This window comes from Enoplosus armatus, chromosome 11 (assembly GCF_043641665.1).
Source record: "Enoplosus armatus isolate fEnoArm2 chromosome 11, fEnoArm2.hap1, whole genome shotgun sequence".
Taxonomy (NCBI): Eukaryota; Metazoa; Chordata; class Actinopteri; order Centrarchiformes; family Enoplosidae; genus Enoplosus; species Enoplosus armatus.
Genome location: NC_092190.1, coordinates 12,753,209 through 12,895,073, shown reverse-complemented (window position 1 = coordinate 12,895,073; position 141,865 = coordinate 12,753,209). Strand labels below are relative to the sequence as shown.

General features: G+C 40.4%; 8 protein-coding genes and 1 long non-coding RNA gene across 17 annotated transcripts in view; 5 read left to right on the top strand and 4 right to left on the bottom strand.

The window, feature by feature from the left end:
• LOC139292253 (uncharacterized) overlaps positions 1-1,897 on the bottom strand; it is a 9,512-nt gene extending 7,615 nt beyond the window's left edge. The window contains exon 1 of the long non-coding RNA XR_011597618.1: positions 1,760-1,897. This is a non-coding gene — a long non-coding RNA (uncharacterized lncRNA). The remainder of the gene's footprint in view (positions 1-1,759) is intronic.
• A 2,109-nt stretch (positions 1,898-4,006) lies between these two features.
• dlx2a (distal-less homeobox 2a) lies at positions 4,007-6,278 on the bottom strand. The gene is made up of 3 exons (XM_070914518.1): positions 5,813-6,278; positions 5,216-5,400; positions 4,007-5,067 (listed from the first exon to the last, which is right to left on the bottom strand). The coding sequence occupies exons 1-3, from the start codon at positions 6,129-6,131 to the stop codon at positions 4,741-4,743; spliced, it is 831 nt and encodes a 276-aa protein (XP_070770619.1). The 5' UTR covers positions 6,132-6,278; the 3' UTR covers positions 4,007-4,740.
• Positions 6,279-23,728: 17,450 nt separating this feature from the next.
• itga6a (integrin, alpha 6a) lies at positions 23,729-35,115 on the top strand. Of its 3 annotated transcripts, XM_070914220.1 has the most exons (25): positions 23,729-23,817; positions 23,921-24,000; positions 24,113-24,374; positions 24,465-24,596; positions 25,930-26,143; positions 26,279-26,472; positions 26,554-26,648; positions 27,344-27,471; positions 27,554-27,643; positions 27,740-27,801; positions 27,895-28,064; positions 28,644-28,787; positions 28,897-29,012; positions 29,715-29,877; positions 31,001-31,087; positions 31,183-31,262; positions 31,398-31,475; positions 31,566-31,668; positions 31,775-31,951; positions 32,078-32,167; positions 32,250-32,357; positions 32,459-32,557; positions 32,646-32,771; positions 33,541-33,668; positions 34,175-34,310. In XM_070914220.1, exons 2-24 carry the CDS (start codon positions 23,956-23,958, stop codon positions 33,646-33,648), a joined length of 2,871 nt encoding a protein of 956 aa, XP_070770321.1. In that variant the 5' UTR covers positions 23,729-23,817; positions 23,921-23,955; the 3' UTR covers positions 33,649-33,668; positions 34,175-34,310. The 3 variants fall into 3 exon arrangements, with proteins under 3 accessions (XP_070770321.1, XP_070770320.1, XP_070770319.1); XM_070914219.1 differs by lacking the exon at positions 33,541-33,668 and having other exon boundaries at positions 32,078-32,136; positions 32,210-32,357; positions 34,175-35,115; XM_070914218.1 differs by lacking the exon at positions 33,541-33,668 and having other exon boundaries at positions 34,175-35,115.
• A 454-nt stretch (positions 35,116-35,569) lies between these two features.
• Positions 35,570-37,880, bottom strand: nup62l (nucleoporin 62 like). Its single transcript, XM_070914221.1, has 2 exons — positions 36,082-37,880; positions 35,570-35,973 (listed from the first exon to the last, which is right to left on the bottom strand). Exons 1-2 carry the CDS (start codon positions 37,618-37,620, stop codon positions 35,815-35,817), a joined length of 1,698 nt encoding a protein of 565 aa, XP_070770322.1. The 5' UTR covers positions 37,621-37,880; the 3' UTR covers positions 35,570-35,814.
• Positions 37,881-38,629: 749 nt separating this feature from the next.
• On the top strand, positions 38,630-43,979 carry pdk1 (pyruvate dehydrogenase kinase, isozyme 1). Of its 3 annotated transcripts, none has more exons than XM_070914223.1 (11): positions 38,630-39,021; positions 39,312-39,453; positions 39,549-39,620; positions 39,721-39,905; positions 40,994-41,089; positions 41,181-41,258; positions 41,394-41,470; positions 41,572-41,670; positions 41,807-41,917; positions 42,058-42,171; positions 42,286-43,979. In XM_070914223.1, the coding sequence occupies exons 1-11, from the start codon at positions 38,913-38,915 to the stop codon at positions 42,424-42,426; spliced, it is 1,224 nt and encodes a 407-aa protein (XP_070770324.1). In that variant the 5' UTR covers positions 38,630-38,912; the 3' UTR covers positions 42,427-43,979. The 3 variants fall into 3 exon arrangements, with proteins under 3 accessions (XP_070770324.1, XP_070770323.1, XP_070770325.1); XM_070914222.1 differs by having other exon boundaries at positions 41,181-41,265; positions 41,374-41,470; XM_070914224.1 differs by having other exon boundaries at positions 38,630-39,031; positions 39,307-39,453.
• Positions 43,980-44,298: 319 nt separating this feature from the next.
• Positions 44,299-68,321, bottom strand: ppp1r9ala (protein phosphatase 1 regulatory subunit 9A-like A). The gene is made up of 20 exons (XM_070914217.1): positions 68,163-68,321; positions 65,571-67,628; positions 55,803-55,935; positions 55,518-55,638; positions 55,001-55,105; positions 54,535-54,670; positions 53,163-53,327; positions 52,974-53,027; positions 52,328-52,557; positions 51,030-51,126; positions 50,813-50,939; positions 50,464-50,639; positions 49,645-49,969; positions 49,501-49,558; positions 49,342-49,413; positions 48,721-48,922; positions 48,124-48,168; positions 47,071-47,187; positions 46,020-46,208; positions 44,299-45,546 (listed from the first exon to the last, which is right to left on the bottom strand). Exons 2-20 carry the CDS (start codon positions 67,458-67,460, stop codon positions 45,388-45,390), a joined length of 4,401 nt encoding a protein of 1,466 aa, XP_070770318.1. The 5' UTR covers positions 67,461-67,628; positions 68,163-68,321; the 3' UTR covers positions 44,299-45,387.
• Positions 68,322-75,123: 6,802 nt separating this feature from the next.
• Positions 75,124-109,127, top strand: rapgef4a (Rap guanine nucleotide exchange factor 4a). 5 transcript variants are annotated; one of them, XM_070914031.1, is made up of 32 exons: positions 75,124-75,191; positions 77,940-78,082; positions 78,201-78,289; positions 78,954-79,104; positions 85,981-85,985; positions 92,484-92,556; positions 96,280-96,344; positions 97,488-97,538; positions 97,654-97,760; positions 99,010-99,131; positions 99,231-99,414; positions 99,511-99,595; positions 100,088-100,148; positions 100,305-100,381; positions 100,496-100,642; positions 101,738-101,853; positions 102,847-102,932; positions 103,334-103,412; positions 103,542-103,692; positions 104,643-104,731; positions 104,904-104,934; positions 105,038-105,116; positions 105,687-105,833; positions 106,924-107,021; positions 107,473-107,598; positions 107,703-107,881; positions 107,978-108,068; positions 108,145-108,195; positions 108,388-108,475; positions 108,632-108,696; positions 108,807-108,861; positions 109,000-109,127. In XM_070914031.1, the coding sequence occupies exons 1-32, from the start codon at positions 75,124-75,126 to the stop codon at positions 109,125-109,127; spliced, it is 3,087 nt and encodes a 1,028-aa protein (XP_070770132.1). The 5 variants fall into 5 exon arrangements, with proteins under 5 accessions (XP_070770132.1, XP_070770130.1, XP_070770131.1 ...); XM_070914029.1 differs by lacking the exon at positions 85,981-85,985 and having other exon boundaries at positions 78,954-79,100; XM_070914030.1 differs by lacking the exon at positions 85,981-85,985 and having other exon boundaries at positions 78,954-79,100; positions 96,280-96,347; positions 97,491-97,538.
• A 1,909-nt stretch (positions 109,128-111,036) lies between these two features.
• map3k20a (mitogen-activated protein kinase kinase kinase 20a) lies at positions 111,037-133,699 on the top strand. Its single transcript, XM_070914260.1, has 20 exons — positions 111,037-111,155; positions 112,780-112,969; positions 114,169-114,256; positions 118,572-118,673; positions 119,704-119,769; positions 119,888-119,916; positions 120,599-120,736; positions 122,128-122,214; positions 122,858-122,932; positions 123,021-123,127; positions 125,558-125,693; positions 129,217-129,261; positions 129,358-129,388; positions 129,507-129,646; positions 129,777-129,839; positions 129,926-130,015; positions 131,906-132,022; positions 132,170-132,244; positions 132,396-132,546; positions 132,738-133,699. The coding sequence occupies exons 2-20, from the start codon at positions 112,811-112,813 to the stop codon at positions 133,457-133,459; spliced, it is 2,421 nt and encodes an 806-aa protein (XP_070770361.1). The 5' UTR covers positions 111,037-111,155; positions 112,780-112,810; the 3' UTR covers positions 133,460-133,699.
• A 1,035-nt stretch (positions 133,700-134,734) lies between these two features.
• On the top strand, positions 134,735-137,951 carry cdca7a (cell division cycle associated 7a). Its single transcript, XM_070915130.1, has 10 exons — positions 134,735-134,805; positions 135,610-135,750; positions 135,852-135,974; positions 136,079-136,279; positions 136,370-136,447; positions 136,542-136,742; positions 136,848-136,976; positions 137,066-137,215; positions 137,306-137,442; positions 137,543-137,951. The coding sequence occupies exons 1-10, from the start codon at positions 134,785-134,787 to the stop codon at positions 137,574-137,576; spliced, it is 1,215 nt and encodes a 404-aa protein (XP_070771231.1). The 5' UTR covers positions 134,735-134,784; the 3' UTR covers positions 137,577-137,951.
• The last annotated feature ends 3,914 nt before the right edge of the window (positions 137,952-141,865 follow it).

Genomic DNA, 141,865 nt, shown 5'->3' with positions numbered 1-141,865 from the left:
CAATTGTGTGTGTTAAGTGAATAATTGCGCGAGAGGCAGGTGCTGCAAAAGGACTGGATGAGCACGCGGGACACAGGGCGGATCTGATGGAGATCAGTGAATGTGAAAAGTTCAAAGGCCTTCTTGTTCGGGGTTCACACTTTATGCATTTGCTCTCGTTACGCAATCCTGCAGTGAGCCTTTTAGTGTTTTTGGAGATCGTAAAATGTGTTAAAATGCTACAAGTTTATATGAATTCAAAAAATGTGTTTTGAGCCCACGATACACACGATGGTTTTTAGAAGATGCCTAAAAGAAACGGCCCTTGACTCGGGTGGAATTACCTGTCCATTTAAAGACCATTAACACTGGACTGGTTATAGCCTACATGGCAAAATAATAACAATTAAAAAAAGCTATTTCTTACGTAATAATTATATTAGAAAAAATATTCACCAAAACAGTAAAATGTATCTGAATCTGAAGCGAGAATGTTTGTTTGAGCCTGAGAAGAAACAGTGAATGAAAGCTACTTGTAGCTACTCTCTCTCTCTCCTCCAGCTGCAATATCTCCAAGAATATATACATGTTGTGCAATTATAATGACACATTTGATGCAACTTCTGTCCGTCTGCAGAGCTTCCCTTTAAGAGGCCAACATGAGTCCACATCACAACCGAGCACTTCATAATGTGTTTCATGTTTCATTTATATTCAATGTTAAAGGGGCAAATCAGACCATCATAATGGTTTATTATTATTATTATTATTATTATTATTGTTATTATTGCTCTGGCCTGTTTGTCTATGTTGTCTGATCCTTGTGTAACATCCTCTGCTGTCTCATTGTTATTTTAATACAAAACTCGGAACATATGCAGTCCTTTGTGAGGTAGAATAGGCCTATGTATATTTCGATACCATTAAGAAAGAATATGAATTGTGCTGCTGCAGCAGGGGACATAAATCTGCCTACCTAGCCCCAGAAAGGCGCAGCTGCACATCCAAGAGGGTCAGTGTTATTTCGCTGTATTCTCCCCTTGATTATACGAGCTGAGCCCATCAAACCCAACATAATTACAGTAATTTCGCCCTTATTTATTCTAATGCAGTTTCCTATCTCTGAGGTAATTATGAGCATTTTTTTTTCACACGGAGGATCTTTCTGCGTTGACAAAAGAGATGGTGCTCTGAAAGAAATGTGCTGCTGCAATAGAAAAAAAATAGCGAAATAGGTGAGCTGCCATTTCCTCACTGTTCCCCTTAGACTGCGCCTATGTGTAAGGCTGGCAAATTGCTTGCAGGTGTAGTACATCACGGGGGTTGTCAATGCGAAGAGGCTTCAAAATTAGCAAAGCACAATGTAAGAGTAATGAGAGCAGCGACTGAATCAAAGAACAACTTGTGTCTCTCCCTTTCCTTACGTTTCCTCTCGGTGTGAACAGCTTTCTGAGCTATAGGACTTTTCCCACAAAAGCAAAGCAGCTCCTTGGTTGCATTAAATACCCTTTCTTTTTTTTTTTCACCGAAGTTACAGGATAAAATACTCCTAAGATTTTACTCTTAAAGGAACCAGTCTTTGAAATATATCAACACAGAATCAGCAACATTCACCGATTTGACTAAGAATTAAAATAAAGAAATGTTTTAGGCATGGGGGGGAGAAAAGGATCAATTATTCCTATAACGAGAATCAAGCCTGTTTCCTGTTTCTGATCTCAAATGCATTCAGTCACGCTAGTTTCAGTGAATATTTAAGAAATATAATTCTAATACACACCTTTCAGCTTGAATTTGAAGAGGCGAGCTCCCTCTTAGCATGTTCAGAAATCAGCATGGAGGCAGATGAGCAGCAGCGTCCTGCAGCACAGGCACGAGATGAGCGCTTAAATCCCACAAAATGTGTCCCATGTGTTGGTCTAAGCTATAGCAGCAAGAGTTCAGAATATGACTGAAAATGTCTGCTTTATTTCCACCCTTTATAGCTGATGGGGAAAAAAATGTAGATTATTAGCATAAATGTTTACTCCTCATTACGCTGATGACATTGTGCACTCGAGATCTTGGTAATCTTTGGGGGAAATTATGAGTAATTTTTTAAAATTTAAAGCAGCAGTTACCATGCAATTCAGGCTAATTCTGCGTAGGCTCCACACGGATATAATTATCGTTGAGTCAAGATGTTAGGCTAAAAACTATGCATTGATATTCCCATTTATTATGTACATGCAACTTTGACAATGTTGATGCTTGAAATAGCGGGAAATTGTCTTGTGTAGAAAATAACACCCCATATTAGGACATCTAAAATTGCGAAGAATTATATAGTAATTGCAGGCTTTCAGATTTGAAAGCCAGAATGCTCAAACCAGAGCAAATGTGGATGAAATTACAGATCAGGGTATAAATTAGGATAGGGTGCATTTACAAGTTGCCTAGAGAAATACAAAATGTAGAAACCACAGCAGCTCGAATCCATGAATGAAGTCACATGGAGCAACAGAAAACATCCAGAAATCCTGTTTTATTGTTGAGGAAGAAGTCGATAAATATTATATATATATAGTATTGTTCATAAATCTGTGCTGGTTACTTCCCAGCTGGTGTACAATTAAAGCCAAACAGAAGTGAATAGTGAGGAGAAAACCAGCTAATATTGTGGCCTGCCATGATGCATGCACCTCTCTGCACTATAACATGCAAATGAAATCTGCAAAGGTCCACACGTGGGCCTGTATACATGGAGGTGTAATGTTGTGTTGTCTGCACAGCACAGACCTGCTGCATGCCTGGGATCTGATCCTGTCAGCTCCAGGGAGGAGGCTCCATCGTGGAGATATAGCAACCGCTGACAAGCTACAGTCCTAATTATGGAGCCTACAAGGAAACGATCCCACTTTATGGGCCCGTGGTCGTTTGAAGGGAATCGCGTGGGATAGACAGTGATGATCATGAATGAGAACTAAGTGATGGGCCTGTGTATTAATAATAATACCCCCCCCCCCCCCCCCCGTCTCTGTCGGTCTAGCTATAAATAAATAATCTAGATCTAATAAAATAAAAGCTAAATTGTACTAAACTAATAGGGTTTCCTTGCTGGAGTAAATTTAGTTTTTGGACGTGTGCCTATGTTTTCCATGTAGCCTACAGGCCCTACATGAGCCACATACATAATGTAGGTCAATCTGCTCGTCCTCGGAGATCAGAGACTTCACTTGTGAGACGTGAGAAATGTTTCCATGATGCTGTAGCTCCAGGCTGTCTTGGACCTAGTTCCTCTCTTTTCTCTTGTTAGGCTGAGTTCATAAAACGTCTGGAAACGACTCTGACTCCACAGAGTCTGAGGAGCTTGTGCTCATTCATACCCACCCTCATCTTCCCCTCCCGCATGCCAAGGCGTGTTGTTGTGCTGCCTCCCCCCTCCGCGGAGCCTGCGCCCCGGGCCTTTTCCTCTGCCTGCCTGCCTGTCTGAAGGAGCCTCGGCTCGGGCTAAGGAATTGTCGTATGCTTGTCCACGCTTGTGAAGCACATCACACGCTTGTAATTACAAAGAACATATTATTACGTAAGAAATAGCTTTTAATCAGTGTAACGTTAGCTAGCTAGCTTATAACTTATAACAACACGTTGTCGGTGGAGCTACGAACATGGTTGCTAAGAAACGCTAATAAGCTAGGCTATTCATTTTGTTAGCTACAAGTGTGCGTTTCTCTGCTCTTGTCAACGACTTTCAGCCTATCGCAGCCAAAACACAGTTAAATAAATCATTGTTACATGTTTGTGGCAGCCTGGACCCATTAAAGAGATGGAGGAGTTTCCCTTAGCCGGCTCATTTTGTAATATAAATAGGCTAACTCAAAAAAATATATAAAATAAAAAAATAAAATCCCTGGCAGAGGCCAATATTTGTTATTGGGTCAACTGCAAAACGACAACACAAATTCATCTAGAAATGCCTGTTAGGAAAGGATAGAGAAATGCATGTGCACAGGAAACATTTTTGGAAAGAAAAAGAGGGATGCATATGCACAGAAAAACATTTTTATTTAAATAACGTCTGGCCATATATGGGACACTGCTAAAATAAATAAGACAAAAATACAATTAAATGTGGTAGGCTACAAGTAAATCAGAGGGTAGGACAATCAGTAGCTCACGGTGGTCAATGGATTTGCACCTGTAGCCTAAAAAGAAGAGTCAAAGCAACATGTGCTATCAAAAAGCTGTGGTAAAATATTTACAAACGTGGATTCAGACACTTACCCGGCAGTATATTCAAATCAACTAATAGCATGAGGAATGGACAAAGGTAAGCTGTTCTATCGCACAACAAAATGAGGTCATATTGAAAAAGGCACGATACAGTTAACTTGTGCTACATTTGTGACAGCTTGTCCTGCGATTCATGTTTTATTTGCAGGAATGGCAAAAAAAGTGACGTCCGCGTAAAAGTAGGCTCGCGCCCAGGCTGTGATTGCTTTGGGTAATAGTGGTTCATTCATCCCTCGGCATAAACAAAATAAATAAATACAAAAATAACTGTAGAAATCTGTGTCTACCATTTGCCAGCTCTAACACTGGCAAGGTCCATGAACCTGCCTGGCTCCGTTAACTTCTCCTAGATGCGTGTAAAGTTCGCATGGCGCACACGAGGTCTTTAAAATGAAGGTATTGACATTTTTCTTGTTTTTCTTTTTTTCACCAGTATTGTCCGATTTAAACCCGATGTTTGCTGTGGTTGTTGTTGTTGTTGTTGTTGTTTCAGAATATTGTCCCAGCGCTTATGGCGGAGTTGTGGTGGTGCTGGACCAGAGGAGGCTGCAGATGCGCCGTAGAGTTCGTGGTTGAGTACCAGGAGTAGTTTGCCAAAAACGATGAAGGCGCAGTCGTGTTGGGAGGGCTGCTGCTCTGAGGTAAACTGGAGTTGACACTGTTCATTCTTTGAGTCTGTGGAAAGTCCCAGGCAATAGTTGGCGGGGACGTGCAGGGGGGAGATTCACTGGCAGCAACTTGTAGATCTGGGGGGAGTTCTCCACTTTTCCACAACTTCTTGAACTTGGAGCGGCGGTTTTGGAACCAGATTTTGACCTGAGAATGAAACGGACACAAGCATAAAATTGATTAACCAATATTTTCCTCCGGCCCAAATCCCCGTTTGACAGTTTTAATTTCTTTTCGTATTAGACATAAAGTGGATATTTGACAGAATTTGCGCCCATGTCTTTGATGCACCCACCTGTGTTTGCGTAAGGCCCAGCGAGGCTGCCAGCTCTGCCCGTTCGGGTAGAGCCAAATACTGCGTCTTTTGAAACCTCCGTTGAAGTGCAGCCAGTTGGAAGCTGGAATATATGGTTCTAGGTTTCCTGACCTTCTTTGGTTTTCCATTAACCATCCGGATTTCTGGCTCGCTCTCTTCTTTCTCTAAAGGAACATTTAAATGCAATGGACGTTATGCTTGAAGGGTAATGCAATTGTTTAGCTGCATAGAACTATTACGCATTATGTGTAGTTTGGGTTTGGCAAATATGTGTACACCTAGTAATTAATTGAATTTAATCAGATTTTTATATTATAATTCCTAGGAAAAAATTCTGAAGTTGTCAGTTTATTTGTATTGAACAATAAATGAACTGAACATTCATTATCAATGCTTTGTGTCGATCTGTGTAAGACAGGTATGTGTCTAATCATTTCTGACCACAAAATAATTATCTTGTCAATTATGTGTTATGCATGATTCAACTTGCCCCTCATACATTTCAAGTTTTGAAGTTTCAAGTCTCAAACAAAAGCATGAAAATAATTTAAAATAAACAATTAAAGAGCACGTTACCTGTGTCGGCTGGGGTAGGAGAGGAGTTGGAGCCGTAGGAGCTGTATGCACCATAAGATGAGTTGAAGCCAAGGTCGTATGACTTTGCGTTATATGGCACAGTGCTCGTGGCGCTGCCGTGGTACTGGTAAGAGCCGAGTTGGCCAAATGGAGACCCTGCGCAGTGGCCAGGCTGCTGGCTGTTGTAATAGCTGCTGTCCGTCGCCGTGGACACCGGCAGAGTCGGGGACTCCTGCGATTTGTGCAAGCTGTGGTAACTGCTCGAGGTAATCTGGTTCGAATGCATATCAGTATTTAAGTTCTCAAAAACCCCAGTCATCTTCGAGTTGGAGCGGAGCAATCTCGTAACCTATGCGCAAAATTGCGAAACTGCAAGCTGAAGACACGACTCAAATCTCGGACTGATCACACCTTTTCGTGAATCGAAACTCATCCCCGTGTAAACTGTAGCAAAATCAGCGGAAGGTGTGTCCCTCTCACAGTGGCCTGTGGTTATCTGCTACGGTCGGTGGTGGGAGCGCATTTATGAGAGCGTGAGAGGGAGAGCTATACTGTGTCTCAGGCAACCAATGAGTAAAGGCTGCACGACTGACTACTCCCCACCGCGTCCACCCTCCATTATTTGTTCAAGTCTGTCTGTCCCGGTTGTCTGCACAGAGTTTTCCATCAAAGCATCTCGAAGAGAGAAAGGTACCGTGACCAAACCTGCAGGCCCAACAGGTCTGGTCTGCGTCCTGTAACACAGACTGAGAATACATTTAGATATGATGTGACTTCAACATATGGCTAACACGTACTACACATCAGAATAGACCACCATTAAATTGATGCCGCAAATTAGTTTTCAGTGGCATTGCGGCTTGCCCTCTTCATTTGAATTTTACGCTTGTCAATATGGCAGATTTATATCCGTTTTCAGCACACTGTGCTATTTTTGGTGGAACCACAGGCCTTCTTACTTTGTGATTGCATTTTGGTCAAAAAAAACAAACAAACAGTTGACACTGGGTCAACCAGTCAGAACCAAACAGAGAAAGTGAGGGACAGAGGGGGATTTAAAGCTGTTGATACCAAATCAAACCCTGTGACTGACGCTGAAGGTGGTGTTGGGTGACTGCAGATGGCTACAGCGCCCCCAGGTGTTGGAAATCTGACTTACAGCCCTTGTCCTTTTGCATTTCCTTTTGTCTGCATTGGGTGCACAGCCGCCTTATAAACGAACTCATTTCACAGCTGTGTGAAGAGCTTCACAGAACTATGGTTCACCACCATAACTGCTCGGAGTCTAAAGTGTTGGTTGTTCCACATCGTGATGCATTCAGGTCTCCTGGAGAACAGAAGTTCTGTGTGCTGAAAGTGCTGTGTTCATCGCCACAAGATGGCAGCATAGTTCCTTTTATTAACACAACCGGGAGAGACTTCTGAAATGCCACTGCATGTATTTATCAGACTAACCTGCCAATTGTCAAGTTGCTTTTTACTTTTTTTTTGTCTGTCAGAGCACCACTGAGCACTCCAGACAATGTAAAGGATATACAGGGCTTGACAAAATAACACAATGTAATGCAAGCCAAAATAATAGCCTAATAATATCTTCATGGAGCCTATCTGTCTGTTAGAGACATGTTGAACTCTGGTAACTCTGAAGTTTTAAATTTGTTGGTATATTGTCCCCAATATTTAAAGTAATGAACGCCCATTAAAAAAATAATAAATCAACACAAATTGTACATTATAACCTTCACAAAGCTATGAGCTATTTGTTGCATGTTGCATTGTTTCACTGCACTACATTATATTGTCCAGGTTTTGTTGATAAAGGTTCCAACTTATACATACTCTGATGGACCTGCCTGTTGCAAAGTTTTTACACAGAAGCATTTCTTAAATCTTAAACATGATAAGTTGATGGTATATGGGTTGTTGAAGGGATGGGGAAAGTGCAGACTCACTTATAGATACAAACAAACCATCCAACCTAACAAAACCGATGTCACTCATTTCAAGCAAACGAAAGAACCAGTTGACAGTAGAAAGTCTTAAAGCAGTACTCGAGCGATGTAGTGTTGCTCTTCTGTAAATGAGGACTTGCAAAAGACAGATTTAAAAGAGTTTGGCCCAAATCACAGCAGCAGAGTATATCCTGACTTTAAGTCTCTAGGAGGGGTCAAGCTCCAGAAATGCTGGATCCTACAATTCCCATAATGCAACTCGAAAGTGTCTTTGACCCTCCCTGCCGGGTAAACGCCCACATCTTTCAAACTCAATGCACCCAGTACCGCAGGCTTTCTGTTAGAAAAGTGGGTTCCCCATGTCCAAGCTGAGATACGTGGATGGCGTCACTTTAGTAGTTTGCTCCTCCAGCGCCACAGAAAACTTTATACACTGTTTCCACACAGTAGTCCTCCCTATGACGGGTAAACTGATCTCCATGTGTAAAATTGGTGGAATGCCTCTTTTACTTTCTTTAGTCTTGGAAAGCTGTATGCAGTTGCTGTTCTATTTCAGTGAGTAATTATTCATTTTGATCCATTTCAATGCACATGTTGTTATCTTCCTTTATACTGCCTATTTGTCAGCGAGGGCACGATGAGTTTTCTCTGGCTGCTCTGCAGCAGGACCCCTAGATCCAGTCCAGGGAGGCTTCTATCTGCCCATTGTTCTCCTGAAAGGCAAGCAATCCTCTCCCACCATGGGCCAGTGGGGCTGCATGTCACTGCTCATTAGTGGAGCACAGTCTCTGTATTCAGCTGCCCGGCATCAGAGCCAGAATGAGCAAAAAAACCCTCTCCAGTCAGAGTCACGTAGAAGCTGAAAAGACTGTTTCTGTAATCCATTATTGCATAGTTAACAATGGAAGTCGTGTGAGCAATTATCTTCTCTATTCAGGATTATACTCAACAAGGTTCAGTTGATGAGGTTATCTGATGGCAGTATGTAGTACGTTTTATGATACTACATTACAGTTTTCTGGGTAAAAAATACAAATAATTTAAAATTCTTCTTCTCAGTATTGTTCCTACAGGTGAGCTTTGTTTGACTCCCTGGAAAAAAGGGCCTTTTCCCGAAAGGTACATTTATGTAATTCATGCCATATGCAGTAACTGTGATGTTGTAACCTGTGTGTTTTTTCTGTTTTCTGCAGTTCAGAGTGAAAAATATTTCACAAAATGTAATCAGCTTCAAAGTCGAATGAAAAAAGTTCCTCTGGAGAATGCACAAGTCATCAGATTTGTAGATAGCAGTCAGGGAGGATTTCACAACATAGTTCCACAATCTCAGAGTTCACATCAACATCAACATCAGGGTGTGCCAGAACATTCATAACAGCACAGACTGTGTGTGTTAGCGACCGGGCCACATAGTTGTCATCATACCTTTTCTTTCAGCTTTTCATGATATAGACGGTTGTTATTGCTGCTGAAGTTCTTGACGCTCATGCCTAGTTGGTTGATTATAATTTTGATGTTTTCCCTGCCGCAGAGCAGCTGGTATAGTGGATCCTCCCAGTGTTCAATGACATGAAAATGATGCCAAATGACAGCACACAGATGTAAGCGGCTTTTTATCATGCACTCTAAATTCCCACTTCTCCTGACTTGGCCTGTAGCGCACCAGTCAGACAGCTTTATATATGTATTCAGCTTCCTTTATTCCAGTTCACATTGTCTCATCTTGGTTTAAGGACAAAACTACGCTGTACATAATAGAAGCACTTCTCCTTGTCTTTTGTTCTGCTATCTATAATTTATCCTAATACTTATTAAGATGGCCATTCATTATTTAATATTTCTTGAATGCTAAAGATGACCTTAAAATGACCATTGCTTATCGAGTTCAACATGCTTGTACCGTGTAATATTTAATCCGTCACATACTGAAATTTTCTAATGTTTAAAGTTGAGTATAAAAGACGTGACAAAGACAGTACTTGCTGATTCTGGTACATCTATTTTGAGTATAAGAACAGGTATGAACAGAGCACACATCATATTGAATCAAAAGTTTGCAAACAAGGAAAAAAAAAAAAGAACATCTCATACTCATATCGGAGACATTCTTGCTATATAGACGGTATATAGTCCAGTCCATATGTTTATAATGTAGCCGGTTTCAATCAACTTTGGATTACAGCCTACACATCATTTCAGCCTCTCTGTTCCCATTCGAGTGGTTGTGAGGAGCGCTCTCGAAATGGCGACACTGACAGATATTGACATTTTGTCTTGAGGAATCAAAGTGCACAAAACAGGAAGTAACTGTGGAAGATAACAACCCTGACATTATGAGGAGTTATTGATCTTGAGCATCTGTTGTCTTGTTTTTTTTTTGTGTTGCAGAAGCTCAGAAGGGCAAACAAAAGCTGAGATCTTTTCAATGACACACCATTTGCACACTGTGAGTTGAAGGTTTCAGAAATATTAACAGAAGTCAGGGCTCAATAGAGGAGTAGCAGAAATCAACATAGCACTCAATGATCATACAGTGTCTTCTGTCTGTTTATAATGGCTATGGCACCGCCCAATGAAGACTTAAAGTATAACTGGCCAGACAGCCGGGGGGAGGGGGGGGGGGGGTGTTACACTGAATATCATTTATTTAGTTACAAACTGCCATTGATTTCAAAACATAGCGGAAAGTCTGAAACCCTAAATAAACCTGAAGAGATGTTCATTATAGTGTGTTCTGCATGATTCATGATTATTATGATTATGAGTTAATGATCTCAGAGACTTTACTCTTGACACTAACACTTCACATCCCACAAAGATTTACTGCAAAGATTGTTCAGCGTTTGGTTTTCTCTTACTCTCTATGTGTGTCCAGAGGAAAGGAGTTCAATTTTATTGATTATTGGATGCAAAAGATTTTAAAAGTAAATCATTTCACAACATATTTCCAGCGAGTATAATTTACATTCATAAGTTAAGCTGTATTATAATATACCTTTTAATCAAATGCAGTAATTTTAAATACATTTGTAATTGTGCTTTAAGTGTAAAATTGCCTTTACTAATGTGAAGTTGAAAAGTACATTACACAAGTATATTATATGTATTTTCACAACACACTAATTGAATAAGAAAAATTGCATTTAACTCAAAATGTATTTTAGTATACCTATTAAAGTGTAGTATTTTGGTAAGCTGAAGTGCAAAAATACATGAAAAATGTAATGTTATTATATTTAAGTATATCTTAGGTGCAGTTTTTAATATACAACTTAAATACAACTTGAGTGGTTTCAATTTAACACAACATAAGGTATACTCATTTTGAATACATATAAAGTATAATAGCTAACACATAATATGTCAATATCCTTTGTTTGTACTTGGGTATGATAATGGAGGTAAGATGTTTTTCATTGTGTGCTGTACTCTGGGTCAACAGGAGCAGTAATGGCTGTGTTGTGTTTAATGCAGGCAGGTTTCTAGCTCAGTAGAGTGATTTGGCTGTTGGTGGATTCTCCTCGCTGATCTCCTGCTGGGTCTATTGGAGCATTCATCACCTTGGCAACTCACCCTTTTAGTCAAATCACATGACTGCAAATTTTTCAGATTTAGGCTCAAAAGTTTAAATACCTCCATGAAATGCTTTCAAACAAACCAGAGGTAACAGCGGAGGGGTGGGGTGGGGGGGGGGGATCCATTGTTTCCAAAATGTTTTTAAGCTTTGGCCCAAGACACAGACTCAGCAACTGAAACGTTTGTGTACATTCACCTCATGTGCAAGCGTGGAAATGATTTACCAAGTGTTTCTTGACCTCTCCGTCTCAAAGGTTGAGCCTGTACAGCTCCGGACGTGAGCGGAGTTGAAGTCGGAAACCCTCAGCGTGGTGTTCATGATTGAGCTTGTGTTTCCTAAGAATTAGTCATGGTGGCTTTTCCCCTGATGAGAAGTTATTTTTAACAACAAAGGCTTTAATGACGAGCACAGGCGGACAATAACAATTGGAAGGAAGTGTTCACTTTTGAGCCCGTAACAGATGTGAGGTTAATGTTTGATGCTCCACAACAGGACAATCTGTGTTAAAGATGTTCGGTTTAGCTACAGTCCACTAATAAAGTGTGTTTTACAAAATTGATCTGATGTTGCATAAAAAAACCTAATTTTTCAGATTTTCTTTTTTTAGATTTGAATGATTGCATCCTCCTCAGCAAGTTGAAAAATGATCCACAACCTGTTAGGCTTCAAAAACTGCTTGTTGCCTGATGTGAAAACAACACTTCTTAGTTCCTCATAAAAATCAGCTTATTTTAAAAGTTCCCGCTCAAGGAAATTCCCTGTCTGCTGTGTGCCATGATTGCCATGACATAATGATAATTGATAATGCATCCTAGAGGGAATTCCTTCGCACTGAAGCAAAAATGGTTTTGCACTTTGCAGGGATAACAAAGGAATTCTCTGTGTCATCTGCACGGCCCGCCTGAGAAAGAATTCAGAGGGGTCTGCGAGGTCCTGCTCCTTCATTGTTGATTCAGCGGCACACCCCCCACCCAGCAGCCATAAATGGAAGCAGTCCTTTGTGCGAGGGGAGTGGAGCAGATTTACTGTGGATGGTCTCCCTACAAAGGACCACGGCACTGTCACAACAGGACCAGGATCAGCTGCTCACCGCTTTCACACAGTATGATTTAACGCTGTGCTTCACACAGCCACTGATGCAGACACGACTTCTGCAGTCACTCAGCATCCATATACCTCAAAACAGTGAGAGGTCTCTCTTCCCTATTTCTGGATACAGTCACCACTAAGATGACTTACTTTTTGCTTAATCGTTCTCAAAGATTGAGTGAGTTGTCCAAACTGAATCACAAACATTAATTCCAGTCTTACTATCGTGCTGTAGGTCCAGAAATATTTACCTCCTAATCTCTTAATTCCCCTCACTGGTGATGACTAGATGCTTTTACCCCTCACATTTTAGACCATGCCATCACAGATTTTTGAGTGGAGTCAGATAATTAATATGCTAACCTAAGATGTAGAGAAATCAGCATGATATGTAATCAATTCTACATGCCTCTGTGTGCTATAAAAATGTCATTATCAGTAGTGTTGGGCATAGACTGCAGCCTATCAGAAGTCTTTTATTTAAAGCAGCAACAGGCACCTGTTGTATGTAAGTTGCATTGTGGTCATTAGTATAGTTTCATGTCTTGGCACACCAGCTAAATAATTGCCCTACGCCAACTGTGCATTTTGGGCATGTTTCTTTGCCTCTCCGATAACTTTTGGGTTCGGTTTCCTCCACCAGTCTCTGTTATGTTGACTTAATTACTGTGAAACTTAAGGAGCTGGCTCTTCTGTCTCACCAGGGTTTGAGTTTCAGAGCTTGAAGGTGGCAAATACAACCATTAACACTCGTACCACTCTATATCGCTCTTGTCCAGATTGTAACAAAGATGTAAAATCAGCATGAAATGTAATCAATTGTACATGCCTCTGTGTGCTGTATAAATGACACCATCAATAAGATTTGACCTAAGTCCTCCATTTAAAGTAACAACATCCATGTGTTTGCATTGCTTTGTAGTCATCACTGTGGTTTAATGCCTTGGCACACCACCACATTGCCTATGCCAACTGTGCATTTTGGGCATGCTCCCTCGCCTCTCTGATAACAGTCTCTGTTACGTTGACTTCATCACTGTGAAACTCGAGGAGCCGGTCCTTCTGTCTCACCAGATTTTGAGTTTCAGAGCTTCTAAAATCTAATAATTTCAGCATTAAGGGAACAAATCAGTGAAATCCACCTATCAACATCATTAACCATGTACAAAAACCACGTTAAATGTAGTTTGTAGATTATGATGGCTGTAATTACAGTACTTTGTCCATGCTGTAGCAAATTACTTTATGCTACAAGTATTACGTTATTATAACTTGCATTTTTAACTTTTGTGCAAATAAAATACTTATTTTGTAGCAAGAAAAAAGTCAATTCACAACATGCTGTTATTGTGAAAAACTCAATTAATTGTCGTCATAAAAGTATGCCCAGGGAAGATGTTAATAAAAACATTTCTGCCATACTTGAAAGTTAAAATCATACTGAATATGAGGAGGCCAGATTAGTTTATTTGATTAAGAGGTAGATTTTTACCTTTTAACTGGCCTAATCAAACTTCTGATGTGATGCTTGTGATTAGCATTAAATAAAGGGCTCTGATTCTTTCCCCAGAAGTGAAACTTAATATTTTCACCAGTGTTTTGACCAGGGGGGCCACACAGACCTTTCTCAAGGCAGCGTTCATTTTGTTAGTACAAAAGTGCAGCTAATCTGTGAAGAAAGGCCTCGTCACCTGCAGGGGTCCACCTGTTCGACCTGCACCATCTCTCCGGTTTCTCTATTCCCACTGACCTGAGACAATATGAGGCCGGACAGCTTCGCCTCCTCTCGCAGCTCGAGTTACACAACCACCCGGGGGCCAAAGTGGACATGAAAGTGCTGCTTGTGCGGTTGGGTGAAACCAGGTAAAGGCAGTTACACACCTTTTCGCTCACAGACACACACACACAGACCACACTGAGAAAACATTTGAAGCAACTGATTCTTTGTTCTTTAGATTTATCAAACTTAATCACATAAATTATATGATCATTTAAGGAATTTAAGTTTTGCAAGCCTGCACTGTCTATACTGTAGCTCATCTGTTCCTATCGAAATAAATATAAATGCACTGTAAATTAGCTTAAGCTATATATTCCATAGCATGCATGATATCTTATGGTATCAGCCTTTAATTTGTTTTGATTGGCTCATTAAGATTACAGCAAACTATCAAGAATAATGATGCACTTGGACTAGTTGGACTTGATTGTACTTCACATCATGTTTATTAGATACAGAGTGGCTTGAGTTAAGACACTAAGGATCAAAAATTAGGACTAGAATACTGTACAATACTTTAGGGTAGAGAGCAACAGGTGAAGGAATTCATAAAAATCATACATCAACACACAACACTTACTGCAGAATCACAACCAGAAAAGGATGCGAACAACTGTGCCGTCATCTCCCACTGAGATACGGAAACATTGTTGTATAAATGAGAGGAGGTTTTTTAGAGAATTATTTTTCATTAACGAGAAGCCGGTTGAAGAGGTCACACGCCTCTTCTACATCAGCGAAGAGGCGTGTGATGTGTTGAGATCTGATGCATCTGTTAACCAAACCCACATCAACAGAGATGCCATTCACATATCTTAAACTAGAACCTCCCGAGTCATTTGCTGCAATTAGGAATGTGGTTAAGACCCAAATGTACCCCCTCAGCCACATCCTGCCAACACACACACACACACACACACACACACACACACACACACACACACACACAGATACACACTAATCTCAACAATGCCCACATTGTGTTGTGTTCTGCTGAGTAATTGTGGTCCAGGCTGGTTCAAACTTCACACCAGCATCAAACACCAGCAGACACATTGATAAAAGTGAGCGGGCGATACAATGAAGCTGTTTTATGTTTCTTGCAGATTTAGTTGATAACAAAGCCGCCGGCTCATATCACTGCTGCTGGTGGGTGGAAATCTCAAACTGCTTTTGAGGTACCAGCTTTTTGAGGGATGTCGTAAGCTGTAAAGACTGTAAAGGCAGAATTGTTATTTGTGATATTGGACTATATAAATATAAAACTTGACTTTTCAGGAACTTAAGCCTGGATGATCATACGTTTTCCTGAACACAACATCATCAAAACTGCAAACATGAGCTTTTGACATGAGTGACTGAAGATCTCTCTGAGAATCTTTTCTGTATCTGACTTATTAATGAACATGGTCCTTAGCAGGTGTTATTAATGAGAGCGTACATTAATATTTCATACATTTTTTCCCCCCAAACCATAATATATTGTCCATGTTATCTTTAAAGTCACACAACAAATCTGTTTTTTTCCCAATAAATCCTGAATGTGACTCATAGTTCAACCCTTCCAAAGATAGTGCAGCCTTTTAGTGACCTACAGCAGCTCGTCTCCTTGTCTGGCTGACTCTGGGAGGTTTTATTTGTCCAGCTGACTGTAACACTTGCTGTTTATCTACCTACTAAAACAGCAAAACAGCCTTAATTAGTGGCTCTTTCATTTGTCTTCTTGGTTATTACCTATAAAACCGATTGTAGGTGTATAATAGATCATAGCCCTTTCTAATATAAGTTACTCAAGGTTAAGTCCAGGTTTCACATGTCATAGTTTGATAGTTTGATTCTAATGGCATTATCTTTTGTGTTTTTGACTCTTTAAATAAGGCATTTAGAAGCAAAAGGACAAAACAGGTGCGTGGATTAAGATTTTCATATATGATATACAGGTAGAGAAGATTTGGTTTTGTGATATTCATTTTGTCAAAAGAGTGTTTTTGAATCATCTTTGACACTTTTAGATAAAAAAAAAGTAATTCTGACATTTGGCTGTTTTATCTTTTTGTCTTCTTATGCGCGTGTCATAAATATTACTATACACGCATATCACCTGTAAGTTAAGATATAACTTAATAATTAAATGAATTAATCAATAAAATGTACCCTATTTTGCATGTGAACTGACAGCAGTAGATGAGGAGTGCTGTGAGGAAAAGCAGTGATAAGTCTGGGTGATATTGTCTGAGATGCCGTGTGATTCTGTGGCGTAATAATTTCAGTATTTTCAACATGGGTGAATGTGGAGGAAGGATCCAGGCTGATTATATGGAAACTATGATATGACAGTATATCATTCCTGACCTCACAATGACAATGTCACAAAGAGGTGTGTTTATTCCATAATCCAGATGTAAACAAAAAGCAAATACTTTTTAATTATGTACATGTAAACATAGGCTACCTCAAATTGATATGGTCAAAAAAATACTGATTGTCCCTTTATTCTATCAGGCCCCCCTATGCAGCACAGTTCCTCCTAGTGACCAGAGGGGGCGCTGTGGAGCCGGAGCGCAGAGCCCGGAGGGGAGACAAGCAGCGGCTGAGTTCAGTCAAACGGCACCGGGCTGAGCAGTGAGCAGCAGCGGGGTCAGTACCTCCTAACTTCGGATAACTGGACACGTCTGGACAGCGCTGCAATGCTGCTGCAGGGAGGACCCTCTGCTGTTTTTGTTGCACTTTTGTTTTGTTTTTATTCTCTGGAGCCAACTTTGGTGCTCGGCTTCAACCTTGACACCAGGCATGTCATCAGGAAAGACGGAGAGCCAGGGACTCTGTTCGGGTTTTCTCTGGCGATGCACCGGCAGCTCAACCCGGATAAAAGAATGTGAGTGAAGTCTTTATCTGTTCATCCTTCATCTCCATCTTCATCTTTCATCTGCCTTTGATTGTTGGTTTAAAGTGCAGCTCCGTTATGAGAGCACCTGACGGGACAGGTTCAGTTAAATTACTGACAGTAATTATTAACTTAATTTATTTCTGTCTAAAGTTATAACTGGGTTATCCTGGGCAGGAAACACCTTGTTAATTTAAAGATTCTGCCTTTGGAAGACCAATAAACAGATTTTCATCCACTGGTTGTGATGTCAGGCATTGCAGCAACCTATAAAAGTTCCTGTGGTCACTCTCTACCAAAGCCCATAGTGTTTATTGTCAGATTATACGTGTTTTTGTTCTGATTGTCAATAGAGGTCGACTGTCTCCCCGTGGTGCTTTGAATATAAGATAGGAAGGAGCCTGAGAACAACAAGTGAATAAACAATGGTTTGAACAGTCATGCAAATGTGCCTGTAAGGTCAAACTGAGGGAGCACTGAGAGGAGGTGTACTGTAATGTTGCAGCTGTGAGATTAGATTAGAAGTTGATCAACAAGAAATTCATTTTGATATAATCGATGAATCATTTAGGCAATTTGTCTCTGGGTAGTTTCGCAAAAGGATAACATTGTAAATTGAATATCTTTAAGGTTTGGACTGTTGGTGAGACTAAACAAGCTATTTGAAGCTTCAGCTCACTATTTTCTGAAAAAGAAGTGATTGATTAATTGATGAAAGTAATCGTTAGTTTTTTGCCCTAGATAGATGGTTGGTATTTCAACTTCTTTGTGTATTCACAGTGTGTTAAATCTAGACTTTTCCTGTTAATATCAGTAATTTGGTATAATGCCTGGTGTTTGGTGGGGTGCTCTAACTGTAAAACATAATAATAAACAACAGTTTTACCTGTAAAGTTTGATTTATGAGCAGTCCTGAGAAGGGATGATTTTGGTGAGTGTTTATGACACTTTATGCCTGTGCTCAGCTGTCACACATTTCATCTAGGCATTCACATGTACACAAATGAGCCCGGTCTGAATGGTTTTCAGCTTGTGCCAAAATGAGATTAGATAGCGGTTGAATTGTAAAATGTTTCCTCAGTGCAGCATTTCAAGGATTCCTGGTGATGCTACCATGCATTCACAGCAGTAAATCATCTCCTCAGGCCAGCCCTGAGGGGGCAGAGGAGACATCAGTGTATACTGATGGTCATCGTGCTACTCAAAGTGTAACGGGGGTGAAGCGAGGGGAGGGGTGGCGTGTCAAAGCCTGCATGCAGCAGCTACTGTGTTCCACTCTGGTTAGCAGGCAGGACCCTGCAGCAGCATGTTGAGAGACAGAGAACAAGGATGAGAAGCCCTGATAACAGGACTCAGAGAGATTTGCCAAAGATCACATAGATGAGACAAATTTGATCTAACTTGTGTTTTGACTATTGTGCGAAGGCGTGCACTGAATGTGCTGGTCGTGCACAATGACAAGCTGTCTTTTAAAAGCAGTTTGTTTTACAAGCATTCTTTTGTACTCAAAAAACCCTGCATCCTAAAAAGAGGCACTTTTATATTTATCAGAGTTGACGAGTGTAAAGAGAGTGAAAGTCATGAAACTGAATGCGATATTTGTTGGGCAAACAGAGGCTCGAAATGTGACACTGGCCTGATAGTTGGTTTTCAGCAAATAAAAGTAAGAGGAAGGAGTGACGACTCACCTCGCTTACATGCTGCTCTGTGAGAAAGCTGCTAGCAAACATACTACAGAGAACAGAAACAAACAGCATCATTGCATCAGTTTGTTATTTTTGGTATTTGCTGAAGTTAACTTGAAATAAGGAAATTCTTCTGCAACACTTTTGATAATCAATCAATGGTTTTTCAAGGAAAATGCCAAGAAATGCTCGTTTTGACCACTCAGATGTGAAGAGTTACTACTTTTTGTTGGTCACATATGATAGTAACCTGAATATTTTGGGGATCTGAACTGTTGTCGGACAAAAATAGAATTCTCAAGACGTCACCTTGGGCTCTGGGAACTTGAAATGGACTTTTTCTCTGACATTTTATAGGCCTTACAACTATTGCTTCAACTAATGAGGATTGTTATTATCGCGATAAATCGCTTGGTCTATTGAATATCAAACTGAAACATATTCAGTTTATGATCACACTAGACAAAGAACAGCAACAAAACCTTGTCATTAAGAAGCTTGAATCAGAGAAGGTGACTTAAAAAATTAATCGATCAATCAAAATAGTTTCCTATTAATCTTCTGTTTCTGTTTTTGGTCAATTTTCTGACTAATGAGTAATCAACTTATTGTTTCTGTACTGACAACTAATTGCTTAATCAACAAAATATATAGATAATGAAGTTATAATCATCATCATCATCACATCCTGGTTGAAAACATATTGAGTCTGTGTTACTGTATAGAAACGCCCCTCAGTTTCTGTACTTTTTGTAACTGAGAAAAGTATAGAAGAAACAGCGGCTCCCGCTTCTCGGCCATGATCTCAGCTCTAAAGATAATCGGCCAGACCAGGACCAGCACACAGAAGCCTCACCTAACTTAAAGCCGTGAGACACACTGAAGCCATGAAACCACAAATCAGCGATGTGTCACACACTCTGCATCTGTCTCTTTTCCTCTTATTCGAACATGTGTTTGATGATGATCACCAGCAGCTGTAAAATGCTACTGGCTATCACTGTGTACATTAATGTGATTATAATAAATCATATGTGAAGAGAGGAGCGCTGGCCTTTTACAGGGTATTTTCTAAACGCTGAATATGTTTGCAACATGTGTGACTAGATAGATTAAATCTCTCCCATGTCAAACCCAAACTGGCCTTTCATCCCTTCAGTGTTTCAGAGCTGAAAGCTAAATCTTCCCCACTTTACTGCAATTAAAAAACAAATCTTCTGGTGAGTAAAGTGATTTGTTATTCATTTGCTTACAACAATTTATGCAACTGTCTCCATGTTGTTCCTCTAATGGGTTCATTGAAAGCACAACTTGGACTCTCACAGTGTTTATGGTGTTATTATGCCTTCCTTATCATATTGGTTTCTCATGTGGAAGAAACAAGGAGATCCATGTTTCAACATGAGACTGAACATAATGTGGCATCTTGCAAAGAAGCAACTGGATGCCTCTTTCATGAATAATGTGTTGGGTTAATGATGTGGATATAACATCCTCTGAATGAAACCAGAGAAAATGGCCATTCGACTGGACATGCACGGCCATCTGTGCACATGTAACCCGATAGATGAAATGCATCAGTGAATCATCAGTCGAGACATTCAGTCAAACTTAACTCTGAAGTTTGAGCAAGTTTGAAAAGAGATTGTTTGGCTAAGAAAAGGGTTAATAATAAACAAAGTTAAAACAGGTGAAATGGAAAATGTATTTAAGTCTTTGTTTTAAACTTTATTCTTTACTTAAAGTTGATCTGTGTTTGTGGTGAATATTCATGATTGCTTCTGTTATGTGATGAGTACCCAGGCAATCACAGGTCAGCACCAATCAAAGTGTATGTGTGTGTGTGTGTGTGTGTGTGTGTGTGTGTGTGTGTGTGTGTGTGTGAACTGAAACAGTTAGAACAGCTGCAGCAGTTCTTGTGACTATGAGTGCACAGCTGTGGGAGCACTGGACCACATCTGTTAACAAAGAGCAGTGAGATCACTGTGTAAATCCACACCAGTCACTGTGCATTCCCCTTTACACTGCACTGAAAGACATGTTGCATGATGGGACGCGGGATGCGGTTGGGCTGTATTTCAGTCTCTGTAGCAGTTGTAGTGTGTGTTGTGTACTTAGTGTGCTTTGAGGTGACTTTTGTTGAATCCCACTCTTGTCAGAACAGTTTGATGTTTTGATTTAATGTTTCTGACTTTAATCTATAGCTGTCCATGTCTGCTGCAGAAAGTAAAGTAAAATCCGGACATTTAGCCCTTTTTTGAAACTGAAATACTAGTTTATGTGTCTGCTAGACTGGCGTGTTGCATGTAAATGTCAATGTTACCCCTCAGTTACTTGCTAAATTCTACACCTGTCACTTTCCTGAGTAGCTCAGCTGTTAAGTTGGAGGTGTTTTCCTTTACCTGTGTTACAGGCTCTTCATGAATGTGTTTCCCTGCATGTGGCCTGATGGATTCTCCTCTCTTGAGCCAAAAGGAGCCATCAGTGATGCAGAAGTACATTATGGTGGCTTACACTCTAAATCTGAGTACCTCTTAAAAGCATAGATGCACAGGCTTTGAGGGGATACTTGGACAGATCTTTCATTCACACCCTGTAAATGTATTATTGCAGTCTTTTTGTCATTGCATTTTCATTGTGTAAGCACCAGTTCTTTAGCACCAGTTATTTGCTTTCTATGATACTTTAAATTGAATGCAATGTGTGGACATATAAACACCTGTGAAATCTAAATAGGGCTGCAACTAAGAACTATTCACATTAAAGATTGATATCTGTTGATTATTTCCTCGATTAATCATTTTGTCTATGAGATGTCAGAAATAAAACTGCCCATTGAAACACAGCCGAAGGTGATTTATTTTGATAGCTTGTTTTATTCAACCAACAGTCCAAAAGCCAAAGATATTCTGTTTACTGTCATAAATAACATAGAGAAGCATAAAATCCTGACATTTGAGAAGCTGCAACCATCAAATGTTTGGCATATTTTCTTGAAAAATGACTAAAACTATTAATTGATCAAAATAGTTACCTGGTTAATTTTCTGTTGATCAACTAATCAATTAATCGTCATGGCTCTAAATCTAAAGCAATTCCATTTGATGTATTGGTTGTTTCTGAAGCTGTAGATTGCAGTACTGCTGTGTTGGAAAATATTATTAGTTTCATCTAATATAAAATAACAAAGACACGTTGTTGATGTGTCTCTAATGTTCTGCAGTTCTCCCAGCGCCTCTGATGATTCTCAGTTTGTACTCTGTTTGGCATCAAGTGTCACCCTGTGACAGATGTGAGGCTGAACTACTGCGGCTCAGAAGCTGAAATGTCAAATTGAAGCTAACTTTGTAAAGGCTCTTGTTTGTATTTGCATTTCACTGGGCTTTGTTTGAGGAGAGGGTTTGCAGTTTGGTCTTCAGTCTTACATCAGACCTCCTCAGGAGAGTCCTTGTTTAGCAAATGAAGAGCCACAGGGCCGTGCCACAGATCAATAGGTGGGTTACTAAGGGAACTGTAGAGTCACAGGGAGGAGAGAAGTATGCTGGTAGTGTAGCTTACCATCATGACATGTACTGTGTTAGGTATTCAAAAATTCAAGTTGTGAAAAACAGAAATGTAGTCTTATATACGATGATTTCACTTTGTCACTACGAATAGTGGAAGAAATTTGCTTCTGTGTTGTTCAGTATGACTTTCTATGAACCGACACAACCTGCCACTGACAGGAAATACGACCCGTTTTGGTTTTCTCTCTCCACCACACAAGAGTTTGAGTGTGTAAAAGGTTACAAATGCCGTCTGCAGGTTGTCATCCACATTTAGTGCAGTAAGTTACAATTCTGTTGTTACAGCACTCCATTATGTTCCTGTTGTCCCCAGTTATGCTCATTAAAAGTAAGGCCAAAAGGCATGTGAATACACTTGTATTAAAATCGTGTCAACAGGGCCTGCTGTAACCAAATGAAATTATCCTTTACACGACATGATGCTGGTTCTGTTACTGCCTTCCAGAGCATCTCCAATGAGTCTGTGACAATGGTGTAATAGCTATTATAATTAATTCTAATAGCATTTGACAAAATGTTTTTTTCTTTCTTTTTTTGACCTGCAGATTAAGTCAGGTCCAAAGTCATTGATTACGTCAAATAGCCGATATTTCATTCTGAAATCCAAATTCAATATTAAACTTGAGGTAAAATAAAATCATATCACGTGAGATTTATTAGATTTTTGTCTGTGACTAGTATGCATGAGTCCTAAAATTAATGTGTGAAAGACACGTTGATGAAACACCCTTGAAGCTCTCGTCATGCTTGCTGAGGCTGTTTGAGGATATGTGGGTTTGGAGGAGAAGCTGTGATCAGTGAGCTCTGTGAACGTGCTCCAAATTGGCTGCTTCACTGCTCCTTTGCCCTCTGCAGAACGTCAGGACAGTAGTCTACTGTACCGAGGATTTCTGTTTTGTTTCTTATCACATAATAAACACAGAGAATAACACAGAGTGTGCATCTTAACCATTAGGCCCTATTGTTCTTAATTATTGTTGATACTGACACATACAGATATTAGCGGCACGTGTAATTAAATAGAAGAATATTCATCTGAAATAAATGTCAACAGTGGGCTGGTTTTCAGACTTTGACAATCAGAAGGAGAAATGAAGAAGTGGAACCAATTCCAATTCCTCAATATAGCAGAAGAAGAAGAAGAAGACAGCCAGAAGTCATATTGCATCCTTTTTCTAGACAGGAAAGACTTCTTGCTGTTGCTATGTATGTTCTCACATGCATGTACTAAATTTAACAAGCTGCTGCTCTGCAGCTTAGAAATGTAGAAAATGACTTTCAGTACTCAGTTCTTGGGATGCGTCAGAAAAGAATAGTTTGATTATTTTATGTTGTCTTTTTCTTCAGGCTGTTGATTGGTGCACCGAGAGCCAGAGCTTTGGGAAAACAGGCAGCCAACATCACAGGAGGCCTTTATAAATGTGAAATCACTCAGTCCAATGATTGTGAGCGCATTGAATTTGATAGTGAAGGTGAGTTCTCTGTCTGTCTGTCTGTCTGTCTGTCTGCATATACTGTTTCCAAAGGTCAAGAATGAATATCAATGCTCATATCTTTGTTTTGTGTTGCTAAAAGAGAACGTACGTGTTGAGAACAAGGAGAATCAGTGGATGGGGGTGACGGTTCAGAGCCAGGGACCTGGGGGAAAGATTGTGGTGAGTCAACCTGAGCGTCTGAACCATAGTTCCCAGCTACCTTCAGTCCTGGTGTGGTCTGATCTGTCATCGAGGGATGCACTTAAAACTCAGCTGTGTTTTGTAATTTCAGACTTGTGCTCATCGCTATCAGAGGCGCTTGTTTGTGAACACCCCTCAGGAGTCCCGGGACATCACCGGGCGCTGTTACGTCCTGAGTCAGGACCTGACCATCGACTCCTCCTCTGATGAGGACGGAGGTAACTGGAACTTCTGTGAGGGCAGAGCCAGAAGCCACGAGATGTTTGGATCTTGCCAGCAGGGTTTGGCTGCCACATTCACAAAGGACTACCATTACGTGGTGTTTGGAGCACCAGGAGCTTACAACTGGAAAGGTCACTATTTAACCATACTTACGATGGGATGTTTGTACCCTTTTTTTTGTTTACAACACCTACTGCATTGTCCTCTCGCCTCCTCTGCAGGTATTGTACGAGTGGAGCAAAAGAACAACACTTTGCTAGAGATGGGAGTGTATGATGACGGCCCGTATGAAGTCGGAGATGAGCATCTCTTGAACCCTGAGCTTGTGCCTCTACCTGCCAACAGCTACCTCGGTGAGTGTCTGCCCACAAAACAGATTTTTCTGTGTCGCTTGCATGCTGTTGGTTCAGCACTATACCGCACCATCGCCACTTCCTCTGTAGGTCTTACAAATTTGCATATATTGTCTAGTTTTGCCTTGAGATTCGTGATTCCATAGACTTTGGGGTTTTACTGTTAAAGACACATGATCAGCCGGGAAGTTTGGAGTGAAACTAGACATTGCGACTTGTCAAACACAGGTGTAACTAATAACATAATGGATTGCTGCATTGCAGTAATTGCTGGAAACTGAGCCATTAATAATGTTATTAGTTCCACCTGTGTTGTTGCTGCTATAACGAGTCAAAAAGTTTGTTGTGCAAAAGGTCTTTGAATTTGATTCATCTGGGAATGATAAAGATATAAGAACTGGGCGACTTGTTGGCCTGGAGGTCAAGATGCCGACCTGGAACCACAACATCCCTGGTTTGTGTCCGGCAGGGGACCTTTGTTGCATGTCATTGCCCATGTTGTCGAAAATGTGTAAATTAAATTCTGTATCAAAATAAGTAGGTTATAGTTAAATGAAGAAGATTAGAAACACCTCTGAATATAAAGCAGTCCAGTACAACAGCACTTCAGCATCATTAAGCATCATAAAAGTAGACTTTATGGCAGAACAGCTGTATTAGATTGTACAGGTGTACCTAATAAAGTGGCCACTGAGTGTAAATATCAAAAGAAACAAGAGTACTCTGATGACGCAGATTCAGGTTAGCAACATTTATTTAGAAAGAATATTGAGTACAAGATGGACACAAAGAGGAAACGGTGATGCTTAATACAGCAGGAGAGCCTTGTGTGTGAAAACTGGCAGTTTGGGCAAAATTTTATTTTTCATGTGCACATCTGAAACCAATGAGAAACAAGCTTGAAAGGGAACATCAGCAAGTGAGGTTCTTGATTATGTTTTTTTAAATTCATTGTGGCTCCTTTTGTTAGCGGTTTCCCAGTATTGTTACCAGTTGATTACATTTTTTTTTCCGGCTGCTAAAGTGGGGCATGACGGAAAAAGTTAGGTAACCACTGCAGTAAACCTAATTGGCAGTATTTGAAGATCAGGAGCGGTGAGAGATCTTGTCCTTGTTGCTGCACTAGCGACTCCTACTGGTTCGTCAGAGTAACTGCATGGAGATGGGAGGACATTGTGAATCTGTGCTGGTGTTGAGCCGTCTCACTGAAATGTGGTTGTCTACACCCTCACCAGGCCAACAATGGGACAGAAGAACAGTGGAGAAAAAGTGTAAAAAGAAACCTGTTCTTCGATTAAGATATTTATGTCCTACAACATCTCTCACACTTTAGGATTCTCTCTCGATTCGGGACACAGCATCACCAGGAGTCGTAGCCTGACGGTGGTGGCTGGAGCACCCAGAGCCAATCACAGTGGAGCCGTGGTCCTGCTGAAGAAAGAGAGCGAAGCCTCCAGCAGACTTTTGGTGGAGCACACTCTGCACGGGCCAGGACTTGCATCGTCCTTTGGATACGACGTGGCTGTTGTTGACCTGAATGGTGATGGGTAAGAAACATTTTCACGGCCTTTATTCTGCTTTAGTATACATACAATGTTTTCCTCTCCTTCTGACCTTTCTTTATTTATGGGGACGTATTCTGTATGATACTTATAAATGTGCACGTCCTTTCTTTGATGTAGATGGCAAGACATAGTTGTAGGAGCCCCTCAGTTCTACATGAAGGACAGAGACGTTGGAGGAGCTGTTTACGTCTACATCAACCAGGCCGGAAGGTGGGAAAGAATCACTCCTGTGCGTCTGAACGGGACCAAAGACTCCATGTTTGGACTGGCAGTGGAGAACATTGGAGACATCAATCAGGACTCATATGAAGGTAATATAGCTGTCATTTTGTGGCTTATTTATGTTTTCTTTATCAGTTGCTGTCATGTAATCTGGTTTTGTTCTCATGCAGACATTGCTGTAGGAGCTCCATATGATGACGGCGGGGCAGGAAAGGTCTACATTTATCACGGCTCTGCACAAGGAGTCAAAGCCAGCCCTGCACAGGTTAGTTTTGTGGAGCTTTGTTTAAAGCATTCGTATTAACAAAGAATCATGACTTCTTATAAGTGAAAGGAGTTGGTCGTAGTGATGAACACACAGAGAATGAATACCCAACTCTGCAGTTCTCCTCAGCTCTGGCGACTTTATGGAAAGTTTCTGCTCACTGTTTTGGTTTTCCGGCTCACAACTTTACTGTTTTGGTTCTGGTTCACTCTCACAGTTGTCATCAGTGCTGTTTTCGGCAGCTCTTTCAGTGAATAGCTTGAAAATCACACTGTACGCTACCCTCCCAACACCAAACGGCAGACAGACACAGTTAGTGACTAGCTGGTGAACATAGTCGAGCAATTAGTAGCTAAAGCGCCAGATATTTCCCTCAGGAGTTGGTGGAGACCAAAAACAGAGCTAAAAGGAGAGTGAATATTGGACTCACAGTAGATTTGCCAGGTAGAGTAGAGTAAAGCTTTAATGTCTATGGGGGGCAATTTGGCTCGCAGACAGCAGTCAATAATAATAAATATTAGATACAACAATGAATAAAAACGGCAATCGATACAATATATACATACATACTGCTGTATTGTTGTCATTGTCACTTGTCACATTGTCTTCAAAACCATCAAAAAAGAAACATGACCCCAAGTTTTTTTCCTTTTTAAGTTTTAATTCTTTCTTAAATTCTTTCTCCTTCACTATAGATCCTTTCAGGAAAAGAGCACGACATGCAACTATTTGGATATTCTCTGGCAGGGAACATGGACTTGGACGGTAACTCTTATCCAGACGTGGCTGTAGGCTCTCTGTCGGACACGGCTCTCATCTATAGGTAATTGTTCCATTACACATAATATATAAATTTAAACCTTACTGTTTTCTATTGAAGCTTCATTTAACCACCTTTCTTTCAGGGCACGGCCAGTCATTAGCATCAAGAGAGATGTCAAAATATCTCCACAGGAAATTGACCTTACAATCAAAACCTGTGGTAACAGCATTTGGTAGGTGTTCTAATATTCCTACATTTCAACAGACCTAATAGTCACAACTTCCTCTACTAAAATTGTTTTAAAAAAATCCACATTTCCTGTCCTTAGCTTCACTGTGGAGGCGTGCTTCTCCTACAAAGCAAACCCTGCGTCCTACAACCCAAGACTAAGTAAGTGAAATGGTAAAAACAAACCTTGTTTTAAAAATCCAAGATTTGTTCAGTTGTTCTAAAGCTTTACACATGCTTCCCTCTTCACTGCAGCTATCAGCTGTTCTGTGGAGGCGGACGGAGATCGCAGGAAACAGGGGCTGCCCTCCAGAGTGATGTTCCTGAACAAATCCCGCACTGAAGCAGACTACCAGTTTAACAGCACCCTGGACCTCCGCGGCCAAAAACAGGAAACATGCACCAAGATAGTAGCCAAATTAAAGGTAAAACATATCTGATGCACATTTGCAGGACACGAGCCAAATGTTAGTGAAAAAAATTTCTGGCATTTATCGACCAAAGGATTAATCAATTAATTAATCAATAATGAATATAGTCATTGCAGCCTTAATGTATTACATCCCAAATTGTGAAATTCAAGCACACACATTTTTGCTACAATTGCTGAATGAGTGGGTAAAATGTGGGATACACCATCTTTATACAGTACAGTAAAAGCCACAGAATATTTTCTCATGTTATTTTTTTTAGATATTTTTCCACAACAGTCTCGATATAGTAGTTATGACAGCTTCTCAGGCAGCACTGAGGAGAGCCAATCAAGACCAAAGCCATTTAGAAATGGATGTAGGTATTTCATAAGCAAAGGATAGCTCATATCAAGTATAGTAACTTTAATAAAAAAATATGATATATGAATCTATCTATATGATGTTTTTGTTTGTAGTTAACACTGATACTAATTATAGTTTAAACATAGAAACATTTCTCCTGTATAATAGAACCCATATGGAAGCAATTATTATGCTCCATACTAGCGTGGCTGTTTCTGATTTGCACAGGACAATATTAAAGACAAGATGCGCAGCATTCCCATTGAGGTGTCTGCAGAAATTGTGGGTACTAAACGACAGAAGACAAGGAACGGTCTCCCTCAGCTTATGCCCATATTAGACTCCTCTCAGCCGAACAAAGACGCCTTTGAGGTAAACATTCAGATTTTTATTACAAACATTTATTATCAAGTTAATGACAAAATGTTCACAGTGGAGCAAAGCTTGTATATGGTTTTATTGTTATTTGTTGTTGTTGCAGGTCAACTTTGTGAAAGAGGGATGTGGAAGGGATCATATTTGCAGGAGTAACCTGAAGATGGAGTACAAATTATACTACAAACAAACCAACCTAGACGTGTACTCCCCGTTACCCACGTGAGTTCTAACATTTCAACTGTCGTGGCAAACAGAAAACCTGTAGCGTCTAGTTAGGGTGAGATGAATAGCAATGAAATACTCACCCACAATATCTATATCAATATGTCTTTGTCTCTTATTCCAAAAGATTATTTATGCTGCTGTTTCTCATAACACTTCCACTATCAGTACTTCTCGGTGCGAGCTAGGCCGCTCTCTGCTCCCCCGCCTCTACATGCAATCTTTACCTGACAACAGTTGTCATGCAGTAAGTGTGCAGGTTGAACGTCTACACAGACACACAGTGAGGTGTCTAACACAATATCATTACAGTTTCACTTGAGTTATACTTCATCATGCATATAGTTCTTTACGTTTTGGCAGCTACAAGCACATGAGCATTTTAACACATTCACATAATACAACTCTATATTAGATATTATATTAAATATTGACATTCAATCAGATGACTGATGTTAAAGAACTGCTTGTACTTCCAATCAACACCCAGGTCTGCCACAATCAGCTCTTTGTTTTGGTTTTTGGGCCCTCACATAGGCTGCATGGTGGAGTGTCACTGCTCCAACTGGTATGAAGCCATAGCCAGAAAACAAGCTCAGACAGGTCGACAGTATGATAGGATATTTTATCCCTGGGCCTGCTAGATGTACAAGTAGGCAATGGCTGGATAAAATGTTTGTTATGTTTGTGTATTTGCAGCAAGAAGAACATCCCAGTGTTTCATCTGAATTACGAGAGGAAGGACTTGGCTCTGCGGGTGACAGTCAGCAACATGAATGGGGACGATGCTTACGAGGCAAAGCTGGTGGGGGCTTTCCCAGAGACGCTGTCATATTCTGGAGTTCGCTCGCATCAAACAATGGTAAACAAGAGTGTACAGCCACACAAGTGACCCCATGACAACTTTGCTACCACTAGTGGAGCAAAAAGTAAGTTGTTACCTTGTCAGGCTTAGCCCTACATCATTAGACTTGGCTCCAAATTCTCTTGACTCAACCTCAGCCAAACACCGATTAACCACAACTGCGCTTCGTCAGGCTCTTCTGCCTTTTGTCCATATTAGCTGTCTTTAGCCAGCCCCAGCTGTGCTTAGGCTCAGCTGTGCTTTGAGCTTATTGCTATTGTTACAATGCTAACATGCTATCATTCAGCATTAGCCTGGGTTTTTTCTTAATACTAGTGCAAATACAATACCCAAGTTTCACTAACATTAGCAAAACAATACTTTTTCTGATACCTTTGACAAATATGTGTCTCTACGAAATCCTTCTTTTCATGAAAGAAGACAAACTTCTCAAATGTTAAATGTTGCAGCCTTACATGAACTTTGCCTAAATAAAATAAGTCTAAGATGGACTAAGTTTTGATTTACAGCATGAACCATCTCATGAAGTAATTATGAATTTGTCAGTGTTGTCATTGTTTTCAATACTCTGTGCTACAGCCAGATTTTGGTCGGTGCCAGAAGGTATTGAAGTTTGATACCATGATTTATTTACACGCTATGGTTACAATGTTAGTTTGTAAGAATGTCAAAATGCTACTGTTAGCATATAGCAGCTATGCCTAAGTACAAAGCATGCTAGGAGGATCAACATCATGATGCATGTTAGCATGCTCTGTTAGCATTAGTAAAGCTGAGGCTGATTTGGTCTTTAGTTTTAATATCATGTTATGAAATAAACAGTTGGACGACCTTGTTGACCTACTGGTGCCTCTTGATGAAAAGTTATGGGATCACCAAAGTCATTAGGATTCATCCTCTGGGGATCGTATATATTTGTGTAAATTTCATGGGAATCCTTCCAGTAGTTGTGAACATAAAACATACCTATTGAAATACCAAGAAAAGTAAGAATGTGTTAAAACTTAAAAAATCATGCCAAACAACTGTATATTCTAATTACATATTGACTTACTAATTACTTTCTGACTTGTACTTTAATAACCATCCAGGTGTTTTTTTACAATGTGTCCTTTCCCAGATGGAAAAGCCGATCATCTGTGCTGCCAATCAAAACGGCTCTCAAGCGGACTGCGAGCTGGGGAATCCTTTTAAGAGAGACTCAGAGGTATGGACTTGTCCTACGTTTCACATGTTCATCCTGCCGCTTTGTTGTTGTTGTACTTCAAATGTGAGAGATGTTTTTTCATTTTTTTGTACCAGACTACATTTTACGTCATCCTGAGCACTGTGGGTGTGACTCTGGACACCACGGAGATTGACATTGAGCTGCAGCTCCTGACGTAAGTACTGCCTCATGTTCAGCTATGAGTTATGTTCTGCACATGTAAGGGAAAAGCACTGCAATGTGTAACTATTGCTCTTTCCTGTGGTTTCACATAAGTTGTACTATATTGGTGTTTTTTTTTTTCTTTCAGAACAAGTGTGCAAGAAAATATTGCCCCTGTTAAAGTAAAGGCTAAAGTAGTCATTGAATTGCCGTTGTCCGTCACTGGGTAAGTGTGTTAAATCATTGTTTTACTACAGATAAATATACAGTGCCTCCAACAGTATGAGTAATACATATTTTTGCTTGTGTTCATCAGGGAGGCCAGCCCTAGTCAGGTTTCTTTTGGAGGTGTTGTGAAAGGTGAAAGTGCCATGAAGACAGAAGAAGAGATAGGAAGTTTGATTAACTTTACATTCAGAGTAAGTTCATTCATCTGACCTGCTTCTACACAAGATTATTAAAGCACTGCTGTCTTAAAATTTGATATGAAATAACCAAGTTTACCATATTGATTTCTTCTTTTAGATAAACAACTTATGGAAGTCTCTGAAGTCTTCTGTCAAAGCCTCGCTTCACATTCAGTGGCCCAAATTGAACAAAGATGGGAAGTGGCTCCTGTACCTGGTGAAGGTCACTGCTACAGGACCGCAGGACATCATGTGCTCTCCAGAGTCTGAAATAAACTCTCTCAAGCACATCCAGGTAGTATTTTTTATAACCTTTTATTTTCATGTACTTTAAAGTAAAATCACCACTGGCCTGAAGTCGGCCATTACAGCAAACCTGTGCTGCTTTGCTGCAGTTAATGAGAAGAAATGTACTTTTCAGGAGTCGTATGCGTCCAGGACAAAACGTGAAATTGGAGAAAGAAAAACTGGAGGCAAAATGTCTTCACTGTCTGACAAAAAAAAGGTTTTGGTGAGTCTTTGTGTGGATGTATTCACATTCTTTTACATAAAGGTATAGATTGCTTTTGTGTAACAGACTCTTTCCTTCACAGTCGTGCGACAGCGGGAGCAAATGTGTGGTGCTCAAGTGCCCCCTACAGGGTCTGGACGGTACAGCAGTTGAACTGAGATCTCGTCTCTGGAACTCTACCTTTATTGAGGTATGCTGCATTTTAATGGTTTCCATGTGTCTCATCAGTGTTTCGTGATACATTGTGATGTGGTATGTCTTACCTGAGCAGCTGCTTTTGTTTTTACACAGGATTATGCCTCTCTCTCGCATTTGCATATCGTTGTGAAGGCCTCACTCGTCCTCCATACTCATGCTAAAAACATGATCCTGAGAACTCCTGACACTGATGTACGTGGCTCAACAACTACAACAAATTATCTGTGCTATCTTGATCCCAACACTGATCTCTTGGTTTTCCTCGGTTTGATGTGCACAGGTGACTGTTGCAGTGTCCCCAGACAGTGCAGTAGCGCAGCACAGTGGAGTTCCCTGGTGGATCATAATGGTGGCTGTTCTTGCAGGCATCTTGATTTTGGCTTTGTTGGTGTTTCTGCTCTGGAAGGTCAGTATGGAGATGTTACATCTTCATGTCACCCATGTTTGGTGATATTGAAGTTCAGATGTTTTTGTTTTTGAAATTGCAATAGTTGAAATGACCTTCAGTAAATGTCAAAGAGGATTTCAACCAACATACATTTAGATAGAAGACTGTTAAAGTAAATTTCAATGATATAATGATAATGTTTGTGGTATTTAATGGAGTAGTTCGACAGTTTAGGAAATATTATTATATTATTATTTGCTTTCTTGCTGAGAGTTGGATGAGAAGATCTCATATCTGTACATTAAATATGAAGCTAGAGCCAGCAGCAGGTTAGCTTAGCTTAGCACAAAGACTGGAAACAGAGGGCAACAGCTAGCATGGCTCGGTGCAACGGTAACAAAATATGCCTACCATGCACCTCTAAAGCTCGCCATTTTATGGGGAGTTATGAGCTGGATAATTTAGAGTATTTGCTGATCTTCTCACCTAATTCTCCGCCAGAAAGAGCATTTCACAAAATGTCGAACGAAAATTTAAAAAACAGTAAGTATTCAGTAATATCTGTGTGAGGATAAATATTTGAACTGGGGTTGATATATTAAAAAAGAAACATTAGTTTTGTCAGGTGACATTTGAGCATCAACACCGTCCTGTCCGGACAAAGTTGTGTCCTTAAATGTATTTTCTCTGGTGTTTCGCTGGAGGAAATCATCATAACCGCTATTGACCATTATTACTGATTCAGTTTGTCACTCTTAACAACTCCTCACCCTTGCTCCCCCTTCAGTGTGGTTTCTTCAAGAGAAGAACAAAAGACCAATACGATGCTGCATATCACAAGGCAGAGATCCATGTTCAGCCCTCTGACAAAGACAAGCTCTCTGCTGAGGCCTGATTTATACTTTCTGAACAGGGGTAAAAACAAGCTGTCAGCATGGGGTGTGATTACTGCAGCGACTAATGAACTCACTTTCCAGCCAAATCAGCCGACTTCATGCAGAAAAATTCAATCAGACACATATTGTACTGAGCTGATGAAGGGAAATTTACATTACACAAAGACGGTTTAGCCTAAGTATAACATAAAATTAATGTTGAAGTATTGCAGAACTCTGTGTAAGAGTTGAAGTTTTAAGATTTCTGATATTTGTACAATATGTGTCTCTGAATTTTGCTGAGAAATCAATGCATTTTCTCACAAACAGGCTTCATATTTTCCTGCTAGTCAAAATCCCCTCTTTTTGCTAATTGTTCTGTGCTCTGCAGGTGCTTTTGCTGACATTGCTTTTCCTGCTTGGCTGTTTTGAAATGTCCCATTAAAAACTGCAAAGCATGCTTAACATTTCTGCACAACTCTCCTCTTGATGTTTACCGTGAGTTTTTAAATAATGCATTGTGTTTCTGAAAATCTCCCCCACCAGTGTGGATTCTTCAAACGCTCTAAACAAGATGACAGCGTCCCTCGTTACCACGCGGTGCGGATAAGAAAGGAAACTCCCGAGTATAAAGACGGAAAAGTCAAGCTTGATCTTTCTGAAAAGAAGCAGTGGATGACAACTTGGCTTGACAATGAAAGTTACTCGTGACTCATTTTTCTATTCAAATTTTGCAGACAGGGAAACCTTTTTTTTTTTTTTTTTTAAACAGTGCCACAAACAGTGATCTTTGTTTCTTTTTCATTTTGTGAACATGATGCTCAGTGATTTAAAAACTAAATTGTAGATAGTCCTTTTAGTTGGCTTCATGTCATTGAATTTCTACACTGTATAGATGATGAAATGTTTGTTGTAAGTTTTGTATATATTTAAATACTTGCGCACACTGTTTATTTATTTTTTGATAAAAATAATTCATGCAGCCAAAGAGTTTTTTTCCTTATGTCTGCCTTGTAGCAGATCAACAGAGGGCAACGTTTACTACTGTTTCTATGGAGTTGTACTGTCTTACTGAACGCTTAAAAAGTCTATGCAAGGAAGGTACAGCTCGCTCAGTGTAATACAGTATGAAAGTAAATCAATGTACATGTTGCTGTTTTTAGTGTCTAGTTTCAGTGCTTTCCAACAAAAATGCTTCTGTCCTGTTTGGAGTGACATGTAGGTACATTATCATTTCACAATAATTAAATTGCATTAAAGGACTTTTTCCACTGTTCAATTTGTTCTTCACCTCTTCTCACTATTGTGGCATTCAGGTAGCATCCACTGTACTGTAGGTCGTCACTGGAGCAAGACAAACTCTTTTTGTTCAGCGTGACGAAAAAAAAAAGGGAAGATGGTGAAAAGCAACTGAAATGTTTGTTTTCTAGATTTAATAAGTGAATGTCTTGTTGGATTGTCAAGTATAATAAAAATGCTTAAAATCAGATTGCTACTGTGGAATTTCCTTATCATTAGTATATCATATATAAAAGTAGGGCTGCAACTGATAATTTTCATTCTCCATTAATCTGCCAATTGTGCCAAGGTGACGTCTTCAAAATGCTTGATTTGTTTGCCAAACAGTCAGAGCCCAAAGATATTCAGTTCACGTAGAACATAAAAAAGCTGCAAATCCTCACAGCTGAAGCTGGAATTACATTATTTTTGGCTTTTTGCTAGAACAAATCACTTAACGACTAAGCAATTGTTGCAGCTCTACATAAAAGCAAAAACTAATTTCATCTGCGTCTCTTGAAAATATGAGATATTAAGACAGCTTTGATGGAATTCATTTGGATGTGTGCACAAAGGTCTACCTCTGTGACTAAAACATTGAAATTAATGGAAGTAAAGCTTATTGACTAACCAATAGAACAGAGCCTTAATCAAGAGATTTATTTAATCATACTATTTAGAACAACCATAGCATTTACATGGGAACAGATTCATTTTCACTACTCTATATAAAAAGCTATTGCATTGAAAATATCAATCTTTATGCAGCCCAAACCACTCAAAACAGCTGAGAAAAAAAGCAAGATAACAAGAATTGTGATGAATGATTTGGTTTTGCAGTTCCCTGCAAAAACCTTTCCCCAAAATGAGCATCATGTCAGAATATGTGTCAACATATTTATTCCAGATCAGTCAAATGTTAAGCGAAAGGTTTTCTCCTGCTCCTTGCGCTGGTTGTCACACAGCTTGGACACTTCCTCCACTCTTCTCTGCAGAAGAACCGAGTTCTGATCAATCCACTGAAGTGAATCCATGTGGGTGTTGAGGATTTTGCAGATCTGCTGGAGCTGAGGAGGAGAAAAAGAGGCAGGTGTTAATTTAATTGGCAACAATGAAATGCCAAAGCACCAAAAATGTGTCAAGGAAGGCTGAACTAAAATGAAGTCTTGTCTTACTGGGTCACTGGTATCTGCTGGGCCGCTGGATGTGTTCAGGTGCTCGATGATCTCCTTCAGGTCCTGCGACATCCTCTTCAGCTGCGCGTCCACGTTCTCTGCAAGCTTGTACGTTCTTTCACGCTCCTCGTCAGCGTTCTGCATGTAGATGGTTCCGCTTTGCTCCTTCACCGACTCCTCAAGCGGACAGAGCAAGTCCTCCAGCTCCTTCTGTTGGGATAGGATGAAATCCAGCTCCTGGTTTAGCCTCCTCTGGTCCAGCTTCACCTTCTCCATCTCCTTGTGCAGGGCTGTGATCTTCTCCCCGTTCTCCACCAGCATGCGGTCCCAGGCATTCACCTGAGTGGCCTGCTGTAAGAAATGTCTCTCTTGGTCCTCAAGCTCGAGACTCCACTTGTTAATGAGACCCTCTAGCTGGGCGTAGGTCATCACAGGCGGAGCAGTGGCTGTAGTGATCGCTGTGACTGTAGCGGTTGTTGAGGCACTTATGCCGGATGTAGTTTTGAGCCCCAGTGTAAAGGCTGTAGCAGCACCTGTTGTGGGAGCTGCAGTTGTGGCGGCAGGGGCAGTGGCAGGGGTGGAGGTGGCGGTAGCCGCCCCCAGAGGTTTGAGCATGAAAGTCGGACCTACAGCAGCTGCTGTGGTTGGTGCAGCGACAGTGCTTGCAGCTGAAGTTGGAGCTACACCCAAAGTAAAGCCTGTGCCTGTTGCAGTGGCACTGGCAGAAGCAGCAGCAGCAGCTGTAGCGGCAGCGACAGCAGCAGCTGTAGAGATGGGTAAAGCAAAGAGAGATGGACCTGAAGCTGAGGCTGCCTGGGTCGACGCAGGAGGAGCTGGGGTGGATGAGGGTTTAATTCCAAAGGCTGTGGCGGCGGAGGCTGGCTGTAGCTGGGTGCCCAGGGTGAGGTTAGAGGGAGCACTGGTGCCAAAGCTGAATCCCCCTCCTGGGGCAGCAATAGAGGGTGCAGCTGTGGTCACCTGGACCTTGGGTGCTCCAAAGCTGAACCCTCCAAAGGATCCGGTCATCGCTGTTGCTGCGGCTGTTGGTGGTGCTGCGGCTGTTGGCGGTGCTACTGCGGCTGCTGGTGCTGCAAGATGGGGCTGAGCTTGAGGAGTGCCAAAGGTGAAGCCCCCTCCTGCAGGGGCAGCGGCGGTCTGTGCAGACAATCCCGTGCCCAGGGTGAACCCTGACCCCGCAGCTGGAGCTGCTGTGGAGCCTAAAGTCAGCCCTGCTGCTGCTGCATTGGTTTGAGGGGCCGCACCAAGGCCAAATGCGGTGACGGTGGCAGTTGCGGGAGTGGGGGTCCCAAAAGAGAACCCTCCGGGCGCTGCAGTGCTCTTTGCTGGGGTGCCAAAGCTGAAAGAGCTGGTGGGGTTCGCGGTGGCCTGAGGGGCAGTGCCGAATGTGAAGCCCCCTCCGGGAGCCGCAGGTGTGGAGCTTGGCATCCCAAAGCCCGTGCTGGGAGCTGGGGCTGTGGTCTTCTGAGCTCCGAAAGCGAAGCCCGTGGAGGCTTGCCCGAAGTTGAATCCTCCACTCATTTTCTTTCCCAGGAGGATAAATAAATCGTTTTTATAACGTTATCGAAATCAACTACGTACAAAATGGTCACTTCCTCGACGAACCTCTCTGTGGCTTTTGGCGGGTCACAACTATGAGTCGGTTCAACTGAAGTTACCGAGGAAACAGTTGCTCTCCTACGATCACTTTCCAGACGTTAGACGTTAATAAAGCCGATCATAGGTTTGCTAACGTTACCTTGACCCAGACGGCAACCAAAAACTAACAACACATCCTTCTCAAAAAACGTGGCCCGTTGCCTTGTACCTCTTCAAGCAGGCATCTCCGTAGGTCACTAAAGGAAATGACGGCAGTTAGAAGCACTTGTCAATATCTTTGCTCTGAGTTTTGTCTGCCAGTGCGCAAATCCCGCCTCTCTTGGTAAGATTGACAGATCCAATGCCCAACCACGGTCCTGGTTAGACCCAAACCAAATTTTGATTGGTAGAGCTGTCTACCTGAAATGCATTACTCAGGGAACATGTTCTTATTTCCCAAAGAGTATCTAATGTACGAAAGTAGGACCTCTCTATGTTCAGATAACGGATACACAAAGATTTATTTCACTGTTGTTGTATTCGTAACGGTTACATTTTTAATTCACAAATTTAGATTTTCTAAAACAATTCCCATATTTACTATTTTCGCATTAAGTTTTGCAGTCACTGGCTGTGAGCTCAGTTGAAGCTGCTCTGCCTGGCTGTGGTGGTTGAAGCTGTGGCTGTGGATCTGGTTATTGCCCGGACTACGGCTGCATTTGTGGTCCTCTACGATGATCTGGATATGGCTATGGTTGCCATAGTTTAACGATGAAAAATATAAGATGGAAACGATTTTAATTTTAATCAAGTTTTTTTTTTAAAGTATCTTAACACATGGAAAGGTACTCACGTGTATTCTCTTGACATCGCCGTGACTCTTTGGATTAGCTAGCTAACCGGACAGCCTTCTTACCATGTTGACATTTCTACCAGAAGACTTCAGCTGTGAGCTGTGGAAAGGGACAATTTAGAAATATTTCACAGTATCGACGAATATGGATACGCACATTTTATTAAATCACTCAACAACGGAACGTTAATTTCACGAGTGTGTTTGCGAGCTGCTGGAGTTAGCGTGTAAGCTAATGTCAACATAGATTAGCTAACTTGGACCTAACTGCGTGGCTGTGCTGTGGATGCCACCTTTAATCATCTTAATTAGCACCATTTCTGTCTGTGGCACCAACTGAACGACATCGTCCGCCAAGTGAGCAAGACCCGGACCTGTCAGAATGAGGATTTTAAGGTTTCTGAGGAGCAGCGTGTCCATAGGAAAGGACATTGACTATTATTCCAAATTCTCACCCTCCCCTCTTTCAATGAAGCAGTTTCTGGATTTTGGTAAGAGGTGGTACGCACACTACAAACACTGATGTCTCTATGCCAACATTTGTAGCATTTAAGGCAAACTACTAGTGAGTCCTGGGCCAAAAACAAGCTGTGGGTCAGTTAGCCACCTTAAGGTGTTTGCCCTTTCACTTTATAATGTGCTTAGTGGTGCATCTTACTAAACAAATCTGCGGCTCATCAAACTACCACTGACTAATTGCTACATAATCATTTTAGCGTCCCATACTCTTTTTAAATAACAAGAGAATTCTGATATTTCTGTGTGTCTTTACTCTCTTCAGGCTCAGAAAATGCATGTGAGAAAACATCGTTCACCTTCCTCAGACAGGAGCTACCTGTGAGGTTGGCAAACATCATGAAAGAGATCAACTTGTTGCCGGACAACTTGCTGAGGACACCATCTGTCCGGTTGGTCCAGGGCTGGTATGCAGGTTTTGTTCTGCTTTTTCTTTGTTACATCTCAAATTACACTGATTGCAGTTCCTGCAAATCAACAGTGATGCTTTTTTCACATGCAGGTACATGCAAAGTCTTCAGGAGATTCTCGAGTTCAAAGACAAAAATGCAGATGATGAGAAAGTCACATATGAGTAAGTAAATCAAAACACATTATGCAGTTTATTTCTTATGTTTATGTTTTATTCAATTAAAAAAGCTCTTCTGTGGTTTTATCTTTATGTCTTTATCTAGTTTCACAGATGCGGTAATAAAAATCAGAAATCGGCACAACGACGTCGTTCCCACCATGGCTCAGGGAGTTGTGGAGTACAAGGAGACCTACGGCACAGACCCAGTCGTCAGCCAAAATGTTCAGTATTTTCTAGACCGTTTCTACATGAGCAGGATATCCATCAGGATGTTGCTCAACCAGCACAGTGAGTAGATTATACTCATACTGTCTGCAACCTTTTAACGTCACTGCCACAGTGAGGCAGGAATCAACAGACCACGCCCAAACACACACGTTTGAACTTGAAATGACTTGTACCATATCAACACCATTTGAATGAGCCAATTGTTTATTCAACATTAAAGGTCAACCTGCACAGACTTACTATAAAAGATAGTTATTTTGTTTTGGAAAAAGATATCATGTTCGTCCATTTTGCATCTTTTTACAGTCTATTTAAGGGATGTTATTATTATTATTATTAATATTTTACTTTCAGCAGGAAAAGTAATGTTTAAAAGAGAGAGAACTGCTGCGTGTGAAAGTGCAGAAACAAGATTCACACGTTTATCATTAGATTATGAGAAACTAAATAATAGAAGAGAGGAGAAAAGTCATAGTCAAGGTTTACACAACACTTTATGATATGAAAATTCAACAATATGCATCATGGAGTTACACGTTGAATATTCACAGAACAACATGTAGGGATATTGTATTAGTTGGAACAGTGAATGGCAGTTGGTTTGTCACTCATTGATAATCATGAAGAGCTACATAAAGACTTGCTGTCCATAATTTATAATGTTCATAAAATGGATATCATGTTGTCCGGCAACAGCGTGGTTGTTTCTTTTGATGTTACTGACATAAAAAAGCTAGAAAGTTTTAGCTCGTCACACTGCCAGTGAGCCCAGATGGAGTGTGTGTAAGAAGTTTGGGTTTCCAGTAAAGGGGAAAAAAACTACATTTACAAGAGGTAATAGTTTCTAGGTCAGATGTACAGTGTACATTACTTTTGTACTCATTTAAAGGCTAGAATTAAGTCTGAAAGAAAAACAGCTGATGGGAGAGAGACATGAGAGTAAGATTAGTTGATTGTCAGAAAATTAATTCATTGTCACAGTGGACTCTGGGAAATTGTGGTCTGTGTTTTTCACCGTTTTCTAACATTTTATAGACGATTAATCAAGAATCGCAGAGAGAATTAAATGTCCACAAATGTCTTATCATTTCAATGCTGAACACTTTACTCTGCAGAGCACGCTCTCACCCCTGCGTGTTTTCTTCCAGCTCTCCTCTTTGGTGGGAAGGTGAAGGTGAACCCAGCACACCCCAAACAGATCGGCAGTATTGATCCAAACTGTCGTGTCAGCGACGTTATCAAAGGTGAGAACGTCGCTTTAAGAACATTTTGTGAGGAACGAGAGTTCAAGTATTCATTCATGTTCTTTCCTGAAAACAAACCTCTTTCTCATAGATGCCTACGAAAATGCACGAAACCTTTGCGACCGCTACTACATGAACTCTCCCGAGCTGGTGCTGGAGGAATTCTACGGTAAATTGTTTGGATATTAGAAAAATAAAATAGTGACAGAGACACTTGTATTACATTACAAGCATACACATTTGTATTATTAATGAATAAATACATGTGAATTGCTTTATTCAAGTCTAATGTTTGTCCCGACAGTGGCAGAGCAGGGGAAGCCCATCACTGTGGTCTACGTTCCGTCTCATTTGTATCATATGGTGTTTGAACTTTTTAAGGTAGGATTTGCTTGGACGGCTGGTTCACATGATGCAGTTTTACATTTTCATATGTCGCCTTTCTCTCCTGTGAAACCTCTCGTGCACCCTCGCTGTTGCAGAACGCCATGCGGGCCACCATGGAGTTATACGGCGACGCCATGGAGTATCCTGCTGTCCACGCACAGGTCGCTCTGGGAAGTGAAGATCTGACCGTCAAGGTAAAAAGCCGTGCTGCTGGTCTCACCTGCTGCATTCACGACGAGTGTAAAACGTTAACGCAACAGATTTGACGGTGAATCTGTTTGGTTCACGGGAGTTATTGGATGCGGGTACTGACCGTGTGTTCGTCTTCAGGTGAGTGATCGTGGAGGAGGCGTGCCGCTGCGCAAGATCGACAGGTTGTTTACCTACACGTACTCCACAGCTCCTCGACCCAGCATGGACGGGGCCCGCGCTGCTCCTCTGGTCAGTACTCCCGATGGATGTGAGCCCACTTCTCTCCACCATGATGTTCATTCTTGTTTTTTTTTTTTTAAAACAGTTGGTGACAAAAAAGTAATCACAGCAGACTCACTTACTGGCTTTCTTCCTTTATTGTTGTCCAGGCTGGGTACGGGCACGGCCTGCCCATCTCTCGGCTGTATGCACGGTACTTCCAAGGGGACCTGAAGCTGTACTCTCTGGAGGGTTACGGAACTGATGCTGTGATCTACATTCGGGTAATTGAGTTTCCCATTAACAGCGTGTGTGTGTGTGTGTGTCTCACAAGGAAAAGGAGAAGGCATGCATTATTTACATTGTGTTCTCACTTTATTCTCTCAATCTTCTGTAAGGCGCTCTCCACAGAGTCCATTGAGAGGCTCCCCGTGTACAACAAGTCAGCCTGGAAACACTACAAGACGATCCACGAGGCCGACGACTGGTGCGTCCCCAGCAAAGAGCCCAAGGACATGACAACATTTCGCAGTTTCTAGATTCAAATGGCTGCCGTCCATTAGCAAAGTGTGCAAGGAGAGGGTGTGTTTGTGTGTTTCTGACTTAGGCCACCTTCGGGGACACATTTAAGACTAAAGACCAGTTAAATTGGGATGGCTTGTCCAACTGGGGACAAAAGCCAGAGGTTAGAGTAGGTCTCCAGGAACTGAATGCAAGTCTATGTAAAGTCCCCAAAAGTGACCTAAGTAAACCTGTGTGTGTTTGTGTGTGTAACGTTAATTAATCAGTTCAGATTTCTTTGTACAGAAAGTAACAGAAAAGAACCATAGAACAAAGTTTTAGTGCCATATATTTCATATAGAATGATAGTTCTGTTATGACGAAGACTTTGGAGAGCAGGAGCCTTCAATTACATGATAATAATAATAAAAAAAAAAATAATAATACAAAACAACAACATTTTACCTACTCACTCCTACTGGTATTTCCCACTAATGATAATGACTGGGACTAACCAGGACCAGGCTTCGGGAAAACCACATTGCTGTTGACAGTAAAGCCCAACCAGTACTGGGTTTCTGAGGCTGATACTATTATTAATATGTGACTTTTAAAAACAACATATTCCACTCCAAACTTATTTTGGCATTTCTGTCCTGCAGTTTGTTCTTTATCCACCAACGTATAAATAACAATATGTCTGTATTGGTCAGTGTTGAAACGTCATTTTTTGATGCTTTTGAGAAGAACAAATAAGATTCTCAGCAACTGAAACTCTCTTCAAAGACGAGGGCTCAGACGTAACACATCTTTGTGATTTGGGTGGACTCATCCTTTAATGTGTTCACTGTGTCTTTACAGTTAGTTGTTGGTTTACGTTTTTTTTATTAATTGCTTAGCTGCTTTTATTTTGCTGAAAGTTGAACTGAAACTGTTACAGTCAGTCTGCGTGTGGAGTTTGTTCGGCTCTGCTCATCTCTTCTGCTCCGTGTGAAGTTAGAAAAGGACTACTTGTTACAGTTGCGGGTTGTTTTTAAATCTGTTGGATGTTTCTGCTGAAAAGTCTTTTTGGTCAAAATGTTTTCATTTAGGGCATTTCTTCTTCTTCAATTGGATGATGTATACAAGCAACATGGGATCTTAAAGTATTGATTTGCCTTTATAAAGGGCAATTTTGCACCTGTTTTACTGTGTGTAACATGAGGAAACTGAATGATTGGAATTCAACATATGTGATATGCTTTTTCTTAAATTCTCACTTAATTTGCAAAGAAGATGCACTTAATGTTTTCTCACGAGACTTGTGAAAACAAAATACAGTATTTGGGTTGTTGTGGTTGGGACTCATTCTGTTCAATAAGCTATGATCAATATTTTCCATGTAATACTGAAGCAGTTATGCTATATGGATCATGTTCAGTATAAAAAAAATATTTCAAACAGATTCTTCTGTGTTGATGGTAACTGATCAGTTCTCTGTCACTGGATATTATGCTACTTATGTTCACAGATTTCTGCAAAGTGTTTAGTTTAAATGGTGCAACATCAATAGAGTGACAGTGATGTTCAAGCTGAATGTTAACATAATTTACTTGAGGTCATTAAAATATAATCATTGTTACTGTGGGAATGTTACAATACATAACCAGTAACGCACCATTAGAGGAAATGCTTGATTTAATGATTGAGGGTCTTTTATATCCGCTGCAGACCACCTGCCCACTGAGACTTAATACTAGTTATTTATAAAAGGGATTAAGGTATCGGACTGTTACTTCTCCAATTTCTCTGGTGTCGTTTTCTTATGTTTCAATATATAAAATCATGTCAGTTTGTAAATGCAAATTGACGGAAGCGAGGAGGAAGAGCAGTGAGACTAGAACACAATACAAGAATACAAGAGTACATCACAAAGTGAAAATTAGTTTATTGATGCTGTATTTAACAAGAAATTATGTTTTTCTCCGATTCAGAAGACGTGGAAAACATGAGTTTTTTTCTTGCAGTCCAACATGGAGTCATGCTTGAGAAGAAGAAAGGAAGCACTTGGGTTTTGGCTGTGAACGACTCACCGTTCAGCCTCACATTCATACACGACGCTGTGCTCCTGACTCACACAAAGTCCTTGTCATAGGCACATCTCACCGTCTGATTGGCCGGTGAGGTGTGTGTGTGTAGCAGACCTGCATGCTGTGTGTGTTTACATGGAGCATCACGGTACCATCTCAGCGACACACAGCCGGAGTCACGAACAGCATAAGCAGCATTCACCTCGACCCTACTTGATTTGTTTGTTGCTTTTCATTCAACAAAAACAACAGCCTAGCTATTCTACTTAGTAGAAAAATTTAGATAGTATAAAATGAACAATGGTATTTAAGTAAAAAAAAAAAAAAAAAAAGATATGCAGTTAATAGGCACATGTATAAAACTTACTTATACATTTAAAACCTTGTCACCCATTGAAGCTTAAAAGACAAATATAGTGCTTTTATCTGAACTGTACAACGCTTCCTGCAGACTTGTACATGGAAACAGGCAAGTTATACTAGCAAAAATATAAAATGCTGAAAAAGCAGTATACATTTGACTTCCATAGGTAAATGTGTGCATGATATGCAACGACTACATTAGATCTGAAAACAGACTTTTTCATTTAATTATAGCTTCTAGCTTTTTAGTGGTAAAAAAAATGTTAGGATTCCTTTTTGGTCACATCCCCAACTTGTTTGACATTCCCCATCGTTCAGTTAAAATGGTTTGAGCTAAAAATGTGTTTGAATATTTGGGAGAAACAGTGATGAGAAAAGAAACAGAGGCTGCAGTATGAACATCCGTCGGCACAGGTACTCTCCTGGCAGTCATGCTCTGTGCTCGTTTGTATTAACACCATGTGACAAGAATGTCGTGGCACTACAAGTATAAAAACAGGTTTGGTCAGGGTTCTGCTAGTGATGACGTTTATGAGCTGAATGAATTCAGAGTACAGATCTGCTGCCTCAGCAGACAGAGTCAGTACTGGCAGGCAGTCTCCCACTGCGTCGGACCTCCTTCTCTCTTTTCTCCCTCTGTTTCTCCTGCTTCTCCTGGGCCTTACGCATGTCCTTCAGCTTTTTCTTGATAGTTGAACGGTCGTTCTGACTTGACACACCGAGCGCCTGAAGGAGAAAAGTGCACACAGGGCAGAATGATGCTACCATGTTTCTTTCTACAACTTATATAAAGAATCTATTGTATTTAACGTCAATGGTGACACAGATGACCAACATCTACAAATGTATAACAATATGTGGTTTTTTCATCATCTCAATTAAATATTCAATATTTCAATGCGCTTCAAGCATTTTCTCTCATTTATGTCCTTAATACTAATTTTCCCCTCTAATGTTGCAGAAATGTAAAATATGAATAATGAATCAATAGTCATTTCTAGCTGCAGCTGTCAACAGGACAAAATACTTCTGGCCACAAGGTGGCAGTCAAAAGCCAACTAGGCTGGACTAAACAATGACTTGTTTTGACAATGAAAGAGGCCTTGTGTCATTAAAGCAAACATTAAATCATTAAACCATCACTCTTAAACTATCACTCCATTATTAAACAGGTAATTCAAAGTAGACATTTTTTTTACCTTCAGCTTGTCACTGTCCAAGTTCAACAGCTGCTGGCCGTCCACTCCCTTCGCTGTGAACTCAGGTGTGTATTGGTCCATATTCATGCCCATCAACCAGTGACAGACCTGCTGATTGGTCCATTCAGAGACGGGCCGGTTCTGCCACTGATACTCTTTTCCTGTAGCTACTGGTTCATCATCCAAAGTCTGCAGAGGACACACATGATATAAACAGATATTAGAAAAATAAACATACTGAGTATTAGAATTTTTGTTAAAAATGATCTAAAATGCATTTTTCTGAACATTTGGCTTTTAGTGTCCCACTGTTTTGTGTCATACGTTGTTGTACTCTAAAAGGAAAAAGATTACTCAAGTGTAGTGCATTATTTTGACTTGTACCAAAACATGTATAGAGTACACGCCTGCCACCAATGTGCAACAGCCATATGATGCCATGGATACCGATCGGATCAATGTTCCTAAAGCAGTTAAGTGACGAAGCGGGTAAAAGTAAAGCCAACCATAGTATGTAAACAAAAAACACAAATAACGTGTAGTGCAAGATCTGTTAAAACTGTGTGCAGTGCACAGATTTCCCAAGCTAACACGAAGAAAACAGGCGTGCAATGACAGCAAAATACCAATGACACTCTCAGATGCAGACGTGTGTCTCCATACTATCCATTTGACTGAGAGAGACACTTGAAACTGTAATATCAGAAACAACAGACGCTGAAACACCACTGAGCAGGCAGCAGAGCAGTCAACATCGTTCTGCGGTCTGCCAAAGCTTGTAAAGAACAAGAAGCTGGTCGACGGTTCTAACAGAGGCAATCTATGAACATCACAGCTGACTTTAAGAGAAGCTAAGCCACAAGACTTGTTTTAACACAAAACAAAATAGCTTGAACACAAACATGCACTCTTCTGTTCCTCCTGCATTCACAAATTAATCTCAGCTCTGAAAGGGGGGAGGCTCAAAGAGCATGCTTGAGAATGTCCCCTTTCAGCTGCATCAAGGCGTCCCACACAGCTTTTGTGACTGTGCAACAAGGAGAGCACTCACCTCGCTGGAAGAGAAGATTAAAGTGTGTGAGCGCCCAGACAGATTGGGTTCAGCGACTAACCCAGAGATGTCTGAACTGGGACTGGCAGGGTTAGAATCATCTATGACTGAAAAACTCTGGAACAAGTGGAAACAAGGAACGCATTTACTAAAGTAACACATCACCAAACAACAGTTCTTTACTGGGAGAAGCACACAAATACAACACTACAGGGGTGAGGAGTGGGGGAGTGCAGTGCTGTTTCTAAAAAGACTGAAATTATTATGATAAATAGTTAAAGCTGTGATTAAAATGGGAACAGTCCAGGTCATTGACTTGAGCAATTAGTGAGTGTGATCTTCAACATGTGATAGGAAGGCAGTATCTACTAAGCAGCACAATATTTAAGGTGATTAAAACTAAAAACAATCCACCACCAAAACTACATCAACAACTTTTAAACTACAACAACTAACACTACGTCTAATGAAAAACACAAGCACACACATTTCAGGTATGGGGTAATGTTTTCAATGTATTCCAGTAGAAGCTATTAACATTAACTATTTGGTGACAAAGTGATAATTTTTACATGTAATGTAGGTTCAAAATTAAACTGTGGCTTGTTTTTCATATGCAAATGTGGGTTAAATTTGGAGGGAAATATTGTCCAGACCTGCAGGCCATTGCACCAGCTATGTGCAAGTTTCAACATACTGTGAGAATTAAACTATAAAAAAGAGGTTGCATAATTCAAGTTAGTTACAACGTGGCAGTTAGTGTTGACTTTTCACACAAATCCCCGATCAAACTTCCGATTAGCTGGTGCAACGAGCCCTAGGAACTACTTTTGGCTTCATCTGTTTCATCTAATACAAGCCACAAGGCTTTCTGAATGTGGATAAAAGGGAAAATGAGATAACATTAGTTTCCTATAACACTACCACATACCCACTAGAAAAGAAACAGTGCATTATGCATAGGATGTATTGAGGTGAGAAATTACATTTGTTAGTAATGCTCTACTGTGTCATCTAAAAATCAAATGTAAAACAAAGATGTGTATACTGTACCAAATCTAATGAGCGACTGAATAAAGAGGACCAGGAGAGATTTGTCTGTTTAAAGGAAACAGGTGAGATAAATGTCCAGGCAGCAAAAGCTGTCCAGGCAGCAAAAGCTGACAAAAACTGCCACAATGCACACAGCAACAAAACTCAAACTATTCTCTTCTAATCATGTCTTCTTGCTTCAGCTCGTGTCTTGAACTCATTAAAGAGTATCTTGGGAACACCAGCTCGACCGCAGCCTGTTTGACAGTTAGCCAGGCGTTTCGCTGGATGCGTTTGATGTGTCACTATTTGCAAACTCATTGAAAAGCCACCGAATCCTCTCTCTAATGGCTAACATATGGATCCAGTTACTGTGTCATGGTGCAGCTTATTTGGAGAACTGGTCAATGACAGCACAAACAGCCTCCCATCATGTGTCTACTGGTTTTACTGAAGACAAAAATGGAGGATAGACAATGACTGTTTTACAGCTGGCCAAGTCATCAGTGGTGACAGCAGAATGACTGAGAGACATCAAGTTCTTGACCCCACTGATGTCATAAATAAACTAATAACTAATATATTTATTTCCACATAAGGTTAGAGAAAGTTACAGACCTTATTCTTGCGATCCTGGCTTTGCTCACTGCTGGTCTCAGTTGCAGCGTACGGCAGACTGCTGCTGGAGGATGAAGGCTCTCTGTCTCTGTCCCTCTCTTTGTCTCCAAACCAGGAGAAGGGCATACAGGTAGGGATGGAGGTCATTGAATCTGCAGGAGAGAGGTTCCCTCCCGACTCCTCCAGTAACTCGGCAGATCCCCTGGGCATTGGAGAATGAGGAAGATACAGTTATCCACACTCGGGCTTAAACATGTGAGTGCCTAATTCGTGATGTGTGGCATTAAAAATTACTCAATAAGTAATAACCATCAGATATAGGAGGAAAAAAACAATCTATATTAAGATTTGGCAACAAGAAAGTAGTAAGCTGGTCTAGCTCAATATTTACATCCACAGAGTAACATGGATTCCAGTAATACTGCAGTTAAGGTCTACAGCTGTTCGGTCAGCGGTTCACTGTCCATGAGCTTTTGTTTGTTTGAGTAATGTAGTTTACATTAATAATCCAGTTAAAACAAATGTCTTACAAAACATGGAGAAGAACCACAACAACTCAATAGATATTTGGAGTATTTGTCACCTTTAAATAGTTATAAATGAAGTTGAGCAGTAACGTACCTGCTGTCCAAAGATGCTCTCATCGCCTCCTTGTCATGTTTTTTTCCTTTGCCTCCTGACTTCCGCAGGCCTCTGTTGATGACCAGTAACATTTTTGTCATTAGTGCAAAAATGATGGTAACTTGGGAACGAATGACAGTGATCACTGCGGAGACTTACCCAAAGTCTGGAAATCGTCTTTTAGGTTTTCCTGCTGACGAGGCCTCATTGAGCTCCTCTGAAATGAAACAATAATAATCAGGCTCAGTAACAAAGGAACAGGAAGCATTGCTACTGCTGCCGTCACAGGTTGGTCTTGCATACCTTTGAGCTCTTTGCCCTTTCCTTTGGACTCCCTCTTCTTGGCATTGCGCATGAATCCAGAGGGGGAATGTGGTGACAGGGTGTCTTTTGGAGGTGACAAAGAAGGACTTCCACTGCTTTCAATACTGTCTCCCTGTGATGGAGACAAAGACGGGCTGCTGGAAAGCTCTGCCTTACCCCTGGACCCATCTCTAGTCTCTCCTGGATCATCTCTCTGTCCATTCCCAGGATAGCAGACAGGCACTGGGAGAGACAGGCTCTCCTGGATGGACCTCCTCCTCCTGGGAGATTCCTGCTCCTCCTGATCCTCCTCCTCTTCAGCTTCCTGTGGGGACAGAGCTAATTATTTACTAGGACAATGCAAGGAAGAAGGGATAGAAGCTATTTAATTTAGTTGTGATTGGCTGTGATCAGGTTAGAAATATACTTATTGGTGCAAGAGTAACATGTCCCAACAGCTGAGAGTATGTTAAGACAGGCTCAACAGTGGGTCACAACATGCTAACTTTGTTTCCTGAAATATGTTTTTTTGCTTAAACATGACTAGAACACAGACGCAGACGAAGTGGCGGTAAATCTGTCAGCTACCATCACTGCATACAACCCCACCTTGTTCACAGCTCATATACACAAAATCAAATATTACTCAAGTTAACAAGCGCTCTGCTTCTTCTATAAAAGGGAGACACTGGGTGTTTTGTCACCGTTAGTTTGATCATTTTGAGCGTGAACATGCCTCGATTAAGGGTTTCAGGTAATACCTTACATCTGGCCTCAGGAGGCTGACTTTTTAATCCAATTATATTATGTCACTTATACCACTATCAGCTGTTCCTGGCTGACCCGAGAGTGACTTGAAGCCACTGTGAGGTTCTCCTTCAGTTTGCTCCGAGACGGAGGCTGACGTTTGGCCTTCTGAGCCAGCAGGCCTTTTGCTCGGTGTGCACTGGTGTCCAGGCGCTCGGTCTCAGGGACCAACTCACTCCAGTCTTGTTCTACACAAGAGAGAGAAAAAAAACATACCAGATAAGTCGTAAGAGACAGTGCAGTTTTAATTATTCACCAGGCTGACTGGAGTTTATGATGTGTACTTGTGAATGTTTTACAGATCACACAATGAAAGTGTGACGTGTTTTAAATCTAATTTAATTCTAGTAACCCTTTGTACCGAGTAGTGAGTCAACAGATTGCGTGTTGGTGATTGGGTCTGGGGCACTTAATCTCTCATCTGCTGCTGAGTCCCGACCACTCTGATGCTCCACACCTGAGGCCCCTCTGGACTCCAGGACAGCTATCTGTGGACAAAACAACGCTCACGCTTATTTCAGTGTCTCTAGCAACTCTGTTGAGGTGTAAAAGCATTTCTTTTCGATCTGGGGTCTTACCCTGTTCTGCAAGCTCTCCAGCTGCTCCTTGTACCACTTGTCTTTTTCATCTAGGATTTTTTTCAGCTCCTCCTCTTTCTTCACAAAGTCTATCTCTCTGGGGAGGAAAAAAGGAAATGTGGTTTCCAATCAGTCCTTTAGCTTGTAAACAAGTTCTATTTTTTGTGACTATCACAAAACCACTTCATTCCACTGGCAGATGTTGTCCTTACAAAATCACAAAATGTAAAATCAGATCTTATATCATAGCACAAGTGATACTGTGAGCAAAAAGTAGAGTGTAAATGGAAAAACGTATCGGCACTATCAAGACTGAGAGGACAAAATTATTTTTTTATATTACTTCAAATAGAAACAAATGATTCAATGTAATGTTTCAATGCTTTGAACACCTCAAAGGAATTTCAATTAATGCCCATTGTATTGGGGGGGCAGCAGAAATGTCAGAGACCAATATCTCAAAACTTTAGCAGATAAAACCAGAACTACTGGCATGACTACACACCACATTAAAACATTGTCTCATGTACCCCTAGTACATGAGATGTTTTTGTGATCTCAGTGAGCTGACCCTTTAACCCTTTGCTCGATAGTTCTTATTACCACTATACCTTTTTACCAGCCTACCACATCATTTAGACTTTATTCCCTTGCATGTACTTTAATTTAGAACTGATTGAATCTGATCTATTATAAATAGCTCCATAGTCAATGTTATATCCCGTCCTGCTTCATAATGTATTTTAGACCTTCTGACTGTTTATTAAAAAACTGTTTATCTCCTTTTGAGACAAAAACAATATTGTCCATAAACTCAAGTTATTTCAGGGGGCACCATAGCACTAAGTGAGCTCTTCAACAAGTGTTTTAGACTTAAAATCTATCCTCCTCAACCATTATTCAGCTTGTAGACCTCTCAGGCCTACTGAACAGTCCCACTGAACAGTCCCTCCTCTCCATTCTCCTAGTTAAAGTCTAATGGTCCAAGCATTTTCCAATCTTGTCTCCAGACTGCGGAAGAGTCTACTTCTCCCGATCAGGTATTCTCTTTTGAATTATTAAATTGCACCTCCGGACATCTTTATATGGCTAAATAAATGTTATCTTGACTGCATGACTGCTTATTTCCTGTTTATCTAATTGAATGCATTGTATTTCACATTTTCATATTTACCTAATCATTAATTAAGCTATGTTTACATCAGTATCTCATTGTATTTTTAATTTCAATGTAATATATCTTTTGGTCAACATTTGTTGTTTTTAAATGTGTTATATGAATAAATTGACAAACTCACTTCTGCTGGTAGTCCTTGAGCAGTTTCTTGGCCTTATTGTACTTCTTGTCCAGGGTCTCATACTGGCCCTGAGTCTCAGCTAATTGTTCATTCACACTCTTACACAGAGCCTGGGCTTCCAGCCAGTAGCTCTCCAACTTTAGGATTTTGTCGTTGCTATCCTCGATCTTTTGCTCCATTGCAGACTCCCTGGCTTCCCACAATGATTTGTCCTCCTCAGATGCCCTTAGCTGTACAGAGATGGTGACATGTTACTTTGGTTGGCTAAATTGAATTTGTTTAGCCAGACAGTCAGTGTGTCATTTGTTGTATTAAATAGTCATTTAAAAGAACTAGGTCACACATTTTGTCTGCTTATTGTGTGACACTGTTTTCTTCAACAACCTACTGTAAGTGCATCACCATTTCACATGCGCAGTCTGATACATCAAAGTTGTAAATCTAACTCATTAATTCATGCTTATAACTGATCTCAATAACAGTCATATTAATCATATATTCTGTTTTTGAGTGACTTTGTAACACATTATGTAAAATTTTCATTTGTATTTACTATATTATATATTTATTTTTCCTGTATGCTATGTGAATATCTTCAAAACAATAAACAAAAAAGTAGAACATGTTGGTTTCATCCTCATCATACCTTTTCCTTTAGTTGATTTATTTCAGCTTCAGCAATGCTATGTTTGAGCTGCAGCTAAGGAACAAAAATAATAAAATAAAAGATTTGGTTACACCAATGACAGCAGGTTATTAATAATCTTTGGTTGTCTAAACAGAATACTGAAACTTTGATTTATTTAAATTACATAAGTCATGGTGTGGGTGATACCTCTTTGAACTTGAAGGCCATCTGAGAGCTGTCCATGTTGGTCGGCATAAACAAAGCCTCTGTATCAGGCAGCTCAAACACCTCTACGCTCCGCCCTGGAGAGAAATTGGAGCCCAGAATCCTCTCATCCGCATCGTCGTCCTCCTCCTCCTCATAGCGCTCCTCCTGAAATATGACATCAAACATTGCATCACATATTGCAAACACCAACACACCCTTCATGCCCAGAAACATGCTCAGCGTGTGTCAACAACACTCCCAGTGGCGCAGCTCCCCACAGTCTGGAAAGAACATTGTAATCAATACAACATCATAACCAAACATTGGTGGGCTGGTTCATGGGGAGGCAGTGCAGTTTGGCTACACATGTCTGCAGCATCGAACACATCAACATGAACAGTATTATCAGTGGAAAACGAGGCTATCAACACACCTACACACATATACACACACTTTGCATAACCACAGAGACACTCCAAACAGTGTCCACTTCCTCACTTCAAGTTATGCAATATTCCTTTTTTTTGTCTGCTCCAGTGAATCCCACATATATTCTCTGCCCAGTCTCTCTATCGCTAAAACAGGGGCTTGTGGCTGCTTGAACTTCAGAGAGCAAACATTTCACAACTCTGGCAGACAGGTGGCGGTTGAATGAACACCTTCCAGCACAGCAGAACGGTGACACATGGCTTACTCACAGCCAGCTGCTCATTTCCTGGTTGAGCCGAGTGGGATTGGACTGGGCGTGACAAAGGGGCTAATGCCGTGTTCATGTCATGTCGCCGTCATCGTAATAACTAGTTTCCGACTTGTAAACAGTGTTCATGTCAACATCCAAGTCTTAAATATGACTTGGCATTTAATCATACAGAAGTACCTGAAAACAAATATGGAGGCCTCGCATCTTTCAATGTAATTAAACCCAAATTTAACACATATGGTGTTATATTGTCAATGCACAGGATTTAAATCCTTACATGGCCAGCTCTGTAATCAAAAACACATACTGATGATGATTGTAAGTCATTAACATGGGAATCCTTCCCACATCCTATATGACATGAACACAGACATGAGCAGTAAATTTAGTTTAAATTTAGTCATACACTTCAGTGCAACTTCAGTGCAACACATGCATACATATACATTGTTATTGTATATATTTTTTTTACCTAATTGTTCACTTAAATACTGTAAATGTGTATATTTTTTATTTTCTGTTTCTTATTTTTATATTTTGTACATACTTTTAGTTCTAAATTATGCTTCTTTCTACTCTTGAATGGGAGCACCGGTACTGTCCAATTTCCCCCCAAGGATCAATAAAGTATTTCTGATTCTGATTCTGAAATGACGTGATCAGCTGACTCACCTCCTCTGTAGAGTGTTCATAGGGGTCATCCAGGTGTTGTTGATGTTGCTGCTGGTTCTTCTCCTGCTCTAGTGTCTCGCTTATGAGGCGGGCTACCTCGCTTTGCGTCCCTGGCTTCTCCCGTCCAATCAGGAACCTGTTTTTTTTAGTGTTAGTGTGCCATATAATGGAGCATTTTACATGTTGCCTAGAAATACCACTACTCGCTACAAGGAAATGCAAATTTTGGGATGCAGTTTAAGCATGCCCCTATCATGTGTGGGTGTTTAATTTCCCTATGATAAATCATTAACATGCAACAATACGCTTCACTTCAGAGAAAAAAACACTAATCAGTCATGGCCTGTGGACTCTCAAGATATAAACAGCCAGTTTACCAGTTATTTCTAATAACAGTCTGTCTTGTAACCAAGATCTTTTCAATAAAGTTGTTTTTAGGGGTTGAGGAGTTGGGCTTTGAGCTGACCTCACTGTGCCTTTGGTGTTCTTCAGGACTGTAGCAGCAAACAGTTGGGTGACGCCCACCAGACTGATACCATCCACCTCCACTATCTGGTCATTCACCTGTATGCTAGAGATACAGAAAATAGTAAATACAAGGGAAGGTTTTCAAAGCATTTCCACAGAAGAGTTATGCACCGCCTTCAGCATAGTAGTAAAGATAAAAAAAATACAGTAGCCTAAATGCAGCTGGCAATAAAACAAATCTAAAAATGCCTGGGAAACGGAAGAGGCGGGACTATTTTCTTTAGCTTCTTTGTGATGTTATAAATACATCCTGTTGTTTGTGTCTTGTGTGGCACAAGGCCCTGGGGGGATGAGCAATTCCTGGGAGTGTGACATTAAAACCTGTGGTGGTGGTGCGGTGTCCAGTGAGTGCGTGCCATGTTTCCGGTTGTATGCCAAACATCATGAGTGACTCTTTTGTAATGAGTCTTAAATGTGGGGTTGTGCAAAGAGAAGGTTTCAGCGCTCTAACTCACCGTCCATCGTTCTCAGCTGCTCCTCGCTCTGTTATGGTTTTCACAAAAATGCCAAGCTTCTCCAGACCCTGGTCTGCTCCCACTCCCATTCCTATGATACTGATGCCAAGTCCATTGTCTCCTGAATTCAGAGAAAGAGAAAGATTTTAAAGGCTGGGGAGAAAGAACTGCACACAAATAGGCTCAATTCCACATGTTTATGAAAACATGTTTCCCCCTTTTGAAATGTTTCTCACTGGTTGCTTATTGCACATAGGATTTTACCTTCAGTGTTACTAAGCTCACCTTTCTCAATCTCCACAGGGAACACATCCATCTTCTCCACTCTCTTCTCCAGCTCATACTCTGCAGACGCTGCGACTGGGTCCACATCATCATTGCGCCGATCATATTCCTCATTGGAGAAGGTAGTGAAGACCTGTGTTGGTCGAAAAAGTGCATAGCTTCAACACACCACCTTCTATCTCCTTAACAAGTAGTTAACCATCACACAGATTTATGTTGGGGGGTATCTACAGGATCTGCGCAGACATAGGGATATTATTTTCACTTTTGAGTTATTCCTATTTATCTTGGTAGGCTGAACAAGGACACATTCTTCATATGAGAGAAATAGCAAGGGGAGGGAGAATTACACTCATACTTTGGACCTTTACTAGGGAAATTAAGGCGCCAGTGCACTACTGAATCACACTTTAACAGCTGCTGAGGGACAGCAGAGCCCTTTGATGATGACTTGGACCATTGACATTGAAATTCACTATTTATCAAACTGTGGCCACTGTTCTCACAACATTGTCTGACATGAAGCCGAATAATCTGTAGTAATCCAACTGTACAGACTGCATAATCAATCTTTAGCATTTTAAATCAAAGTTTTATCAATCACATTTTTGAACAGATGTCAATCAAGTGTCAACAGCACTGAAGTAGAAGATGCATTCCCAAGACATACTCTTGAGGAGTTTTAAGAAGTTGTGAACTTTGCAGGCAGGCCTCACAAAGCACTGGATGTGTCCCAGAGGAAGTTTTCTGGTTGGAATTATAAAGCACACACACATACGGCAGAACATGAGCAGCATGAAAAGTAGGGCACAGCTGGGGAGAGCTAAGCAGTGGATGCAGCAAAGATCAATGTTCAGAGGCGACACGTGTTGTAAAAAGAAATAAAAGAGCAATACAACCACCCCCCCCCCCCCCAGGTCCAGTACTCAACACCAGCCTTAAGAGTTATTACAGACAACAACACTCTGCTATTTACCTTGAATACTACTGATACTGCCAAGCAGAAATGGTATTCGTAATCCACTCTGAAAAACACTCCCGGGGTCAAGCTAGAGTGAACACTACAATGTTGGAAGGATTGGAGATGACCATCTGTTGTGACTCAGTTACTACAATGTAATAAGAGGTTACAGTTCTTTGTTAAAACAAGGGTAGCAGCAGGGATGCAACAAACAATTATTTTATTGATTCATCTGCTGATTCTTTTTCTCGATTAATCTTTTCAACAAAAATGTGAAAAGATGTCCACCATAGTTTCCCAGAGCCTAAGATGACATCTTCAAATGCCCTGCATTGTTCGAACAACAGTCCAAAACCCACAGATGGTCTAACTAACTTGAAGGACAAATGAAACCCAGTAAATTTTTGCTTTTAAAAAGTCAAACCCAAGTGAATCTTTGGCATTTTTGCTTAAAAAAAAAAAAACTTATTAAATGATTAGTGGTTATCAAAATAGGAGCCACTTAATTTTCTGTGACTCGACTTGTTGTTGTAGCTCTAGTTAGCAGCACTGCAATGTCTTGTAAATTATCCTCAAGCCAGCAAAGCCTGCTGAAATGTCCAGACAGATTCGGACAGATTTTACAAGGCCTGCAATCTAGAGGTCTGAGTAAAATTAACAAGCCATTGGACCTGACACGGTCCTAAGAGAACAAGGAGGGAAGAACCAGAGATGGAGTTCAGTTGCGAGAGACTAGTTTATAGATATAAAGCATTGTTGATGAAAAAGTAGATTAGAGTTTAGCAGACTCCATCAGGGGCTAATGCCTGATTATGGGGATGAACCCAACAGTGGGTCGGTAACATAAACCCCCTGTATGGTCATCATTAGTCTTAATCTGGGTGGAGTCATGATGAATAATACTGGTGGTGGTGGTTTCAAGATGCTGGCATGAAGGTCAAATGGTGCATCCTACAGGTGCCGTTGACTGAGAGTGGATGAGGTGGGAATTGTAGTTTTACTGAATGCTGAATATCAGCTTACTAAATTGGATGGAGCAAAACAGAAAAGTTGCTTCTTGGAAATTAAACAGAGGACAGTGGGAAATGTAGGAACGGATATGAGCTCCGGGTAGAATATGAATAAAAGAGAGAGAAGTAGTCTTCCTATTGAACTTTTGCTGAGCTTCATTCTATTCCATTGAATCGTTTTTTTATGAATGGCCTAAAAGAGAAATACATAAAAAAAGATTGTTTGAAGCCCCACAGCGGCAATAAATATAGGGCATAAATGTCTTGAAACTTCGGATTTGAACTTGGACTTTAATTTAGGATTTTATCCTTTACACAGAAGGTTGGACTATGAGCCTCAAATACTATGTACTCTAACCAGGTTTTTTCAATTTCGTTTGGATTATTTCTAGGAACAAAATATCAGGTTTCAATCACCCCCTTTAATTTATTTATTTCACATGTATTCTCTGGGCTGGGCACGAAGTCATCAAGTCAAGTTAGTGAGCTGGGACAGAGTGGTTCTTGGAAGAGCAGGAATCAGGCTCGCAAATGCTCGTAACCTTGACAAGATCATCTGTGAGCTTTGAGACAGCAGCAGTCCACTTCAGTTATTCGCGGGAGGGATGATCTGAGAATTTTCTACAATTTATTTTCCTGAGAATTTGCCTGAATTAATACTCAATACACCTGTATCCTAGATTTTAATTTAACAACAAAATGTACACATCCACAAACTTTGATATGTGATATTTGTTCTACTTTTTTTCTATATTACTCTACAACCACCCAAATTTGTGATTCCATCTTGTATATCAAGATAGCAAATTTTCAAAATCAGATGATTCACCAGGCAAAGTGCTGCATGTCGAGCTGTATACAGTCTTCCAAAACACCATAACAGACAGAAGTAGGCTTACTCGCAAACACTGAGCTGTCAGGTGGAGTGTTGTATTCTAGTGCGCAACCTTGGATGTCTGAGAGACACTAATCCCTGTGACAAATGTTGAGTTGTGTTCCCCAGGTTGTGGTTAACACAATAAAAAACTACCTAACAACAAGGGGTGACAATTCAAAAAATAAGGTAGGTGTACAGGATAATTGAATTGATTGAGATATTTGCCATGAGGGATGTATGATGTAATCAAGTAAACATTTCCACTCAGGGCAACAAAGAGGTCTAGATCCTGCAGCATGTCAAGACTTGAGGAATCAACCACAAACAATCTCCTTCTCCTCTGTCTTTCAGTCTTCTCACTATGTGGCCTTTGGACGCACCCCAAAACTGTGCAGATAGTACGTTTCCAGAATAACGTACTGAGCTCTCAACTATTTCTGTTTTACAACATCCTGTTGGTTTTCACACACATTTATCCAAATGGAATCGTATTGTGTTATCTTGGAAACAAGACATACATGTACTGATTTAGTACACTTGCAGGTACCTCTCATGTAGCCTCCCAAACCAAATGAAAGAAGATTAGAAACTTGAAGATTATGCACACTACTGCAGCTCTGTGGTACAGGCAGGAATGCTATTCATGGGGCCTCGACCCTCCATCGACCCAAGTGCGTCCTCCTCTTCCATTTTATACTTGAACAAGCTTATTGCCATGGGTTTATAATCCATGACCCACATATTGTGCTTTTTTCCTGTGGTAAACAGGTGTTATCTTTATCACACAAAGGCGAGGCCATTGCACATAGCACTGAAGACTTACTATTACTTTTTAAAATAACCAACAAACTACTCAAGACATTTTTGTCCTGCTTGCATCTTCATCTGGCTCTGAAAAACAAGCTTGAATTGGCTTCTATAAATAGGACTGACAAAGCTTATCAACCTATAATTTACATAGTTAAAAATGGATTCACAGAACTAGAGCAGACAGAAATTTCATTAAGGATGAAAGATGCTTTTTAGTTTAGACTTTGGAGACTTTAGTAATTAAGGGTTGAAAAACTAGGCTAATAGAATATAGGGAGCACCACTGAATCCAGCAGTGCAGATTGGCTTCTCCCCTCTACGTCCCCCACCGACTCCCATGTCGCCATGGTCTCCCAGGCCTTTTCCGAACAATGTTCTGTTCTTTGCTGAAACCCAAACACTCAACCACTGTTCTTCTCTTTGCAAGAAAGAAAGAAATCAATCTCTTTATTAGCCTCTCTCTCTCTCACAAACAAGCCTTACACACAGCTAACTATTATCACTGTCTCCAGTTATCAGAGTCAACACCCATTTTCCTTTATTGTTCAGCACATGCCCAGTGCACCATTAGCTAAAACCAAAACACTCAACTGTTGATCAGGCAGACTCCAACAAGAATGAGAGACCAAAGAACTATTTCTTTTTATAAGAAAGTTTATACAGAACAAGGTAATTAACGTGTTCTTTTGATGCCAATTTCTTCCCCTAAACTATTGCTGCGGTCAATGAGGTTGTGATGTGGGTCAATCTACTGCTATACCATCTTCATATTTCCATTTCCTCCAGCAGTATGTGTGGGCTTTTCATCCATCTCCAACAACTGCAGTGGTCTGTCCACACTACGTGTGCTCACACGCACAGATGTACACACACCCACACCCAAACTAAAACCCTTTCCATCTTTCCCTCATTCCCCTCCCCACAACAGAATACCAATGTGGGAAATGAGTCAGCAGCTGCGAGGAAAAGCAAACCAGAGAAATCTCTTGCCAGTGCAAAACGAGGGCTGACCACTGGATTGGGAGCTTGTAATGTAAGCGGGCCTACAAAAAGACAACAAATCAAAACACGCTGTGAGAGCGAGCTGGGGCAGGGATGTCAGCCTGGCGCAGATCATAGAGTAATTAGGGGAGAAGGCATGGGGCCCAGTTTTTAGACCCTGAGTAAACACACCAGGAAAATATAAAAATAATAAAATATATACCTAGTACTTCCTGTATGCATGCCATTGGTATTATTACAGGACGAGGTGCAGTCTGAGGAGAGCAGAGTGCTGCAATGGAATCAAATTTCCAAAGGACTGCAAACATAAACAGGTTGAACAGGTTTGTTTATAAATTGCCCACAAAAGCTACTTTTGTCCTGCAGGGGTTGCTGAAAGCTTTACAGTAACACACAATTACTGTTAACTTTCAGTGAAAACACACAGCATCCGCTAATGTGTTTGTCTGTAATCACATAATGAAAGCGTTTAAGGCAATCACAATCAGCCTAAGACTCATGCCAAGCCAAGTAGTTTAATGAAGCATTGAGCTGACTGCATTAGTATTCTGCCGTTTTGTCGGATAGTCTCCCTCTTGCCCAGGTGGCTGGAGGGAACTCAGATCCTACAAGGGGAGGGCCTGTCTGCTGGTTGGATGAGGGTGGAGTCTTGTCAGACACATTCCTCTGGCCAGCAGAAGACCCATCTCAGATAGGAAATGGAAAGCATAACACTATGGGATAGGTTGGCTACAGAGGCCAGAGTCAAAACATGGAGTATGCCCCTTTTTACTTTTCACTTACCACATGAAATACGGAGAGAAGAGCAGAGGATTGTGTCCTGCTATAATTAACTTTCAGCATATATAAAGAGTGGGGGAAAAGATCAATTCACATAAGGACTGTGCATCTTGCCCTCTATGACTCTGAATCGATTAACAAATGCCAAAAATAGATTTTTGTATGTTGTTAATAAAGTTAGGTTGATGTAACGAAAACAGAGACTGTTCTCCACTACTGGATATATAACGTTAATAACAATGCAACGGTGCACTTTTACTCAGAACACACACATCAACTTCTGTTTTTGCAAAAAACATTTAAACAGTGACGTGTCATTTCATTATTGACATACAGACAGAAGACTGTAACATGCTTCCAAATGAATGCACTTAACTTCTTTAAATTACAAAAGCACGCACAGGGCACACATGAAACTTGTTATCTGTCTCCACATTAATGTCTACAAACTGTACTGTACATGACACAGGTGAAATGTCCACAGATACTAGACATGGTTTTACAGCAGGCATATGGGAAGCCAAACTGATAGAACGTGTATTCTTGAACAGTTACCAATGTGGACAGTATAATTATCTACAGTGCAAACAACAAAAAAAAAAAGCTAAATTCTTTCAGTTACAATGAACTCTACAATCCTTTACCACACCCTGTGTGTTCAAGAAGGGACAATGTGTTCACTTGACCAATATCTGCTGGTGGTACTTCCTGTGACTGTGGGGGTGGGGCAACGCAGCAGGTGCAGAGCAGAACCTGGTTTCAGACATTTTCTTCACTGTTATGGTTAACTGGTTTTTGACTCCTGTTCCATATGTCCACATATGCAACATGACACACAAAACCCAACACAACATCTCTCTAGAGATCCCACATAACTACTCTGAAAATGACTGTGCAGTCTTTGTCCCCAAGCAGATAACACACATACAGCAGGGTGTGTTAGTCATTCAGTAACTCTTGGTTTTTTGCCAACCTATAGGTTTCAGAGTGAAAGCAAATTCAAACTTGTGATCTGAGGTTAAAAAGTTTCTCCAGATAAGGACATCCGTAGACGCACAAATCTAATATTACAGGCCCGGTTTGTATTTGCAGTTATAGAGGAAACAACCTCCTTACTAAGACCAAAGATATAATTTAAAACAGTGGTGCAATATTTATACTGCTCATACAGCCAGAGGGTATAGCAAACTTATATACTGACACAGCAGCAATGGGAATGCAGCATTTCCATGCCCTACTAAAGTGTGACTCTGTGTTACCATTTATGCAGAAAAATCTTCTCACAAAACATAATGTATAAAATAATTACAGTGAATTAAAGTAAATGAATTTAGCAACCATAACCACCCAATATTTGGCTTGACAAAAGACTTTCACTTTTGGGATGATCAGTGTGCACTAATCCTGACTGCCCTCTTCAACCAAGTTTGTTTTTCAACCCTGGTAAGCGTGATACATGTTGAAACTGGACGTCTCCTTTACTTCACAAAGAGGACCTTTCTTCCATACAGGACACCTCCTCTGTCAAGAAGACTCAGGTTACGAAGGGACCTAATCCTGTTGTGAGCCAGAAGCACAAAGCACTTCCTCTCTCCTAGTTAGCTACGAGTGTGCTAGATCCCAGTGCCAGCTCTGACTAACAGACTGTGGAGAATGATGCTGTGCTAGCAGGAGGCTTTTGTTAGCCAGGCCACAGGTAGAAATTTTGGCTGAGGGACATTTGTGTGACTTAATTGGCTAACACACATACCACGTAACCTTGACCCCATGGTTTTAATCCAAGCGCATTTCATTGTTCTGACAAATCTCTCTGTGATCTTTCCAGCCTGTCCATTGCATGCACCCATTCATGCAATTATATAAAAGGTAATTGTAAACTTAAAAGAAAATATTTGGACTTGCTACTTATCTTCACCTCACATTTGCTACATTTTGCATATATCCATTACTTTCCTCTGGGGGTCATTATAGGTGCTCTCACAGCAACCTGGGGAGGTAGCATACGGACTGGGGAAAAAAGCTGTCTGAATTCTTTGAACATTGTACATACTAACTAAAATTTAAAGTATTCATTAAATACTACACATATTATGAGTCCATATAATTTAATATAGAATTTTACATCAAAAGTGTTTAAAATCAGTCATGCTTTTCTGAAAAAATCCACTGAGAAGGTTGATGTAATGGGATTGACAAGGCATGAGGATCATAGGACAGTTAAAATATTAGTAGGTTAATCACTTAGTCAATCGACAGAAAAACTACATTAATAATCAATTAATCATTTGTTATTTTTTAAGCATTGATGTTGAAAATTACCTAGTTCTAACTTCTCAACTATAACAATTTGCTGTGACATCTTGTGTCACAGCAAATGTGTGATAGTAACGTGAAAATCTTTTTTTTGCATTGTTGGACAGACAAAACAAGTAATTTGAACAGGCTACCTTGGGTTAGGGTTAGGAATATTTTATTTTATAGACCAAATGATTTATCGATTAATTGAGAAAAAAGAATCGGCAGATCGATTTTGAGAATAATAATGTTGCAGCCCTTCATTCAAGGATCATCACTCACACATAATATTTGGTCAATACTGTGTGCTAACTAAATAAACAAAACATACTCATGCCTTTCACATACTAAATGATCATTAAGAAGCTGTATGAAAAATATGGACGTAGCTAGTGTCTTTCAATCAGCCCTAGGGATGTACATGACGATACAAGCTCATATATCAACAACTACAAGCTTGTGTCAGCTATTTCTCTGATTGCATAAAGTCTTCCTCTCACAGTTGTTGTGAGCAGTATGTGAACTGCTGCATAGAGGAGACACAGTCTAGCATATTGTTGTGAACTATAAAGCTATGTTTATCTCTGTCACAACTCCACTTTGGGTGGAGGAGGCGCATTGCTGTTTGTGTCCCCTCCACTCCAGGTCAGCTTCTGGTCCCCTCTCCCAGGACCCCCTGCCAGGATGACTAGGATGGGGAGGGGGGTCCACACCCTGAGATAACAGTGCATTTTAAGGCCTGGATAAACACTGAGCTGTTCAAAAGCTATGTGGAATGCACTGGAGTGATTTGTTTTTCCCTGCTTTAGCAAAATGTTGTTTAGATATGTTGATGGTGGAATATCTATGGTAAAACTTATTACCTCCACTTCCACCACACCCCTTTGGTGTACAAAACTGTAAAGACTGAAGATATATTAAATACATATTATGGATAGAAGACTACAGGTATTTATGGTACTGTACAATTGCAATATAATGGGCTTGGAGGCTGCATCGTTCAATACATTTCTCTGAACTTATTTGACTGATCAAATGAATCATAATTTATATTGGTGTTAATTATACACAGACCATTTGGAACATCCCTAGCTGAGATTAGATAGTGTAATAAAGAAAAAAATATTGTAACAGTAGTTATTCTGTCAATCACCCAGCTCTACAAAACCAATTGTTGGACTATCCTTAATGAAGAGACATTAGACCTCTCAATAATAAGCATTAACAACACAAGGGAATTCAGAGAAAAGAAAAAAAAGTGAATGTGCCTTTCTGCTTTACACAAAAGGTTCATATCCTTACACATTAATGGATAGTAAAAATCAGGAATTCCCCAGTGGTAATAAGATAACTATGCCATGGTCTGTAAAAGAGATCATATGGGTGAATAAAATCCCTGAATTCCTCATATCCATGTTGGAGAGAAGTGAAAAGTCCCTCTTGAGTGCAACACATGATTCAGAAGCAGAGGGGAACCACTCTAAATGAGTAAAAATACCCGTGCAGTGCAGTGACTCAGGGGTGGCCATGGTTTTTAACTTTAGCTGTACAGTCTTAAGTTTCACATGTCTCTACCTCACTGCTGCCCTCATTCAGCTGTGGTCCTGCTCCCACAAGCTCCTGTGCAATGTCAACAATATTTCCAAAAATACCACAAACAACGTTGCTACCTCACGTCCCCAAAAGTCTCCCCTCTCTCCTGATCCCTTGCAGGGTTAATGCACCCGGAGGGGAGTTTGTCAAACGACCTGCCCCCCTGGTCACGAAGATTAAATAAACCATAGTTTAAGTTTTCTGAACTGTGACAAAGCTTGTCTGATGATACAGTGCAGCAGCTGTGACGTCAACATGCCCGACAAAAGCATTCATTCTCAGCCCCCACTAATTTGTCTTGTGTCTGGAGGGAAACACCTAGGTCAGACACGGTTGCTGAATCAGTGAGACAGTGGTTTATAATGACGGTGCTGTGAAATATGTTTGTAGGTGCTTGAGTTGAGCAGCAACAATTCAGACGTACAAAACAAAATACTTACCACAATAGGGTCTATAGAGAACTTGATTTTCCTCTTTGGGGGAGGCTCCTCCTCATCCGACAGACCAGGGGCCTCGTAACAGTTGTCATACTCCCCATACATTTGATCTTCCTCCTCTTCCTCCTCTTCTTCCCTGAGGACCTGGGCTACATCTCTGTCATCCACAAATGCTGCGTTCTCTATACCGTACACTACGGGTGAGGCTCTATCCAGGATGCTCTGGCCCACCTGCTCCTCCAGCTCACTCTCCTCCTCTGCTACTTCCTCACAATTATCTTCACCATCTTGGCTCACAACTGAACTTTCTTCCATTCTCTTCTCTTTTAACCTGAATTGCTCGCTGTCCTCCAAGACTCTACCTTCACCCACAGTCTCTGCTATCCTTTGTGTCTCTTTTGCGACATCTCTCGCTAAGACATGATGAGCAGGGTTACAGTTCTGTTTTTCTGGTGGAAAGGTTCTTTTCAGGTCTGTTAGTAGGCCTTTGGGACTTTGCACCTTCCGTTCCTCAAACACATTATCTTCAACGTTCTCATCCTCATTCTCTTCACTCTCTGAGGACTCATTCTGAACCACAACTAGTTCTGCCCGTACCATGCTCACCCCCCTGGAGTCCAGTGATGAGGTCTGGCTGGGTGACTTGTCCCTGGTAGGACTATGCACCACACTGTCATTACTCCTGGCTTTTTCAGGGTATTTAGCCATGTTGGTGTTCTGAAAACCACCAGCTGATGGAAGAGGCTGCTTCACATCCCTTGGGGGCGGACTATGTGGCTTGTCTTCATCCCCACCAACAGATGTCCTACTAAATCCTTCACCGGATGATGAGGAGCGTTTGTAGCCATGGCTAACTGGGGTTGTTTGCTCTGGTGAGAAGGGTTTGTGAGTGGCATCAGTTGTTGGAGAAATAGATTTGTATGCTGCGTTGGTAACTGGGAATGTTGGTTTAAGCCCAACAGTAGACCCCAAAGATGCTGGTTTGTTACTGACACACGTCTGGGATGTATTTTTGTTAGTGGCATCAGTCACAGGGGTAGAGTTAGTGGCTTCTTTAACAGGAGATGTAGATTTGTGTAAGCTGTCCCTTGTTGGAGAGGTAGGCAGTAAATGTTCAGGGGTACTGTGTTGTTTAGCAGACACCATTCCTCCTTTTGCAGCTGCTGTGTTGTTGTCTTCTGAGTCATTCTCTGCCATATAATTCTCCAACCTTTTGGACATGGGTCCTGCATTCAGTAACAGTCTAGCCCCATGCCCTTTATCAGTGTTCTCATCCGGTCGACATTCAACTGCTGTAGGAGTTTGCTCTGATTTGATAGTGGTCTCGGAGGATCCTGATCCTGAAACTCTCCTTGTGCTTTTCCCCTCATCAGAGGCACTTCCGAGGGACAAACGATTTACCACTCTGTTTGGAGACTGCTTTTCAGCTGCAGGCTGCTCTTTGATGCCCCTTTCAAAGAGTTTTCTGGTCACAGAAAACTTCTCTGCCAAAGCCACTTTGTCAATCTCAACTTCTTCCCCCTTGGGAGTTTTATCTAAATTGTGTGATTCTGGGCTTGTAGCACTGTTCAAGTTAACTTTGTGAGTGTTGACTGGAAGCTTCGGTGGGGACACCTCTGGCTTTAAAGTCACTTTCCCCTCTTGGCACTCCTGTTGCTGACCATCCATCTGTAGGAATATGTTCTTTATCTTGTTCACTCTGTTCCCAAAAGGCCTCCCCCTTGAGTCCTCTCGGGTGTCACTGGACCCATTTGCATATGATTTGGGGGTGCCCTCGGATTTGGGCCCATCAAAGGAGCACTTAATGGCGTGGAAGTCAGACTTGTATGCATTTCTGTGAGGGGACGCGCTCCTCAGGGTCCTCTCGCCTCCTTTGCTTTCCGCTTTGATCATTTTTGCTTGTTTGTGACTGCAGCCCAATTAGAAAAGCCAGGCTTGGAGAGACTGCTGCTGTTTGTTGGTGAACTATTATCCCTCAACTTTTACGCAAGCGGTGCCATGGGTCCGGCGGGGCTTCTTTGGAGCATTGTTGTCTCAACTAAACACTCACATCGAAGTCATCTAAAGAGAGACACGAACAGTACAATCTGTTAATACAGAGACCGGGATACCATTATCCCACTACGCCTAAGGTAACTGGGTTAGCCTAATACACAATTATCTCTTTCTACATGCAAATCACAGCGTGAAAGTTAAAGTTAGAACATGAAGTGTCGCTGTGTTAACGTTAACTATTAGTCAGTTAGAAGGTTAACGTTAGCATGCACACACGTTAGTATGCATTTCGATGGTCGTCTGACGACTGGCGTTAGCTAACCACAACGGTTAACCTTTAAAGTAACTTCAACCAGCTATGAACTCTTACTGTACTTAGTTCAGTCGCTTAAACATTGTTTGTGTTGTTGCTATCGCTACATCACAGATAAAAAAAGGCGAAACAAAGTTAAACTTACCGGACCAACAGTTCAATACAGCCCGAACGTTAGTGCCCCTGAACAATTCATTGTGGCATTTCAAGTACGAGCCGTTGAAAATGTTAACTCCGGCTCCGCACACAACACCGCACAAAGGTAAACAACTTTGTAAGGCTCTCACCTCCGATTTGCTTCATCGTGTTAGGCGCCGAAAGATCGCCCACAACGTCCCAGTTTTACAGTATCAAACTTGTCCCTTCTTCTCGCTCACCGCCATCATTCCCCGCTCCAGCAGCGTTTTTTCCTGCCTCCTTCCTTGCACTTCCAGACCTGTCGCGGGCTGCGCGCGCACACGAGTCTGTCTGTGGCGCGCGCCGCGACCGACGAGAACAGAGAGAGAGAGAGAGAGAGAGAACCGGGAGCGCGCGCACATTCCAGGACTGTAACCCACCACCCCACTCCAGTTTACCCCCCCCCCTACTTTCTCCTCAGCACAGAGACACGAGGAGTTGTGGGAGAAAGGCGTGGGAAAGAGCTTACTGTATAATAGAGCTCACTTCGACCTCGTACCTAGAAGTCCACACCTAGGCTACAAAAACAGCTCACTAGAGTTCATTTATAATGTTTTGCAACCAAGGCTGTAAAAGATCTAAAGCAGACATGAAAAAGCGCCTGTCCTTACAACCTTTCCACCAGTCTATGCAATGTTTTCACTGAGTGATTGCTATCATAATATATTTGCATTAAAGGGGAACCCCACTGGTTTTACACATGAAGTTCAGTTTACTTGTCACAAGGAGTACTACTCAGCCTGTGATAAAGTTGAATAATGTCTTCTTTGGCTCTGAATGGAGTCGTGGTGATGTCATCACACTTATCTTGGCTTAGGCTTCAGTCTCAAAACAGAAAATCGACGTTATAACCTGGACGTTTGGGGTTATAAAGGAATTAGCATTGAGGAGGCAGAAGGGGTCTAATAAAATATGCTATTCGGTTGCATTATGGAAATAACCTGCCAACCTAATTAGTTTGTAGTTTTATATCTCGGCCCTTGCTGCTTCATTTTGGACCTTTCTTTTCAAAAATCATAAGCCCCCCCCCAACTTAATGGAAGTGCAAAACCAAATTGTTGGAGTACCCCTGTAACCCTGCTATGTACGTGAAGTAGACTTTGCCAAGGCTGGATTACTAACTGGGTAGAGTGGCTGCCACAGTGCCCCAGACCCCCAGGGGCTCCAAAGCCCCAGGTTGGTTTGGGTATTCTGATTAATAGACCTTTTTCACCAAAGACATTTTGACATGTCACACTCATAGTAGGGAAAGCACAGTTGTAAATAATAAAATAAATGATGGCTGAACTTCATTTAGCTGCTTCAATCTTGGGTTTAGCCTTGAGGGTCCTGGTATTGTGCATGCTGGCTCACTGTTACACTGCCATGGCTTACTAGGACACTTGAATGGAAAGCTATTGTAATGTTGTCTGCTGTGAGAAAGGCTGATTTCAAATTTGTTAAGGAATTTGCACCATTAGGAATGTGGCAGTGGGGGGTCCATGGAGCCCAGCAGCAAATATTTGCCCCAGGGCCCCCTGACTGGTAAATCCGGCAGTGACTGGTGGCCATACTGGTGATAGGCTGATTATGAGGCTCAGTGCTTCAGGGAGTGGATTCTTTTTTGGCTAAAATTAAACAGTGTCTACTTGTGACCCCTCATAGGTTATGGCCTTAGTGTGGACGTTTTTAGTGACTAGTTCAACCAAAGATCTTACCATCTCAGATTGTTTCACTTGAATGATTTTTAGGGGCACTGAGGGGATAACTTTTACTTTAACATCCCTTTAATGATCTTGTGACCCCTCAGATTTATCTTGGGGGGTGGGGGGGTCACTTCTTGTCATGGGACCCAGAGCTCCTACAGCAGGAGTACACGTAAGTGCCAGTAAATTGTAACCAACAACAAAGCAAAGCAAGTTCATTAGTATAGCACATTTCATACACAAAGGCATGTCAAAATGGCTATATAAGATATCGTAACATTAAACAGGAAATGCAGCATAAAACATTGAGACACAAATCTGAAGTCACAGAAGATGTGTCATGTCTTGTGGCTCAGTATTCCTTCATATTACATACAGCAAGTCTGGTTTGTCTGTTAACACTACATTTGGCCTCAATTAAAGTAGGTCACCAACAGAGATCCTATATCCTGCATACATTCGCTCTGGCTGTGCAGTGTTTTGGGACATTTTCTAATTTTGTGCTTTTCATTTCTAATTCATTATGCTGAAAACATCTGTTGAAGTCATTTCACAAAATATTCAGTACAGAGGGGTAAAAATTCTCAAAACATATTATTTTTTTACTTGCCAGTCATATTTAAAATCAGGTTCCCTCCCCAGAGAGCAATACTGTGCAAGTTAACTCTTATTTAGCAAAACTGACATTACACACAATAGGTTTGTGCCTGCTTGTTTTCATTGAGATCGTCCACAAAGATACTGAATGAAAGTCAGATTTCCTTGGTGGCTGAGAGCCTACATTGCAAAAATATCATCCAATCAAACTGACCCAGGAAATAGAAGCCAGATATAGTGAGAGAACATATTATTCAGTCTCCACTTGTCACCTGAATATTTTAATATTTTGTTTACAAGATGTTGAATTTGCATTCCTTTTAAATCCCAGTTTTGACAACACATTTATTGGGAGATTATTATGAAAGACTTCATAGCAGACATACATTTGAGGTTATAGTTTTATATAGTTCAGAAGTGTATATTGTTATGTTTAATCAAATCTTCATACATTTTGAACATATAGTCTTTAGTAACCATGTATGAAACTAAACACGAGGAGAATTATGTAACAAAATGCAAAGAGGGAAGTAATTATTGATAAATATGAACCAGACTGCAGCAGATGGTGATCTATTTAGAAGGCATTTTTGTGAGCATGACCATTCTTTCAGTTGCCTAAAGTGTAATCCCATTTACATTTTTAATTGTACAAAACATGAAATATTGAACCCTCAACACTGAGTTTTTTCTCCCAGAGAGCATTACCTTTTGCCCTCGATTATTACATTGTCTTGAAAGCACATTATTATAGTACATATAATAGTGCTTCACTTTGGGCTGCTTCAGCCCATCATATCAAAGTTGTAAATTAGTATTTTGAAAACATTCAGAGAGACGTCTCTGGAAAAGGTCCAGTCTTCAGGCATTTCCTCTGGAGTTATCTGCCCTCACATTTCACTTGAGACATGGTTATCTGATACACAATGTTTTGTATAGCGTGATATAACAACTCACACTACATAGTTTATGCAAGGGTCTGTTTGTTGTACATTACGGCTTTCTAAGGAGTTCTGTATCCACTTGTTTTATATAAATCCATTGACATTTGGCTCCGGGTGGGGGTGTGAGCTCTCAGACTGGGAGTGAATAATCTGAACAGTGTCATTTATGGAGCACACGGTTTTAGAAATCATCAACATTTACTGTGACTCTGGAATTTGTGCTTTGCTCTTTTAAGTAAGACTCATGTCTACTAAAACAAATCGTACACATCAAAATGTTAATCTGACAAGAACAAACAAACACATTTTAATAGAAGTTTGACCCTGAACAGTCGGTAAGAGTTCTACATACCAGAAATAACAAATATCATTTCCAAATGCTCATCAGCATCTGAAATTATGCTGTGTGCGCACATAAGGGTTGCATGTGTCCGTGTATTTACCATTTCCAGCTTGCTGGATTATCTCCTAGCAACGGTGGGTCTGAAAAGCCATACATACACAGTCAGTGGGCTTTCTCCCAGGGGTAACATGGCAGGCCGCAGCCAAGCCAGTGGTCCCTATAGCAACCCTTCAAACAACATTGTATGAGCAAAACTAGCCAAATGGAAACAGGAGCAGGTGAAGAGCAGGTCAGAGTAGCCAGTGGAACCTTTGAGACAATGTCTCAAACTCAGTCCAACCAGGAACAACTAATAGAACAAAACTGTCTCCACACCTGGCGTTTTTTCCCTCTGCATGAAAAGGGTGTGATGTTTAAATATTGCCACTAGCATGTACTGTAGCAATACTTCTCAGCAGACAGTTTGTTTGCACATTATTTGCAATGGATAAAAATATGAAAAAGTCACTCTAACCCTCAAGAGTGCATCCAGATGTGTGTGATTTAATGGTTTCAAATGTGTAGTGGCAGTACCGCAGTGCATATTGACATCTTCACACATTGTTATGTGTTGGTCTGTGAGTTGGTGGTATGCAGCGTTACAGGAATGTGTGTTTTGTGTTGCGCATGCCCTGGCCTGAGCTCAGTCTTGCATCCCCACTATTTATCTTAGAGAGGAGGAGACTATGTGATGTGAGAGGGATATGCTGGTCATTCTGAATGAAAAGATGAAGCTGAGCACCTTCAAAATGGGAGCTCTTCTACTAGTGGAACATTATACTCTTAATTTAAGGTCCTCTTACTAAAAATAAAAAGCTAGTAAGTGGACCTTTAGTTAAGATGTTTTGTCAAAAAATTGTTTCAGGTGCAGGACAGAATACTCATGCACTGATCTCAAACATGTTCAAAATGAACTTTAAGATGCAAAACAGTCCCTGACAATCATTTAAATCAAAGAATGATCCTCCCCTTTCACTCTGACTCGAGTTGAATCACACTGAATCCCATCCCTGATGTTCCTTCTTACATTTTACAGAGACAATGCTGCCATCTTGCGGCGGATAGAAGTACATGATTTAAAAAAAACCCCGTAAAAGTCATGATTTAGGTATGCTCTGTCCAAACCATGGAAAGAATGACAAATGCTTCATCATTTTGGCAAAACAGTTAAAACCCTAAAGAATTGCATGTTGGATACTGATGTTGGATCATATGTGGTTTAAAAACATCTGCCTCCCAACCATCACTGACAACCATTTTATCTGTAGTTTACTTGATTTCTGGTAAAGGTCTGTGTCTCACCACCTGCTGTCAACACGGACTGCTAGGTCTTTAAATAGAGAACTGACACACAACAACCAAAGTTATTAATAATGGCGGTTAAAGTTTTCTTTGTATCAATAATATTCATTTAACATGGCAGAGAATATGCCTGTATTATCAGGTAAGAGACCCATCAGCTGCTTATATTTCATCTATGGTCAAACTTTTCAATTGAAGATGTGGATGTTCTTGTAAATAAGATGGTCAAAATAAGTCAAGATTTTGGTACATGAAACAGTTTTTAAAGCAGCGATGGCTAATTTTATATTATGGTTTGTGATGTTTTTGTGGTGTATATAATGATGGAAAATGAGAAAAAAAACTCTTAATAGTAACCAGCAGTTTTCAGGTTAAAGTGATGAGAAAGAAAAAGGTAACGAAAGAAGCACACAAACAGTTTTCTTCACAATTTTGTCAGCACAGAAGGCATTGTGGAGCTGCACCACTGAGTCGCAGTTTGTTGCCAAGGTAACTGAGGGAGACCAATGACCCTTTCATCATGAGGCCTCTCATTACAAAGCATCATTTTCTCAGGGCCATTATGAACACGTTCCCACTTTGATAGAAGCCGTCAGTGCCTGTACAAAGTGCTGCTAGAGGCAGTTGCAGCCATTTAATTATAGATATGGATGTATGCAGGGAGTTTATGTCATTTTCTTGAGTCCCTGTATATTCCAGATGAGCTATCATGTGTACGCTCATGATGATAATGTGGATGTTACTCTATAGGCTACCCATAAGGTCACCACCATGCCCGCTGTCTCCCCTTTTCAACAGTATGCTAATATCCTGCAGCAGAGGAGTCACTCATTGTGCTTACTGGCCACTTTATTCAAGCAACACATGTACATATGTCCTCCACCTGCAGACAGCTGACAGTTGCTTCATGTTCAGTGTCTGCTGTCTGCTGTATCACAAGGCTGCTACGATGCGATGATCACAACTTTAAGTTTTGACAAATTCAACCTCCAGTCACGTTGTTAAGATCAGTGAGCTAAAAATTACTTTTACAACTTATGTTGTATTAGTTAAAAAGCAAGATACTTTTACGCCAGGATGGGACATTCTAACTCACAAATAACATTTAATTCACACCACAATCGACCATATTCTTCAAACACTCAGTCGTCTGTTTATTAGGTAAATAGAGATAAAACGAATGTAATCTAACTCAACAGCCCTGCAATGAATTCTACCTTCATGAAGGTTTGTTGAATTGTTCTATTACAAGTTGTTTTTAATATTTAGTCTAACCTCACTGATATAAGTAGGGTGGACAAAATATTAGAAACACCTCCCAGTATACAGTGGTGGATGTAACTAAGTACATTTACTCAAGTACTGTACTTAAGTACAATTTTGACATACTTTACCTGAGTATTTCCATTTTATGCTACTTTCTACTTCACTACATTTCAGAGGGAAATATTGTACTTTTTACTCCAGTACATTTATATGACAACTTTAGTTATTCGCTCCTTTTTACATATAAAAACATATGATATGCTCATAAGATATGATGTAGTACGATAATCTATCCAGTAGTATACCAAGTATTTAAAATTGCCTCCACATTGATGACTACAACACTAAAATGCTATTATATGTATTAATTTGTGATAAAAACAGAATAATATAATATTCTATGATAACATAAGAGCCAACTTCAGGGGTTGATAGGAGCCTGTGAAATAATTCATATTAGATAATAGGGACTATTATCTTGCAGTTGGCACATCGCTACATAAATCTCCACTTAAAACACTCTTCCTAAGTATCACGTGGTGTTTAAGTTGAACTGGACAGGAACTTGAAAGGCACAGATTTTCACTTTGTCACAATATCTGCTGAAAACGGATGCCTTTTCCCCCCCAGCTTTGCAAAGTGAGTCACGTTTTTGTCTCCTAAAACAATCTGAGTATCATTACTTCTTCTGCCTTCACGTTCATTGCAGCTCTACCTTTAGTGTACTTCCTGTTGATGCTGCTCCTGGTCAGGTACAGCAGCAGCAGCAGCAGCAGGGACAGTGTCTCCTGTCAGCAGTGACTGAGTGAAGGCAGATGAAGTGCTGCTGCTGCTGCTGCTGTGGGTTCAGTCCTCTCCGCCGCCGCCGCCGCATCAGCAGCAGCAGGATCTCAAGATGGTAGCAGCGCACACTTCTTCACACTCGTCGGAGTCTGCGGAGTGGATTATTTGTCTGGATAAGAGGTAATCTATCACAACATGTGACTGCGTACTATCAACTCATTGTAGGCCACTGTGCGAGCCACGAATGACGGGGATATTAACGCGATTTAGATTTTTTCTTTGCCACCGGAGCTTGGGCGTTGTGTTTCAGTAGCTGAACTAAAAGATTGATGTCGGCTCTGTAGTTTTTAATTTGCCAGCGGAATCGAGACTTGATGCTCCAGAGCTGGAATTAGGGCATCCTTGAAAGCGTAAGGTTACTCCGTTCATACCAGGACACGGGTTCATTTACACTGTTGGCCAAAGGCTTCAAACAATATTACTACCTTCAACTGTGGCTCTGGGAAAACTAAACAGCCAGTGAAATATTATATGTAACCAGACTGCTGACTTTAAGTTTGATATGCTGTTAAAGGGTTCTGACTGCATTGTGCCTCCTAAATATACCCTCAAATTACTCACTTACTGTGATTATTGTTAATAACAATTAATATTCATATATAAAACTGTCCATGAGAGAATTTAGCCTCAGACTAAATCCTGCACCAACTCACTGTACAACACTTTTCTTGATCAGTAGGTGAGACTACTGCATGCACACCTTTCAGAAGAGGTATTAAACCACCAAACAGCTGTGAGGGTCTGTTTTAAAAAGTGATCTAATGAAGATAAATGATTTTGACGTTAATAACTATAAAAACTAAGATTCTTTCCATTGTGTGAATTACACTTTGAGTTTACACACAGAAAGTGAGTGCTGCAGGTGTCACACAGGTAGGGATGTTGGACGCAGCTCAGGTGTAAACGGACCACTTACATACACAGAATGAGGAGGGAGAGAAAGAGGGGCCCCCGAGGCAAAGAAAGGGTCCAAAGAGCATCAGCTATAAAGTGACGCAGTTTGCCAGACGTGTTTACACAGTAATGTCCTCTGGTTAGTTGCAGAAGCCACCTGTGCAGCTCCAATCAAATGGTTCTTGTGTGACTCACCTTTTCCTGCAGCATGTGTGCTTCACCTTATTGTCCTGTTGCTAATTTTGCAATGAAGTCAGCAACATGCGCATCCTCACTCCATCTGAAAACCTCCTCAGACCTCTTCACAGTATATTTGATATAAAAGATAAGTGAGCTCAAAAACCACAGGTGTTTAATTATGAGACAGTTTACATTAACAGAGCTTCTGGGATGCAGAAAATATGACATCTCACTCATTAAGTCTCACACTCTGTAACTGTAAATTAGAAGCAGTTGTCACATTAAGTTCAGCATAGTTTGTAGTGTTCGTACTGTAACAAGCTGCCTCGTGATGAAAACATTCTGTCCTCACTTGGACTCCAAATCAGCACCTTTTGAAAGCTTTTTTTTGTTTGTTGTTGACTTGGTTTCCTTGGCTTTGAAACTCGGGCTCCCACACATCTCTCACATCTCTCTTTTGCCTTGTTGTGCTGCATGTGTGATAAAAGTACACAGTGCTGAAATAATGCAGTGTAGACTTCTCTCCCTCCCTCACTAAATGATGTGGGAGTGGGCTGTCACACATTAGATGTGGCTTCAGTCCAATCAGGAAGAGCATAGTATTAAGATACTTTAATGTGACTACTGTGAGTTAAAAAGACTGCCAGGAAATACATGATGAAGAGACATTTGCTGGCAAGCTGTTGCTCGGTGAAAACACTTCTATTGTACTGTGTCTGAACGGGTAAACAGTACAATAAATCATTTTCAGAGGTACATTAAGCCAGAGGATTGTTGCAGCGGTGAAGGGAGCACTTGTTTCCCTTTCTGAATTATTGATAGTTTGGTTTCGCCTTTTTTAAAGGATGGGTATGGATTCAAAGGTGATGTAAGCTACAGTGCAACCACCCACATGTTACATCAGAGGCTCCAGATTCAGTGTAACAAATTTGGGGCAGTGTGATACAGGAAACAGAGGAGTAAGAGGGATGAAACTCACGCTGTTAGAGCTCAGTGTGACAGAGTTAGTCTGTGTAAACACGTTCACACAAAACTTTAAGTAATTATATCCTTATGTAAATAGTCTCTTTTTGCATGATCCACCTGAAACAGTCAGTGAACAGCTTGGGGAGCAGGAGCCAAATCTGTGTCAATTTTCCCAAGTTATATAAAGCCTAACGAGATGCATTTCACAAACTCTTGCAAAGCTCTGTGTGACTTCACATAGTCAGAGCTTGACTTTTAATGTTTAGCAATTGACTCCTAAACACTGAAACAAAGCTTTTACCTCAATTTAAGACCTTCAGAATCTATTCTGTTCTGATCTATGGACCAACTGAAAGAAGGAATTTAACATGTTAACAAATTATTTTATTTGACATTGTGTGCTTCATTACACTGGTGTGTAACTGTAGTGCTACACAGGAAGTGATGTGCTTTTTTTTTTTTAAAACAAATATTAGAAATGATAAAAACAATGTTGTTACCATCCTGCATGTGTTTCTTGATCCACTGTGGTCTGCAGCACATACTTGTTTGTTCATGTTCATGAGTACAGTTGTGAATTGTGACCTTCTGTCCAGGGCGCTGCTGTTGTGCAACTGTAAGTTTAAGTTATATGACAGCTTTAACATGAAAACAGATGACAGCGTTCTTCAGGGATACAGTGGAGTCTCATCCCTCCTGCAGAGCTTCAGATGTTTTCAGGATGCTGCTTATGCTTCTCTGACTGACTCCAGCTCTGCAGCTTATTTAGGTACCTTATTTAATTGAGCAGTTGCCTGTACACTGCCCCTTTTCTTTTTATTTCTCCAGACCAGCCGAGCGCTCTGGGGAAGATGTTGACATAATTCTGGCACGTCTGAAAAATGTGAAGGCCTTCGAGAGATTCCACCTCAGTTTGCTGCAGCAGATTTGTCTGTGTGGATTATACGAGTGCTTGGAGAAAGGCATCACCTGTAGGTCAAAATACAGACTCATACTGTATATCTGGCACCAAAATAGTTAAATAGAATAAAGAGGGATGTTTCTTTTTAAAAACACGCTGATTTTATTTAACTGTGCTGTATTTTGTAGTGTATCGCCAAGGAGACATTGGCACCAGCTGGTATGCCGTCCTCTCTGGTTCACTGGATGTCAAAGTATCAGAGACATCAAGTTATCAGGTACGACTTCTCCAAACATTATATGATATGATTCCCCAGTTTCAACTGAAAAGGACCCAAATGGGACTTACAGGTGGGAATGCCTCTGTTCTTTCTAGCATACTACTAGCATATCACATTGATTTGTGTCAGGTGTGCTCACATATATCTTTTTAAAAATAAATGATAGTTTGGTGAATTAATCTGAACCGTCTTCCAAATTCTTCCAAAAAAGTCTCTCTGTGAAGATTTGAATGATCGTGTCAGCTAAGCCTCACTTGAGATTCATCACGCATGCAAACAGAGACACATCCAACCTCAATTTGTTTGGAGTGTGGGCTGCAAAGAGCATTTTGCTTATTACATTAGGGGTCATTACTAAACAGTTTGTAATACTGCAGCTTCAGGCACCTCAGCTGGCCTGTCTGGGTGCTGATTGGAGTAATTTCTTTGCAGATTGGAGTGTGTCCATCTATCTAGCACAAGTGTTCAGGTGATTGCCTCTAAACTTAGAGAGTGATCTGATCAGTGATCGCTGCTCCTCAAGTGCCTCACACAAAAGCCTTTTTTCCCCCAGCAGAATGATGACATTACATTAGCATTTTACATGATTCTTGTCTAGCTGGATGTTTTATCTTCATGGATGAATGATCCAAGTGGAGCACCGTCTCTGCTTCTATCATAGGATGCTGTTACTATATGCACACTGGGGACTGGCACGGCGTTTGGGGAGTCCATCCTGGATAACACCCCCCGGCATGCCACCATCGTCACGCGGGAATTCAGTGAGCTCCTTCGCATTGAGCAGAGGGAGTTCAGGTCTCTGTGGGAGGTGAGTACCTCTATCTGCTCCATCGACACTCGTATCAGCCTACAGAAATTCTCTGGCTACATGACAGTTTGTGATTAACTCAAGGTAGGTGCTCGTATCAAGAGGTCTGAAAAGTCTTTTTGTCTTTTTCTTTAGTCTGACTTTGTATCCTTTTAGTCAGAGGACTATGATTAGAGACATTACATAAAGTATACACATTTGTTAAAACAAAAAAGCCCAGGATGCATTTAACTACATTTTCTGGAACTAGTCTGGTTAAAGAAAACATCTCTGTTGACTCCTCTTTTTTTTTTTTTTTAAGCAATTGAAATAATGAAGTGAAAACAAAATTCAGCCTGATTATGAAACTGTAATGAAACAGGAATCACCCACAATAACAGGCAAAATGTTACTCTTTTTACAAATTTAAAGTAAAAATATGACTTTTTTTTTTTTTTTTTTACATTAGAAGTCATCGATTGCAGACACATTTTCTATTTCTTATTTTTATATTTTGTACATACTTTTATTTCTAAATTTATGCTGCTTTCTAATCTTGAATGGGAGCACTGGTACTGTATAATTTCCTCCCCGGGGATCAATAAAGTATTTCTGATTCTGATTCTGATTCTGAAAGCAGATCCTGATCCTGAGTGGGCCTCTTAAAGGCAGCATGCATCTCTGTCCATTCATTTTTTAATTTATGACCCACTGAGGGGGCTGCTTTAAGCTGGGGAACAGCCACCTGTCTTACTTTGCTCTTGCTGGAATTGAAATGTTGAATGTGAAAACTGTGACGAATTGAGCTAAGTGCAAGCCAAAGCGTAGGTGGTGTATAAGCAAAGTGTCTAAGTAGATTAGTGGAGGTTGGGTTGTGGATTTATTGTTGGCCCCCTGCAGGTATAACATGAGCTGTCCACTTATTATACTGTAACCTTCTGTTACTTCTTAAGTTTGTAATGTTTTCTTCAAGGCGTTGAAGGTTTGTGCCTTTTGACCACTAGGTGGAAGTGCGGTGCTGAGGAGAGACCGATTCTTCCTGGTTCTGTGTGTTTACTGATGTCTCTTTATTGTACGCACTAATTCAGTCACTCAACACAAGTATAAGACAGACCAACCGTTCACATAACATAACATGATACTATACAAGATTATCTCGCCGTGTCAGGACAAACATGAACTTCAACATACTTTAAGTATTTGTAGGAGTATTGAAAGTGACAAGATACTAAAGAGAAACAGTATTATTTATGGACAAGCCACAGCAGGTTGGTTACAATGCACCACCCATCTCTGCATCTGCTGCATGTTAGTTGGTGGGTGTCACGCTGTGTAGAGGCCCCTCTCCTCTCTCAGCTCCCCCTCTGCTGGAGCCACTGCAATGGGCTGGTTTACTGAGAGAGACAGCCCATTTCCTCTGGGACCGAAGGGCATAAGGGGCTGTTAAATGATGGGCTGTGCGTCTGTGTACTGGCCGACAGCAGTGTGACTGGATGCTTAACCCGGTCTGGATGTGTGCTGAGGATCACGTGGAAGTACTACTAGGCTACACATTTCACCTCTGCCCTGGGGTGACCTCCTCTGTAAGGTTTGTTTCAGATGAGATTTTATGGCTTCAGATTGTTGTATCTAATTGTTAAATCTGTCTGGCCTTGGTTATTTTGTAACGTAATGACACACTGTGAAGCGACTGCGTTTAGAAGTGGTTTTGGCACAGAATGTTGAACAGATATTACGGGACGGCTTCCTTTGGAAAGTATCTGGCATGATTGCAATTTTATTTCTACAATCTAGATATGAAGAAGCAAAAACCCTCTTCATATCACAAATTCTAACTAGTGCAGCTACACTTTTGTTAATTGTATGGTGCTTTAATGTAGTATATTTTTTAAATAATCAGGTTGACAACATTGGGTAAATAATTTCAGGTCTTCTGTCATCTTTTCCAGTTTAAGGGACTAAATTAAGCTCTGTTAGAGAGTCTGTTCTTTCTTTCTGACAGTGTTGTCACCCAGTGTCTCATGTTAAAGCCCCCCCCCCCCATGTGTTTTGATTGTTGTTTCTTCACTTGGATGTGTGTGCAGAAGTTCGACACTACAAGGCTGTTTTCACATTCATCTACTGAAGGACGGAAAGTTTCTCTGTTTTCAACTTAACTAGTTTTCAACACAACTAGTTTGGAAGCCAATCATGATCCAGTATGAAACCTGAATAAGTGTGATGTGAGAACTGGAGTTAGTTAAACATGTGAACAATATTTACATAAAGTCAAAAAAAACCTTTTCAAGTTAATTAAACTTTTTGGTGGAAAAAAACAAACCAGACAGAAATTATTATTCCAAGCAGAGTATTTCTGTGTGTCTTAATGTTTCCTTTTGAAATGTTGGCATCAATTTCATACTGCAGTCCAGACCGACATACAGGTTCTCGAAATAAGATATTCGCTCTATTTGCCCTCAGTAGTGTTTCCAGATGTACTTCACCCAAAAACCATGACAACCATTTACAGCATTAGCATCGATACATGGATCCTCTGTTGTTAGATGTGCTGAGCTGGCTTTGCCTCGCAGGTCGGCCAAGCGGTGACTGAAGGGCTATCGAGTCAAAACTCACATAATCAGCTTGTTGACAGATAATCATTAAACTAGCTCCTACTATTTTACAATTCATTGTACAGTTTCACCAAATTATTCTGCCTGGCACTGGTGCTCATTTATTCCTCCCAGTATTGCCGCAATGCAGAAAAATTGCTTATGTAGTATCTTGTTACTGGTGGCATCAGACTTCAGACTTTGCCTGCCAGTTTTGATGTACTGTGGCGACAAACTGCTCCCCTGGATGCCTTTTCTTCGCTCTTAAAACAAATGAAGTTCAGCTACTTCACACTGGCTTTATTAAAGCTGAAATACATTTTGTGATGCATCAAAAACCTTTAGCTGCATGAGATCCGTATCCTTATTGCCCTGAAAACCAGGGTGAACAGAAAAATATTCCTAGCATTCGTTGATGCCAGCTGATGTGGGGAGATAGCAAAGGAGGGAAAGTTACCACCTACCCTGCGTCAAGCTGAAGAGGAAGCCCTGAAACAAAGTTACACACCTCCTCCTCCTCCTCCCACACAGATCTGTCCTCCTGCAGAACTCCTGTGGCCAAGCACTCTTACAAAACTATGCCAGAGTGAGCACGGCATTGCCCTAATGAACCAATGGATTACATCACTTATTCATGGCTGTCCATGTCAATTATTCATTGTATATCTTTCACCAGTTTCTGCTGTTTCTCCTCAAATCTTGGAATTGTTCATTAAATCTGACGATATGCATATCGTCGTTGCTTGAGTGCTATAGAGAGAGCTAATGATTGTTTACAATATTCTTACCATTTCCCCATTTGTTTCAATGTTTACACATGGGAAAGGCCACTGCATGTATGAGTGTCTTTGGGTACCACTCATGCAGCTTTGATATGTATTTTCTTATACTGCTGACAGTTACAACCACTGTGAACGAGCAGCCGTGTGCTGTTTGTTTAACAGAGCAGACATGAGCCGAGCTCAGCACACACGGGCACGCTGACCGAAGCTTAGATGGCCTGATCATCAATTTGCTCCACCCTTTGTTTCCTGCTTCCGATGGGCACTGTGATTGAAACAACACAATTGTGATTTTTGCTTTTATGGCTGTAAGACAGCTCTCTCACAGCCAGCCTGCATGTGGCCTGGACAGACTGCTTTCATTATCTGGAGGCTTTGACATTTTACACATCACAGGAGGACAGTTTTATAAGCATGTGTATGGCAACACTGTGTTATGGATGCTTTCGGCTGTATATATTTTGCATGTGTGTTTTGGCTCGAGGCGTGTCTGATGGGCGCTGAGCAAAGAGAGTGGGTGGGGGGGATTGGTGTGTCACTATCATCAGTCCTAGAAGAAGCCTGGTGGGCAGCCAGTGGAGAGAGCTGATGAACAGGAAGTGGCAGGGATGCAGTGTGCCCTCTGGTGTCTGAGGATTGGGTGGAGGGGGGTCGGAAAAAAAACGAGGCCACATGGATCCTCTGGTGGTTCAGCATCCAAGTAGTATGCCACATCCAGGGCCAGAGTCCCTCCAAGTGCGCAGCGGATGTGTGCACCGAAAGAGGAGGAAGATTATATCAAAACATTCCTGTTTTATTCCCTTATCTCTGCTCACAGAGTTGTTACATCATCAAAGCTCAGAATCTGAACTCCAACCTGTAAATGAAAGCAGGACTCATGAAAACTGCAACTGGCCTTGCAGATTATTATTATCAGTTCAATTTTTGCTTCACAAATTCAGTCCACAAAGTGACACGTTTTAACTGCTTTGACAGGATTTATTTCAGAATTTAGGCAGATGTGAATTAAATTAGATCGAGGTAAAAAGATCTGGGATGAAAGTTATGAGTTACACCAAACATAAACTAACAAAACACCAACACATTTCTGTAGTGCAGAAGAACATGTCCAGTAAACAAGAACAATGCTCAACTAAAATCATTCAGCTGGCTCAGCTTTCGTCTTCCATATCATCGCCTAGTTTATGCGTTTGCACATGTGACAAATATTTCTGTCTTTTTGCTTAGTTGGACCTCTATCTTCAAGTTGAACTGCAGCACGGAGGAGCTGACTAAACTGAATCCAAACAAAAAAAAAAACAGTAAATCAATTTCAAATTTCAAATCAAATTTGTTACTGTCATGAGGAGTAAAGAAGGGAAATGTTCTCTCTCCAGTGCCTCAGTCCATCATAATGACACCAAAATACATTTGTGAAATTTGCCCTGTCTCAAATTTGTGCCTGTTCAATACGAGCCTTTATTCCATCAAATTCAGGATGACCAATGTGAAATCCAAAAAAAGACATTATTTCCCATTACACGGTGTTACTGAAATTGTTGCAGCTAAGCTGTTTCGGTCTGTTCTGTCAGTCGGGAGTGTAAAGAGACAGGCAGTCAGATTTGACATGATGATGGTGATCCAGGGACACACGTCTGCACCTGCTCGGTCTTTGTTCCAGCTCTGCCTTTCTGTTTCTTAGCTACATCCATCCTCCTTCTATAGCTCTTGACTCTTCTCTTGACTCTTCAGTAAGATGGCTGTTCACTCATATGTCACTTTTTTGATGTTTTCACCTTTTCTTAATGTGATAATGAGTAAGATATAAATAAAGAAATAACAAAACAAAATAAAGAGTTCAATAAAAGTGAACACCAAGTGCCATATACAGGGTTGTGGTTTTATTAATCTTTGGCACGACTGCTTTTCATGTATGGAAGGGAATTTAAAAAAAACATAAAAATTTGCTATTTTTGGTCAAATTTACTCGTTCAGTCAATGAGCATTTTATGAGCTGTCACTCACTATTGTCCATCATTAAATTAACTATTATAACCTTTATCTGCAGCCAGGAAATAAGCTGACGAAGCTGCTTGTCAGAATCCATTTTATTAGAGTTTTGTATTTATTTTAGTATTTTGTATTTTGGTCTTGAACCTTCGTCAGGCATCAAAGTCACATTATCAAACATAAACACTTTTACATTAAAGCCGCAGGCTGCAACAACCCACCAACTAGCACATCAATTATTCATTTAAGCATCCTTAAAATTAGGCAATAATATATGTTATTTATGTTACTGTTTCACTACCAGGTGTGCATTAGACAACACTTACTTTTACATATTTAACTTTAAAACTTAATGTTGGGGAGATTCATTCATATTATAAGCTCTTGATAATGTGATTAAAAGGGTGTTCAATGCAGCTGTCTTGTGGCTTTGACAAGTAACAAGGTCAAAGATAAGACACCATCTGGTCGCTGTCCTTGAGAGGAAGGAGCTCAGTGATAGGAACATGATACTGGTTGGTACTGTCTGTACATTTCAGGGTTGGATGGGATGCACAAAGGAAAATTCACAAGTTTAACTAAATTCTGCCGGCATGTCCACAGAGGAAACTGTCTCCCTGAGGTGTTATGAGTTGATGAAAGCAGCAGGGACATTTTTTTTTTTTCATCTTTTTTTTTTCTTTTCTTCATATTTCTGATTATTAGTCTTCACATCCTGCGAGACTGACAAGACTCTTCCTTTGTGAAGGTGGCTGAGCTGAAAATGAGCAACTACTCTGTATTATGTGTGTAGATTAGCTAAGGCTTGTGATAGAGAGAGAGAGAGAGAGAGAGAGAGAGAGAGAGAGAGAGAGCATGCTCTCCTGTGTGCTCACTGACTGGCTGTTGAGTAATCACCAAGCAACTGCTGCAAGTCAGCGGCTGACTGGCACTCTGCTGGGCTGACTCAGTCTGCTCACTCTGCTCTCAGAGCAGCGTGCAGGCCGCGGTGACGGAGCTGCTGGATCATGTTGGACCATGTTGGATTTGACCCATGACTCCTGTGTCACACTGGGACTGTTAGAATTGGACATACATGCTTGGAGTGTTTGTTAAATAGTGCCTGGATTAAGAGGGTGTGGAGGACCTTCCAGTCATTAACAACAATAATAGGCTGCATGGGACACTGGTAGCGTCTTTAGGTAATCTTTGACAAACTTTTCAACAATCCAATGCATTTGTTGCATGAGAAACACTGTATAATATATGGGGGAAGTGGAAAAAATACTGGATAGTAATGTGTGCAGAATTGTTCTTGCTGATGTTGCAGAACTACCTGGAAATTCAGAATTTGTAATCCAAATGTCCAAAGGAAAATGTAGTATTTTCATTTTCACTAAAAGTGTGAACATTTAGAATTTATATTCTGTTTCTGTTTGGGAGGAAATCTAACTGAGCGGAAGTGAAGTGAAACTGTTTCCCCCAATTGTTTCCCCAAGTGGCCTGAAGTGTGCCTCAGAATAATCAGCGAATGCTCTGAGAACAGTTTGCACTATGTAGGTTATGTAATCTGGGATGAATTATTCAAAAATACAGCAGTGCATTCATGCACATTGATGCTCACAATGCAATAATGTGCTCAAGCATGAAAGACAGAGGTGGAGCTTGAGCTGAGAACGCACTGAGATGACTTGCTCAATATCTTCGCTGATCTGTTGTTAGGACACAGATAAAACTATCTGTCGACTCTTTAAAGCATCCATGTGCATCATGACAGAGATATGGACTGTATATTCAGCTCTCCATGGTGACAACGCTTGCACTGTTTTTATACACGAGGTGTACAGGGAAATTACAGATTATTAGTAGAGAACAGGGTTAAGGGATATGTAAGAGCTCTCCTGCTGCTGTGAACAGTGAAGTCAGTGTATGAGAGCAAATAAGCACAACAGTTGACCGAGCTTTACTGGAGGAATACAGAAAGGCACGTTTGTTATTGCAGGCATTATTAGTCAAGTTCATCAGATATCATTTGTTTAAGCTGCGTGAACTTATTGTGTTTCAGAAAATATCACAGTTTTTATTTGAAATCATTAACAAAAAATGTCATTAGCCAGTTGTGGATGTTGTTCATGTTACCTGTAATTATAGAGCCAAATATGTTCATTACAAGAAAATGCGTTTCCTTTGAGTCAAGTTTGAATGCTTCTCAACTATCACTATAACGATACTCATGGCCTATTCAGTGTATCTTTCTAATGCCAGCGCCACAGCCCAGCCACGTGCTCTCATTTATCTTGACCATTACACCATTACGTGGCTGGCAGTTTTTGGATGAGCGTGACATTTTTCTGTTTGAGTCATTGTTGTTTAAAATTAGCAACAGCAATAAAAGGAATCTGGATATTTGATAAGAAGTTAAAGTTGTGTTGTTAAAAGGTCAAGCAAGACTCTAACGGAGTAAAGTAAGAAACATCCAGTCACTAAAGTTAGAGATGAGTCTTTGTAGATGTCGTAAAGATACTGAGCAGTTTAAATCAATTCACTTTCGGATTCTGGGTCAATTTAGGATGAATTTAGCAACTACAATGCAGTGACTCGTCACTGATTGCAATTATTCTGAATTTGCCACAGCTCTGATTCACGTGTCTGACTCACATATGTGTCACGCTGCTGTTGGTGGTTACTGTGGTTAGAGCCATGTGCCACATCAAACTGAAGGTTTCTTAGAAATAAAGCTGAAATATTTATAACTGATGGCCAGATGTAACTGTAGAGTATAGTTATGTCTTTCAGGAAAGCACTTAGTCTACATGCTGCTATGTTCAGGAACACATTGGAGACTGCGTCCACACCAGCCACGTCATATTTAAAAGCTGTTAAATGTGACACACTAACATTTCCAGGTTTCTTTTGTAAAGATCTCTGTCCACAGTGAAACGCTGGAGAAAAGTCTCTTCTCCTTAATGCTTTTATGGTCGGCAAACTATAAAACAGTTTTTCTGTTGACAGCCAAATAACTACAAATTACATTAATTAGCTAGAAAACATAGAGACGCATAACTCTGGTAAATGAATTCTGTCTGAGTTAAAAACAAATGTCTGCTTCCGTGTCGACATGCTCCTCTTCTTTGTAATCCTCTTCGTCCAAACTTTTGCCACTGGACATTATTACATGGCAACTTAAGAAAACAGCTTGTGCACTGGCAAATAGTTGATCACATTTAACATAATTCTTTAGTTGTTGTGTGTCTGATTGTTTCAAGATATTTCTTATTTTTGTACCACTCTCAGCCTTATTCTTTGAGCTATGTGAACTGCTAAAGATCTGAGATGATTTCTTGGTTGTCCACCTTGGGAGATACAACAAATGAAGACAATATATGTTGATAATGCCATGTTTCTCCTGTCTGTTGCTGATGGATTTTATGCCAGGTTGACATTTTTCAGAGGGGCCCTTTTAAGCTGCCCTTGGGGTCAAAGACCTCAGATCTATTGGAAGTTAGTTTTTATTCCTAGAATCGCGGATGTGATGGGATTTAGACTCCTACACGTCTACCTACCTGTCTGATCATATCACCTCAAACAGCATCGTTCTTATTCTGGAAGTATTTGTAACACCTAAATCCGCTTGAAGCAACAGATCATAATCTCCTCTAATGTGATGGAATCGGTTTATAAAAATAACACAATCATTCGTAAGAGACAGGCTCGAATCAGACGCTGTAAGCTGTCTGACTAAACCATTGTGCTTGCTGTCTGAATGTGAAGTTGTGACGGATTATTTGACCCCGTCGAATTCGCCTAAAGGACTTTCCATGCTTTACACGTCGTATGTAGTCAGAAACATGTGTACCTCTATTTGTGCAGAGCTGGCTGTGAGTCCCAGTGGTGCTTGTTTGTGCCTTATGACTATTGACTGTCCATTTGTCTGTAAATGCTGATGTGTAGTAACAACGTAGTGATTCTAGAAACCATGTACCGGTCTGCCTTCCCTCTACTGCTGCAGATAATAGATGATAAGGACATCTCTGTCAGTATAACGGTTATAAAGTGACAGACTACAGGGAAGTAGCTGCACAAATCACACTCAATGGTTATTTTACTGTGACATGAAGTGCGTTAACCCTAACGGAACACGGCGAGCACATTGAGTTCTTTAGATCTCTTTATAAACAAGGCTTTTAAATCAAATTAATTTGGGATGTCAGAAATGCCTTTTCATGTATTTATTATAACATTTTGTCACAATTCCAGTATATCTGCAGTTTCAATCTCTCTAGTTGATGTGTGAAATGATTTAACACTCTAATAATCTTCTCAGATTAAAATGATAAACGCCAAGGTGTGAATAATTGGACTGATTTATTTAAAGGAGAAGCTGGACATTTGGGAAAATACAGCCGGTTAACTTAGCTTAGTATAAAGACTGGAAACAGGGAGAAACAGCTAGCCTGCCGCAGTCTGAAGGTATGTGTTAAATAAGATAGTTTTAACGTTTTAATTAGTTAGCTTTAGAGGGTCAGGTAGCTTTGGATAGAGCCTGGCTAGCTGTTTCCAATCTTTAAACTAAGGTAAGCTGACCGGCTCCATCTTCATATTTAGTGGACAGACATGAGAGTGGTATCATTCTTCTCATCTCCTCTTAGCAAGTAAGCGAATAAGCAGATGTCCCAAAATGTCGTACTATTAATTTAAATGTTATGAAGTTCCTAATATTTTAATTTGTGGGTTTGGGACAAGAATATGGACAGACAAGAGCAGGACTGCAACTAATGACATTATTGATTCATCTGCTGATTATTTTCTCAATTAGTTGAGTAATTATTTGGTACATAAAATTTCAGAAAGTCTGGAAAAATGTCCATCCCAGTCTCCTAAAGAGCACAATGACATCTTCAAATGTTTCGTTTTGTCTAACCAACAACCCAAAACCCCCAAAATATTCCACATATGGAAAAGCAACACACCCTCACAGTTGAGAAGCTGGACTGCTTTCCATGTTTGCTTGAAAACTGATTATCAAAATGGTTGTCGATTAATCTTCTGTTGATCGACTAATAGATGAATCAACTAATGGTTTAATACGCTAATACAAAATCCCACCTGAAGAGTCAGTGACTTAATGGCCTGCTGGAGGTTGTACAAAACAAATGCATTGTGTTTAAGAGTCAGAGTCATAAGAGTCAGAGACATCATTAATAACTAAATAGAAACTGAGTGCTTTTCACACACCTGACAATGGTGCTAATCCTTCTCTGAAACAACACCCCCACCCTGCGTACTGCGTTCAACCCCTCAGGGAGTGCGGCTTTATTGGCTCTGAGGGGTTGAGTTCATTTGTTCATGTGCTGCTCAGTTTAAGTGCTCCTCCCTAATCCTAAACCCTTTAATTGTCAACAAAGACAGATAGGCATGTTGAAGTGACTCTGAAGGCTTTGGTTCGGCTGCTTTGATTAACTTTGTATAGTTACAGTAAATCTGTTGTTTGCATGTGTACAAAATCCACTCCACAAAAGACACATTTTCATAATCCGAGTGTGGTACTAGTTGACATTAATCTATATCTGTTTGTGTCTTAAGGAGCAGCGAGTCAATCCTCATTTTGGAGTAAAATGCTTTCATAAGCTGAGGTCACTGAGACATTTCAAAACCGGTTCTTAATTGAGGGAAAAAGCTGTGTGCCCCTAAAGGGTTGCTAAAGTGATTAACTGGCTTCAGAGGGTGGAATTGAATTTAAAACATGACCTCTGAGAGTACATTACCATCCAGGAGCAAATGGCTCTATAGTTCTAGCTTTCGTTCAGTCTCCTCTGACCAGAAGATAGGAAGGTAGAGAGAACTGGCCGGTCACTAAGTGGTCCTCAATCTGCTTTTTATTGACTTGAAACGTAGATGCTTCGGCACATAATCGGTTTTGGTTTGTCTCTTACCACAAATTAATCTTGAATCATTTGTCTACCTGACAAAATGTTCAAGTTTGAAAATCAGATTAGTGAGACTATATGTGGTGTGGATTGATGTCAAAGGTTTATCTTTTTCTCTATTTTTGTTTAACTTACTGGACTACAACAGTTAACCAACAAGTTGCTAGAAGTCATACCACAGTAAAGTTACTATTGAACTAACTACAGTAGTTTTTAACATAATATAAAAGGAATCACAGTATGTACAATATATAGTTTTTAGTTATAAGGTTTTTATAAACACACAAGCTGTACAAGATTCAGTTCATAGAGGAACATGTTTCTTGCTATGTAGACTTAGGATAGTTTTTACTGTACTATTTTCTCAGTGCAAGATATTTCAATTCACGGCTAACTCAATATCATGAGGCATGTATTCTGTAAGAGAAAAAGACAACAATATCTAGATAGCTAGATTGCTTGTTACAAGCAGGCCTCCAAAGCAGAATACAAGGCCTTTTGGGATATTAAATGGTCAATGTCTGTTTGCAAAATCCAAATATTTTGGTATATTTTTTGGGCTAATGTATGCTAAACAAAGCATTTCCCCAAATACCTTGTAAATCTCCGGTAACCTATGGCTTACACTAAGGCACTGCAGAGAATACAGTTTTAATGCTGTAAAAACAACATAAATAACTGAACGTGAAATCAATATCCTATAAACAGATGTCCATAAAATAAAGTGGACAGCTGAGACTTGAGTCAAGAAATAGATAGAGGGATGTTTTTTTTTGTTGAGTTGGAAAATCGTTGTACTTCTACTTTGACTGATGATCTCGTCTTGCAGTGCATAAGGCGATATTTTTTCTCATGGCTCATTGGTTGTGGTTGGATTGACCTCTTTGTGCACCAGAGTCACGGACAAAAACATGACATTTACAAGAATGCATGGGGTGCAGGATGATGTTACATAACATCTGTGATGCTGCAAGGCACAGTGATGATATAAGGCATGTGCAGTTGTATTGACATGCTCTGTTTGCTCTGCGGCTCTCTGCATCTCGCACAACATTAAGGAGTAAGTACTTAATTGAAATATGTAATCTAACAAGTGCATAACAAGGGAAAAGAAAGAGAGGACTAGAAACTGGAACGAGGATTAGAGGATTAGAATTGAGCCAACGTTATATTTAATGAGTTATTCAAATGATAGGACTAATGAGGACGAAATATCAACAAACAGCCCAAATTCTCATCAGCTTTGTTCTTTGTCCTCACAGCCTGGAGACAAGTGATGTCAGAGAGCACATTAATGACAGACGGAGACAGGAAATGTTCGAACAGAGCGAGGGTGATAACATGCAATAAAGATTTCCAGCCAGAATCGAACCAGGGATGTTTAAGTTCTATAGTAAAAACGAGAGCTACAAAAGAGTGATTTCCTCTGTAAACCTCTCAGATGGTTTTATTTAGATAGCTGTTCGAGACCCAAAGAAGTAGAAGTATACAATATTTCACAAAAAAGCAAGGATTAGACAAAAGTCCAAGAAATTAGCCTTGTTTTTTTCTTTTTTCTGAAACCATTAATCATCTCCTATTGGAGGATGTAGTTTGTGGTGCTGTTGAACTGCATTGCGTTCCTCTGACAGGTGTTTCCATTATTTTGACCACCCCACTGGCGACAGAGTGTATAATGATATATAATTCAACGAGTACTTTTACTTTCGATACTTTAAATACATAAATACATGTTTTACATTGTTGTGCTGATACTTTTACTCAAGTAAAGGATCTGAGTACTTCTTCCACTGATGTGAGCTGTTTGATGAAAAAGACAAGACTGGAACAAGACACTTGGCCAAAATCTCAGTGTTTATCTGAGGTACCAGCTGTGAGTGTCAGCTATTGAGTTACAGCACGTTGCCTCACACACACTTGGGACATGGGACATTAGCTTGCCCTCCCATGGCCAAGTTGATAAAATGATGAGACACAAGGACAGTTTGTTTTACTCAGTTTTAACACTGCTACTGTCTTTACGATGCTACAGTCTTCTAATGATTGACACATAGTGGGCTGCAATCATATTACCACTTAAAAAATTGATAAGTTCTTGTTAAATGTTATGATTGCTTTGTTCTTGTATTTTTATAGAAATATCATCGATGCATGGCTGGACTGCTCGCCCCTCCCTATGGTGTGATGGAAAGTGGTTGTAGTGCCGACCGTAAGTAGCCCTCAGTTACTGTTTGCATTTCTGAGTGGTTGGGACTCCCACAATTGCACATTTCCTTCACAGGTTTGTCACAGTTTGTGTTAGTTGTTGTATTAACCTTCACACGCTACAGGGCGTTGGTACATTTGAAAGCATTCGTTGAACTTTGAATTAAATTTGATTGTAACAGGATCTTCAAGACAACGTTTGACTGTAAAATATCACAGTGCAGACGCTCCCAAACGTTCAAATGTTGCAGTTGGTGCATGTGGTTTAGTGGGATGTTCAATGACACTGTTACATCATCAGACACAGGTTTACTTTCGTATCAGTTACTCAAGATATAAAGGTACAGATAAAAAGAAGCTAACCTGATATCATGAAATTATAAAGTTAATGACACGCATTTGAAGGTTGGTATGCAGATAAAGAATCTATCGAGATGAGGAACTCCTAACACTGTTTACAGTACATGGCTCCACTTTATAAAGATTCCCAGAAGTAACTCCACTTGTTTGTATAATGAGATTTTCACAATTTTCAGGAAGTGTAATACAACATAGATTCTTATTTTCTACATACTGTAATAATATTTTTGTCTGCCTAACTCCATTACTGTCTGGCCCTCCTTCATCCTCTTGCATTGTGATAAAGGCTGATACTTTAATTTATGCTTTTCTGTTGCAAGTTAACTCAATATTGACCGAGCTTTGCTCAAACAGAGCACTTAACTTGCTTCAAAGTCACGTTCCATAAAAATGATGAACAGCAGTGTGCTGTGAGAAAATCCAGAGAGACTGTTGGCTTACTGGCAGTTTCATTGTATACTGTTGTGTATTTTTTGAAGAGTTCATAAATGAAATAAAGAAAATGTTTCTCTTTTTTATAATCCAAACAAAGAGCGCTTTTAAAGAACTGACAAATTCACTCGCCCTAAAATTTGGTTCACTACTGTAGCCTGTTGGGCTGCGTTTAAAAGTTGATGAGTCTGCTTTAGTATTCATCACTGCTACATGTTATGGAGCAGCAGTGTAGGAGCAGAGTATTTTTTCCATTATACAGTACTGTGCTTGGGGGATTTACAGTATGCACTCTATGCAGGAATACACCAAGATGCACTCTCCTGCACAGTACATCCACAGCCGCTCAGTGGTTTGGTAACTGTAGTGAAGTCAAATGAATTAAACATGTTTTAAATAGTCCTCTTGTTTACAACAACGCTGTGCTTCTACAGCACTTTGGTGTTAACAGGTGGAGCTTTTAAAGTCAGCATTGTTTCATTTACTCCGGTCATGCATTCAGTACCACTTTACCTGAGCACCTTTTAAAGCACACACACTTGTTTTTCAGAAGTTATTCAATCAAATGAAACACTCTCAGCTCTGACACTCAAACTAAAAATGATCTTTTATCAACAAATTCATTTTTCGATTCTTTCTAATCTCTCAAATGCGCACTGTAGAAATGCTGCTTTCCTCTTGATGTGATTGAACTGATGTGACACTTGAATGAGTGGCATGATGCCACATGGACCAGCGTGGCAGCATCACAAATACAATGATGGACAGCTGCTTTAACTAAAAAAAAAGGCTATAAACAAGCACAGATTCCACACAGACCCACAGCATAGAAATAGAAATGCAGTCTAAGATTGTGTAAGAAGATGACAGACACCAAAATGAGACTCTAAAATGAGGCTTTAATCAATATTATTATTATAAAAGTGTATTAAATGACACTAAGAAAACAATGTGACAATGTGAAAGGGGTCGCATGTAGTGGTGAACCTACAGAGAATTATCACCTGAATCTGCAGCTCCCCTTGACTTTACGGCGTTTAGATGTACGGCTCACAACTTCACTGTTTTGGTTCACTCTCACCGATCTCTTTGCATCGTTTTTAGCAAAAGAGTTCTAAAAAAACTACTTTACACCATCTGCTTAGCACTAGACACAATTAGCCATGAACTGGTGAATATAGTGGAACATTTAGCAGCTAAGGAGCCAGATCTTTCCCTCAGGAGTTGGAGGAGACCAAAAACAAAGCTAAAAGAGAGTGAATATTGGACTTACATTTATCAGGTGATCAGAAACACGACTCCAATTAAACAGTTGAAAATGTTGCGACGTAACAGTGTTAATAACAACAGTTTGCTAAACAGTTTGTGTTTACAACTTGTTTCTGCCCCCAAGTGGCCAAAAAATGAGCTGTCTCATGAAACAATCAAACATTTACCATTAACAGTTAACATTGATAACCTTGATTTTATTGCTGACTGTGCTGGTCCCTGTACTGAAAAACAGCAGTGCTCCCTTTTGTTTACATCTGTATCATGGATTGTATTCTTTCCAACTTTCCATTATTATTTCCCCTGTTGAACATTGTTTGCCCAGTGGTTAGATGGTCGAAATGCTAACACACGTTGTGCAACATGAAGGTAACAAAAGAAAAATCTGTACAGCAAAGAACATTTAGAAAAACAACCAGGAATTTAAAGTAGCCACGAATCTCACAGAGCATTGTGAGCAAAGTTATACAGATACAGATGCTTGAGTTCCATTCCTGGATGTATAGCCACAAGCATAATGTCACATTTCGTGCTATGTTCCACTTTCTTTCTGTATCTGTTTTTCATGGTATCAGCAGTCTGAGAGACGCGTCTAAGAATAGCTGAGTTTTCCCTGCAGATACAGTTGTGACTGAGCAGCTCTGACTGATTGTGCTATTTGTCCTGAAGGGGAACTGTACTTACAAGCTCCTCACGCTGAGAAATAACCACACCCTGCAAACCCTCCTTTTCTCCATTTTATGTTTCCATATTTATCACTTTGCTGCCTCTGTACAGTAACAACCACAACCCCAGCGTAATAGTAATAATAGTCCAGTAGCATTTTTATGTAAGAGGAAATCTAAATTAGAACAACCATTTAAATTGTTTTTAAGTGTTCGGAAAAAGAAAGGCAGTTTTCTCCTAAAGGGAAGTGCATGGAGGCCCAAACAATCTATAATTGAACATGAAATAGGATAGTCATTGAAAGGAGATAGCAATTAAATGAAATTAACAAGCAAACAAATAATACTCAATAGCTACTGATAAAGTTATAATAATTTTCTGCTCCGTAAAGGTGACGGAAATTAATGTTTGTCTGATGATATGAAAACAATTTTAAACAATTAAAAAAAGGAATAAAATAGGACATTTTAAACCAGAGATAATTGATCTGAAGATTCAAACAGTGGATCTATCAAAGAATCTATATAAAAATATCAGAGGAGAATTAAAGCCTGAGGACACTCTTGTTTTCAGCCACAAATAACCTTTGTTAGAAACATGAAAAAAGCTAATTAAGCATGGTATAAAGATTGTAGTATGTAGTAAGTATATTATATTTACAATGCAAATTAATTTAATGTATTTTGCATTGATTTCAATGTCATACTAAATATGTTAAAATATACCATACCATTGTTTTGTACTTTGTATTTTCAAGGATTAAGTCGGCTTTTTATGGCAGCTCGTTGTTTATGTGTTTGCTACAGGAAACTTTACTTGGTTGCTTGAATTGCTTCATACTGTATGCTCATACTGTATCTCGGCTTTTAAAAACAATATTTTTTCCAACACATGGACCTGCAGGGGCTCTGTGTACTCTATGTAGGACGCTCTTCTCAGTGATATCTGTTTATCTCAGCAATTCACTTTATGAATATACTCTCTGTTTTTTTCCCTCCAGGAATGCCGGACAAAGAGAACATAAGCAACAACTCATATGTTTCAGTCTCCAAACATCAGAATAAGGTAGTTTGCCTCTCACAACATGAATTATTTACATGATTTAGTGTTACTACATGTTATGAAAGACAGAGGGAGGCTGAGACAGAGCTGGTTTATTGGCTGTGTTCCTGTCTGGCAGAGTGTTACTGTAAGTGAACAGTTTGGCAACAAGTTAAACCTTGTCTATAACTCATTCTGTGCTTCCACTTTGCCTGACGTAACAGCATCCTTTACCATTACTCACCCTTCCAGCAGAGGATGGAAATGGGCGTGGAATGTGAAGTTTGTTTAAAGTTGGTCTAAATATACACAAGACTGCAGCAGGAGAAAGGTGGGACAGGAACTCTTATGGATGGAGACCCAAACTGCAGTTTGAGTCTCTTGCTGTTTCCTGAGCGCCGGGTTGATAGCGTGGCACTCCAGCAGATTTATGGTGCCCTGTGCTTTGTTTCTGCGCAGAGTTTAGTCACAACACGGTGACAAGATTGTACTGTTATGTGAAAAAGAGCAACCCATAGCTTGCTTTCTTATGTAACAAATAAACACAGCTTTAACTTACTTAAACATATATAAATAATGAGTATGAACGCCCAGCTTCCAGTACTGAGTGGACTCATTTTCTTGTAAATAAATTATGAACTTTAAAGCCTCCATATAAATGCATGAGTTACTCTGCTCTCTGAAGCTTGCAGAATGCATTTTAAATGTCACAGCCTTGCAGCCCACCCCATGGCCCCGGCGGGAAAAAGAAAAAGAAAAAAGAAAACACACACTTCCATATAGTAATGCACAATATCTGTGTAATTTAAGATATTGAATGCATCAGTCAAGACTCTGGTAACAGACTATTATTTTAATTGAGAGGCAATACAGTTCAATTAAAACTGACAGCTAATAAACACTTAACATTAACAGTGAGTCACACAGTAGCAGTGACGAAGACATCCTGTGGCCCACAGTGAGAGGAAAAACACTCATTATTTAACATGGCTTGTCTGCCATGTTGTTGTTTCCCTGATGTCTTTTATTTCTGGACAACAAACCTTTATTTTCACCCAATTTCTGTGATGTTGAGTTTTGTATCATCAGGAGAGCCTCAGTTTCGTTGTCATCCGTGATGCATTTTATTTCAATTCCTCTTATATTTTGTTTCATTTTATTTTGCAGAAGTCATTCATTGAAAGTCCAGCCAAACCCCACCTTAAATGCATTTCTCAGGTAGTAAACTCAATCATATTCTGTACGTAGGGACCATCATTACCTGTGTTTTTTTGTGGCAGGTACTCAGTGGGACTCTATTGTGCTGAGATTTAACTTGAATTCTACTGTGCAGGTCCCGTCGGAGAAGATCCTGCAGGCGGGGAAGATTCTCCGTAATGCCATCCTCTCCAGGGCGCCTCACATGATCAGAGACAGGAAGTACCATTTGAAGACGTACAAGTTAGTTGGCATCTTAATTCTTTGATAGTTGTGGAAGATTATTCAATTCAAAATACTATATTCGTCCCTCGAGTGGCAATGTGAGGCAAGCAGGTTTACAAACATAAAAACACATAAACAATTTATTCACACACATCTAAAACTAAAAACTATCTAAAATTACAAATACAATAGTGTAAAGTTTAAAATAAAGAGAAAAAAAAGTTGAAAAACACAAGTTTTGGCAGTGACAAATCCATAGCTGGCCAATATTGACCAACACCTCTTTTACCTCATCTGTTTGCTGATCTGTTGGCTTCTGGCAATCTAAAACACATTCTTGAGAGCGTTAACTTAAAGCTGCACTAATTAATATTTTTTATTAACAATGGATGAAATGACTGTGTGCATTGTGAAAAGTGGTTGCTCATAGTGATGTACCCACAGAGAATTAGCTTTGGTGTCTTTCAGCTCATTGTTTTGGTTTTCTGGAACACAACATTACTGTTGTTTTTATCACTCTCGTTGTTGTTTCCAGGAGCAGCAGGCAGCTGTTTTGTTAGCGACTAGCTTGTGAACATAGCGGAGCATTTAGCAGCTATAAGGCCAGATAGTTCCCTCAGGAGTTGGTAGAGACCACAAAACATAATGAATATTGGACTTCCTTTTGCCAGATGGACACAAAAACAGCAATTTCAGATGAATGCTAACACATATGCCATATCAACCCTATAAGGGGAAATATGTCAGTGTTGTTTTTACAGCTTTTTGAGCTGCCCCCCCCAAAAAAATCAATACATGCAGTAATCATAAAGGATGTGTGGGGTCATTGACAGTCGTATATGCCTTTGCTGTACTGTACATGTTGTAAGTAGAGAGGGATTTTTCTTTTAAATCAGTACTTGAAACAGGCTTAGGCAGGTTACTTTGAAAATGCGTTCCATTATGATAATTATTAAAAAAATTTCCACATGTGTCTGTAATACATTTGTCATAATTTTGATCAAGAAACAATATAGTTACATTTTGTTTGTTGTAGGAATGTAACACCTTAGTATTTATTTATCTCATTTAACCTCAGTCTACCCAAGATTGATATGATGGCTCAACATACAAGCTCTTTTATGGCAACACCCTGTTAACAGTTTAGTAAAACAACAGAAACAAAAACACAAGAACAGGCAGAGTCAATTAGTAAAACACAAAACAGACATATTACATAACTGCTCAGCCTTGTATAAGATCTTATATAGACCTGTGTGTTTCCTAGGCAGTGTTGCGTGGGGACAGAGTTGGTTGACTGGCAAATGCAGCAGAGCTCATGCGTCCACTCTCGTGTACAGGCTGTGGGCATGTGGCAGGTGCTGCTGGAAGAAGGTGTTCTCAACCATGGTGAGACTCTGTGTGATATCTGTGCCTGCACACGTGTACGTGTGATGCAGATCTTTTAAATTCAAGCCCTGCTGTCTGTGTTGTGTTGCTGTGACGCAGTGGACCAGGAGCTGAGCTTCCAGGACAAGTACCTCTTCTACCGCTTCCTGGATGATGAGCAGGAGGATGCTCCTTTGCCCAGCGAGGAGGAGAGTAAGGAGAGCTTAGAGGAGCTGCAGGACACCCTGCTCCTCCTCTTGCAGATTGGACCTGACGCCCACATGAGGATGATTCTGAGGAAAGAGTACGGCTTTAAAGCAATAATCTCTGAAGCGGTATTAAATAAAGGCAATCAGTGTGATGGGGTTCTGATTTCGTTTACACATTTCCTGTTTTGCAGTCCGTCTGAAAGGACAGCAGATGATTTGGAGATCATTTATGAAGAGCTGCTCCATATAAAGGCCTTATCTCACCTATCCACCACTGTGAGTACAAGGTGTCACTGTGCAGACATTCAAATTGGTTCTGTCTATGGTGGCAGTAAAAAACATGCTCAGCCCGTCAGACTCTTGTCACATTTAGTATCAGAGCGGTAGTGAAGGAAAATATGCAAGCATGCAAACTGCACACACACTCGTGTGCACATATGTGTGCGTAGTCATCTTAGTACTGATCATCACATATTTACAAATATTTGGATACATGTTCTGCAAGTAAAATCATTAATTTACTTTGCTGCTGGGATTCACTCAAATTGAAAAAACAAGTTAAGAGAGAATTCCTGCAAACTTTGAGCATTTTTCTATGGACTTTAACTCACATTCAATTTGAGGAAAATCTGTCTTACAGCAGCAGGGTATTGACTAGCAGGAAAGTAAAACTTTGCATGGTGTTATACCCTTTCTGATTGGTCCCTGTTGCACCAGTAAGTAAAATGAACTTGTGTTAATATTGATCTTGGGCTCCTGCTTGCACAGGTAAAGAGAGAACTGGCAGGAGTGCTGATCTTTGAGTCCCATGCAAAGGCAGGAACAGTGTGTAAGTAATGGGGTAAAATGCGGTGACCTTTTCAAAAAAGCTGATGCCAAACAATTTGATTTATAAATGCATCACAGAGTCAGAATTAATCCAACAAATCCCAGATTAGGGTATATCAGACTACCAAAGCTTGTCTTTGTTTCCTTTCTCTCTTAGTGTTCAGTCAGGGGGAGGAGGGCACATCATGGTACATTATCCTGAAGGGCTCGGTCAACGTCGTCATCTATGGAAAAGTAGGTATTTCTCCAGATGAGGTCACGCTATTTCTAAAAGCATCAAAGCTGATTATGTAGCTCTAAGTCATTGGTTCATTGGTTAGTAACTGATCGGTACGCTGTGTTGCGCAGGGTGTTGTTTGCACTCTTCATGAAGGAGACGACTTTGGGAAGCTCGCTCTTGTCAATGACGCCCCCCGTGCTGCCTCCATCGTCCTGCGAGAGGACAACTGTCACTTCCTGAGAGTAGACAAGGAGGACTTCAACAGGATCTTGAGGGTGAGTTTCTGTTTATGCTTTTATGGTTACAGTAAAGAAGCACTATTGCCCTCTGTTGGCAAAATCTCAGCAATGCCGGTGAATATGAAATATGTTTGTAATGACTTGTATTACTTTAAACTAGAGATCAAAGGGCAGATTTTGGCAGTATGAACTTAAGAAATATCCGCTTGGCATGAATATGTACAAATAAAATAATAAAATATTACCATTTTATAAACCTCTTAACAGACAATTTGTTTCCACTTAAGTTGCTCTAAGATTGTCAAATCATCTTATTCCACACACATTCCTATTCTGTATTGGCTCTTCATTGAAACCATATAAATATTTAAACTGACTGAAATATTTAAACCTAAGACTTTTCACGGTTGCACCGTTCCATCAGACAGAATCATTCCACCTGTCTTGTGCATTATTTTATACACATTTCGCCCCAAATCCAGTCTGAGATATTTGTTATCTTTGGATACTTTGGAAACTTCTGCACTTGAATTTAAAGTAGAACTGTGTGCGTTTGAACACTGTTTGTGTTTGCTGCCTCATAAGGGGTGTAATACTGTTTGCAGCAATGATACTGAGAAATAATCCAGCGTCTTGGAAAAACAATAAGAATTTATTAAGTGAGTGTTTTTCACTTTTCACTAGTTTAAATAATTTCACATTGCTTATGAATCACCACACTAGACATGGCCTGCGTTAAGACATAAACCTAAACCTATTAAACCTCCTGCTTGCCAAAGTTAGCGTGGCTGTGTGCTGACTGAACACTGGACAAGCCAACTAATCCACTCTGCTCAGTGACCTGCGCTCAGTGTCACGCCACTGTCTCTGCTGCAGAGAGTCAAACCTCTCTGCAATTGTGAGATGTTTGTGTGATGGTGTAAACATTGCGTGGAGTTTATGACATGCCGTTCTCAGTTAGTTGTGGAAGAGACAGCTCATAGGCTCAGAAAGAACTACATAGAACCTTCCAGTGTAAACATTATCATAGCTGTTTCATTGTGCTGAACTGTCACCTCACACAGCTTCTTGTTCATACTGTATACTAAAATGCATTATGTGTATACACTGTGTGTGTGTGTGTGTGTGAAGGACGTGGAGGCCAACACGGTGCGTCTGAAGGAGCACGGTCTGGATGTTCTGGTGTTAGAGAAGAGTCTCAGCAGCAGTCGAACTTCCAGCCACGGAGCCTCATCCTCCCACTACAAGTAAATGTACCCACAGTCCACTGCACTTCACACAGCAGAGCGTTTATAGACAGGAAAGGTTTCAATGCAGTGTGTGAAAATACAAATTTCTATTATATATTATAGTGTGCTACCATGCTACGTATAGGTTTGTTTTTTAAAAAGGCTGAATAATTTCCACAAACAGCTGGGCACTGTAGTTTTTAGAAAATGTTACCCAAAAAGGAGTAAATTGTGTATTTGTTGGGGACTACTTCAGCTGTGGATCAATACACATTTGGTGCTCCAGTGATATTTTATTGCTGCTCTTGTGTATGTGGGATTGACTCAAATTCAGTGTTTCTGGAGTGGAGCTCTGAGGAGGAATTTGTTGACAATAAAATATAGAATATCAGCAGCCTTGTCCTTAAAAACACTGCACCTGGTGAATACTGGACAAGCACAGAGAGCGATCCTGTGCACTGCAGCCAGCGAGTGTTATCTTAATAGAGGCATCTGTCACTGCACCCTTGTTGCTGTAACATGGAGAGACACATTAATGGTAATGATGGCCCTAGCTCCTAGGGGGAAAGAGAAAGGCCTGGCAAGTCACAATTACTTGTCCGGGGTTGCCCTCTAATCAACTCCGCTCCTCACGCATGAAAGTGTCAAGACTGTGTTCTCCCTTCTGAGTGGGGAGAACACAGTCACAACACAGCTTGTGCAGCTCCCCTCTTGTGATGCCGTTTTCAAGTATTGAAAACAACCGAGGGTGGATTGTGTTGATTTTTCCCTCACAGAGAAGAAGATGCCCCTACATTTCTTTTTTTTTTGGCTTCTCTGACAGCTCTTAGCCCAGACTCCCCTTTCATCTCCAGCCGGCCAAGAACTCTGTGATTGTAAATAGGATTGTTATCAAATGAAGCAATCACAGACACACGTTCAAGTAACACAAATCAGTCGAGGGCCATAGCCGTGTCATTAAGCATTAAGAGCCAGTGTTTCTTGATTAGTGAAGGGTGTGTTTTATTCCAGATACAAGGTAATGTCGGGGACTCCGGAGAAGATTTTGGAGCACCTCCTCGAAATGATGCGATTGGATTCTCAATTCACAGAGTCAGGTACTGCTCAGCATGCGGCATTCAGTCCATCACATTAGTGCCATCTAATACAATCTATCAATATGATGATCATTTACTGTGAAGGGTTTTCTTCCATGCAGTATATTTATTCTCTCCTCCGCTCTCTCTCTGGCTCAGCGTTTCTCTCCTCTGTCCTCTCCGCCTGCTGCTCTGCACTGACCTGTTCTCATCTATAATTAGCCACACATCGCAGAGCTGATCTAATTACTGCCGCTTGTGTGGATACATATGGTTTTCATTTGCCTGCGGAGGTGACAGAGACAGGGCCATGTGGATCAAGGCCTGATGGCTCTGGGCACTCTTTCATCTGATCTTACGTTGGCTTCACAGGTGTTTGACATGACCTTCTCTGTCTTTATTTCTTTTTTTTTTTGTCACAGACTCAGCCCTAGATGACTTTGTGCTCATGCACTGTGTCTTCATCCCTAACAGTCAACTATGTCCGGTGTTGATGGCCCAATATCCTTTCAGCTATATGTTACCTAATGTGGTTAAATGTCCCTTAGCACTCCTATGAAACTGACCTGAAAAGAAAAACCCTCCCACTCTGCTCTACTTGCATCGTTTTGATCTTTAACTGCTGTGCACCTACCATGCTCAGGCCTCGCAGGGCTCCCAGCAGGAGAAGCTGGACTACACACTTAACAACAAGCGCCGGGTGATCCGCCTGGTGATGCAGTGGGTTGCTGTGCATGGCGATAACCTGCAGGAGGAGGACGTCTCGGTGGCCTTCCTAGAGGTCAGTAGATATTAGTAATGATATAATCACTTTTATAATAATAACAATAATAATAGTATAACAATCAATGTAAAGTCGGTGTTTTTATTAGATTAGAGTCTTTCAGTGTCAGTGAATGATTTTGTAAACCAACAACATGAAAAGATTTAAGCCAGAAGAGACATAAAACCCATAGTAATTCAAAATGTAGTAACTATTTTATTTTTGTAAAACGAGTATGCAATAACAGTTGTGTAATTACTGTATATAAATGCATTTAGGAAATAAAAAGGTGGTGGTCGCGGATCAACTAACTGTCATTTTGTTTTATATTGGGTACACAAATAACACCAGCTCCAAGCTCTTTAGCCAAGTCAGAGTTTACTGCTGGCACCTTCAGTTATAGCAGCAAATAAACACCCACGACAGAGGTGTCCAGTTAATATTGTCTAGTTAGATGGACTCCTGCCAGCCACGTGACCACGTTATGAAGCCGATTTATTTCATGAATATAACAAGCAAAGCCACAGATGGGCACCCTAATTAAATGTTTACAATATGATATATTGTACGCACAGTTGCACTGATTGTTAATGTAGTTTATATTTATTGGCTGCCCTGAGCAAAAAGGCTGGGTGATGAACAATGACTGCATTCACATGTTTGTTCTGTTCCAGGTTCAAGTACATTTATTAGTCATTCTACAACACAGGGCTGCACAATGAAATGACACAGTACATACAGTGTGTACAAATATTTTAGATGAGAATAAAATAAAAGGTGGTGATGTTACACTGAATGAATCTGTGGTGTATATATACATCAGTGATTTATACACTTTGAAGAGTGGTTGGTCAGTACCAGCAGGTACAACACTCCACCCCCACATTATGACATTTTAATGACTTTCTGTTTACTTTTAATTCGTCTTTTGAGCTTTCTTTTCATTCAGAGCTTGTCGTGTTTTGCAGGAGTTTCTCATGGCGGTATCTAACGACTCCAAAACGATTCCAGCCCTCAGGGATCAACTAACAGAACTGGAGAGAATTGTAAAGCAAAAGTAAGTTAGCGTGTTTTAGGGGTTGTGAGATGGAAGAATCTTAATCTTTGAAGTTCATTTTGCAGTCACCATGATCCTCCTGTATGTGCTCATAATTACTTTCTCTTCGGGTTTTATTGGCAGGTGAAAAAACATACATAACTTTAAGTTAATTATTGTTTTCATGTTTCAGCACTGAAGATGCCAGAGTCTCACAGAAAAAGGTAAGATACTGACTCCTTTCCGTTCAAATTAAAGTTTATTTTTAGATTTTGTTGTATTGTGCGGAAATGTTATGATGCCTGAATCTGTTGAACTTCGTCACAGCACAAAGTCCTACTGCGGCAGTTCAGTATGGGAGATGAGAAGCTTCAGAAACGTCAGCCCATCAAGAGTAATGATGAAAGTGAGTAAAGGGCAAGTCTCCACATGTTTGGGTCAGTGCATGATACAGTATGTTGTTGCTGCATGCTGCTGTTTGTCAATGTCACATTATATCCATATTTGAAACTTTTATTTAGCAATGTCTTTACCTCATCAGGCCACCGTTACAGTTCTTTACCTCTTTTGTCTGCACAGTCACACACACATGGACACGTATGTTAGTGTATGCCTAACTAAGGTCACTTCTCATTGAACATTGCTGGACGTAAAATGCTTTAATCCAGTGAATCCTAACCTTATTGTCTTGTGACCCCTTAACATAAAGCGTGTGTTGTTTAATTTAAGTAAAACTATCCAGGATTTCACAAGAAAATCAAATATTAGAGAAAGACTTTGTATGAATATGGTTTGTTTATTTTCTTTTGTCCTGTCTTGTGAATTGTCCCATGACCCCTCAGATGTATCTAGCGACCCCTAGATTACGAGCTATTGCATCAATGCAACTGTCTCTACTACTTTCCGGGAACTGCTTTACCTCTCCCTCATTCCTTCTTGCTGACAGTCCCATATTTGCTCTGATTCATGCTTCCAGTTCTGCTCAAAGTCTACTGCTGTGACCACACCTACACAACAATCCGTGTCCCTGTGGCCGCCTCGGTCAGGGAGGTCATCGGTGCTGTGGCCGACAAGCTGGGGTCAGCGGAGGACCTGCTCCTGGTCAACCTCAGTTCGGCAGGAGGTGAGAGCGGCGGCAGCTACGTGTTAATCAAATGATTGGAGACAGCGCAAGGGAGAGCCCAAGCAGGGTGTTATACTAATTAATCCCCGGCTGATTTAGTGAGAAATGAGCTGCCTTGTATTTGCCAGCTGTGAAAGGCTGCTCCAGTAGGTGCTAAAGAATGGCCTTTAAAGCAGCTTGAGAAAATCCTGAGCTCAAGATTCATTCTGTAGTGATGTTCCATCGTCTCTGCCAGAAAGCTCTAATGCAGCTCTCACTCATCCGCACTTGACCTGCACTTTCCCTGCCAAAGGTTAATAAACAAATAGAGAGCTGTTGCTTCTCTCTTGCTTGGAGTTGATTATCATGGAGCTCATATACTGTATCTCTAACCAATGAACTTTGGCTTTGCGAGGCAGGCTGCCGCTAGCTTTCACATGTGTATGATGCAGCATGAAAGAGCTCTTGTTGGACAGATAGTATGATATTATCATATAATGGTATATGGTGTTGCCCAATACCATTAGAAATTAGAGCAAAGACGTAAATGTATCTCAAAAATACATTATGTTTATTTTCAGCATCTGTGAGGCTGTGCTTTGGCAAAGAGTTGCTTTGAGCTAAATGCTAACATCAGCATGCTAACTTGCTGCCAGTGACTATGCTAACATGCTTGTGTATAGCAGATATTATGTTTACCATGTTCACCATCTTTGTTTAGTCTGTTAGCATGCTAACATTTGGTGATTAGCACTAAACACTAAATGAAAGTCATGGTTTTGCGAGCAGTTGTGCAAATGGACGGTTGAAGTTGTAAACTTTGATCTGATGATGGCGCTAGATGGAAAGTCAAGGGATCACCAAAGCTGTTACAATTCACCTTGAGGGGAACATGCGTATCTGGACCAAATTTTAATGGTAATCCATCAAAAAGCAGAAATGTCAACCAAGAGAAAAAGTCAGGGAATCGCCAAAGTCTGTAGGATACAGGAGTTGTTTTATAGAAGGATCTAATGTTACATTAAATTGATGGTGTGCAACATTTTACATCAAATGACAGTTACAAATTTAAATCTTTTTAACCCTTGTGTGTTGTGTTTTTGTTCCACAGAGAAAGTAATCTTCAAGCCCAACGATGTGTCAGTGTTCTCCACACTCAGCATTAACGGGCGGCTGTTCGCCTGCCGGAGGGATCAGTTGGATTCTTTGGTGGGTTAATCTCTCCCAGGAAACACATGTTACGCTGCACATTCTCATCATATAACAGAGGGTTCACTGACATCCTGTGCGTAGCTGTACGTCTCTTAACCCTTATATACTATAAATCTGTCTTCCATGCTTTTAGAATCCAGTTAGCTTTTAAGAAACCTAGTGAATGTGCAGTATTTTATATCTATATACTGTGTATGTGAATGCTTTTATGTATTTATTGTAGATAGACTACAGTATTTACTCTTATAAGCAGCTCAACTGCCTTCTTGTCTTGTCTTTTTCTTCTTTATAACATTTTAATCTACTTTGGCTCATGTTTACGTCACTAGAAGATATATGTCTCTGTTGGTCTTTGTATTGTTTTTTTATTTTTTGCAAAACAAGAATTCCTGAAACAGTAGATTACATGGTTATCAGATATAAAAGGCTGCTTTTCCTTGTTTTCTAGACCCCTTTACCCGAGCAGGAGGGCCCCTCTACAGGGTTCTTGACCAGCTTTGAGTTAATGAGCTCTAAGGATGTGGCTTACCACATGACTTCCTATGACTGGGAGCTTTTTCACTGTGTACATGAGGTATGACTGTGAGACCAGGTGGCGTTTGATAGTACACCTCTAAATTAAGGTTCACTATTTTGTTCACAAGATGATAAATTGTGTTTTTTCTTGGTGTCCAACAGCTTGAACTCATCTACCACACATTTGGGAGGCAAAAGGTCAAGAAAACCACCGTGAACCTGGACCTGTTCCTGAGGAGGTTTAATGAAATTCAGTTCTGGGTGATCACAGAGATGTGTCTGTGCTCTCAGCTCAGCAAGAGGGTGCAGCTTCTCAAGAAGTTCATCAAGATTGCCGCCCAGTAAGTGGACCTCGTTTCACTGTCTGCTCTCTGTTTTCTTTGACTCAGTTTGGTTTTTCGCTGCTCTAATTTTCCTTTAAATGTTTTCTTTCAAAGCTGCAAGGAGTACAGGAATCTGAACGCCTTCTTTGCTATCATTATGGGACTGAGTAACCCAGCAGTGTGCAGACTGAGTCAGACCTGGGAGGTGGGTACCTGTCCGCAGTCAAAAATTATTCTAATCCTAACTGCAAGTTAATCTTTATTGTTGTCTGTTTTCACAGAAACTTCCCAGCAAATTCAAGAAGTTTTACGTGGAATATGAAAACTTCATGGTAAGTTGAAACAACTAATTTTGTACTTGAAAGTGTCTCCATCTACGAGCTGCAGGGTTTTCTGTCCAAGCTTATGCCGAACTGAAAAATCAGCCGGTCAAGTGTGGGGTTTAGCAGCATCATCCTCGGACCGTGATGGATCTGTTTAACACGGTGACGGTACATCTCAGAACAGTGTGATTGTTTCCACAGGACCCGTCCAGGAACCACCGGGCGTACCGGCTGACAGTTTCCAAGCTGGAGCCTCCCATCATTCCCTTCATGCCGCTGCTGATCAAAGGTCAGAGCCGTTTATTTTTGATTTAACAACATTTTGACCTGCACATCGTGTTGGTCTGTTGTTGAATTGCCTCTTCAACAGCTTTAACCATCTAAACAATTTGTCTCCCCTTTTGCTCTTACTTCCCTTCACCGTATTTCCTTTTTTTTCCCCCAGACATGACATTCACTCATGAGGGCAACAAGACCTTTATCGACAATTTGGTCAATTTTGAGAAAATGGTGAGGCTCTGAAGATTCAGATTATTGTCTAACAGTTGGTGTAAATCCTTTTTTATGCCTTTCAGTTAATTGCCAATATCTGTTGCTGATTACAGCTCTTTGTCTTCCAGCGGATGATAGCTAACACACTGAAGATAGTGAGATACTGTAGGAGCCAACCATTCAGTAAGTGTGCATCCCCAGAGGTTTATTTCATAACCATGAAAAATCAAATGGTTTGATAACAAATGATAACTTAGACTCTAGTTTTCTCTGTTGATTCTTCAGGGAATTTATTTTTACTCATCTTTCCAATACAATCAGGTCCAGATTCACCTCTGGCCAGCAAAACCCACCCAGAAGTTCGTACTTACGTACGTCAGCTCAACGTGATCGACAACCAAAGGACGCTTACTCAGCTCTCTCACGGACTCGAGCCCCGCAGGTCTTGAAACCACTCAGGGACAGAAATGTTACACTCTGATGCTGCTTCATGTGCTTGCATTGGAACGAATTTACTCCAACACAGGCAATCACATGGAGGACCTCATGACGTGTCAGATAATGAGATATTGTTTCAGATGCCGTTGGCTGACTTGTTAAGCCTTTTATTACAGTAATTTGTGATATTTTAACAACAGTAATTGTTGGTGGGTGAAGTACCTCTCATATCACTGTGCTGCAGATATCGCCATCATCTCCAAGTCAAACAAGAGCAACAATTAGACAGAAATTAACATTTTCTTTGGGGGGGGGGGGGTCTCATTCATCAGATTAACATTTCAAACGTAAACACTATGTGATGCTGATGCTTTCAAAATGCCAAGTCTTGATATTCCTGATATTCAGTTGTTTCGTATCTTTTGTATCAAACAATATTTATACATATTTAAGTTTGTGAGAATCTTACGTGTTGTAAACTGCATACAGATATTTATTTTGACCTCAGCATGCAAAGACTTATTATGATTGTTTGACTTTTTATTCATGTGAGCACATTTGTCTTTGGAAGTCTGAGATACATTAATGTCTGAAAACCTTTTGTGTGCTTTAAGTATTAAATATTTTAGATGTATTTGTGCGATATATTGTCATTATTGTTTTGTTTTGCCATTTCGTTGATGCATTGTTTATAATCATGAATCAAACTGTAGTTTGCAGTTATAAAATAGGTTCTGTTTTGAGAACCAGTATATTGCAGCATGTAGTTCATGTAGTGTAGTTAGGAGCCCAGTTTCATCCAGTGATTGTCCAAGATATTTATCTATTGTCCAAGAGCACACAATTTGAGGCAATAGAAGGAGAGAAACCTCCAATATTAGTGAAATCTAATCCTCTTCCTCCAGTGATTTAATGCATTTAATCGTATCTGAGGGTGAACATCCATTTGGTACCATACATTTCCAGGAACACATGGGATAACTTATTTATATATATTGTCTAAAGGGGAACAGATGGTCAATTTATACTGTACATTCTCCACAACTTGGGAAAATAATCTGTGACTAAAAACTTTTAAACTTCCTTAAATGTATTATATTTCTAAGATTAAATCTGCTTGAAACAAGTTTAACATTCAAAAAATCTAAATGGGGCCCTGTGTTGCTTACGTGTCTCAGGCTGTTGCAATAAAGGCAGACGATGAGGTTTTCAGGACCTTTATGTAAAAGTAATCTCATAATTGTATTTACATGTTATATCGTTATGAACATTATTACTGGTGCATTAATGTGTAAGCAGCTGTAAATTGTAAAGCAATACATGATAATTATGAGTTCATTTTATACACTCAGAGGCCACTTTATTAGACACACCTGTAAGATCAAATGCAAGCTATGTTTATTATTTAGGTTGTAGTTTCCAGTGGTGTTGAACTGGACGGCATTATATTGAGAAATGTTCATAATGTTTTCCGCTCCACATTTACAAACTGAAGGGGTTTAATATGGATGAGCTAGATTTAGGTTAAAAACAAAGGCAATTCAAAGTGCTCTATATTATTAATGCATCAAAATGACTTTAACACGTCTGAAAGACAATGAGAGGAAAATTAACACAAAATAAAATGGACAAAATATATAATATCGACAAAAGAATAAAAGCTAAGCTTTTTTTCTCTAATGTTGCAAAGTACAGAACATTTAAGGGACTCATACAACACACTGGACGTCGTATCAGGACAATGTTGTGTACAGAACAACAACGCTGGAGTCTGTCCCACTTCGGTCCAGCGGAGGGAGCTGTTGTCATCTGGATGTGTGTCTGTACAGACTCCAGACCAGTCAGTGTGGGCTGCTGCTGGAAGAAGTTGTGCAACCAGTAAAACCACCGCGGAGAGTGGAGAAATCCTGCAGTGTCACATGAGATTTCCCGGAACTCTCACTTCTCCGGTTTTCTTACGGCCACTTTATCTTCTGTCCCGGTGTAACCTGCACCGACGACGAGCCGCCCTGAAGCCTAAAACTTCACACTCAATGTCGGTACGTATGTTTATAATGTCAGAGCCTGAGAGCAGAAGTTAGAGACAGTGTTCACACGGCAGCCTGCTGGCATCCGTGCCAGCGTGAAGTCTTCTGGTAGCTTCATTTATACAGTACACATGGTATTTCTGCTGGCTTACTGTTGTTCTGGGCTGTTGAGTGTGGTACATAAAGCAGTGTGCATCAACGGCTTCTGTATAAGTGTAATTATAACAAGAAAAGTCATAATAATAACCACTGTTAGTTGTTGATACAGTACACAACTATGCATGCGCTTTGCTTTCTCAGGTTTGACTATTGTTAGACGTTTGCAGTGTATCTTATCTTTATAAAGCCATGTAGACGTACAGATGACCCCAATAGTGATCTCAGCCACACAGAGCATGATCAATAACTAATCCTGCACTGTTAAGATCATTGATTACTCTATAAGACTGTGATATCAACATGTGGATGTCTCTGGTTACATATCACCGTGCTGCCGACTGTTAGGGTGTGAAATAGAAGCTGACAGGTCACCATACTATCTGTTAGCTTTGTGTGATTTATTTTTCATTTAGTTTTGATTACAGTAACTACCTGTGGTTTGACATATGGCTATCAGGCCTCTATTGTTGCAGTGGTTACAGCGGTGTTTGCTATTAAGTGAGAACTGGCAGGAGGGAGTGCAGGAGTGCTGCCATATCCCAGTAACCCTGGCTTCTTGAGTGGACGGACAATACTGTGGAGCTGGGCCACTGAGCAGATTGCTGTGAGGCTAAGTATAGCCTGAATACAAGTAAATCAGCAGAAAGCAATGCCCCCTTTGTGACAATGGAGGCATGTCCTGCTGGGATGGATAGCAATCCCAATGAAGACCCAGGTAACAGCCTTTTAAAAGCTGTAATTGCTCAGCTGTAAATGGAGAAACCTTTGAACAATAACAGAGCTACAATTTCCTGTAATGATGGAATTATTTCTTTACAAGATGCTTTTATGCTGTTACGGACAAACAAAAGGATGTGATAATCAATCTGTGTGGACTCCCATTACGTTTCTAACCCTGGTCTATTCAAATACTGCATCTATGGCCACTTACACAGGCAGGAAGAGCTCATTGTGTAGTTGAAAAGATGAAGAGAATATGAGGGTGTCTCCAGGTTTTTGTCTTGAAACAGTCAAGAGACAGTTTATCCTCACATTTTTTTGCTCTCTCTGCTTGTGGCCTTACTTGTACTGAACACTGTGCTGGAATGGTCTGTGACTTTGGCTGCATGATCACAGCATACCAGGCATGCCATCGTCCTTATACAAGCAGAGTCTGGACCCTGAGCTCATTGCTTACTGGTACTGATGATGAGGAGTGTGTATGTGGAGCGAGAGAAAGAGACCGGCGGATGGTCGGTAAATCACAGAGCTAAAACCAGGGATTTCACACTGACACCACATGCAGAACCAGCCAATGGCGCCGTGGCCCCTCTCAGGTCGCGCCGGAGCCTCATCTAACCTGCAGTCCCACTCTCAAATGGTGTGTTTCAGAGCAAAGTTATTCTTTGAAGTGTCTCGCACAGCAGGAGTAAGTTTGTTTGACCATAGAGGACTTTGTTGAGTGAACCAGACTTCCTTTCTTCCTTCCCCCCTTCAGAAGCAGAGTTGGTGCTGAGTGTCATTATGAGATGTCGTCTCCAAGCGCCTCCTTCGTGCAGATCAAGTTTGATGATATCCACTTCTACGAGAACTGTGGCGGCGGCAGCTTTGGGAGTGTGTACCGAGCCAGGTGGATCTCCCAGGACAAAGAGGTGGCGGTGAAAAAACTGCTCAAAATTGAGAACGAGGTAGGAGTCGTAATTGCCTGGGCTTTTCATATACTTTTTAATTGTCAGTATAGTAATCATTTTAATTGCTACCCCATTTAGCGGGATGTGGTGACTTCTGTACCCATCACTCATGGTCATTATACTCCCCCACTCGTAGAAATGTGCTGCAAAAGAAACATTATTGCCAAATGAAAGAATGTATTTGGCCCAATTACAGCAGGGACTGTTCCTGAGATCCCTTTGAAAGCTCGGGCTCATTGTCTTAAAGACAAAAAAAAGAATTATCTTTGAAATCTTTTCAGGGAAATTTTATTACATTTGTTGGCCCGTGATGGGATGTTCAGAAAATGATTCATCGTTTTTCTTTTATGAAAGATCACAGATATCCATTCAACTTCACTCAAGTGTTGGAGAGATGATTGTTCGGTGAAAATAATAATGTAATCCTTTCACATTGAACCAATTGTTCGTCTAATTATAGTGTTTGGCTACAATTAAATGAATTGGTTTTGTCAGGTTTCTGTTCTTTCCAGGAATGGCTTCACAATGATGTTTCTGGGCGAGTATGTTATATTGATATAGATTTGTATATACTCTTGCTACATTATTTTCATCATTAGAGCCATATTCGCAGCATGGCCATCAGACGGTCAACCAGACTGAAATATCTCAGCAACTATGTCAAGGATTGCCATGAAAGTGTGTACAGACATTAATGGTCCCAAGAGGATGACTCTTACTGATTTTGGTGATCTCCTGACTTTTCCTCTCGCACCACCATGACACTGACTTTTTTTTTCTTTGCAAATTGTAATTGCAATTGTCTCAACAACTTTTGGAAGTATTGCCTTGAAATTTTCATGATGGCAAACCCTTAACTTTCCATCTAGTGCCGTCGGCAGGTCTGAATTTCAATTCGTCCAACACTTTGATTTTGAACAACTTCCCATCAGCCTCAGCTGTACTTTGTGTTCAGTTTAGTGCTAATTACCAAATGCTAACATGCTAAACTAAGACGGGGAACAGGGTAAACATTAAACCTCCTTAGCATCAGCATGTCAGCATTGTCTCTGTGAGCATGCTAGCATGCTGACATTAGCATTTAGCTCAAAGCACCACTGGCCACTAGCATGGCTGGCTGTTTCTTTAGACGCTGATATGATGATTTTCAGACATTTTTATAGATATTGTTTTGTCCTTGTGTGTTTGTTTCTTAGGCTGAAATCCTCAGTGTCCTCAGCCACCGTAACATCATCCAGTTTTATGGCGCGATTGTTGAGGCTCCCAACTATGGAATTGTCACTGGTAATATTTTTAACTTCTAAAAACTTCACATTTACAGTGTCATATATACAGTATGTCTCAATAATAATCAGTGTACAACAGAGCTGATGGTAAACGCAGCAGCTGAATCTATTTGCACCAGTTGCAGTTTGCTCAACACTAAATTGTGCAGAGGTTTCTATGGAAGCATTAGTGAATGCCAGAGGGTTCAGGAAGTGCACACAATGATACAGTAGTTGTGTGCCCCTGTTTTGTTTTGTGTCTAGGTTAGAGGCTGAGAAGAATAAAGCTCATGTAGCAAGGGGCCCTCGATGCCTCTGCACAAACTTTCATCGGGCAGCGGTGTAGAGGTCGTCCTGTGGAGATGTCATTTAAGTTTTATTGTATTAAAACTCTCTCTTCTGCTGCTGGGTTTTGTGTTTCTTACTGTAAGCTTAGCTCTCCCCTCTCCACTCTGTAGTGATAAACCTCTACATTTGGATATAAGACCATCAACTGGATTCTTTTGTCACCGCACACTCTTGTTTTGGGCAGAGTCTCTTAATTAGATTTTCTCCATCTTTGCCTAATTTTGATGAGTGTTGCCCAAATCACAGGTTAATGATAATGTAACTACACAGGTAGCACAGTTTAATTAGGGCTGCAACTAACGATTACTTTAACGTTTACAGTTAATCTTTCAATTACTTTTTTAATTAATTAATTGTTTAGTCTATAAGCTGTCAGAATACAGTGGACACATGGCCATCACAATTTCCCACAACTCAAAGTGACGTCTTCAAATTCCTTGTTTTGTCCAATCAACAGTGGAAAACCCGACAATATTCAATATAAAATAATATAAATCACAAACCCTGACATTTGAGATGCTGGAAACAGAAAATGTTTGAAAATGTTGCTTGATAAATGCATTTAAATGGTTACTTGATTTTCAAAATAGTTCGCAACTAATTTTCTGTCAATCAACTAATCAACTAATGGACTAATTATTTCAGCACTGTATGTAATTGAGACTTAATTTGCAGCAGCACAAATGCAGACCATTCCCTCCGCCTGAAAAGCAAAACAAAAGAGGCTCTTTTCATGAAAACAACAGAGCACCACCCACTGAAAGTCCACCAGGCAGCTCGAGAGCAGCAGTTCAGTACAAATAGCTCAGCCTAAGTGTAGATAGGATGCTATGTTATATATATACTCTTAACATGTTTACTCACTCTGCATCAAAGGCTGAACTTGTGACCCTCTGGATGTACTAAGAAATACCATTTCTGTTCGACAGTCCCATTATTAAAAGGTCTGTGACAATCAGGGATTACTGCATGTTAGCGAAACCTTGCGACTCCCCACAGGTCATTTTTAATTTTTAATGTCCATATGGCTAAAAAGATTGCTCTCTTCCAGGAAAAAGTTGATCACACTCTCAGTGAAACAAACAATATGTTCTTTCTTCCGTTGGTCAATGAAACTGAAGCCCGTAGTTCACATTTTTATGGTGTGTTATCTAATACAGTAAACTGTGATTTGTTTCTTTCCCACGACCAACCAGGGGTGTAGTTACATTACAATCTTTAGTCCAAAGCTCCTTACACAAACTCCATAAGAACAAGAGCTAGATGTTGTCAGAAACTGTGACAGCATCCTTAACAAACAAGCATGTTTTGTGATATAGTTCAAGTGTGTGAAGTTTTATTCACAAGAAATGTGACTTCTCTTGCTTTAAAACAAGGCTCGATCTGTGTGACGTGTGCTATTAGGAGGGTGAAAGTTGAATGATAAACACTGAGGGATTGTGCTTCTGCTTTTCCTTTTTTATCTTCATAAAGACGTTATAGAAAGAGCCCTGTGTTTGTCTATTTAATCTATTTTACATTTTACATGCAACAGCCTCTTACTGTAATCTATATACTTGAAACTATCTGTAAAAGTATCTAGTGTGTAAGTAAAACTACACACTAGATACTAGTGTCAGAATTGTACTGAGAGAATATTGCCAAATTTTAATTTATATTACTGTAACAGCAGGTTTGGGAAACATTTACATTATTATGTTATATATTTATTGTCCCATGAATTGAATTTGATTTGCAGCTACAGTTAAAACGACCACACTAACAAATGAGACAACAAGTCAGAAGAAAAACAGTAAAACAAAAATAAACAATAAAACAGTAAAAACACTTTAAAAAACAATAAGCAGCATGAAAATGAAGAAAACAGAAGAATTTAATTTGGCTATTTGTGTTGGGTTTTATTTATATAAGCAAATCTTGAAAGGAAATTCTGTAACGAAACACTCATCACTCAAGACAAAAACCTTGTTTAGACACCTACAATTTTTTAGCGGTGATTAAAGAAAGAAAATAAAGTCTGTTTTCTACTGCATTGTCGTTTATATCTGAACATAGATTTTTCTCCACATCACGTCCTCTGAAATGTTCTCCCTGTGTGACACATCCCTCGTTGGCATGACTACAGTCACCTCAAGTCAATTCCACAACCTGAGAGAGTTTAACCTGCACATGAGATTTTTGTTTGTAAAATTTCCATCAAAATGCTGAAATAGTGTTGTCCTTTTATTGAGGAATGAAGAAATGATAGAAGATAGACCTTTGATATTCTTGGTTGGTCGTGGAGACTCTGCACCACAGTATTATGAAACCTTACCTTGTACAATATGATACTGTAACAAAGTTGGGCAACTCCAGATCTTACATTCTCATGGCTCCTTGTCCTACAGCTGCATATCACCTTTCTCTGCTTTAATGTTTTAGCAAACACCAGGTAACTTACCTTACCTTCTGAGATTATTGTGAGCAGAAGACTCTGAAATCTGTACTCAGGGTCTGCACTTGTGTTATACAAACATGCTTTCTATGTAATAGCTGTGTGAAAAGTTAAGAGAAGTGTTTAAAAAGAACCATAAATCATTAACAGTTAAGCAAAGCATTTGAAGTTGTGTTCACTAAGTTTGCAGTTTTTGGGCACGACTTGCAGAATTGCATCTCAACAGTGGAGGAAAACTCACGGCACATGGCACCTCAGCAGCCACTGTAGTATTTTGCAGCTGTGAAAGAGAGTTTTGTTGTCAAAGCGCTGGTCAGTGTCTCTATTTATCGATGCAGAATCTAATTAGCACCAGATACAGGAAAAAGGTTTATGGCCACGTCCACATTCATCAGCTCTGTTATAAATTTCCTGTCTGTTGACATACAGCCGCAGGTTGAGCAGTTCCCTCTTTCTAACAGCTAATATCTACAACCTATTTGAGACACCTGTTTGTCTCCATTAACCTGCATGAGTTTAACAATATCTGCTGTCACTCAGAGGCCTGATAAACCTAATGAATTAAGGTTTGTTGTTGTTTTGGGGTTAAAGGTACATTTACCTGCAAGATAAACTGCGAGGTTGTTTGTTCTCTCTTATGACATGAAGCTAATTCACTCTGAGGGAGGTGGATGATACTAAAATTAAAGTGCAATCGACAGCAGAGCCACAGGTAGTCATATTATTTAAGGAATGTGGATGAACGTATTAAAGTCGCAGACAAGTCTTCGCTTGCACACACACGGATGAGCATATTTGTAGCTGCACAAGATACGCGTTTATACGTCTGCTGTCAGCCAGCTTCTGCTACAATGCTAATATAAAAAGCCATATGAAATTCAGACTCATGATAATAAAAACCACTGTGTATTTTATGATTGTTAATTAGACTCCTGTCTTGGTGCCTGTGCATGTTTACATTACTGTGTTGGAACATGATTGGGTTATTATGTAACTAACAGAGGTTTCCTGCTGTTTTAGCTGGTATAATAATCTTTATTCAAGCACTTTACCTCACAAGATTACAGAGATTACTCACAAAAAAATGTTGATTTTCCTGTTCTACATACTTCTCTGCTTTATCAAAGCTGTATTTATGTCTTGAGCAGTCCTGTGAGGGGGGATTTCGCAAAAGACCCAAAAGAAGTGCCCCATTCGAATAAATAAAACTTTTGAAAACACAGCAGAAAGATTATTCCTTTGTGGTTTAGACAGATTTGATAACATGTGGGCTCCTGAGGGAACATAGTGTTCAGTTACATTGTGATAAATCGAGCTCAACCACAGCAACACGAGCAATCTGTAAACAAGAAGCTGTCAGCTGGCTGCCAGGAGTCGTCTGGCAGATTTTCAATTTTCGATTGTTTTCACGTAATGCTCCCACATACTGCACTCACATGTATAATGTAACGCCTCAAAAGAACAGGTTTGTCACTGTCAAGACATTTTACCATCACAAACTGTCAGTCACTCCCAATCGTACAAACTCAAATATGATCACATTTCTCCACAGAGTATGCGAGTGGTGGATCGTTGTATGATTACCTGTCCAGTGATGAGAGTGAAGAGATGGACATGGGGCAGATCATGACATGGGCTGCAGAGATCGCCAGAGGTAAAAGTTACAATTATTTATCTCCTTGATTGCATTGGTGAAAAAAAACACTGTGCCTCTTCCTTAATGTGACCTTTGAAAGACATCTTTCTATCTACCCAAAAGATCCAAGATACTTTGCAATTTTATAAACATTCAAAATAAAATAAAAATAGAAACGCTTCCTCTCTTTACTTCATTTCAGACACCATTTAGATTGATGAGTGATTTGGGGTCAAAACTTAACTGCAAATTATTAAGATCAATTGTGTTTACAGTTGTCCATCATGTAGTCATTTCCGTGCAACTTTAATAAACAACCATTAACTGATACAACCCTACGCTGTTAATGTAGACTGTAAAAAGGAGAAGACCTAAGATTGAACCCTGAGGAACACCTGTATTGATGTTAATAATTTCAGAGTTCACATTTTCAGCTACAACACCTTGAAAACTGTTTTGCAGGTCATATCTAAACTAACCACAAGGGGTCCTATTAAAGTCAGTTTCTCTGTAAGAATGTCAACATGTTATGATATATTATATCATAAAATTATAAAGGCCTAAGAAAGATTAATAAACAGCATCACTATTCTGATTCATCAAATTCAAACCCATGCTGAACTGGTGCTGTGCCGAAGTCTGAAAACCAGATTGTCAGCAGGTTAAATCAGACATTTGGGGAAGAAACAGCCTTGAAAGCTGTGAAAGTATTACAAAGTTTTATAAAGCAAGAAAGAAAGTTTAACTTTTTGTTGCTGGCTTTAGTCCTCATCTGCTGCAGCCATTGTTATAAACAGTTTTTGTGTGCAGTCACTGTAGGTGGACCTTTACATGGAAATACAAATAAGCAAGAGACAAGGAGTCTTGATTTTGCTCATTAGTAAATTCTTATAATATATACAATACACGTTTCTCCTCAAAGCAGCTCATTGGAACATTATCAGTTGAAAGATGCATGTATATATTCTCATGTGATTAATCAGAGCCACCAGTTTATATACTATGATGTGGTCTCCCTCTGAAAAACGTCTCTTTATTTCTGCTTTAGGAATGCACTATTTACATTCAGAGGCCCCCGTTAAGGTGATCCACAGAGACTTAAAGTCCAGGAATGGTAATGGATTTGAATGTTTTTGTCCAAAACATATACATTTTATATAAACGAATGCTACATATTCATTAAAGTGAATTCATTCTTTTACTTTCTTTTATTTCCTTGTTTTCTCTTTCAGTTGTTTTGGCAGCGGACAAGGTTCTCAAGGTAGGTTTTCATTACGGATCTAGATATAGAAGTTTCACATTTTAATTCAGAATTTGAAAGTAATATAAGCATGAAGTACTGGTATGTTATTTACCTACAGTATGTGGACACAAGAGGGCAGTGACTAACTCAGCATGTACAAGAAACCACTGACAGCATTAAACTGGTGTGCTTTACTGTACGTGCTGTGGCGGATGAGACTGGTTGAAAGAAGATTTAACAAAAACTCAATAACAATACAATATAATATATTGTGCCTTTTATTTGCAACAGAGTTATTATGTCAGTGTGTATGAGTGTGTTATGAGAAACTATTCAGTAGCTCCAAACATATTTTGAACCCTCTTCTGTATGTATCTGATGTATCATAGAGCCTCATTTTCTGAAATGAAACAAGAGCATAGTGTGCCAAATTGCATTTCGTCAATTGCAGTGACAGAAATAGCAATTGAGTCCAGGCCTAAATGATGTGATTACAGTACACCACATTTGTAGCATTTACTGACACCAACATCCCCACCAGATGCACACTTGCAGATTATTACAGCCTTGTTTGATTCGTGCATTTGAAATATCACATATATGAAGGAAGTACGTTGTTCTATGGATGGTTATGGATACCAAAACAAACAATTTGATTCAGTTAACAATGATAATCTCAATTCTGTTTTCATCACTTCAGATCTGTGATTTTGGGGCATCCAAGTTCCTGACCCACACAACACACATGTCCTTAGTGGGCACGTTTCCCTGGATGGCTCCGGAGGTGATCCAGAGCCTGCCTGTGTCTGAGACCTGTGACGCTTTCTCCTACGGTGTGGTGAGTGACAAGAGGAAAGGAGAGGAAACCAGCATCCTCATGACTCTGATACTCTGATACAGACTGTCACTCTTGGAAGACATTCATAGTGTAGCACATGAAAAGTGACAGAAATAGTTGTGCGCAGCTGGCCGATCACTGTGTGAAGACCAACTGGCGAACCGTTCTCTTAAGACCATTTATTAGATGATTTGTACATTCTGGTTGATTTCTGTTATTTCTTTTTCAATTATTTGACAAATAATGTCATCAAACCCAGTGAAAAGGTATTCATTATGGCACATCAAAGGTCCCAAAAGTGAGTGAATAATGAGAACTGTGAGAGAGAGACTCACAGCCAAAAGCTTTTTTGTTTTTAAAAGAAAGATTTGACAGACAATGATGCTTTTCATTTTGGTAAAATTGAATCGAATATGTTCAATACGTTTGTAGAAATTGCACTAAAGTCACTCATGGCTTAAAAAACAACAGCTGTCAGTCAAACAGTCCCACTGATATTTTCATTTCTGCATTTCTTTCTCTGCTTAAGTGGACAACAGCAGTGCTTTTGACCTTTGCAGAAGTATAGCCTTACAAACTTACAGTGTTTTTCTTTTTCTCTTGTGTCTTCAACTCTTGTGAAGTTGCTGTGTAAGACTTTTGAAAGTTGTTTCAAAATGGAAACCATTACCAGTTACCCTTAATCAGCATATAAATTGCAGTTCCTATTTTACAACGGTACATTACTGATGTAAAATCCCAATGAATTAACAAAAATGATGTAAAAAGTATGTTTCCTCAGATATATGAAGGATTTTACAAGCTGAACACACAATGTTTATGATTGCAATGAGTGCTTTTTATGTCAGAGGCACTGCAAAATGATTGCAAATTTAAGTATGCAGTTTTCCCTCAAACACTTTTTTGAGTAGCTCGTTTCTGTAGTAAAATACATACATGTAATGAGAGGCAGCTGGCAAGTGCAGAAATGCAGAAAAATGGTACATATACAGTAGAGCCCTTGGGTGTTGGAAAAAAATGGCTCTCCTCCACCTTTTCAATATCTGATTTTTTAAGTTGTTGACACAGGTTGTTATTTCTGACACTGCTAAATACCAACTGAAGAGAACCTAAATTATCAAGGGAGTACTGTTATTGTACTTCAGAAATCATGGCAGCCTTTAATCGTCGGAAATCTAAAATTAATCTTTTTGTCTCTTTTGTTTGTTGCATTTGGTCTCCAAGAAAGACAGAAAAGTGTTTTAATGTTTATTTGTATATGAATACACATGCTATATAAACAGACAAAAGATAGCTCAGCAGTACCCAGTGGGGTAAAACCGAAGATTCATGTATGCGTTTCACAGTATTATAACTTTGTTACTGACCTTGGCTCTTGACTTCTGTGACAGGTGCTTTGGGAAATGCTTACCCGTGAGATACCCTTCAAAGGCCTGGAAGGTTTACAAGTGGCCTGGCTCGTGGTCGAGAAAAATGAGGTACTCCAGTGTGTGATTACATGTATATATACAGTATTGACCCTTGGAACTGTGCAATCATCATTGTCCAGATAAATAACCCTTCCTTCACACTGAATCAATATTTTGGTTCATCAGTATAATGTGAAATATATATATATATATATATATATATATATATATATATATGTGTGTATATATGTTGTCAGGAATGGTTCCTAACTGCACTTTTACACCATTGTACTTTTTTTCAAATGTCATTCGGTTTTGTAATCTAACTAAATAACACGTTATATCTCATTTGTTTAATCTGTACAAAAACTGAAGTGAAAAAACTTCAAGTTGTGGTTTTTAAAGGGGTGGTACTATTTCTTGGCTGGGCGCAGTGAATTCCTGGAGTCTTGTGGACAACCAGGTAACCAGTGGAGACTCCAGGACAGAGTCAGGCTAGCGGTTTCCCTCTTTTTCCAGTCTTTATGCTAAGTTAAGCTAACCGACTGCTGGCTGTAGCTTCATATTTACCGTATAAATATGAGAATGGGAGCGATCGATTTAACTCTTGGCAAGAAAATGAATAAGTGTATATTCCTTTCAATCAGCACCCCTTCAGTTTAGCTCAGTTCACTAACCAGCAGCTCATCCTACGACTGACTGTGTGTTTCAGAGGCTAACCATCCCTAGTGGCTGTCCTGCCAGCTTTGCTGAGCTCATGAGGAACTGCTGGGCAACAGAGGCAAAAGTGAGTGATCCGCTGAGTGACATTAACATGCAAATTAACAGCAGGTATGTTTTCATTTGAATCACATGTTTGTATGTTGTATGTTTAGGAAAGGCCAATGTTCAAGCAGATCCTCTCGACTTTGGAGTCCATGTCTAATGACAGCCAACTTCCTCAACAGTGCAACTCTTTCCTTCACAATAAGGCTGAATGGAGGTAATGAGATCAGCTATTCTCCAGGCCCAGTAAATGTATTTATAACTCTCTTTTTTCACCAATATACTGCCTCAGCCTAAGGAAATGTGCAACTGTTTTCAAAGAATGATGTGGAAATGTAGCTGATGGGGGCCGTGAAATACAAAAAAAGACTTGAGCTCGTGCATATAGATCTTTAATAATTACACTGATAGCTACATAAAGGCATGAAAACCTCCAAAGAATCATCCATCTGGATATACTTCCTCTCTTTACCCATAAGGCCCTAAAAATAATCACCATCTTTTTCAAGTAGAAGTGTTTAATTGGGTTGTATGAGCAGCTGGAGGTTTGGTGATGTTCAGCACAGCCTGAGTCTCAGCTGTTACTTTATTCTCTGTCTGCCTCTCTGCGGGGCTTGTCTGTGCTCTGAGGTTTTTCCTCAGAAGTTGTAGCTGGTGGCATCATGTCCAGGCAGCCATCTGCAGGTGGAGCAGGTTGGAGTGAATCTCGCTGCTGGAAAACAGAAACTGAGAATGTGTGACACATTGTTGTAGCTCAAGAGGTTTGATAGTATAAGCTTAGCTGGCTGAAAAAGGAAGGAGAGGCTTGTTGGTGATCAGAGCAGGGGGTAGCTTCACCAGAGGGATGTTTTGTTTGACCCCAGAGCAGTGACATCTGTTGGGCTTGTTGCTATTTTACTCAGCTGATTTGCACTACCCAGGAATTACTAAGGAATAGATACAGCATACAGTGCAGACCGCTAAGTTTTAGTGCAGTGATGTGTTTTTCATGATGTTGGCTTTTTCGGCTTGAAGGATGTTTGAGAGCGTTCGCATCCATTTTGAGTTCACAATGTAGGAATATAGCCCCTTTTACCCTCAGGGGTATGTACAGTATAACTATAAGACTAAGAGCCATGCCAGCAGCATTGTGAGGCTATACCTGAGCACAGCAGTGCTTTGAGTTAAATCTTAACATCAGCATGCTAAAATGCTCACAATGACTATGTTAATATGCAGGTATAATTTTACCATGTTCACCATGCAAACATTGTCTGATCAGCTGTGGAAACAGTACAGTTGAGGCTGATGAGAAAGTCATTAGTTTTGCTGGTATTTAGTCATAAACCAAAGTATTGGACACATGAAAAAGTTGACCTGATTTGATGTGTGGAAGAGTGGAAGTTGTTTGAGGTGGGAAGCGTCAGGGTGGAGGAACCACAGGCCCGGGAGGAGTAAGGATGGGCTTTCCTGTCTGGGCTGCATGTGTTTATAAACAGAAAGTGTGAGAACAAAGTTTTTGTTGGGCTGAAGCTCAGCATGGATTTACATGACACACTGTGCAGCCCCACCTGCTGGGCAAAACAAACTTCCCCAGCGTGAAGTGAACATGAGACATAGTCCCGTCCTTGGCATTCAGAGCTTCAGACGCAGACTAATCACCTTCTGACTGCAGGGCGTCACTGCGTAGTTTACAGAGGAGTTTTATTTTATTTTGTTTTAGTATGTGTCACTGCTTACTGTCCTAGCACTCTGACTGTGATTCATTCTTTACACTGTGTTGTTTAAAGGATAAGACTGGTGATTATTGTCAACAAATCCCATGAAAAGGATAACAAAACTTAAGCTCAAATTCTCCTTAAATTGGCAATTGCTTGTAATGACTAACCCACCAGCATGTCGGTGAGTTAGTCATTACAAGCAATTGCTCTGCAGCTAAAAATTGTTCAAAGCCAATATCTTCATTTCAAATTCTAGTGGAAAAACCAAAGTTTCCAAAGATGCCAAATATTTACATTTAATGAAATTATGTGATGCCATAAGTCTTGGGTTTGAATATTTCAATTCACATAAGTTTCACACAACTTGATACAGAATATATGGTCCACATATTACAGGGCAGTTAACCTTAAAGCTAATTAAGGAACAATAAAAAGTGAAAACTGGATTTCTATTGGTTAAAACATATCAATGAGCCACAGTGTTGCACTGGGTGACATGTTTCTTCATGTCAATGAAGTCAAGCACTGTAGTTTACTGAGTCAATTCCACATATACCGTCCCACTGCATGTATATTAATCTGCAGCTGAAAATAGTCCCCAACAAATGCACTATTTAGTGCTGTTCTAGACATTTTTGCTAAAAACTACAGTGCCCAGCTGTTTTAGGACATACGTCTTAAAGAATATATATTTGACAGATTTACGTCTTTTGTAGGCTGAGTGCCACAGACAGGGTAAGGAAGTTGGAGTGTATTGAGAGATGGACTAACACATTGTTGGTTTTGGTCTTTTCATGGGATTAAAATATGAATGATATTAAAAATATTAAATCATGCCAGGCATTAACATATGGAACAAAAATCTTTTTCAAGCAAGCTTTTTTTCAGTAGTCAATGTGGAGATATTTGGTGAATTGTTGACATTGTTCTTGGGCTCTGTGCTGCAGGTTTGAGATTGAAGCCACACTTGAGAGACTGAAGAAGCTGGAGAGAGACCTGAGTACCAAAGAGCAGGAGCTGAAGGAGCGCGAGCGGCGTCTAAAGATGTGGGAGCGCAAACTCATCGACCAGTCCAACAGCCCGGTGAGTTCCCCATTATCCCCTCTCCACCTTGGTCCACCTTAGCCGTCAGGACAGTTGTCAAGTGGTCACAACATTAGCACCTCACTTTTACACCGCTGTTCACATGCATGCTTCCTGAAACCCATTCGGAGAGGGACAGAATCCCCCTGATCTTCCTCTGGGGTGAAGTGGAAATGGGAAAGCGGTGAAGTGAAAATAAAAAGTGTGGAATGAGAAGTAAAGGGAAAAGCACATTATGAGAACATTATGGGCAGTGTATATTATTGGCAGTGCTGCCTTTATGTGCAGTGTAGTGCATGGTTGCCCGACAAGTAGATTTGCATCATGATGCACAGAGTGAATGCTGCACCGCCCCCCACTAGAATTCATATTGATTTGTGAGCGTCCAGCGTCTGAGCTGCAGTTCACGGCTTTGCTGTTTTTCTTTTGTTTCCCTGCATTGTATTGTTTGCATGCAAAAGACACAACAGATTGTAGTCTGGTTTTCCTTGTTTTCACAAAAAACAAAATGCAATTGTTTTCTCAAAACCCTGTGTGAATGAATGCCACAATAGTGTAGCTGTCACTCAACAAAACACACTTTCTATAGTCTGAGTTTGAAAAAGTCAACAAAACCTTTGAATTAAGTACACTGAAATCATTTCCTGTGTCTCCTTTCTGTTTCTATCCTACCCTTATTGCTCTGTTCAATTAACTTCCCTTCACATTCTTGTTTTCTAAATCACAACTTGGATTGGGGTTAAGATTGTCCACTTTTCTTATTTACACTTATTTTGTGGTTTAAACTGACTACTTACTTCCTTTTCTTTTCTGTCCTCTCTTCTCTTCTTTTACCCCTGTGTCCCCGCTCTCCACCTGTCCCTGCCTCTCAGCTCTTCTTACCTGTGGCAAAAAAGATAAGTGCTAAGTCGTTCTATCAGTCTAAGACGGAGGAGTCAAACAGTTCACAGATGTCGTGTCAGATCACAAGCTCCAGTAATGAGGAGGTGAATCTGCAGTCCATGATGAGAGGCTTTGGAGACATGTTTTCCTTGGACTTTGGTCGGCCTGTCCTGCACTCGGGCATGCAGGTCAACATGCAGGCCAGGCAGAACTCCTCCATGTCGAGCTGTGTCAGAGAAGGACACAAAATCAACATGACTCTGGGGATGGGACGCTTCACTCGGTCTGACGACAGTGAATAAAGCTCTCCGAAGTTCTGTGCTGCCACAGCTGCATCTGTCAAATACTGTGATTGTTGTGGAAGCACTGTTTCTTAATGAATTGCTTTTTAAGTCGTGCTGATTATTTTGTCTTTTCAAAATCTTTACTTTGTCCCTGGAAGACATATTTCTTCTGCTTTGTTCAAGATATTCATGATTAGCCTTCAGAAATAGTTGAAGGTAGCGCAGAAACATATTATAGAATATATTTGTAACCCTCTACCTATGGATATTATGGATGTTATTTACTGTATGCCTAATGTACTGGATGTATAGTGCCATGCTGTGAAGAAAGAGCCACGTGAGCCAGTTGCTTAGTGAAGGCCAGGCTTTTATGATGAAGTGACATTTTGCTGACATTAAGATTGGCCAATTTGTTCAGGATGTGGTGGAGTGCAGTTGTTGAGATGCAGTCTCTTACCAGGATGAGAAAGTACATGTTTTTTCCTTTGACTGACCCTGGTTCAAAACAGCAGGAGAGGGACTTTGCTGTGTGACTGTCAGCTTCATTCTCTCATTTTACATTTTACTTTTCAAGACAGGCTTCTTTCTTAGGGTCAAAAAGATTCTTTGAAAAATGAAGAAATAATTAATAATAATAACAATGTTCCTGTACTAGAGGCCTCAATGAGAACTCACAGTTTTTTAATAGAATAATTTCCTTCTATAGACACATTTTACATACAGTATCACACCATATGGTTTAACTGAATGTTAGCCTCAAGACCTGCGCTTTACAGTCGAGAAAATCGTATTAGCATTAGTGTTCAGTTAGGTATTATGCTTCATCTGAGGGAAGGACATGCTTCCTTGAGCGTAGCCCATTAAATTGTCCCCTTCGCTTGTTATCATCAGCCAGTCTCATGAGGATGTAATCCTCTATATTCCTGTGTTGTTGCTTGTTAGCTTCCTGCCATGAGCTAATATTCCTATTCAAACATTGCCTGTACTCCTGTGCCATCAAGGCCAATACAAACAAGACTAGACATAACAATTAACACAGGCTCGAACCAATATTTACATTTCCCCGTGTGGAAATCCAGACACTTAGGGCATCCTGACACATTCGGCCTCAATACTTGTTAGTCGTCTCCTCGAGCTTCCACCAAAATCATACGACTAGCAGCTTCTTGATGTGACTTATTTTCCCGCATCCTTCACAGTTTTGTCAATAAATCTGTTTCTTTCAACTCTCTGTCGACCTGTCTGCCTTAGATTGTTTTTATTACTGTCCATACATGAATAATAGTGATGAAAGGACAAATGTTTCATGAGAATTATCTTGTATTACTACTATTACTACCAAACCTTTTGTAACAGAAGACAGAACAGTGTGTGACTGACAGCATTTTAATAAGATTGTAAAATATATTGCTTCACCTGGCATATTTGTTGAGCTGCTTCTTGTGATATTAACTACATGCCTCTGTGTAACTCCCGGTATTCATCGTTTGATTACCCATTATCAACTTAGTCCACATGGGGGCAGAATTGTGTGAACTAAACCCAACTCAGAGCCTCTTTTTTTCTCTCCTACAGATTCCACACACATGTTAATAACACAAAAACAGTTCCCCCCATTTTGAATTTGTGATCTAGGTATCTTTGTCAACAACATGCCACGGATCTTAATAAAAGAAGCATGGCAGCACATTTGTGAAATACAATATGCTGCTTGAAAAGTGATGTTAAGTCACTCCAATGAGAATTTGGCGGGTTGAGAGTGTTTCTGAATCTGTTTACTTCCGAACCGCAGCACTGGAGGAGGCGGAAAGCGCTGCAGGGCTGAGTGGCTTTATGAGGCGGCGGGCTGCAATGAAATGTATGGCAGCGACTGTCTATTGAGACCGGCATTCAGTTCATAATCTGAGCTGTTATCAGATGTCGTGGGAAGAAGAAGTGAATGGGGATTACTCATTCATTTAGTCATCTTTCCTCCATTACACATTACACACCAGTCTCATGATCGCAATGATGAAATCTTTATTTTGGCTGGCAAGTTTCTGCCTGATTACATTTAATGAGCAATAAATGATTTATCATTCAAATAGATCACCTTAGATCAGTCAGACGGACATTTCGGTTTGATATAGACCATTAGAGGCAAGTCGTCTCAATCGCACAGCACAATAACCGGAAAAGTAATGGCCTCGAAGACATGGAAAACATGGCTATTTTCCATTTTAATAACATTTACTTAAGTCTTGTGATTTTTATTTTAAGTTCTGTCTGTCATAAATACACACACACATATTGCATACTGTTTGTATCCATCCATATTGTATTGCCGTTACTTCTATTTGTCTTTTATTTGTATGCAGTTGCTGCCCACCCTTGACATCTATACATGGACAGAGGAGCATGTGGTCAGTGTCACTGAATAAACCTCATAGCTAATGTATTCATTCAGATTTTCACACCATTTCTATTAAAAATAATATATTCCCATTTTATTCCTTTAGTATTTCTGGATGCAGCAAATCTTTGGCGCAGGTTTGTTCATTTACTTTCTGAAGTTGTACTCTTTAATCCGACTTTGGCAGCTTCAGACTATAGACTATCTGTGATCTGTTGTTTAAAAAAAAACTGGGTGTATCCTTTTCTGTCTCAGGGGAGGGTACATGTGGCATGCAGCTGTACGCTGACCTGTTTAAAGAAAATCACATCACCGGAAAGAGGTTGCTATTGCTCACAGAAAACGACATGCGGGACATGGGGGTCAAGTCCAAAGGTCACGTCATGCACCTTAAGGCAAGGCACAGTTAACCATTAACCACAACTGTCTCATTTTATTTTTTAAATCCACACATAATGGACAGGATGAGATTTATGCTTGTTGATATTTGGAATGACAGTGAATCTTACGCTCTCTCTTCGGCAGGGTGAAATTGAAAAGCTAACTAACGATTTCCTCGGGTTCGTCCACTTCCCGCCTCTGTTGAAGGTATAAAGTTTCTTCTTTATCTTCGGAAAGAGTTTTTTTTTCTGGTTTTCATTGCATATTTGGGCCTATATTTCTTTTCTTCCCAGGATGAGCTGGAAAAGGAGGTGGAGGGGAGTAAAACTGTAAATCTGGAGCTGGTGTTTGGGTACCACTGGAAACCAGGAACTGGGAAATCTGTACGTTTGTAGCAACACACACACACACACACACACACACACACTGACTGCATCAACATATTCTGCAGCTGTGAGCATCTGATGTAGTTCATCAGGGACAATCACAACTAAATGTTGTATCTACTTTGATCGGGCTTGTTATTAATTGTTAACCTCTTTAATACGTTTGGTAATAATTGTTACCTTGTCTAATGGATGTACAGCTGTTTGTTCTGAGGATTCATGATAATGGCTGTTATACTGACCATTGAAGGCATCACTTGGCACATATAAAAACCAGACAAATAAACATTTCATTCTCAGCCATGTACCACATCCACCTCGACTTGCTCACAGCCCTTTGTTAGGGTCTCAAACTGTGGAGAAAGGGTGGCTCTTCACTTGCTGTTTGAATTTAATCAAAAATAGCCCATTTAGCCAGAAGTCATTTTCTTTTTAAAAGGCAAACGTTATTTAATCTTTCAGCTGTTCATTGTCCCATCATAAATAGTCCTCTTTCAGTGTGTTCGGCAGGGCTGAAACGAGCCTGCTAATTGCCTCCCATTTCTTCTGACATGTGGTGGTTTAGTGGGTAGAAAACACAGCAGGGAGAAGGAAACAGGAGGCTGAGAAAATGAGAGCTAATTATTTTCCCCTGCCTGGTGTCAGGTTCCGTGTCAGCCTTGTTTTTACAAACTGGAAGGTTTTTTGCACTAAATAAAACAAACCCGCACTGCATTTTTTTTTCTTCGCCCCTCTTTGCTGGCGATGTCATGGAAGCAGCTGCACTTCTCAAAGACAAAATGAGGGCCTGCGATTGTGCGGCCACCATCTGACAGCCACTGAGGGTCCCCTACTAATGAGGATATCACCGTGCAGCCAAGTGAAAGGTGCTGAATTATGTATGAGTTGTCATTAGACGCACTCGGGTCCTAGGCATCATTACCAGATATTGTTTCTGCTGGAGTGATTAGACTAGCATGGACCTGGGAGCCCCGGTGCGACCGTCCAGTGCCGACACCAGGCCAGCGCGGGGCCACTGGTGTGTTTCTGAGCCAGAGGCTTGCTGAAGCTTCCCCTTTGAGCCGTTTCCAGCCCCTGGGGACGATGCAGGAGAGGGCGAAGGCTCCTCAGACGAGTGTGTTAGTGCCACTCCTCTGATGTCTTTCTCTGTGATCACTACACAATGGATTGGCCTGTGCCATGAACCCTGTGTGGTTAAGCAGTGACCTGCGGTTTTGTGGACGGCTTTTGGGGATTGGCAGAATCATTACTGCTTCGTCAGCATTCAGTATGCAGGAGAAGAGGGCTGGGGAATTGTTCAGATTTGTGCCTCCTAGTGAGGATTTGATGTGTCCCGCATGCAGCTACTCACGAGGAAAAACCTTCACCCCTTATCACCTGAAATCGACCGGATTGCTGCTCCAAGAAATTAATCCTGGATCCCACCGAGAATAAGAACATCAAATGTTTGACAAGCAATTTACAATGTCTACATAGATATATGCTAATGTTGTCATGTATGTCTTTCTCTCTGTTATAGTAATTCTACGAAATGCAACAATTCCATGTTGAGGCATTAGTATAGTATGAGGGAACTGATTTCCTTTAATATCAATTGTATATATTGTAAACAAATTGCATTTGATATAATTACAAAAATGTCATCCCCTTGCAATTTATTTATAGTATTTTTATGTTATAATTTCAGTCCTCCCCCACAATATGGGGCTTTGTGGCCAATAACTTGCCACTACCATTAAACCACCTCTAGGTTGTGCTGTTGGTTTATGTACAAGAGTGAAGTGTGGAGAACTTCCACACAGAATACTGCAATTATAAACTTTTCCGTACCATAAGGTGTTGTTTCTGACACCTACATTACCTCACCATTACGTCTTTTCTTTCAAGGACTGCAAATGGAAGATGTACATGGAACTTGACGGGGATGATGTCGCAGTAACCTACATCAAAGATGTCATCTTCAATACCAACCGCCAGGATGTGGAAATTCTGCGGATGACAAAGGTGTTATCAGGAACACATTTCGCAAGTGACTAGACCACTCATGGTTTAATCAATGCTAAATGTTGTCTATGCATTTTACCTACAGGACTGTTGTATTGTGGTTGCCATAGTCAGATGTTTTCATGAACTAATGTCTTTGCAATGTAGCCACCTTTTGTGATGGACAAATGGATCGTTGGAATACAGCAGAACCAGAGGGTGGACTACACGGTCAATTATGAGGTGAGTCATTTCAGCAGCTGTGGGAGACGCCTCACAACACAACACAAATCTAGTGATTTTAAATGTACATTTGAAAAGACATCAAGGCAACAAGTCTAATTCTTTTTTTGACACTAAATATCCTTATATTCTCCTTTGACTTCCACTTCAGAATGATGTCAAGTCACCAAAGTCTACCAGACACAGCTGTCCAGTGACGTGGAGTTTCAGTGGTGGACAAGACGAGATCAAGACTGTGGAGCTGGTCATCGAAACAGCATCAGCTGACATCGAGTGGAACCCGAGGGACGGGTCTAATGCTGGTAACTGTTTTATTTATGATTTAGTGGTCTTTGTTGACTTGAGGACTTCCAAAGCAACAGTTTTCACTGCTAGATAAATAAAGATTGTTATCTGTTGAATTTCCTATGAATTCAAGATATCACAGATATATTTAACAGTATTAAATACAGAATGTGCTCCTGTTTTTATCAGTGCATATCTTCTTTTTCAGATATTGATCCCACGTGGATGTACAACGTAAGGCAGAGGCAGATGATGACCCAGAAATCCCAGCAGACGACTGCTGCTCTGGCTGCCTTCACTAGATCTGATGCCCGCACTCTGCCTCAGTTCCTGTCTGCACATGAAAGCCAGGGGTTTTCTTATGCTGCAGCTGTGCGTCGCTCTCCGAACCGCATCCATGCATCTCCCTGGAATGACTCACGCAGCTCCTCGCCAACTGCCAGCCTGTCGGTCAAACTCGCCCCACTCCATCTTGGGTCAAAGGGCAGCAGTCCTTCCAGCACTACGTCAGAGAGCGCCTCAGAGAGGGATCGAGAGCGCCCGCTCAGTGCTGGAGCAGTGCATGACCACCGCAGGAACAACTACTTTGGCAACACATTAACTGTGGGAGGAGGGCAGGGTCGGGGACATGCATGGACCAATACGAGAGGTAGCTATATTCATAATAAAACCAGCAAAACCTTGCGGCAGCCAGGGAGGCCACGGTCCAACAGTTATAGTGTCACACCACAGAACCGCCCCACCACGATACCAGGTATATTGTCTGTAACAGAAAACCCCAGTGAGGAAAAAGAGGGGGCCAAAGCCAGCGAGGGAGGGTGGATCAAAGTGGAGCGACAGAAAAGATTACCACGTCAGGACAATAAACAAGTCAGAGGTCGACAGAGGAGAGGAGGCAGGGGAGGGCGCGGCGCCGGTGGAAGATCTTAATGTGGGCCACACATGAGCCGACAGCTTCTTGTGTGCTGAACATGTCATGCCCTGAAATGGTTTTACATATTTTTACGTCTGCTTACATGTTCAAACATGAGCTGCCTGTTTTAAGAAAATCACACTGATGCCTCTGATGTATATACTGTATGTATGACCATGTGTGTTTATTTTTTAAAAACTGGCTCCTGTCAGGTTAATAAATAATGAGCCTATACTTAGCTTGTATTTATTAATAAAAAAAATGGACAATTCGCTCCTTGTTCTTCACTTTCTTTCTTCCATGAAATGGCATTAACCAGCACTATGGTTGCATAAAAAATTATTCTATTTATCAGCCCAGTTTCCAAATAAACACCCTCACTCAAGATTGGATAAAATGTTCAGACTCATTCTTCAAATTCACACCTTCTTAGCTGCCTCTTCAGTGTGTCTCCGTCTGCAGAGTATTTTGGGCACAGAAATATAACACGATACTGATTCCATTGTTTGACAATGGTTATATAAACCCAGAAGTGCAAAGTTTTATTTGGTCTGGTGTGCCACACCCCAGCCTGGTTATTATGTTTTCCTCCAATACCACTTCCTGCCGTTTACATGTCTTATCTCTTCGTTTTGTAGCCAGTCTTTAGTGATATCTTTTCTTATTCCTTTTATTCAGCTTTAGTATATTATTTCCATATGTTATTGTACAATTACTATATCTTATGTCCTTTGCTAATGAATCTCCTTCTTTTAATCCCTTTATCATCTGTAACCCACATAAAGTGCAACAGAAACAGAAATATTATAAAGTCTGAACAGTTTCATATATTACCTTACTGAATATGTCCTGCCTGCTGCAACGTGAAAGTGACTGCTGAACTCGAGTCTGAACACTGCCTTATCTTTTGAAATTTGACCCTGTTTACTAGTTGAAAAGTTGGAAAGAGCTCAACATTTTACCCGCCTTGCATGCAAATTGTCAAGGAAAAAAATTCGCGCCACGGCAAAGTACATGGAAGACACATCGCTCTCGCTCACTAAATGCCTCATAAATATATTAGTTTGTGAAGTTTGACTGTTCAAATAAATATCGAACACGTTTTAAAATGTTCATAACGAGTTTAGGTTATGAATTTGGCCTCCTGTGTTTTACAGAAAGTTTACAGTTTTGTTGAACTACGTGACTACATTTTATACAGCTTTCAGGACTTTCCGGTGGCGCGGGAAATGAACAGAGAGAGTTGAGCTTGCAGCTGCAGGAGCTGCTTTGTTCACTGCAGAGCTGCAGCACGGTGTGTTTGTGTGTCTCTGTTTATCTAGGACGACTTTTAAAAGAAAAAATGCCAGCCACCCGCTCCCAGGTAAGAGAAGCTGTTTGTTTATTTTAATCCATTATTAGTAACAGTGTGTTTTGTTATCTTATTGATAATAAAACATCCTTTTATGAACACGATGTAACAGTTACGTTACTATTTAAATCTTACATTTCCTCTAATGTTTACACCACCTAACCTAAGTTTCAAAGTTTACTAACTTTCACTAAACTGGGCATGACAAACAATCATCACTGTGTATCAAACTAATTAATGGCCCCCTGACTTACAGAAGTTAAGATGGCGGAAACATTAACGTTATCTTGTTAATTATATTGAAACATGCAGGACCAGGTTAGCTACATTTGGCTAGATTAATTTAGTCAACAGGGGCGTGTCCCGTAAGATAATTTAAGGTTAGATTGTTTTCTGTTGGCAGAAAATGTATGTTAATTGAAAAACATAATAAAGCAAAAAACTTCATCAGTGTCAACTTAGGCATTTGTCGACCAAACGATTAATTGAGGAATTAATTGAAAATAAAAGTAATTGTTACTTGCAGCCCTAACGTTACCTTAACAATTTGAAGCCTAGCAAGTATGATCACTTAAAGAAATCCAAATGTTAGTTAAGTAAATGTTAATTCAGAAGTTGTTGGAAGTATTAATTACACCACCTGATCTGATACTGTCAGACTCTTCTCTACTATCCTCATGTGGCAGGTCAACAGTGTAGTTTGAACTGTATTGAGTATAGACACAGAAACCTTTCTGGCTGTATGGTGTGTGCTTCTGTAGCTGGTTATAAAAAAAGGCACTCATGTTTTATAAACTTACCTGTTATCATTTATAGAAACTGGCAGCCCAGCCTCCATCCACCAGGATGAGTTTGAGGAGCTTCCGCAGCGTCCCTCTGGTTCCCATGGAGACCTCCTCTTCTTCCTCAGACGACAGCTGCGATAGCTTTGGCTCTGATGGAGGCTTTGCAAATACGGTAACGGTATGATACTATAAAGTAAAATACTATTCCTATCAAATGGCGGTTTGTGTGTCTTTGCAACACCATCTGTAACTAAAGATCGTGTTTGTGTTTAGAGGGGCAGCTTAAGACCGACGAGGAGGATGGCTGAGAAACCAAAGGTGTTTGAGGCTACATCAGAGGAGGATGCATGCATCGGGTTTGAGGAGAATGTGATCAACCGTCAGATGAAGGCCATGGTAAGTTTTTAGATGAAATACAATTTCTACAATTGCCACATATTTCACAACTTCATCAGACACCACAAACGTTTTTTCTCACCATAACTTGTATTTTCTTTCAGAAAGTAGACTCTGAAGCTCCGAGACGAGGCCGCAGATCCAACGTCCTGAAGGTTGCCATGACATTCCCCACCAAGAAGACGAGCAAGAAGAGGCCTGCATCCGAACCCCTCCATCAAACTACAGTACAGGACTCGGACTCTGACCAAGAGGATAACATCGTGGACAAGAGAGCCCTGAATATTAAGGAGAACAAAGAAATGGTATGATTTTCTGTATTAGTTTCACATTAATTGGTAGTACGAACTGAACTTTAGGCAGCCTCCATTCATTCATAATTTATTTATTTTTAGCTTGCAAAGCTCATGGCAGAGCTGAACAAAGTACCCGGACTCTTCCCAAGACGGATGGCAATGTCGGCATCCGCTATGGTAAGTTGACGTGAAGATAAACATTTAAATCCGTCCACATGGTTCTTTATTATTTAATACTCTGTATTAATTGGTACTATTTGAACTTCTTCAGCCTCAACAGGCACCTCGGCGGTCCATGGGAACTCCACGAGCTTGTAGGAGAAACCCAGAGCGTTTGTCTCGACCCCACACGCGGTCCCGCACGCTGGTGGACGGACCCCCCAGCCCAACTCCAGAGGAGGAGCCCGAGGACAAGTTCAGCCTGGTCCGCAAAAGCCGCTACTATGAGGAATATGATGAGCCAGTAAGTGACGTCACAGTCTGCGTGTCTTATCACCTTTTGTGTTTGTGCATCAAATTCTCCTAATATATACAGTATAGATGTTAAACACATTTACAACATGTATTTCATGTGCAGCCCCGTCGCCGTTCCTTCAATGGTACCAAGGCCATCCCTCACGTAGTGCGGCCTGTGGAGGACGTCACCGAGGACGAGCTGCAGAGCATCTGCCACAACGTGCGGGAGAAAGTCTACAACAGCTCCACTGTAGGTCCCACATTAACTGTGATGCTGAGATGCTGCATTTGTTTGTCAAGCCCTTTGGCTTAAGAAAAAAAATGTTCTTTATTTTTCAGGGATCCACTTGCCACCAGTGCCGCCAGAAAACGATTGACACCAAAACCAACTGCCGTAATCCAGAGTGTGTCGGGGTGAGGGGTCAGTTCTGCGGCCCCTGTCTCCGTAACCGCTACGGAGAGGAGGTCCGAGACGCTCTGCTGAACCCGGTGAGCACCTTAACAAACATACGAGATTGTATTGATCACATTTGATCGTGAGTGTTTGGCAAGTCTGACTGATTTCATTGTCCCTGGTAGGAGTGGCAGTGCCCGCCATGCAGAGGGATCTGCAACTGCAGCTTCTGTCGGGCCCGAGACGGCCGCTGTGCTACAGGAGTGTTGGTCTACCTGGCTAAATATCATGGCTTTGATAACGTGCACGCCTACCTGAAAAGGTGACTGGAGCATTTGTAACATTTGAACCCTGTATGTACATTTTTTATTTTTCTTTAAATGTCTGTTTTTAACACTAAGGTTCTGTTATCTTCACTGCAGCTTGAAAAAGGAGCTGGAAGAGAGTAGCGAGTGACGTATTGAGGAAGCAGCTGATCCTGGGCCTGACTGACATGTTCTGTGTCTCTCACACACACACACACACACACAGTCCAAACATTGTTCATAGTGTGTCGAGCATTATTACACAGTGCCTATTATTGTTCCTGTTTGTGACATTTCACATACGTTTTGAGCATTGACTGACATCTGGAGAAGGCACACACACCAGTTCTCTCCAGCCTAAAACTTTGTTTTTGTTCTCACACATTTTTCCTGCTTGTTCTCAAGAGCTGAGCCCTTTACATTAAGACTGGTTGATTCTAAACTAAGAAAAACAAATGATATGGTTATGTCTTAACCATAAATTGTTAACAGCCCCCTGTGATCTTAAATATTTTAAGATGATTGATGTACATATTCCCATGTGTTTAAAAAAAAAAAAAAAAAAAAAAAATCCCTTATTTTTTTATGGCTGAGTCATTCTACATACTGCGTTAAAAATTCAGGTTTGTTTAGGTGATCTACTGTATTTACATTGTTTTAAATGTATAGATTTCACACAGCCCACTTAGACATGAATGTGCCTCAAAGGGATCCATTTTTGTGCCTTTTTCTTTTTTTTTTTTCTTTCTTGTTGCAAATGTATGCTTGTGTTTTTACAAGTTGTGTAGCCTTTTGTAAATCTGCTGAAAGTAAATGTAAAAAACAAAACAAAAAAAACAACTGTTTGCTTTAGTTGGGATGTCCTGTAGGAATGACTCAATGATCTGCATGCTACTGAGGTGGTGCAGGTGGAAAGGACATAGACTGGGGTCCACTGCCTCTCAGTAACCCGAGAGGAACTGTGTGATATACTACAGCGCCTGGTTAAATATCCTTCATTAGATAACTGTCACTAATGGTGTGGAAACAATTAGCACACTCTAATGGGAATCTCATACCTGTAAATCATTTTATCCTGTTAAAGCACATTCTCGCTCTGCTCCAGTCTCTTTGGCTCATTTTCTGCCTTACACTGTTAAGTAGGAATGGTTGAAGGTGCCACTGAAGTGGCAATAGAGTTATGGCCTGCATTTTCTGTTCAGAAGTGTAATACTCTGCACGAAATGACATGGAATTAACCTTTGTGTCGTTCATCTTTGAAATGTACTTCATTCGACCTGCACCAGGACGTTCTCTGATTATATGATACTGTTTCAAAATAATCAACGGTTGAGATCTCTTCTTCAATGTAATGGCAGGTGGAGGTTATCTTACTGCTGCTTGTATTTATCAGGCACTGCACTGCGAACAGGAAGAGTAAAGCTGACCTGTTAATGTTAACATCTGTTATGGTGATGCTTTGTGGTTTGATTCTCTGCACCAGAAAAGAGACAAAGCGTCCAAGTCTGATGCTAGCTTTGTGCTCATTGGGTTGACTATACATTTTCATTAAAGCGTTAATCACTGCAGAATCATGTTATCAGTTTTCTTTGACTTGACCATCACTCTATCCAGACCAGTGGCAGCTGTAATTACTGTTATTGAAACATGGAGGAGAAATCCTGAATGCTGGTGGTGATTGAATATCTTAAGGAGCTTGAAGGCTGGAAGTTTATTAACGTTCCCGTCAATGTTGGCTACAGTCAGTGTTTACTGTAAGTTTGCTTTCCTTCAGAGAGTAACACTGACTAATGTTATCTTGCCACTATCCTTGTACGGGGCTGTCACAGGTCAGATAATCACAATTTACAACAGCACTAAATTGCATTAAAAATACTACAGAAATAAAATGTGATTAATTGATCATTTCAAGTGTAAGGAAAGCATCTAGTATGTACACTGCTCTTGCACAATCCTGATGTTAATTTAGTACATACCAATTGTTTTCATTGTCAGCTAATCTGTTGATTAATAGTATAGTTTATAAAGTATTAAAATATTGAAATGAAATGCCCATTACAGTCCACCTGACCAGCGCTCTAAAATCCAAAGTTATCCAATTTAAAATCCTCACACTAGAGAAGTTGGAAACTAGTGAATCAGAATTGTTGATTATTTTTTTTATCAATCTGATTGTTTCAAAATCAGGGATGGACATTAAATTAGTACCCAAATGATCAGTACAGTATTTAAGAGAGACAGTACACAGTTTACAATGTTCTGTAAAATAATGTCACTGTGGCAGCCTATGAGTGGGCTGACTTCATGCCCCTGTTGTCTTGGTCTTAGTGGCTCTGAGAGGAGTTTCTCAGCGTTCACACTAATAAGTAAAAGCACTGTTCCTGTCTTCTTCTGATTCAGGGGTCACATGTTCAGAATATGGCTACAGGGACTGAATATGTGTTAGAAAGGTTTGTGGTGTTGGAGGAGGATGACTGTCAGTCTTTCAACATTACTGTTTACCCTCAACTTTGTTGTTGTTTTCTGTCACTGTCCATGCCTTGGCGCAAATGGAGCACCCCTCCATTACTGCCACGCCGTCACTGACCTGAGTCCTGACTATTGCTGAATAGAAATGTACACAAGAGAGTAGAGCTAAAGATGTCTAACATTAGCCATAATCACACAATGCATGCAGAATATTGTTAAATAGGATGTGATTATCTTTTATTAAATTAACCATATTTTTGTCATATGGGTAGTTTTCAGTCAAAGGTTAGCTAGGTACCTAGCCTTATTCGCTTTCTTGATGAGAGTTAGGTGACAAGATTGATACCACTCTCCTGACTGTACGATAAGTATGTAGCTGGTTAGCTTAGCTTAGCATAAAGGCTGCAAACGTGAAAACCAGCTAGTCTCCAAAGTTAACAAAATGCGCCTCATTCAGTGACTTTCTGGAGTCTCACGTGGTTGCCTGGCAAACTGCCCAGCCAAAAAATATTCTGGCTCATAACCCCCCGTAAAATGTTATGTTATAAAAATGTTTTTACACTTTTTGTGTGGATGAAACAAATGAAATATAACGTGTTAATCAGTGAGTATGGAGGCTGTAAGCTGATTTTGTCACCACTGGACAGAGCCAGGCTAGCTGTTTCCCTGTTTCCAGTCTTTATGCTAAGCTAAGCTACCTGGCAGTTGGCTCCAAGCTACATATTTACGGCACAAACATGAGAGTGGCATCAATCCTCTCATCTAACTCTCAGCAAGAAAGAGTATTTCCCAAAATGTCAAACTACTTCTTTCAGGTTTGAATTTGTCATTAAGGCCTCAATCACTTACAGTCAAGTGATTGAGACATTTAATGGTATTTACTTACTCACACTTTCAAGTGACTTTGTGTGTGAAAACACTGATTAACTGTTCTGTAAACTAGCTTGTAAGATTTTGAAATCAAATAATTGTGTCGATTTACAAATCTAATAAGTAGTCTTCTGTCATTACTGTATATTCCCAATTAAGTCTGTGAATCTGGTGTTTGTTAATTACACAACAATGAAACAAAACAATAAAATAAAATATTATTGACACAACAATACAGAACAGTGAAATAATGACTGCATATGTGACCAGGAATACAAAAATGAATAACCAGTTTATTAGATACATTTGTAGTATCTGTAAAACAATCAGTCCCATTTAGATATACTATATGAGTAGAACATTATATTTGGAATACCTCTTAATATAATGTAATTCATTAGAGCACTAATTATGGTAAATGGCTAAAAATGACCATGCTGTTGAATTAACACCAAAAACATAAGCTTCACAATCAAAGATTGTATTTATTCAGGGTTTTTGTATTGTACTGCATTGATAAAATGGTGCATAAATAACATCATCATCATATGATACTAACACTTTTTAAGGCTACAGTAAGAAAACAACTTCTAACAAACGACTCTTGTTTCTTCCTTTTTTCCCTCCAAAAGGAACATTTCAAAAACTATTATTAGTATAATAAAGATGCACTTGAAAATACTAGTCTTGTATTAAATACCAATGATCATCCACTTTGGGGTGATGAATATTTAGGGAAGTAATTGTTTACAACGCTCAAGCATTGAGCTGATCTGGTAATCAGGCTATGAAATACAATATTTATTCATTAGAGCAGATTTAATGAGGCCTTGCGGCGCTAATTATGAAAACCAGTGTAGCAGTAAATGAGTAGCGCACGGTGGCGGGCTGCGGGGTACCTGTAAGGAGGGACTGGGGGTTGAAGTGCCCTGAGTGCCATGGCACACTGAGCAGCAACACACAGCCCTGGCGGTGGCCGTCCAGCCCACAGCTATACATCACCGGACCTGCAGACAGGTCACAGATGGGCCCCACATCCCTGCATGCCCTGCTCTCCTATACCTCCAGGAATAAAGGCTGGATTCCCCCAAAGCATCTTAA

What these genes read in the sequence shown, in the direction of transcription:
- nup62l (XM_070914221.1), bottom strand. Translation starts at nt 37,620, where the DNA reads ATGAGTGGAGGATTCAACTTCGGGCAAGCCTCCACGGGCTTCGCTTTC. An exon ending in CAGCAGATACCAGTGACCCA is followed by an intron (nt 35,974 to 36,081) that starts GTAAGACAAGAC and finishes TCTCCTCCTCAG; the next exon opens with CTCCAGCAGATCTGCAAAAT.
- itga6a (XM_070914219.1), top strand. Translation starts at nt 23,956, where the DNA reads ATGGGGGTGACGGTTCAGAGCCAGGGACCTGGGGGAAAGATTGTG. An exon ending in GACCTGGGGGAAAGATTGTG is followed by an intron (nt 24,001 to 24,112) that starts GTGAGTCAACCT and finishes TTGTAATTTCAG; the next exon opens with ACTTGTGCTCATCGCTATCA. An exon ending in GTCCTACAACCCAAGACTAA is followed by an intron (nt 27,802 to 27,894) that starts GTAAGTGAAATG and finishes TCTTCACTGCAG; the next exon opens with CTATCAGCTGTTCTGTGGAG.
- rapgef4a (XM_070914031.1), top strand. Translation starts at nt 75,124, where the DNA reads ATGGTAGCAGCGCACACTTCTTCACACTCGTCGGAGTCTGCGGAGTGG. An exon ending in TACCATTTGAAGACGTACAA is followed by an intron (nt 97,761 to 99,009) that starts GTTAGTTGGCAT and finishes TGTGTTTCCTAG; the next exon opens with GCAGTGTTGCGTGGGGACAG. An exon ending in TTCATCAAGATTGCCGCCCA is followed by an intron (nt 107,882 to 107,977) that starts GTAAGTGGACCT and finishes TTTCTTTCAAAG; the next exon opens with CTGCAAGGAGTACAGGAATC.
- ppp1r9ala (XM_070914217.1), bottom strand. Translation starts at nt 67,460, where the DNA reads ATGATCAAAGCGGAAAGCAAAGGAGGCGAGAGGACCCTGAGGAGCGCG. An exon ending in AACACCAAAGGCACAGTGAG is followed by an intron (nt 54,671 to 55,000) that starts GTCAGCTCAAAG and finishes TAAAAAAAACAG; the next exon opens with GTTCCTGATTGGACGGGAGA. An exon ending in TGGCCTTCAAGTTCAAAGAG is followed by an intron (nt 53,028 to 53,162) that starts GTATCACCCACA and finishes TTTGTTCCTTAG; the next exon opens with CTGCAGCTCAAACATAGCAT.
- cdca7a (XM_070915130.1), top strand. Translation starts at nt 134,785, where the DNA reads ATGCCAGCCACCCGCTCCCAG. An exon ending in TGCCAGCCACCCGCTCCCAG is followed by an intron (nt 134,806 to 135,609) that starts GTAAGAGAAGCT and finishes TATCATTTATAG; the next exon opens with AAACTGGCAGCCCAGCCTCC. An exon ending in TTAAGGAGAACAAAGAAATG is followed by an intron (nt 136,280 to 136,369) that starts GTATGATTTTCT and finishes ATTTATTTTTAG; the next exon opens with CTTGCAAAGCTCATGGCAGA.
- map3k20a (XM_070914260.1), top strand. Translation starts at nt 112,811, where the DNA reads ATGTCGTCTCCAAGCGCCTCCTTCGTGCAGATCAAGTTTGATGATATC. An exon ending in CAGCGGACAAGGTTCTCAAG is followed by an intron (nt 119,917 to 120,598) that starts GTAGGTTTTCAT and finishes TCATCACTTCAG; the next exon opens with ATCTGTGATTTTGGGGCATC. An exon ending in ACTTCCCGCCTCTGTTGAAG is followed by an intron (nt 129,840 to 129,925) that starts GTATAAAGTTTC and finishes TTTTCTTCCCAG; the next exon opens with GATGAGCTGGAAAAGGAGGT.
- dlx2a (XM_070914518.1), bottom strand. Translation starts at nt 6,131, where the DNA reads ATGACTGGGGTTTTTGAGAACTTAAATACTGATATGCATTCGAACCAG. An exon ending in TCCTACCCCAGCCGACACAG is followed by an intron (nt 5,401 to 5,812) that starts GTAACGTGCTCT and finishes ATGTTCCTTTAG; the next exon opens with AGAAAGAAGAGAGCGAGCCA. An exon ending in TGGGCCTTACGCAAACACAG is followed by an intron (nt 5,068 to 5,215) that starts GTGGGTGCATCA and finishes TTTCATTCTCAG; the next exon opens with GTCAAAATCTGGTTCCAAAA.
- pdk1 (XM_070914222.1), top strand. Translation starts at nt 38,913, where the DNA reads ATGAGGATTTTAAGGTTTCTGAGGAGCAGCGTGTCCATAGGAAAGGAC. An exon ending in GTGAAGATCTGACCGTCAAG is followed by an intron (nt 41,671 to 41,806) that starts GTAAAAAGCCGT and finishes GTTCGTCTTCAG; the next exon opens with GTGAGTGATCGTGGAGGAGG. An exon ending in GGGCCCGCGCTGCTCCTCTG is followed by an intron (nt 41,918 to 42,057) that starts GTCAGTACTCCC and finishes ATTGTTGTCCAG; the next exon opens with GCTGGGTACGGGCACGGCCT.